The sequence below is a fragment of the Amblyomma mixtum genome, chromosome 2 (assembly GCF_055824585.1).
Source record: "Amblyomma mixtum isolate Tamu chromosome 2, ASM5582458v1, whole genome shotgun sequence".
Classification (NCBI taxonomy): domain Eukaryota; kingdom Metazoa; phylum Arthropoda; class Arachnida; order Ixodida; family Ixodidae; genus Amblyomma; species Amblyomma mixtum.
Genome location: NC_143013.1, coordinates 35,863,927 through 36,008,105, shown reverse-complemented (window position 1 = coordinate 36,008,105; position 144,179 = coordinate 35,863,927).

Genomic DNA, 144,179 nt, shown 5'->3' with positions numbered 1-144,179 from the left:
AGGAACAGACGCCTTGTCCAAATTGGGTTTCATTTGGTCTTTGCGCTCGATAAACAGATTCACAACAGCGCTACGGAACAAGGACACAAGGAACACGAAAAACACAGGACGGGCGCTGTGTCCTTGTGTCCTTGTTCCGTAGCGCTGTTGTGAATCTGTTTATTAAGCATGAACCAACTAGCCCACACCAGAATCCTCTTTGCGCTCGACCTTACTACCGCATGACTATCTGAGTTTTTTTTGTTTCGAAAACCTGGGTTTTCTTTGTGTAACGTGATTACTAACTTTGAGCCCACTCTTCTTACACTATAAGAAGAAGGAAAAGCACACAGCAAAGAGTCCGAAACATGATTAACACCACCCCATAAAATAAGAAAATGAAATGCTGGGTTGCTGAAATTCCTCAGTTTGCTCACATTGTATGCGCCTGAGCTGAGACCTATTTCGACATCGAACTCATACATCAGGGAAGCATTACACTGTTGTGGTTGAAAAAGTTGCTCTGGCTACATTGCTAGAAGTCTCTTCGTTGCCCTTAAACTGCACTAAGTAAACGCCGACTACTTTAAAATATAGGAAGTACGCGGCAACGTACGTGTCCTGGTATATCCGAATAGCAGTGCTTTTGTCACATTTTGAAACTGATCAAACGAAACAATCAGGAGACTTCCATATATATTGAAAGGGGGGCCAACTCGTGTCACAAAATTAATGTGGTTTACGAACGTACGTGTCCTAGTATATCCAAATATCAGTGCGTTTGACACATTTTGAAACTGATCAAACGAAACTATCATGAGACTTCCATATATATTGAAAGGGGGGCCAACTCGTGTCACAAAATTAATGTGGATTATGAATCTGTATTAGAGGTCATAAAGAAAAGAGATTGCTTGCTTACAATCATGATGATATTCTGAGTAGGTTATGTTCCGAGCCCCAAAGTTTATATGCCTACGTTTTCGCACCGAACATGTGTTTTTACACGAAATGCCTTTTATTGTTGCTTAATGCTTCAGCTCAGCCTGCGCACTATTTCAGTCTCACTTTAGCAGTAAGTCGTAGCTAAATCTGATATATGCAAAGACTTCCTGAAAAATTCTGTGGCTATCTCAAGTTGTAATTAGCTTACAGTGAGGACCATGCAGTGACAATTTCAAAATTTAAAACAAAGAAAAATTGCCCAAAACTCTACTCCACCAAAAAACGGTCTTGCGCTGGTATTACTTACAAAAGCAACATTGATGGTGCCTTGGAGGTTAAATGTACCTTTAAAACTACTCAGTATTCTTTTCGTCGCAGCTAATAAATCAAAACTGTCAAAAGTGCCAAAGCTTTCCATTATTCATAGTCTTCTACCCAACCAACATTTCCGGCATATAGCGGCGCTGCCTTCAAGTATTTCTAACTCCAAAGGAAAACAGTAACCCACTTGCAACAGAAAATGATAAAAAGAAAACGTTAAGTCCTTTCCCTCGCGTCGCTATAGCTTTCTTTATATATTTTTTCTTATTGGCGAGGGGCAGGGAGCAGATACAGGATTGTATCGTCTGCACGCAGAAGAGGGGGAAGTTACACGGCGCAGAGCAGCGGTCACCATACATACGAAGAGACACGTTGCCTGAATAGCCATAAAAAATGCACAAACAACAAAAACAGCAGCGTTAAAAGAAGCCGCGGCGTCGCGTTTGGCGAGAGGAAGGAAAAGAGGGTCGCTTCCTGTCCGGCCGCATCGTGGCATCCCTCCGCGAACTCTAGCGGGGGTCAGCGAACATTTTCGGGCGTTCCATCCACGCGTCATTCTTTATGTAATCTTTCCCTCTTCCCAACCCGCCACGCCACGGTCGGGAGGGCGAAAGACAGGAAGGCATTTTCTTCCGGCTTCCCTTTGAGCCTGTCCACCCTGTGAGCACCCCTCCCGCCCTTACCGCCAACCCTCCGGCCTACGCAAGCCGCTACTATTGCGGCATCACAACCGCCCCCGCTTCCGGAGACCGCGCGTTACATTTTCCTCTTGACGCCCCATTCTCGGCTTGCTTCTCGTTACACGCTTCGCGCACAGTGCTCTTGCAACACCCCTCCCACAGCACACAGGCATCGCCATGCAGCGGAGCGGAGAGGAAGAGGAGGTTGGTCAGTCTCGACCCCATCCGGCAAGCCACCGCTGCGCACGTCCGCATCATCGACGTCGTTCGCAGCTTTGCTGCCACCACCGCTTTCCAAGTCCTTCGACCCGTGTTTCCTGACTCGAGATGCTCTCCGCGCGGGCAGAAACCACGAGCGCCGCACTCGGTTCCGCCACTGACGACGCCGCCATCTTGTTTCTGCTCCCGGCCTGGCTTACGCCTCTTTGCCGGTCAGGCGCAGCAACTGCCCGGCTGTGCTACTGCAACCTTCGCTCTGCTGTATACCCTGTCCGGTCCAATCTTTGTGATGGCAATTGCAGCCGCCGCCGTAATGCTTTTCCAAGATAGCCGGAAAAGTGCCCGAGAACAAAAGCGGCGGAAGCGGGATAACGCGCCGCTCCCTTCCCCGGAACAAGGAAGCGTAGCAGCGGCTGTGGTGGTGGCACACGCCACCGTTGTTGGTGGAAGCGCCGAGGATCGGCCGGCCAAAGCACCGTCTCGTTCGCGGATCCCACGAGAGCAACGCGCTGAGCGCGCGCCCGCCTGTCCGCCTCTATCTCTCTCTCTCTAGCCCTCTCTCCGTGGGTTCGCGACCGCCGCGCTTTGAGAGCGACGTCTTCGGGGAGCTGTAAACTTCAAATGGGCGTTGCAAGAGGGCGACGCAAAGAGAACCCTGAGTTTCTTTTGCACCCGTTTTGTGCGTTCAGGCCTCTTCCGAGAAGCTTTATTTTTGTATTTTTTTTGCCTTCACACTAACTCCTACGCCCTCTTTCTCGATGGTGCCAAAAAATGTGGTCCCACCGTTGTTTCCGCGAATGCGCTGAGCCGTGGTAAACAAAAATTGTTTTCGGCGCAAAATTGGAAAGGCAGGTCTGCGCACGCTACTTTTTATTGTTTACTGTTTTCGAGATCTTTGCCAGAGCCCAGCTCTGCCGAGCAATCTTTTTATTCTTCGTTTTATTTTGTTCTTGGCCGAGAATCAACGCTCGCAAGATACTTGGCCTTGGTTAAAGAAGTTCGCTTCTTCGCTGGGCTTTGATAAAAGTAAAAGTGCGTTTAGACCTTATAAAGTGCTTTATTGCGGAAAACTTCTGCTCCCAAAGCCAGCTAAGAAACTGTTGCGTCCTTCCAATTTATAATGATAGAAAGTTACAGCGGCCACGCAGGTGATAAGCCGGCAGCGGTTCCCTTTAGAGCTAGAAGAGAGCTAAACTCGGAACATTATTGGCGAGGCTGCTCTACCGCAAGGGTAGCCTTATAAAGGAGAAGCCATTCTTAAGGACTGCAGGAGCACGTTTCTTGACTTTCGAGTTTGAAGCGATAGGGCACGCGTCCCCAAGCGGTTCGAATTCTTCTCAACTGATACTACTGCCAGTAAACAACAATAAGCTGAACTCAGCGGTGGTGAACGCAGGAAAGAATCACACGCAGTTATAGCCGTAAATTTGAAGCTTTTTTTTTTGATAGCCTTTAAAATCTCGCGAAGCAAGAGAATGGCTTTGTCGCTGTTATTGTCCTTTATAAGAAAATGTAAAATCGAGGAAGTTCAATCCTTCTGTTAGTTTATTACTACGTTGACTTTTCTCATTGAAGCTGTTGGGTTTAACCCGGCAGTGAATGTGCGATAATTATCACCATCATTATTGTAAGCATCCTTGGTAAAGTCCACCGCACGACAATGGCTGTTCCACTGGTCTATTATTAGCACTGCCTTGCACCTGCCATGACCTACACCAGCTAATTGCCTTATTTAATCTACTAACCTAACTATCTGCTGCCCTAGGCTATGTTTATCGAGATGACCGGTTATCTGATGCCTGTTTAGATGCCCTTCCCGAGTGTGTTTTTCCCCTATCGTTTTCCTTCGCATACCTTGCTTTCCAATCCTCAATTTAATTTGAAGCTCTTTCATTACCGTCCTGCTTTTTGTCCCGTAGGTGAGGACTGTCCGGACAAAATTATTATAAACTTCCCTTTTGAGGTGTACAGAGAAGTTATTATTTGTAATCTCTTGTAACCTTCCAGATGCACTCCAATTAAATCTCAATCTCCCTGCAATTAAATTCTTATGGCTGGGACGTGTGGACACTGCTTGTTGTTCTAAACAGACACCCTACTTATGAAACCCGATCATTATCTGTACGACGTATTTTTCCCTGCTCACAATGTGCATAATTATTTTTGTTTTCTTAATAGTGATTAATAACTCTACCATTCTACTTACAAATTCACCTTCTGGCTAACATGCGTTCGTTGTCTTGGTTAACAAGTGTTATTAAAGAATGCGCTAGCAGATTTCGTTTTTTTTTCCTGCAGACAGCGATCAACGTCCGGACATGTTCGCTATTTTCATGTTCTTCAAAGTCGGTCAGGAGTAACGTGTCCTGAATTAGACTGATTTTCTTGCAAATGATTGTTCGAAGACAACTTCTCTGACCCTAAATGAGAATTAGCAATGTTCTTCTTTTAGTCCGTGATCTCTGACTCTTCTTTAAGTAGAAATTTATTCCTCACGAACTAGCATACTGTCAAGGCCAAAATTTATCGAATCACTACTAACTAATGATATTATAAGCGCCCTTTAACGAATAAACCATTTCCGCGTTCCGCTTATTAATGCGATACTGTTAGAAGCCTTATCGGGTGAAAAAAAAACGAAGCATGCCATCGGTAATAAAATTGGCGCATTGACTACAGGAAGGCGACGTTACCAAAGCGCATAATTCCCATTTATTGGAAAGAATGGACGTCAGCAGAAAGGAAGTGACGTAAGATCGGGTAAATACATCAACAGCTTCTAAGGCTATAGCATTTGCAAACGCACAAAATAATTATGTGTCCCTGCGAATTTCTTTGAATGTGTTGCATTCCAATGGATTCCAGTCGTGTCAGCAACATTTCACTATGAGGAAGTTAATCCATCGACCCTTATCTGACAGCCCTCGCATAGCTGCCAAAAAGTATTATTCGAAATACCCGTCAGATAGTTCCGCACCACGTGAAGCGTACGACACTGAAACAGCGAGAAGTACGAAGAGCAGGCGAAATATATTTCCTCTTCCTTACTTAGATGGAAGTCCCTGTCAGGGTGGGGAATACCAACGAAGTGACATCTCTTTTTCGCTTACTGAACAGAAATTTATCATTCATTCAAACTTGATTACGCGAGGCGCAGAACAATAACTAGCTTCTCACCAAAGAACAAAGTAGATCCAGTGTAAAGGGCGCCCTGAAATAAAGTTTACTCGGGCAGAATGCAAATTCATTCACTTCTATAGCTTCCTTCGTTTCATGTCTAGCACATACTTTTCCTAGAACCTCCGTGCGCTGCGTACCCTAGCGTAGCTTCTACTACGATTGCTGTGTTCGCTTGGTTTATTACACACCTTCCTTTTTTTATTCACGACACTCACCTGCCGCGTCGCGCCGTGCTTCCTAGACTGGTGGATAGGTTGGGTTGAGTGGTAGGATAACGCCATTTCCTGGAAGCTCAAAGGAGCTACTGCCTTGTCCCCAGAGTAATTCCGTCAGCGACCGTCTGACTTCGTCTCCTTTTTTTCTCGTCTACTTTGCTGCCTCTGCTTCATTTGCCACGGAACAAAAAAATACAGGAACCACTCCACTCTGAAGTCAACACCGCATGTTCGACATGAAAGTCGAGGATTAGAAGATTTCGCGCGGGCTTGGACTGGGCAGAGCGCAAGCTGAATTCGTTTAAGCATCCTCATTACCATCTGCCTAAGATGCCGGAGAAGTTCCTCGCATAACGGTGACAGTTATGGTCAGCACCTTTGCTGCTCTTGGCGTGACTTTGATACTACTGCCCTTTTACCGGGTGGACAGCCGAAATAGACTTCCCATCTTTGCGAGAGATAGCACCCATGTGCACAAGTTAGGCGTTCTAAGATGGAACAATAACTCAAGCCCAACTTATCTTTAAATAACAACAGGCACCCGCTTGGATCAGTTCCGTAGAGGAGGAAAGGTCGTTACGTATAAGACTCTATGATGTGAGGTAGAGCCGAATCCATAGGACTCTAATGACATGCGCCGAGAAGCTCCACAAATGAAGGGGTGATATTGAAAGAATCTCAAGGCGCGTTGACTATTAGTGTGCTGCCTACAAGTAGACGCCGTTCGGAGGCAGATAAAGGGTGATTTGGCTGTCGAAATGTTTATACTGCCTTCATATTACTTGTATTGATGGTTTATGGTTCATGGGAGTTTAACGTCTCAAAGCGACTCATGTTATCAGGGACGCTGTAGTGAAGGGCCCCGGAAATTTCGACCACCTGGGGTTCTTTAACGTGCACTGACATCGCACAGTACATGGGCCACTAGAATTTCGCCTGCGTCGAATTTTGATGGAGGCGAAATTCTAGAGGCCCGTGTGCTGTGCGGTGTCAGTGCACGTTAAAGAACCCCAGGTGGTCGAAATTTCCGGAGCCCTTCACTACAGCGTCCCTCATAGCATGAGTCCCTTTGCGACGTTAAACACCAATAAACTAATGAAACCACTGCTGCCATGAGCGCATGAAATGATTTTCTACACACACAAAAAAACAAGCACCGTCATATTTACTTTTTCTTTTCATTTCAACCAGAACTTTTAACCTTCCGCAGCGCTTAAGATAAAAAAAAGTGTCACGTTTTGTTTCCCGCCACCGTTCAAAGGGCGCCTTTTATAGCAAAGGGTTAAAAGGCTGCTGCGTGCATGAAGCCGAGACAATCCGATTAATTCTTCGCAAAGTGCTCTTACGCTAAGACCCTTCTTCTCTCCGCGAGGTTAACACGCTTCGCGTCGAGCGACGCCCCTGCGTTAACTTTTGCGTTTCTTTTCGTGAAGCCTGTTGCGATGAAGGGATCGGAACAAACTTTTAGCTTAGCCATCACTGCGCACGCCGCGCAACTTCACGCAGGCGCGGTGGTAAAAATGCTGCGGAGAAATGCACGTCACGTGCGCCTCCGCCCTCCTCTCCGGAGATGCGGCTTCGTCACGGTTTCGGTAAAAGCTTTACGTAATACTGTGCCTGGCATCATCGACCTCTTAATCCATTCCCGCTTCAAAGGCGACACTCGTGCCTGCCACTACCGAAATAACTGCAACGATATTCGAAACAATGAAGTCCAGATATGATCTATTGCTGTAGCAATCTATAGCTGCACTTAACGAGTGGCAATGGCAGTACCACTAATAGAAATGAGCGTGTAGCCTAATAACAAGGTCATTCCAAGAGGAGAGATATGCGCAATGCAGGTTCCGACGAGTGTTGTTCGAGAGAGACGGATACGGGTGATATTACAAGGCAGCTTTTAAAACACGATTGCAGGTGAATATTGTTATATTGGATATTGTTTGGTGAATATTGTTAACAGGATTGCAGGTGATTGTTATATTCCACGGATAAAAATGTACAGGTGTGGACAAAAGTAAACAGAGGACACAATTCTCTTCGAATATCTTTTTTCACGTGTCACCTAATTTAAATTTTTGTCGCCATGGTGGCTCAGTGGTTATGGTGCTCGGCTGCTAACCCGAAAGAAGCGGGTTCGATCCCGGCCGCGGCGGTCGAATTTCGATGGAGGCGAAATTCTAGAGGCCCGTGTACTGTGCGATGTCAGTGCATGTTAAAGAACCCCAACATCCCCTCAAGCAACCCCAGGTAGTCGAAATTTCCGGAGCCTTTCACTACGGCGTCTCTCATAGCGTGAGTCGCTTTGGGACGTAAACACCATAAACCAAACCAAGCCTGATTTAAATGTTCAACAGTGGTACGCGCATACTAGTAGCGGATGTTGGTGGTTCTTGCGGACAAACTATACTTCTTTATTTAAAAATCGGGAAGGCGTTATGGCGCCTCGAACGGAATAGAGTCCACCGTTTACTTATGTCGCCACTTGTACTCATTAGAAAGCTTCATGCCACAACTTCGCTGGCATAAACCGCACATTGAATAATTGTGCAAATTAAGTAAAAACATCACTAGTAAAAATTATACTTTCTTCTCAGTTACACTTAGAAGTAAGAATAATTTAGGAATCACTCCGGTAATTATATTAACGCTTACTAAATAGCGTTTTCTTGTCACTTGTATACAGATACAAAGGTGTGTTTTTTTCTCTTTTTAAAGATTACATATTGCAGGTATAAGCCCGAGAAGGTACAATGATGGACGATAACGTAATAAAGACAATGGGGTAATACCAAACGAGCCAAGAAGGCAGCTTAAAAGCAGCCTACCGAACCAATGGTAGAATGTTTACCGAAAGAAAGATAAACAAAGAAAGCATGAGTCTTTTGTGCGTTTAATACCGGTAGAGCAATGTTCGGTATTCAAAAGCGCTGGATTCTAATGTGCTCAACAAATATAAATTAAAGCACCACGTACTGTTCGCTGCTCTCGAATTTAGTGGTTAAGCATAGCGTCCAATGTGAATGAAGAATTTGTTTTAAAAAGCAGTGCTTTGGTCGTTTTACGCACAACGGGGTGTATTCTATCGAAAGACACAGTTGTTTAACATGGTAATATAAGCTTAAACTATTGATAGTGTGCTCTAAAGTAAAGTGAACGAAATTTATTTTAACTCGAAAGTAGGAACTACTGTACGTCATTGTCACGCTGACGATTAGTTTATATTTTGGAAACATATCAGCGTTTTTTCCTGCTATAACTTTTTTTTTTCTAGCCCGTGAGTACCATCCTCACTACGAGCTACACGGTGGTAGTAGCTCGGTTTTAATGACACCAGCACAGCTTTTTCAATTTTTTGCCTTATGAAGTTTTTGTCTACCGAGGTCACATCAAAATCCAGTTTTCGCAATAATTTCGCCCCAGACAAGCCGGGAACGAGACCAGCGAAAAACTTGCACCCACTGAGCCGGGACGGTGGGTACTCGACAGCTCAGGAGATTGAAGTACGCATCTACCACATACGAAGCTCAGTACATGTTGCAATCAGAGCAGAAATTTTGAGCACAACACGACCTCACAGCGCATCGGCTTTGCGACAAGTCAATAATTTATATTTCCTCCACTACCTCTCACTAGACTTCGTCACTGAATTTCGTGCAATATGCTAGTCATAAAAAAACCGTGCTGTATTACTCGAGGTTGACTGCATTCTTTAGGAATGAAACAGCGGAAGTAACAAGCAAACATCGGCGCTGTGCACCTGCAGACAGAAAACATTTTATGAAATCTTCTTGTGCATAAGAATCCTTTCTTTACATCGCATACAGACAAGCTGGGCCCACTGTGATACAGCGACAGTGAGCAATACTTAACACCAGGTACCCCATCTAATTGCAACCATACTTTAAAAAAGGTAGAATGTCCTATTCTATTGAAACCAACTGAGGGCTGCTGGGAATTTCGTGGCCTAGACTGCAGTATATTTTCTTTCCCCAAAGTTAAGTAACTATCAAATACTAATTGGCTAACTTTATAGACTTAATTAATTCGCAAATACTAATTGGCTAACATCATTACTGTCTTCAAGAAGAAGGTGGTGCCAATTCAGGTGCCGTAGATCCTCTTGAAAAGTAGCTAGCTGCAATGTTTGGAATAAGGTACCATTTACACAACGTTTATTTACTGGCCTTACAAGAAAACTACTACGTGACCAGCTGGTGACACGTATCTCTCGCCCAAAGCATACACAAATCCTCATCAGAAACAGCGCTGCAGAGAAAAGCGGTTTTGCTCTCTGAGGCGTGCCTTGCGACCATGAAGCATCGCTGCTGTCACTAGGAAGCTTTTTTTTATTGCGGGAGGTATGTTTTAAGGCGGACAACAAGAAACTACTGCAGGTAAACGTTACCTTGAGACAAATATTCCAGCCAGCCGTTTTTCAAGAATACGTACAACTTGAGAAGTGACGCTTAGTTCTTGATGCAAATAATTTCGAAGGTAGGTTATTAGTAATCACTAAAAATTACCTTTCCAGAACAGAAATACTGTAGACAAGGCGACGTGAATCTGAAAAGCCTTCAGTTGGATGAACTGGGATAAAGACTGCGTCTGCTTAAAAAGCTTGGTTAATTTCTGCTCGATCAGCCGCTATAACTGAGAAGTTTCACGTACCCAGTAGACAAGAGTGATGGTGACGATATTAGCCGTCTTCAATAGCTTTCCTATACAGGAACTTAACTCGTTGACAACATTCTATGTCTTCTCCAGCACGGTTTTATTGCAGAAATACACGCCAGATTTTCACCAACGTGTGTTTCCGCCCTTAGCACTGAAGTTTTTCCGTCGACTATGCAGAGCTAACCTTAAAAACAACCATGTGTAAAGGTCACAAGGGAAATTATAAAAACAACCCATGTACTCAAAAGGCTGTAATATTTAATACATGGCCATGCGTATCGTACCCTGGACACGTGGCCACGTAGGTAGAAAAACAGGTTATACAAGTCGTCCGAGGGAGCCTGGAAGCATAGGAAGAGAAAGAAGGAAAGAAGCGATAGGAGAAAAAGAGGAAACCCTCGAAAGAATACATGAGTGTACACAAGCAAACGGTGGGTGTAATTTTGTTCAGCTGTTACAGCCGATGTTTCACTTGTGTATCAGCAAATTATTTTCCTTTTACACGCATCACTGATACCCGCAGCTCTGCCATCTATCTTTCCTGCTTAAGCTTTCTCTTCCTGTTCCTTTAGAAACACTTCCGCAAACTCCCGTCGACAGCGCCTCGGCAGCGGCTACGGCAATGCCAGCCGTTTCCTCGTGAATGTTTTAAGAGGCGCCCAAACACGTCCGCAGGAGAAAGGCTGCGCGGCAGTCCGCTTTCCTCGGGTGCCGGCAACAGCAGCACGCTGCTGTGTAATCGATTAAAAACCCTTGTTTGTTGTGCCCACCACCTTGGTTCGGCTGTCTCAACGCTTCGATCTTATCTATTATGCTGGTCCAGTTCTTGGAGGAGTCTAAAAGACTAGAAGAGACATATAAGTGAAAGACGGTGGGGGTAGGTCGACTTTATTTATGACAGCCGTCGTGACTTCCTGTCAACAAGGAAAAAAAAATCAACTTATAAAAGTACCCTTCTGTACCCCACGTCATGTAGTGTTACAACGTAGTTTTTATAACTCTTGCTAAGCTCACTTCGTTGCAGGAATTACTCTCTACGTACAGATAAAACGCAGTCCGTTGATGTTAAGCATACTCAAATCAAATGACACAGGGCGGTTTAAATCCCCACACATTCAATGCACTTCATGCTTCAAAAATAAGCTATATGAGAATAGTAATATTGGGCACATTTAGCATAGCGTATACAATGATACCGTTAACTGAGTGCCGAAATCCGCCCACCGCCAGTGGGCACACGCTGATTGGTGGCGATGCGGAAGGCGTACGCGCAACTACTGAGTACCTGGCGCCCCCTGGTGCCTTCAAGGCGACCTGCTCATGCGCACAGACGGCGTGTTGGCTCCCGGTACTCCTGCAACAATAACTCTGTACAGGATACACTAAAAGTGTCTATTATTACTAAATTATTCGGAAAACCAGTCCGGAAAAGAAAGGTTACAATGCGAAACACAACTTGTCCAGTTAATTTATTATAAAGTACAAAAATGCCATCAGACCCTCGCGGAACGTTTATGAGCGCTGCAATATCCCTGTGTGCTTAAATTATTAGCGAGATAGAAGCCTCACACAAGAAGTGTCGCGCATTCTCGAGAGCATGGTAGGAATAGCAACATTATTCTGGATAAGAAGATTTGCGAAAGGGTATTTTAGCATAAACATCCTGGCATTAAATTTATTGGCATCTTACAGTGAGTTATTGCCATGGTCGTATTTTATTACAGCGAAGCTGGTATTGACTTATTTGGGGCGCGAGAGGTGTCATTGGCGCAACACATGGCCTCAGCTCCTGGTCCGGTAGCCGGGAACATCAGTAGCAGTGAGGAACCACTGAAGGAGGTCTCGAAAAGGTGTTAGTGAACCCTCTTAAATTCATCGCATATAGCGAAAGCACAGATTTCAAAAGCACAAATAGCTGAGCTGGTCGAACGCATGAGCGGGAAAGTACAACAGAGAAATTTTTTATCGTGTTCATGTATCAAGGTCAGCTGGGCGTCACCTTTTTAGCCTGTCCTCAACGCTTTAGCCATTTAAGCTTTCTATTTCCATTTATGAGTTTTCTCAGAAACACCTTTGGTCTCTTGAACTTGTGTATCTGAAATAACTCGTTCATTTTTTTGATAAAAATAATCTTACGGGGCATGCGTCTACGTTCCGAAATCATAAAACCTATCTTAACGCAAGCTGTCTACCGCTGTATTGGTTCTCTTCAGTGATAAATTGAAATAAACTTCACGCAGGACAACTTTGCCTTCCAAAGCAAGTGAGCGTTCTAAGATAGCCGCTTTGATTCGTGGAGCAGTTTGTATTTCATATTTCTCATCTTACAGGTTGCATGAAAACTATTTTGTCCTGCGTCTGAAAGTGCGTGATCGTGAATTAGTACTTAAAGATATTACAACAACGAAACCTCTTCATGGCCGCGAGGAGTCAGAAGTGGCACAGACAACGAAGTAAAGACGTCGTATCAAGGAGTGGGAAAACCAGAAGATGAGGAAGAAAGAATTTAATGCGGAAATATTCTTGAGAAGTAGTGCTCTTAGTTTTTGTGAGAATTTGGCTTACTGTGCATACTAACTTTGCCGAGGAAGAATTTGCAAATGGAAAGAAGACATGCTGACGAAAAGCTGTCAACAAAAGAATTTAAGAGCGACCAAATGGATTGATACGGAGGAATGGGAGAGAATTCTTCTCTACCTTCTCTTTCTTAGTGCTGTCCTTCTGCAGCATGGAGCACGGACTGTACCGTTACGACCATTGCCGCTAAGTGTAACTTCACTAAGCTAGTATTATAACTAGAACACAAACACTATCACTTGCCACTGAAGCGCCCTTACCAAGTTGGTAGTGCCAGTGTTTCAATATAGCTGATGTTTTATTATAGCCCGTGTGCCATTATAGCCAGTGTTTCTTTCTATCTGGTGTTATAGCGAGTGGCGGGTGGAGAGTGGTAACTAGCCCTAAATTTCACCTGCAGTTGGCTTCAAACAGACGCCGACCCGAACAGGTCTCGCCGTCAAAGCCCTCCTAATACTCTTGCACTAATAAGAGATGCGTCAAAAGTAATCGAAATGCAAGTCATGAACCCTAGTGTGAAACCTCAGAGCTCGAGTGGGTTTTATCTATATGCAGTTCATAAATAACACTGCCTCGTTATTTTAGGGGTTAGTCGCCTTATTAAAGCTAAAACGTCACAAGGGTTCGTGTTTGTGTTCTATTGGCTGCCCCAACGTATCACCGTAGTCCGCAAGAGCTCTTATGGTGACGGCCAAAGAGAATCGAGATTAAAACGCAAGGGACGAGGACGTAGACGGAAGAGGACAAACACAGCACTGACTTACTAGTGATTTATTTACAAGAATTCACAATATATATATACATGGCTTGATACGCGAAAAATGGAAACAGGTGTGATGCGTAAGCCGAAAACCGAAGCTAATTAGCTTTTTTACGCATTGCCAAGTACGCCAGATTATGGCCCGATAACCCCAAAGAAGGGTGCTAATGCAGTGGTCCTGACGTTCTAATATTCTGCTGCTATTCTGCTGCTGGGTTTGGCTGTATTCATTTTTTTTTTTCGTTTTCCGGTTTTTAAGATTCCACCTGTTTCAATTCGTCAAGCATTAAGCAATCTATATATACATATGAATTTCTGCAAATAAATCAGTTGTAAATCAGCACTGTGTCTGTCCTCTTCTGTCTATGTTCTCGTGCCTTGCGCTGTTTTATCAAACATGATCAAACCAACTAGACCACGCCTCAACCCTTGTGAGATTAAAGCACACACCTCATGGAGTGGGGTCCAGGCGTAGAGTATTAAGCAGTTGAGGGCATTTCACCTAGAGTAAGTGGCGAGGGGAAAAGGATGACAGAGGTCGTTGCCGGCTTGATTACAGAGTCGGACACTTCCGCGCTCCCACGTCGTTTCTGCGCTTTTCCGTCGTTCGTTCTTTGTCTGTCACCTCTCGATTGCCTTCAGCTCTTATCCCAAGCTCTCTATATGAGCTGCACATCTACTTCCCGTTTTAGTGGGTGGAGTCGCTAAAACGAGCTTCCCTTTCTTCGATGCCATAAGGCGCTCGGACGCACCCGCATTAATGTGAAGAGGAAGCACCGTGTGGCTGAATGGCAGGGTTTCCACCCAGTGCGGTTGAAACATCCTCCACTGCGGCGTTGCACTGACAGCTCTTTTTTCTTTGATTGTGTATAGAGAGTCCACAGCCGTGGGGCAGCAGCTTATCCGTATGCCCAAAATACCACTTCAATTTCACTTCGTTGTAAATTACTGTAGCGACTTTTCAAATATTACTTTTCGGGCGAATTATCGCAGATATACCTCAAGAGTGGCTTAATTTTACATCTGTATGCTAATATATCTGGCTCTCCTCCAAAATAATACAGTACACGTATATCCTTACACGTATATCCGCTTTATTGATCAAACAGATTCCAGAGTTAATTAAGCATAACCTTCCTATAAGTTATTATAAGCACATAGAGCTATATGCTGATGAAATGGACGACAGTAAAACAAATTTGTGCAGAAATCTTTAAATCCGGCAGCCTTGACTAACCAAGACAAAAACGTTTTTAAGGAACGGCACATCTTACATTAGTGATCATCATCGTCTTTACTAATAGCAGCCCTCCTTAAAAACCATTACGCATTTAAAAAAAAGAAAGATACAGAGAACAGCCCTTCAAATTTATAATAAACCTGCGCGCTGTTCCTACACTGCTTCTATTTTCCCTTGCTCCTTATTATTTTTGTTTACTGCCATTCAAATCGCAGCTCACCTAAAAAAAATCGCAATGCCACCAAATAAACTTCTCAAAACGGTGCTATCTGGAAGAAAATATCATCGCTCAGATGTACATTCAATTTCATACAACTTGTAAATAAGTACTGCTACTTCCGCTAACCCAACTCCACAAGATGGTCCTAGTGCGGTCATTGACACAGCGCTCTGTGCAACAGGTCGGCCGCGTGCATGCTCAGCTAGTCATACCGTTATAACCAAAGAGCACACGGTCTGCATGCATACTCATAAACCTGTAACCACCTCTCACCCTCCTCCCCCCCGCCATCCACCCCCTGTTTCCAGCAGCACCCTTCCCTTCATGTACCTCCTCAGTTAACGCACCGTTTGTTCCATGAGGCCGGCGAGTGCATCTGAGAAGCATATAAAAAAAGCGAAAAAACAAAGAAGAACGAGGTAAACATCCGCGCTGAAGCTTTTAAGGCCGAGATGAAACAAAGACGCACACAGTACCGAACGCTCGTTTCGCCCATTCGCTCCGTCACACGCACGCACTCTCGAAATGCATTTCATTAGGAAACACGCTCGCGCCGCCATAACACATGCACGCAAGACGCGCCGCGTACGGCAGCCAGCGCGTGCGCGTTCCGACAACAAAGGCGAAAGCACCGCCATCTCATCGCCGCCGACATCAAATTTGCAAAACCCCCTAGCGCCTTTCGGTTCTTTTCTTTCTCTCCCCTTTCTTTCTCTCTCTCTTTTTATTGATGCTCACGCTCTAGCCTCTCTCTCAGCTTTTCACTCGAACTTCCATTCTGCTCACTACTTGTTTCTAGGCTTCCTTGACCATTTTTCTTTTGTTTTTTTCACGGCCTCTGTCGATTTTGCATCTTTGCTCGTTTCCTTTTAGCGCCGCTTTTGTGCGCCCCTGGCTTGCTTCGATTGCACGCATTGAGAAAGAATGTTTCTCAGGGAAGAACGACGCCCGTGTGTGTACCAACCCGCATGGCTCCCACCACAGTGCCCGGCGCGTCGCCATGGCAACGGGCGCCCACAGCTTGAGCCTTCTGCGTCTCCCTTTCGAGTGCAGGCGCGTTAACTAACTTTTGCTCGCATTTCCTTCTATCTCTTCCTGTGTGTTGGCTCTGCGCAATTTTTCTTTACTTAGTTTTTTTGTTTCCTTCGTGAGCTACAAAAGCGGCCGCTGCTCAGTGCTTTGAGTAGCCGGGCAGCATGGAGAAAACCAAGAACGGCATGCAACGCGTACGAAACGGAAAGTTTACAGGTTTTATCACCGCCTTCATAAAAAGTCTCGCCGCGTTCCTTCGCTTAACGTCGTGAATGCTAAGAGACGAAACCTGGGAACAGCAGGTGTAAAAGCGAGCGTTTCAAGTGGGACGCTTGCGCAGTAAGTGCCAAAGGACTAAAAGGAAAGAGAGCTGGTAAAGATAAAAAGAAATTATCCAGAGAGACATATGAACTTAAGGTTATGTGATCATAGTGCTGGCACTAGTCATGAACGCTTAGATGACTTTAGCGAAATAACGGTCAAGGGTCATGCTTATCGCACATACTTGAAAAGCTGAACAACATTTACAAGTATTTCTAATACGATGCATTTCAGGAAAATATGTTAACGTGCAGTTGATTTCAATAAAGGGAATAATTACAAGCTTCCGATGGGACTCAGTCATATAGCTAGCAAACAAATCTAGAAATTTCTACAAATGTTCGCGCTTAAAAAAGAAAAAAAGATGATCCTACTGAATCATTAAGTTCAAAAGCTTCATCAGGAAGTATGTGTTTGAAATTGTTTGTGCTCCCGTTGTTTATACAGCGATTTCATATCTGTCTGCTCTTTTCTTTTACCTTACGAAAACTGCTTCAGCACAGTTCTTTCAGTGTCTCAAATATGAACAGCGCACTGATATAACTTGTTATATCGTGCATAGTACCACTAAGCGCGATAGTGAGTATGGGGTAAAAATAATGAGACGTTTAAGGCAAAAGCAAGTATCCCGAAGAACCCTCTTGGGGCTGGTTACCTTTTTTTTAATTTTTCTGAGTTTATGCTACACCAGAAGAAATTCAGAAACTCATACACAAATGGAACTGGATGATATTATCTGTAACTCCAGATGCCGAGGAATTACGTACCAAGCATTGTCTGACTTTTCAAGTCTAAGCTGCAGCAACAAAATTTCATATCAGCATATCATTATGGCAGTGCCAGAAAGAATGAAAGGAACTCCTATTTCATCATCATCATCATCATGATGAAATAGGAGTTCCTTCTCCTCACCAGGCCTACTTAATTAACACCATTGAATCCATTCAGAATCGTGCGGCACGCTTTATTACTTCGAATTACGATTTTCACCACAGCATTACCGCTATCAAGTCATCCATCGCTATCAGCCCACTAGCCCTTAGACGCAAAGTTTCTCGCTTATGTTTATTGCACAAATTATATCACAATTTTCCTAACCCACGCGAGTCCCTTCTAGTCCCTCCTGTGCGCACGTCATCCCGTTTATTCAACTCCATGAGCATCCAACGTTCACACGGATCAACTAATGCCTTTAACAAATCTTTTTTACCAGCCGCTATTCAAGACTGGAATCGGCTTCCAGAATCGGTTGTCATTGAATGCGATCCAGTAAAGTTTAAAGAACGTCTGATGTGTTATCTTGCTGTATAAATTGTTTCATTTCCCTTTCGTGACTTTATTTCTCTTTATGCTTTTGTTGTGTGTGTGTTTTTTGTTTGTTCTTTTTTTTTCCACCAATGTGAGTCATGTTGAATGTGCTACTCCCCCCCTCCCTTATGTAATACCCGCCCCCCCCCCCCCCCCCCCCCCAGGGGCCTTTAAGAGTCAAATAAATGATGAACTCCTATTTGCATCTCCATTCTGTCTTGTACGACTTATGTCTCCTCACGGAATATGTTAAACGTACTGCAGAAAATCAGGCCACAAACGGATGCGCTCTCCACGAATGATCATCTCCTATGGATAGAAAGAAATGCCAAGTAAAACATACATTAAGACGCTAGAGAAAGCGCTTCCTGCACCTAAACAATACACTTTTTCGATTCTCATAAAATGGCTGTATTTTTTTCTCCAACAATAAGCAGCAAACACTGACACATAACCGCAGGCGTCGTTATCGTGCAGCACCGCTGTTTTATACGACTCGCCACACATTGCGAGCCGACAGTGCCACGAAGAAGACCAATATAATATATAAGCGCTTTACTTGCTCACATCTGTCTCGAGAGGTCAACAACAACAACTTTTGTCCTTGCCGGCGGCTTGTCACGCAGCGAGCTCGGAAGTGAAGCAGCAACTGGGCACCCACAGCCAAGATTCACGCCCGAAGGACAGAACGAGCGCGACATCGGCGAAACAAGGTAGCAACAAATGAGAAAAGCGGGAGCGAAGCACGACCACGGAAGCGAGACCACGCCTTGTCGACCGCAGCACATCGGCGGGCAGTAAAAAGAGCCGGACGGCCGTTTTACGAGCCTTCCATTGCTGCGGCCCCGTACGTTCCCGAGGAGCGCTTCTATCTCTCCCCTCCTCTGCCCTTCTCTCCCTGTGCCCCTCCCGAACTAATCCCGAGCCAAGAAGTTCCGGCTCCCTGTTTACCCGAGCGATCAGATGCGCCCCGAAACCACAGGGAAGCGTCCGCGGTGAAAACAGCGGCAGGAAACTAATTTTCAGGAGTACTATTTTTGTTTTTTTTTTTGGACGCTGATTCCTTCCGTTCATGTGCTATGTGTTTGTCATATTTCTTTCTGGAAAAGATTGCTTTACGATCTTGTCCTGAACCACTGTAATCACAACTTACATTCCATGCACTTCCACTGTCATTTCCTTTTTGTTAATTCTAGTAATTTCATGCGCTGTAAACCTCTTTGTTGCCGTAGTGTGTCAAATTAGAAAAGAACCGTTGTCGCCTGGTAGCCAGTGAGAATATTATCCGGGGGTGGTAGGGATGCGGTCGCTCTTTGGGGTGCGTCATGTTAGTTCCCATGGGCCAGTCCTGGGTGCGCATTAGAGCAAGCGATCTCACAGGACTGAAATTAAGGTGGAGGCGGGAGGGGGAATGAAATTAATATAGCTATGATTCTCACATTTCAATCCTTGAGGCCTGCAAACGTTTGAAAGCTTGCCTGCGGTTTTTAGCACGGTAGTACCACCAGGCACATTTTCCCATTTTGTTTATACGTACGTACGCACGTTACTGCAGCGTACTCTGTGGTAGGCGGCCCACCTGCCCACCTGGTTGTGAGCAACCTGCCAGGTGTGTACACCTGGAAGGCCTTCACTTGTGAAGGCCTTGTTTAAGGTTGAAGGCCTTCAAGGTAAATACCTACTTGGTAAAGTCCTTTAGGTCGAAGTCTTTTGGATCAAAGAACTTTAGGGTACATGCCTTATGGTAAAAGCCTTAACGGTAAATGCCTTCCGCGTAAAGGTCTTCATTTAGAAGGTCTTTTGGACAAAGGCTTTCATGATAAAGGTTTTCAGGTAAAATATTTTTAGCACGTAAGGACGTTAAGTGGCCACCGTAACTAATGCGACTTTCAAGTTTCATTCTTTAATTAAGCGTCGCTTTATTGCTTCAATGAGAAGACAAGCGTAGCATCAATGATTATCAGTCCTACACATCAGTACATCAGACAGAGGATAATAAATATGCAATTTTAAATTTAATATCAGAGTCTTGCGTTGCCTCAAAATATATTGAAAACAATATAGGAATGCTTGAATAAAAAAAGTGACCTGTATGAAATGACAAAGTTACCCCAAAGGTAGAAGTTCTGCCATGAGTACAACCAGCTCTGAATTGCTATTTTATTGATTCTTTTTTGTTTATCTAGTTTTTTGTACTGTAGCTTAAATCTTATTCTAATTCCAACACCGGTGGAACAATAATAGAATATTCAGAACAAACAATGAATGCATTGCTTTTGTTCTTAATTTCATCATTTTTTTTTTGCACATGTCTTGCGAATTTTTAAAAGTTAGTCACCATCTTCCCAGCATACAGACAAGCATTTTCTACTCCCCAGTTGGACGGCGTATGAACTCACACAATAAGGCCAGCATTTCTTGTCAGCTGCTCTCCCCCTGCCTTTGAGTTATGTGAGCATCACAAATCGCAAGCGGGAGCGTCCCTGCAGAAATAGTACGAGATATATCGAACTTATAAAACGACCGCGAACAAAGTTCACCCTCCGTTCCAGGTATACGACCGTTTAAGGTCAGAAAATACAATAGGCGTCTGCGCCTTTAACTTCGTGGGTGGGGAAAACCTTGCGCTTCGTTCCTACGTTGCAGAGAACAGAGGAAAACTGAAAGGAAGACAGACTGATGCCTTTCAGATTCCATATCTCACGGCGGGCAGTCCTTATCTCCGCTTTGCCTTTAGGCGCTTTTGCGTCTGGTGTCGCTTCATCTTCCTCACAGTTCTTGCCAGTCGATTCGTAAAACAAATATACCGCGTAGGAGGATCAAATTTCCCCCCGCAACTTTTCTTTCCCCATTTCCCTTTTTACCACCCGTGCCTATTACCGAGACGGGGAACAGTGTCCCTATTGTCATGACTGAACCAGGGGCACCCGGGAAAGCCGCGCCGGGTGCGGGGGACAATGTCGACCCCTCCGAATGCTTTTTTTCTGTTTTTTTTTTGGCGGCGGCTTCGGCGGATAGGCCGCGCTGGCTTTCTTCTTTGTTCGCTTTCAGTGCGTGCCTATAGCGAAATAGACGAGCACCGAGCGGGTCCCGCGCTCTTTTGTGTGCGTCCTGCGACGCGTAGTCGTATATAAACAAGGCGAAACGTTTCGGTATGACTGCGCTGTGCACCCTTCTCTCAATTTTCCTTCCCCTCGGCTCCTGACCATAACTGTGCCAATCGCGAGCGCGCCGGCCATGGGAGATGGGAGCTTAGGCTTAGCAGCGCATTCCGCGCCGACCTCCTTTCACCCAGTAGATTTCCACCCACAGACGGGCTCTTTGTGAACCAGTCAGGCGAGCTGCTTGCTAAAAGTAGAGCCGCAAATGTAGGGCTTTGCGCGCCGCAGACGAACTCTCCTTCCCACGCAAACAGCGGATAGAAACTATCGCTGAGGCGGAATGGGAGTGGTTATTTATTTCTTTGAGACTCAAAATTTCATATTTTGAGAGTTTTTTCATTGTTTGATATGAATCTCTCAGTGTGTTCGCTCCCCCTACTCGTCTTTGATGTTGCCCTTTTGTGGCACTCCTAAAAAAAAACGTTTTCTTTTATATATGTTTTTCACTAGTACCCGGTCATTATAACAATGTTGCGTACATATGAGGCGATTTAACCTAAAGAGAATCTACAAAACAAAAGGCATTTTTCTAAAGGGAATCAAAAGTATCAGATCACAAGAAGTAACAGCGATTGCGTTTATTCAAATCGTTCCTTTTCTTTTCTCGTTTCGTACGCATCAAAATCTGTAATTATACACGTTACCCAACGGGGACGCTCATAAAGTTGGAGCTCTTACTGAGCAGCGTTCCTGACGTCGCAGGATACCCGATATTTTGTTTTTCGAAATTCGAAGGTAAGCCTACTCGGTAGTCGTGGGCAACTCCAGCCATTCTTCTAAACGTCTAGAGAATGTCGGGGTCGCTTTCATGAAAGGCTGACTACTGGAGTCGCTTTTGCCCGTCTGAAAGGAACATTGACAATAATAGAAGTCGGCCGCTATCGATAGCTTACCGTGTTGTAATCCAAAAGAGACTACCTTTACCGAAAACGGAGCATATACAAGCTACGAAAGACAAAAACAACAACAAAAAACAAAACAAAGTACATGTGTCGCCATCACCGGCCGATTGCGTAACTAAAATGCGTGGGTTGGCACTGATTTTCTCGCATATCTCAGAGGCAGTGCTACTCTGCTACAGGAGCGGATGGTTTCTAGTGGTGGCAACCCGAGTTCTTTACGGTAAGGACGTACAAGTTTTAATTGACTAGCAGGAAGAATTCTAAAATTCAATTTTCTTGCCCATAATCACGCGTTTTGCTGCCGTACAAACCTAAACATAGCCAGAAAAAGCGAGCGAGTGAACTTTACTGAGAATGAGAACTGTATAAAATTACCTTCAGTGTCCTTTTAATGCCTCGTTACCAGCTCACATTGCTTGTGAAGGAAACATTCTCCCCCTTTCACTCTTCATCTAATCCAGACTATCATGGTAACTGTCAATACCTGTTTTACAAGCTTGGCGGTAGATAAATAAACTGGAAACAGAATACTGCGAACCAGAAATAACTCAAATAATACACAAGCGTTTGCTTGTTCAAAGCTGTTTCCACTGCTTGCGCAAGCTTTTTGACATTGCTTACCGTTACACCGGCACTTGGGGGAAAACAGCAGTGCTTTAATAGAGACCCTCTGTTTCCTGTGTCTACCTACCTCTACTAAAGGAAACAAATGGACAAGAGCAGAGCCTTTTTTCTGCTGTTATCTTTCTGTTTTTACCGCTGTGTGTCGTTGAGAGCATCAAGTGACTGCCGCGAATGGGCCCCGCGCGAGTTCCTAATCGGCCCGCCATCTGGCGTCCTTCCGCGAACACTGTTTTCCCGCCTATTGCCTCAATGATGCATCGCCTGGCGCAGGCGGCGGGAGAAGAATGCCGGCCACGGCCGCTGGGGTCGGAGCGCGAAACCTCGCTCGGGAGTTGATGCGAGAACACTCAGGGTCGGTGACAGCCGCGTGCTGACAAGGAAACGACGCTGTGCGGCGCTCGCCCGTGTGCCTTCGGAGCAGATTTCTTTTGCCACTAAATAAATAAATAAAATAAATTGCGTAGACAGTGCCACACTCCTCCCACCCACTCCCTATCCCTAACTCGGTGTCTCGCCATAAGCTCGTAAAAGCATCACTGACCTAGACGCGTCATCTGGTATGCGAGGAATAGTCAGCCTAGCAGGACGGCTTTTTCGCTATCGCTGGCAGGTGAAGTGGGTGGTCAAAGGACGGCACCAAGTCCTTTCCACAAACTTTAACCTCGAGCATTAAGCAGATATTTTTTAGTTCGTGGCTGACTCTGTAGTACGTTTGTTAGCTGCGTTCCTGCTCGTTTCAAAACCTTTAATGTTCTCACATTAGTAATTAATCCTCGGCGTGCTGCATTCGTAACCAGACTTAGTCAGATATTTCAGATATCTCCACAGCTACCACCGCCATTAGGTGGAGTTTTATAGAGGAGACATGTGTGAAAGTTCGACGGAGCCTGTTACTTATTAAGAATTGCTCACATCTTTAAGATTTCTTTGCTAACAAATTTATCCTTCATCGCAGGGGTCACAGTCTTGTTGGGGAATGTTTTGGTTTGGTTTAGTGTTTATAGGGTTTTAGCCTCCCAAAGCAACTCAGGCTATGAGCGACGCCGTAGTGAAGGGCTCCAGAAATTTCGACCCCCTGGGGTTCTTTTAACGTGCACTGACATCGCACAGCACACGTGCCTCTAGAATTTCGCCTCCATTTAAATTCATAAATCATATCATTTAAATTCGTTTAGCGTCGAGACGTTGCGCTCTTTTACAAGAACTTATTAGTATTAGTAACATCGAGAACTGCTTTCATACACCGGCTTTGCGGTGTGGTTGGAGGATCTTACTGTGCCGTTTCATTTCAATTTCATTTCCTAGTCGCCCGATGCACTTCGTGCAAGAAAAAAAGGCTTGTTTTTTTACGACTGAACCTTTAACCTTAAAAAACCTTTAAAAACCTTAACTCTCGCAGTTTCCATTATTGACCTACTAGAAGAAACATTTTACTTTTTTCCTCGTGTTTATTTATGCAAGGAAGCCGGAAACGTGCTTTGAGTGACCAGATTAAGTTGTGCGGACGAGTGCAGGTGTGGCACCACTGAATTTCGCTTCATATCGTTGGGTGAGAGGTTCCATTCTTACTGGCTTTGATATTCAGCTGCTTTTTATCAGATTCATAACACCTTGTTAGCTTAGCTTATAAATTTCTGTGGACTGCATTTTTCGCAGCATGTCACACGTGTTGCGTGCGCCGAGAGACTGATAGGAAAGCCATGGTTCGCACATACAAGCAAAACGGTTAATAAAAACCAATAGACGAGACAACTTTTTGCGAAAAAATCACGGAAACTAGAGTTCTTAGGTGGCGCAGCCGACAAGTACAGCTATGCATTTCCAATTTCATCTTTCCCTCCGATCATTTAACCAGCTGCACAGAGCTGCCAAGTCGCGCAGTTTCACCGCCGAGCACTCGAACACAAATATGGCAGCAAACCCCGATGAAAGACACAAACAGAGAAAAAAAAAAGTCTTGAGATTTCCACGCCGCTCGTGTTGCCCCGGGTATCACTTCTCTTACCGCCTCGACGAGCAAGTGTGGTCTCCACGAAACTTGAAGGGATATAATCTTCCTCCACGCTCCCTGGGGGCTTGCTCATCGACGGGAGCTACTCGGCGGAAAACGCGGTCGCGCCGAGCTCATTTGCGTTCCACGGGGCCACGGGAACGCTCGTTTACGTCGCCGACGAGAGCTTCTCCCCAACCCCCCCCCCCCCCCCCCCCTTTCTCTTTTCCTTCCGAAACAGCGCTCAGCTAAGCTCCGGAGGTTGTCCGCCTCATAGCACGAAAGAACGAAACAGACAACGTTCCACCATGCGTGCTGAGTGAAGCGTATACCTGGGGAGGAACAAATACGCATTGTCAAAACGCGTCCACTGGTGAGCGACACCAACTGTTCTATCCGCGGGTGTGCGTGCGTGCGTAAAGTTACCAGGCACATTTAGTCTCCGAGTCCCTTTGTCTCTCGCTGTCATGGAAAGTTCATTTCTCGAATCTTACTCGTGGGCTGCGTAATCTCACGTACCAGCTATAGGGCCACAGAAGCTCCAGCCGCATCTTCAATAGGGTCCGGATGTATAACATCGCCAGGCGCGCGTTCGCGGCCGAACGCGTACCACATGCCCATGTGGCTTGTGCAGAGAGCAGGCGTTTTCCATTGTCGCTCGTCGTGTTTGCCGAAGTGCCCTCGCGCGTAGCTTGAACTTGGAACGAGAAGAAACGCAAATAAACATACATAGTGTGTCAATGTTAGTTCGTGTGCGCTGAGATGGGACTTTTCCGCTCAAAGATCTTTTTCGAGCGTCTGGCTTTTCACACAAATCACTCAACCTGCGAAGATTACTTTTTCCCTCCTTCTCGTTGATGTTTGACTTCGGTCTTGCAGACCGACTTCTTTCTAAACAACGGTTGCGACCAGCTCTCACGCGCAGATCTCTTTACACACGTCTCACAAAAAGGGAGATGGCAATAAAATGTGTCTCTTCCATTCATGGATTCAGACGCGGTCGTCAACGTGCTAGAAAGTTTTGTTTTTAAATGTAGCTTTTCGGGTGCGTTTTGGGCCGATTGCAGCCTTGAAAAGTAAGACGACATTCTAAAGAAACTATTTATCCTGATAGCGGCGACCATGGTGGTGCTCATGGTGGTGCTCAAGAATGGTGTACCGCAAAAGAGAAAACTTTGGCGACACTTAATCTACCCTCAAGAGTACAAATTCTAGAGGATTAGAGATCCCTCGCACACAAGTATTCCTTCTCTTTCATAGATTCATAGACCGCGCGGAGTGATTCCACTACTAGCGTAGTGGTGGAGGGGTTAAAGGTACCCTGCGACGTACATAATGCATGGGTTCTTTATTATTTGTATGCAGAGTAAGGGATATTGTGAGTCCTGAACGCGCAATGAGATCGCCTAAATAATAATATTTGATATTTTAATCTTCGCTAGAAATGCTTGTTTCGAGCCGATGGTGTCGCAACGCGGCGGCCATTTGCGGCAGCGGAAATGAGGTGGCATCCAGATAGGGCGCTGCCTTTCTCATTGGTTGGGCGTCCAGTTTGCATATTGTTCCTTCATACTTGCCAAATGGATCCAAAATATTATGTGTCTGAGTACTGAAAGCTTTTCGCATGCCACAAAAAACTGGAAAGAAGCAGGGAAAGCGAACGAAAACTAACAAGAATTCAGCTAGGGGCGACACTTTCCATTCCGCTTCAAACCTTCGTGGCGGCCAGCGCTGTTCAAAAAACGTTGGCTCAGACCAGAAAGCGCGCGCGTCGAGACCGGCCGTGACCACACCAAGACGGCAGCGAAAAAAAAGCCAGTCGACACACCTTGCCCGAAATTGTGAAGAGAAAGGCCGGACAGGAGACGGGAGTCGAGTTTGGGGGGGAGCGGGGCTACCGCTGACAGCCTTCCAGTCCGACTAAAAAAGAAACTTCGGGGAGCTTCCTTTGTCGTTAGTCCCCCTGCCCTGAGAACGGCGTCGCGTACACGGGGGGAAGACGCCGTCAAAATGCGCGGCTGTCTACAGTAGAGCTGTGCACGGGCCGCAAATTTCGGCCCGTGCCCGGCCCGAGCCCTACACTACTGACGGATGCCCGGCCCTGCCCGACACTGAAGAAACCTAAGCCCACCCGGGCACGGCCCGAGTTAAGGCCCGGCCCGGGCCCGGCCCGACCTGCAAAACTGAAATTGAAGTGACGATCAAACAGAAAGAGATAATTTAAGGAAAATCAGTTTATTTCGAAGTTTTTAAAATGCTCGGCTCTCATGGTATACATCAAAATTAGTGAGTATATGCAAACACGGCGCATGTAGAGTTATCACTCCAAGTTATTTGGTTTATTGGTTTATGGGGTTTAACGTCCCAAAGCGACTAAGGCTATGAGAGACGCCGTAGTGGAGGGCTCCGGAAATTTCGACCACCTGGGGTTCTTTAACGTGCACTGACATCGCACAGTACACGGGCCTCGAATTTCTCCTCCAAAGAAATTCAGCCGCCGCGACCGGGATCGAACCCGCGTCTTTCGGGCCAGCAGCCGAGCACCATAGCCACTGAGCCACCGCGGCGGCGTCAAGTTATTATGTAAAAACAACAAATCGTCCATTGATGACGGCTTGAGGCAAGTGCGGCGCTCCTGCATAATGAACCCGGCAGCGCTGAAATTTCTCTCGCTGCTTGAACTGGTAGCCGGAATGGCTAACACTTTCTTGGCAAGAAGAGAAAGCTTTCGGTACGTCGCTGCCTTGCTTCTTCAAAACTGTGATAACTCAAACTCTGAGCAGGGGTCGACTCTGTGGCCAAGTACTCGCTCATCTCGTCTCTTTTGGCACTCCGGTTGCTGATTTCGTCGCTCCACTCGCTGAACAAATCCATGCACGGCTATTTCGCAGGAGGTTGTTCTTGCATAGTTTCCGGCAACTCCTGTGGTGTCGACGCGACGTGCTCTCGTATGCGCCCGTACACTTCATCGCGCTCCTCGGCGGAAAGCATCCTAAGGTGCCGAAATTGTGGGCAGAACATCGTTGCTATCTTGTGCTCCATGGTCAGGATAACCTTTTTCTTCACCTCACCTCCCTTTGTGCAGTGTCATTTGGGCTCGTGAGACCACTCATGTGGAGATCAGTTTCGAACCTTGCAACAGTAGGGCGGCTGGAGCCACGCAGGAGCAATCGCGATCGCGAAGCCCGGCCGGCCGGTCCGAGACAAATATACCGTGGCCCGAGCCCGGCCCAGGCCCGGGTGAATAGACTTCCGCAAGGCCCGAGCCCGGCCCGCGGGCCGGGCCGGGTACGGGCTTTCGGGCCGGCCCGAGCCCGTGCACAGCTCTAGTCTACAGCCCCGACAAAGCAACAACTGCATGCACGCTTCCGCTGCGTGTGCGCTAGGCGCGGCTCTGATTGGTAGCGCCCAATCTCGGTACTGGGTGAGTGAAATGGGTGAGTGAAATGCGTTTTCGTCTGAGCATTTCATTTCGAATTTTCAGAGTGGAATAACTTTCGTTTGCATGCTCCGATTTCAATAATTCTTTTTGCTCTGGTCTCTGGAAAGCATGATGAATCTATTTAATGATATTAACGGGTACTGAAGAAATCATCGCGGTGCCCCTTTAAGCGATGTGCTACTGCCCCTGTGGGTGACTGTTTCAAACGCAGCCACCAGCGGACGTTTCTCGTTCCGCGTTCCCGTAAGGCTCGTTTTATGCGAAGCATATTACTAGAGCTACACTACAGCCAGTCGAGCGCGGCGGTGGAGCTACCATTGACCTTTAGCGTGACCACGTGACAACATGACGTCACAGCAGAGGAGAGATGAGCTGCCGGCTCGCGCGGTCGGCCGCGCCGGTGGAGGCTCCACATCAGAGGCGCGGCGGCTGACCACGTGACAACATGACGTCACAGCAGAGGAGAGATGGGCTGCCGGCTCGCGCGGTCGGCCGCGGCGGTGGAGGCTCCACATCAGAGGCGCTGCAGCTGACCACGTGACGCTACAGCAGCGGTATAAAGCTGAGCTTGCCTCGCTCTCCGGGCACTTACGAGGCGGCCAGGTGTTGGCAAGCCGCCTAGAAGCAGGGCTGATTTGAACGAGAAGCGAAAGCTTCAGCGTGCCACAGAGACCGATGAAGAGCGGGATGAACGTCTGGCTAAGCGGCGTGCTCAATATGCGGCTCGGCGACAACGTTCTACAACAACTGAAGAACAAAGCGAGGAACTTTACCAAGCCTAGCCATCAATATGCTTCGCATCTGACTAGGCTTAACCTTAGCTAACCCTCAGCCATTTTTTTTTTTGCACAGTCAATTCTTCCAGAGGCTCTCTGTTCCTCTACGAATGAGCTGCTGCGCAGTGCGTGGGTGACCATGTGGCAATTGCACTTAGTTAATTTGAACTGATATCAGAGGCACATAAACCTGCCACCTGCTTTTTCGTGACACTGATGGACAGACGCCGGCTTTTTTGGAGAACGGAATCTCAAAACCTATCGCATTAACAAAACAAAAAAAAAAACTGGAGGGAACACTTCAGCTGCGCCTGAAAGGTAAGACGCGATGGAGTTAATGAGTTAATTTCCATATATGCGAAACCGCTCATTCTCTATTTTACGTTCATAGATCCCTGGGAGTCCTCATGCTAATCGTGGCGCAATGGTGCGGCGGTTAAGCGATGAGTCATTGCCCTGCGATGGCAGGCGCTGCCACCGATGGGGCTCGTGCGACCTAGGTTGCTCTTCCAGAGCAACCTCTCGAGACAAATCATTGATTTAACCTCCACCTGCAACGTTGAACAGTTTGCTCACAATCGAGGGGGCACGTTGTGAAGAGGTCACAAGGTCACGTGACCTGCGGGGCTCACCTGCCACATAGGTTTTTCGCTCAAGGCAAACGACGACGGCGCCAGCTTTTTTGCGGCACGGGGCCTTAACGCTGCCACGTTAATAAATAAAGGAGAAGTTGGGAAAAGAAGAAAAAAAGTACCACTCTGGACAGAAAAACGTGTTAGAGCATAACCAAATCGATAATTTGTTGCCGTCGTTAAACGCAACTTCAAAAGTGAAAAGCACATAAAGAAACGGTCAAGTATATAAGAGAATTCTAATGAACAAAGGCCAATATAACGAAGAAACTAAAACCCCCAAATTGAAAAAGTATTAGTGCGAACGATAGGAAGGTAGGTTTACAATCAAACCTTATGAAATAGGTCAAGAACGGTTTTGAAACGGGTTTGACAAACTGCGGAATATCGGAAAAAGCCTGGACTGAGTCTAAAAGGAATTGGAAGCATTAAATCCTATTTCAAACCTTTAACTGTTACATAAAAATTATTTATGTTCCAAAAGCGGAAGATTTCCGCAAAAAAATTTTCTCCTTCTTTTCACCGTTAGTGAAAGACTGTCGCACCAAAATACCAAGGTCTGTAAGCGCAATTATAATGTAGTGTAGAGAAATCTATAGTTTCCGGTAATAGCCCCAATAGCCCCAGTAATGCGGTATCACACTACCAACAGCTATATGAATTGCTAAGCAATAGGCTCATGAAAATGTACTTACCGGTTGTAGGCGTATCGCGTTTTGCACCCGGGCGCAGCGCAGACAGAATACGTCCTGCGATGGAAAAGAAATATGAATGTAGACGCATACAAACCGTTTGTAAGGATACATGACACCACGGTTGAGTCATTTCTTCCGTTTAGTTCTTATTTGGTGAGCTCAAAAGGAAGATAATAAGGTCCCACTGCAAGCACGCTCAGATTTCGCTATCGTTTAACAAGATAACGAGAGAACTGCAGGAGAAATTGAAACGATAACGCCGATTATTTTGTCGTGTTTTATTCTTTACCGGGAGCCAAACATTGTGAAACGTCTTCTTCACCTGGCAGAGGACGTACTCAAATGCAACGAGTGCTGAGGAGCATACTAATACCCACTGTTAATCTTACACTGTACGAGAAAATCTGATAAGTTTACACCCTCAAGAAAGATAGGCTCACGGAAAAAGTGTGAAGGCTTTCAACGTGCCTCCTCGATTCGTCGACGTTAGCGGTCTTTTCCACGAAGCCCCGCAATAAAAAATTTAAAAACCGAAACCAAAAATAAGTAAGGGAAAACAAACTGCGTCCGGTGGGCTGTCAGACATGGCCTCGGCACCCGCCGTAGCGTGAAGACATGACCGCAATATCTCAAGGTAGCACACTAGATCCCCAGAAAAACAATCCGGGAGCTAGGCTTTAAAGGCTTGATGCTCGCCTCTTTCCACCCCACCGGTTTTCTACGTCACCGCATTTCTTTCCACACTGCAGCACAAAGGCAACCCTTTGGAAGAAGAAGGCTCAAAAGTTTCGCCGCTGTGACCCGAGTCCATCTAAACACATACGTGACTCTAATTTCTGTCACCGGTTCTGTTCGCAAAGGGAGATGAATGCGTCACACCGCGGCCAGCTGCTGAACGATCGCGACCACTGCTTACGAAGCCTGTCGTCTTTCTACAGGAGCTGAGGAAATCACGAGTTATGGACGCCGCTTGCGAGGAGCGGTCCTAGCAGTAAGTTTTCTCTTTTTTTTTTTTTTTCAACGAAAAGCAAAAACAAAAATAATCGGCCTCGGGTTCGCCGGGTTTCCGTTATGGTGTCGCTTTAGGTCTGCCAAAAGTGGGAGCAGAGCGAATTTCATGCTAAAAGCGCTGAAGAGTGTTATCTGAGGGAAGCCGGTTATAAATAACCACAGCGACCACAAAGTACATTCAGCGTTTATGATAAAAAACAAAAGGAAAAGAGTAGTGAAACCACGAGAGCAGTACCCCCTCGTTTACTTTCCAACTGTCGGAAGTGTCAGGTCGGAAGATAATTTAAAGTGAATGTGAAATGGTTTTTGAGAATTCGATGTTATTCAAGCATTCGAATCTATGAAGTTTCTCGGTAAAACATTTCAATTCATTTTGCGCTAGCATTTTAAATGATGAGGTAATCGCCAAAAAAACCCTGACGATGTTCAGGGTTCTCCTCACTTCGCTGAAGAAGTGCGGAGAAATTTGTGGTGACGTCATTGTCCGCGAAATTTCAGATGTTCGGTGCCTTCGTCTACATGCTGCCCTCCGTCTTGTGATGCCGCCAAACAATGCTTCATGAGCGTCATCTTCAGTGCCATTCGTTTTCTTTTTTTAAACAATCGCTTTTCAGCTCCAAACTTAGTGCTGTCGTTCGTGACGTCATCAATGCGGTCTTCGCCTGTCGCTGTGCACTGCAGAGAAGCCTGAATGCCGACGCCGCTTTAGTCGGCGCTTTCGTCACCATTTCAAATGGTAGGCCAAAAAGATTTCACATGCTTTAACTGGAAGTTTCACACATTCGGTTCGTTTAAGCTCATCGAATTCTAAAACCTCTTAAGTTATCCTTTAACGTTCTACTCTGAGTTTTATTACACGCAGTGTTTCCGAGCTATCAGTATACAACTGAAATATGTTCCTAGAAATGAATCTTAGCAAACAAGAAATCTCATGGCACGGCAGATTGTGTGCAAAATAGATGTGCTGTCGTATGAACATGGGTTAACTTTGAAGTCTGCCAGAAGCATTCATTCAAGGTAAGCTCCTTAGGCATTTCGCAGACTTTGCTCGTGGATCTAATATCCTATATTTTTGGTCTGCGTCCTGGCATAAATTCTAGAAAAACTGGTAGATACTCACCTATCAAAGAAATATCAGCTCAACGTCTACCAAGACCAAGGCAGCTTATCATAATGGGGAAGAAAAAATTGCAGTGTTAGAAAGAGCTGGCACAAAGCCGCTGCATATGCCTCCGTATTTTTCACTATTGTTAGAAGCGGCAATATACTTTTTAATTCATGCTCTAAAGCCGACAAAGAAAAATAAATCATTTTTAGTGTCTAATGTCGCATGAAACTCCTGGATGAACACGCGATCTGGCATTTTTCGCGTTATCAGTTATTGAGGAGGAAAAAAAGTTGAAGGCATCTCAATTATATCGGTGTAAAACGGCCTGGTTTTCTCTTGATATTCCTCGCGGCAAAACACTCAACAAGATAAACCGGCAAGAAAACTGAAAAATATCTCAACAACGTAAGAATTCAAGTAGTATAGAAACAGCGCACATAAGTCTATATAACAACGACGCTGCGTTGATCTCTTCCGCTCAAACAACTCTGAGCCGCAGCACGAAAACTCGAACCTCCAAAACGACTGCTCCAAGAGAGAAAAAAAAAAGGGGGGAGGGGGGGGGGGGTGAGATGGAGAGAGAGAGTGAGCTGCACGCATCACAAGCGCTCGCAAAAGAACCGCGCATAGGTCACGTCATCTGGTCGCGACGTAACAACAATACCCTGCTTGCTTCGCTTCCCTGAATCACCCCGCTGTGCATGGCTGAGCGAGCCCAGTATTTTCAATCGTACCGCCCCCTCTGCCCCATCTGGAAAGCAGCATAGAGTTTTTGAGCCGCCGTTCCATGCCCGCTGTCCTTGGGGTCCGAACTCTTAGTTTCCTTCTATGTTGTGCATGCATTTTGTTAATGAGTTTTCATTAAAAGCTTTCTCATGGAAAAAGGATGGGACGTTGGTCAAAAACCAATTTTCATTTTTTTCATTCGTTGGTCATAAAATTCGCCCTTTGACAGGAGAGAACTGACGTCACCAGAGCGGATATTTTTATTTTGGCTGCATTGCAGTGGCGACCCCAGACCAGACGTGGCGACCTTTCCGGTAAAGGTAAGGTAGGAACAGCTTCTAATGCTTTCTCATTGTCAACACGTAAGGCATTTAGGTCTTCCTCTGATTTTTTGAATACGGCTGAGTTACTGATGCGCTTTATATGACAATTTTTTCGACAGTATATAGAAAGAATTGGAAAAGCGAAAAATTTCTCAGTTTTACACTTTCTTATTTATGATTTATTTCACAGTACGGTATTCATGCCGAGCTTGAGTGGTATAAAACAAACTGAAAATTGCGAGAAAACTAGAGGCACAATTTTCTGCACAGTTTTCTGCAGCAACAATCTATTTTGCGAAAGTAGGTTAGTGGGCGAAGTAAGAATTCTGTCAAACTTACAAACAGCATAAATGTAATCATAACTTACGAGCTTCAGTCATGTTCATAGTGGTCGCATTCATATCATATCATACTTCTTTTCATGCCTGACGAATTTGACGTTATTACTAGAAGTTCAAAATTACTTTCACTAGAGATGCAGTTTCTACTTGATCTTTCTCCACACGCAGCGAAAACCGAACAAGCACGTCTCAAAAGACTGAGGCTAAAACACCCCTATGAGCAGCGTGCTCCTTTCCTCCAATGAAAGAATATCAACCAACTTATTCATAGCAGACCCTTTCGCATCTTCTCCCAGCTCGTGTATCAACTTTCTCCTCCCGACTGGGCCCTTAGAACTTTGTATGCATCCGTTTTTACCGAGAGTGCACTTTTTATTCCTCCTGTCTCTAAATACGTCAACCAACGTTCTTTTTTTTTCTTTTTACGCCACTTGGCAAGAAGCCAACCCCCGCTTGTAGCGCAGTATCGTGATTTACTGACTGGAATGCGTTGGATAACACACCGCCTCTCTATATTTCTTTACCCCTTCATTCCATTTCAACCCTTCGTGTTCTCTCCCGCTCGCGGAGTCACTGAGAAAGGAGAGGTGAGTCAACAGTCTCTCACACTCCGCTTCCCACCTTTGCTTTCAGGGTCCTTTTTTTTATTTATTTTTTGCTTCTCCTAGCACGTGCTGCCTTCAGGTCGGATTTATTCTCTGCTTGGATAGAAACGGCTACATTCGCGTCAGTGGCTCCTCTGCGCGTTTGGGGCGCCAACGGTGCGCAGCTAGGGTCTCCTCATTGCGCGTGCAAATGACATGCGGGGTAAAGCTGGCTTGATCTACCGCCCGAGCAGCTACTCCCTTTCTGAACCTCCTTTCCAACTTACTTCCTTTTTTCTCTCATTTATCCTTTTCCTTCTTTTAGGCACACTTTCTCGCGGGGAATTCGCTGTTCTGATTCACTCGCTATCTCGTTCACGGCCTGCCTCGCGCGGTTGGGAGTGGGAGTTCGATGGGACTTTGTGAGATGCGCTTGCGCGGGTATTCGCGGTCAGCCGCTGTGTACTAAGGTGGAACCAGGTATATTTGTGCAGTTCTGTACTTATGCCTAGTTTTGACAGTGAATTGAGAACCCGAAAAACCCGGTATAACTCATAGTATCTTCTTTATTTTACATGATTGCTTGTGATCGGTTGCTTCCTGACGACTTGAAGCTTCTTTCCCAACCTGTTTTTTTTTTACATTTTAAATACACCGTCTTTTGCATCAATATTAGTGTCAGCTTTTTTAATTAATAATATACAATTTATAAAATTACCTTCTCTTCATTTTTTTTTTGCGTTGCGCTGCATAGTGCATTTTGATCGGGTACAACTCAACAACGAAGCGCTCATGCCTCAAAGGAAGCCCGCCTGCTAATGGCATCGACCTACTGCCGTGACGTTAATTAGCAGGTGTGGACCGGACACTATTACATCTTTTTGTTTATACACTCCACCTAATCAAATATTGTGACGTCACAGTCAGTCGCCTTGCATCTGCCAGTCACTTGCTATGCTAAACTAACAAGTTCGAGATGGTTGACCGTGACTTTCTGACAACAGGTAGATGCCAATGGCTGGACGACTTTCTTTGAGGGTCACTTGCTGTTTCCCCTGTTCAGTTTCATCTGACTCATAGTAGGCCAGCGAAGTAAGTTACTGTACATTAGTGACGCACATGGCATGATAGTGCGTTAGTGCGTTAGTGGCATACCTCACTCTCCTTTTTCCTTCGCGGCAAAAGACACAGTGATTCCAAGCGTGCTTTGTCTATTGGACTAGCGTTGCAACCCTGAAGCGCTCTAATCATTGGTTAATCAGCGCCCAGTCCAACATCACCCTCCGCCATATCCTTCAGGCTCTATTTTCCTTTCTAACTGGAGATAACGGGCAGCAAACAATGAGAAATTTTACTAATAGGAAACATTCCAAGTTTTTCAAGAAATTCCTAATGGCATTACATTTCTGACATGGCGTATCGAATAAACTTCAGTAAATAATATCGTCTGCCGAGCTCTGAATAAAGCCTGCTCTATTTTTCTGGATAACACCCTTAAGGAGCAGATCATTTTATCAGTAGAACAAGGACCTTCTCCAAAAACACGAGAACACTGCCAGCGGGGTCTTGCATTGTCTAGTGCGCACAACAAACATTTCGGCATGCACCATTTCCGCACATTTCAAAGCACCTCGCCATTAACGCGCGCGAAAAAAACAACGAACAATGCCGGCGTCAAAATAAAGCATAAATGAACATCGCGCATACAATCGTATCACTTTCTCTGTGATTTCCAGAGATGGCGCAAAACTAAGCTTTTCAAAGTCCCTGGATGAAAAGGAGGAATGGTGGGTACAGTAAAAGGATGTTGATGAATCGAGAGATTGCTCAGAAATTCTGGTGCGTCAACTAATCACGAGATACTTTCTTTAAATTAAGTAGTCCGCCAAAAAAATATCTAGCACACGGGAGCACATGTCCATCTTTCATCATACAAGATTGCTGGCAGCAGCTGCAGTATATAACGACCGCAAGGTTACATAACATCTCGTTTACTTCGGAGCCACCAACGGGTCTTCTCCTTCAATACGCCCTCGTTTCGCCGCGGCGTCTCGAGAGACGGTGACGACAGCGGGCCTTGACCGCCTCCGCCTCGGCACAAACTTAAACACCTCCGCGGCGCCTTTGAAGCGGATCTGAAAGGACGGCGCGCGCATAATGGACCGCGCCGCCGCCGCCGCTGCGCCGGCGTTCAAAGGCGCGTACCCACGTCGTCCTCGTGCGCTCTCAGCGAAGCCACTCCAAGCGTGTTCGGCGTGTCGCTTGAGCACACACTTCACTGTAATGAAGCCGTGAGTCTGACCCCTGTTGGCGCAAGTCATTCGCAAACAGCGATGGCCGGAGGAGCCTTCGATGCGTGAGGGGCTGAAGCCGGGGGAGGGGGGGGGGGGGGGGGGGGTGAAGGCAGTACGTCAGCTGCAACGCGCACCATGGAGATGAAGGAGAAGGAGTGATTTGGGGGTAGAAGCGGGGGGAGCCTGCTGGAAGAGCGAAGCCCCTTATTCTAATTAGCCGATCTCAATGCATGGCCGCCCATTAACACGGACCCGGAGCGCTGGCGCACAATACAGCGCAGTCGCGAGCCCGGATTAGTATGAGGAAAGAAAATTAAGAGAACGGCAAAAGAGGCTGTCGCGTACCCTGACTCAATAATAAAGTCGCCCAGAGGCAGGGATGAAGTGTTTCCTTTTATTAGTAATTTTTTACTGGAATGTTCTTGTGATTTTCTTGTTTTGGCAGAGCAAGGCCAGGCAGGTCCCGGGAAGGGAATAGGTGCGTTCCGGGAATTTCTATTGCACTTGTCTGCAGCCCCTGAAGCACTGACTTTGAACTAAGAAAACAGATTTGAGGAGCCGAAGCAATGATATGAGATCTAGAGACATTTCATGTAGGCATCAATAAAAACGGCCTCCACAACACGCTCCAGAACTGTACGCTTCCCAGGAACTTCAGTCATTGAGTGAGCTGACCCGTGGCACACGGGGAAATGTTGGCGCGACATAAATCGACAAAGAGCAGGACTCGCACATAGCGTCTGTTCACTCAGTTTTATGAACTTTTCAACTCTCCGCCAATGGCCGTCCAAGTACTTTCTTGGGTCAGGAATGTCCCGGATATCTCGCTGTGACAGATTTGCATGCTAGAGACACAACCGCATGCCTTACATGTTCTCATTACGACAAGTACAGAGTATTTCACACACTGCTCGGGGGGAGTGTGGAGGCTTTACAACCTCCGCAAGAGTAAGTGTATCTCCTTTATTGGTTTTAGTTCGCACCCCGCGTGAATGCGTCTAATTTTTCTTTGGAACTTCGCCCTTTGAAGCACTAAACTATTCTCCTTATGCACGTTTATACAAAACTGAGCTTTTTTTGCAGAGGTACTTCAAAAGAGTGACAGTGCAGATGCTGAGTGCTGACATTTGGGATAACACTGGTGTCAGACGTGCATGTTATTAAAACACTTGTGGAGAAGGTTTTCGCTTTATTTTTTTTCCGCACTTGATATGCGTTCGGATGCAATTTCACTGATTTACATCCCGCACATGGATGAAACGGCCATCGTACTCCAACCACATTTACAGCACAGTTCGGGACGCCGTAGCTGCCAAGCAAACCTTTCCCAGCCCAACATTAGCCACCTATTTATCTACCATCACACTGTGACGCTCTTAGGGCCTGAAGAAATATGTGCTTTGAAGCGCACTAAAAGAGCTCTCGAGGCGGAAGTTCGAAAAAGCTAGGCGCATAGAATTTCGCCGTTCAAAGGCACAACTGTGCTTTTCACGGCGAAAAGAATGGCACTTTTTCTCACATCGCTGAATTCTCGAGCCTCGCTCTTCTCCGGTCCGCTTTTGTCTTGGCGGAGATAAATTCGATTCGCGTTCTTTCTATCCCGTAGCCGCCTTAGGGATTCCGTCTTTTGCCTTTCTTGCTTGCAAATTTTTTTCGATGATACTCTCGCTATGTCTCGGCGCGCACTAGCGGACTCCCTCCCCTTCGAATGAAAAGAAAGACAAAAGAGAAAAAGAAAGAAAAGAAAGGCGTGGTTTGGATTCCTTCCTCCAGCTGATACCGGAACTCCGCATAGCGCGACGTGGAGACGTATTTATACAAAAGCAGCTTAGGAGGAGGCACGTGTGCGGGCCGCGACCGGAACTACGCGATTCCATTTCCGGCGGGCCGCGCGAACGCGAACCAGGGCCGCGAGGACGGTCGCGTCGTCGTCCGACGACCTCTCACTGATCCTCGCTGCGCCTTTCACGCTGCGGTACATGTTTCCACGAACAACACACACTCGGCACTACAGCGAAGGAAGCGCCATCTTCCTGCTTGTATAAAAACTTTTTTTATGAGATTCTGGATACTTATACTTTTGCTTCGGCTTTTTCTGCCCTCCGTCAGATGGCAATGCGACACGCTGTGTCGGTGTAACTTGAATCGCGAGAGAAAAGTGAATAGAAAAAAAAGGAAACCGGGGATTGAGTGGAGCGCGAAGTGGGTGATGGGGAGGGGGGCAGTAACAGTAATATAGCACTAACTCTGGTACCTTACGCGAGGGGAGGAGGAAATAGGAGGGAAAGTTGGAAGTGACGAGAGAAGGGAAATAGCAGGGATAAAGGAGAGAAGGTTGACGCAGGCAGAGGCGGAACGCAGCGCGTGATAGAAATGGAGGTTGGGGCTTCTGCCCGTGACATTGACGTGTGTGCGAGCGCGGGCTGAAAACGTGTGTGGATTTAGGTTCTCGAGTGAGCCAGCTTGGCGGCATAAGCGGGTCTCTCAACGCCGTGGTAAAGCGGCCGCGAACGAATAAAAGAACCGACGCGCCAACTTCGGCGATAAATCTGGCACTCTGATGCGCATTCGTTGCTTTGCCTGTATTACAAAAGACCCCCCATTCCCTCATGTTTCTTCGACCTCTATCCTTCTGTATCTGCACTTAGCTATTAATTTTTCTCTTTAAGCAAGATATGCACGTTTATTTCTCCGTGACCTCGAACTGTAAGCGTTTGGAGAAGACGCTGTATCGGTCAGAGTGCGGCGATAATACTGCGCTTTCATACAAACGTTGCATTGTTGCGCGTGCGTATAATCACTAACAGCATTTGGTTTACGGGCAAAACGTGAAGCATCCCTTTTTGAAATGAGTGGTGGTGGTGGTAAAATTTCATTGAGCAAGAGAAATCAAGGCACCCAGGCCCCCTGGGTATCCGCACGACCCCACTCACGGTGTAAACATTCATGTGGTGTTGGACCATTACGTATGCTGCTCGGGTGACGACGATCTTCATTGACATCTTGTAGAAACACGCACGTACAGTCTCTGTCAAAAGTATAAAGCCCAAGGTGTTCCCCTCTTGAGCATATTGTGTGGCCCCTTTCTATACTAATAGCATTGCAAGTATCTTTCAAGGGACATGCGCGTGAAAGAACGGCCAATTTTTAGCAGAGTAACGCTTTTGCTTTTTGCCTGTTTTATTATGTGTAAGCGCTCGTCGTTCATGTTCAACAATACTAGGATTGGACATAGACACGAAATTACTGAAAACTGCGAAGTGCCCAAAAAATTGGCAGATCTGAGGTACTTTCACGACGGAAACAAATGTGAAAAGCAACGTTTGCCACCATTACGGCGCTGCAGGTAAATCGAGAAAGCCTTCTTTTTTGAGATGCCTCCTCCAGCAGTTTCGTAGCTAAATAAATAAATTATAAGCTATACCGTTGCCCTGTCCCCAGAGGCCACATGGGCATTGTCACGTTGGATAACTTAAAACGCATTTTTGTTCGTTTTTCATTTTCATGCGACCTGAGTTCTTGCGCACGACATTGTTGCACTTCCGCTTGTCGCATCAAAATGAAATCTGGTGCGCATATGATTTACTAAACACGGAATGCGGCTACATAAATTTGCAGATTATTGTTTAGAATGGTATTCAAATTTGTTGCAGCCATTACAGTCACATCATAAAGAGACATTCTAAAAAATATTCATTTTTAAAAGTTCGCAAATTTTATAAGCGCCAACCTTTTTCCTCTCCGCATGAAAGGAATCATAGTTAACAAAGTGGGATATTTTTTAGTGCTCTCGCATGCTGTCCAGTAATAAGCCGTATACTGAGGCCCATATAGCGCCCCTAAAAAGCAAAAGGTGAGTGCTAAGGACAAGGGTTCTTCTTACTGTACTCAGATTTAGAGCTTAAGGTGTACAGAAAGTGCTTCGCTACACGACTAAGAAACAAACCCGTTGCTTGATTACTTTTGGCAAAGCCAATTCTAGAAGCTTTATCCCTTTTTTTTGTACGACACTCTGAATTGATGCAATAGATGTAACGAAAGTTGTCTTGTATTTTTTTTTTTGCTTGAATTTCTTCTAAGACCGTATCTCTAGATGTGATGAACCGGTGCAGTGCTTCCTGCGCAAGAAAAACTATCTCGAGTAATGAAGCCTGCGTAGCTCTGCTAGCCTATACAGACCATTAGAATGCAAATGAAGATTGGTGAGTTCTTTTTGTAGTTCATGTGCTGTTTTCAAGTCCGGTGATACCATCTCTGGAGTCCGGTGCGTCACGTGATAGAGAATGGGATTACCCATTCACTTCTTTTCTACTTGGGCTATTGGTGTTCGGTGTTGTGGTGGCGAGTTATGGCACATTTCAATAGTGCCTGTATATGGAAAGGAAAGGACTGTTTTTGAAAAGAGATGTAATGATGGCCGCTCATGTTTAGTGAAACAGTTTTTCGCTACATTAATCCTGCGCTTTCGAAATATCCTCAGCACGAAACGACTGCCCTGTGATGTTTTCCACTTTTTTACTCATGCATCACCCGCACCTAAATCTGGTCGATAGATTTGTATCTCGTGCCAATGACGCTGAAGATAACGGTTCAGTAAGCTGACATACATGTACAAACACAGACTTTATAAAAATACAAAATATGGTGCGCAAATACAGGCGCCACCTCTTCGTCGCCTTTGAGCCTCTTGTTAACATTGTTAACCCAAAGCAAACACTCAGGTTTGTCACATTCCACTCCAACCTTAACCAATGTCTATCTCTGAGAGTGAAGTTCTTCCCTGATCTGCATGCTTTAAAGGCTAAACAGATGATCGCGGTTTGTCTGTTTTTACAAAGTATACAAGGATACTTGTAAGCCTCGTTACATTTTTAAAGAAGACAATTGCAGATCGAGGAATGATTGCTGAGGCATCCGCTACGGAGACAGGATTTGTCCTTTGGAATTTGAGGCACTTATCTCTTGGAAGCATCAGGGTACTGAATATGAGGTAAGGCTCAGTGTACGCTTCGTCTAGCAGCGTTAACCAAACAGTACAAAACCTCAAGAGTGGGATATTTGCTTGCAAGGTATCCAGAACCTACGTATGAACCATCTAGGGCATGGTTTACAGTAACACAACGCAGACTGTTATTGCACCAGAGCTGGGCACAAGTATAGGAAAGTACACATTTCACTGTATATCCCTAACTTAAACCGAGTTGTCGCAAAAGGTTCACTTGAAAATAGGGACAGTTTATTTTTAGAAGGCTTTTTAATCAGAGAGCCGTTTGATGCAGCGCACATGCGATGAGTGATTGTGAAACATTTTATTCGCCGGAAAGAGCCTGGTAAGAGGTCGCGTTAAGTGGTCGAGCGTACATAGCCCTCGACGACTTTGTCAGCCCACTCCACCGCCAAAACTTGCGTTCTGGGGTCAGACTAGCCAGACGGTCTCCCACCGCTCGAGAGAAGGCGCGGTAACCAGATCACCCGGAGGTGGCTCTATTTTAGAATCCCACAGAATGCGATCGTAGGTGGCTAGTTGGCCACACTGTTTACAGTTTGGGTTTTAAACATCTGGATAAATGTGCGCGAGGAGTGACGGGGTGCGTATCGATTTCGTCTGTAGACGACGCCAGGTAACCTGTTGTTATTTAGTCAGGCTTCTGTCCGGAGGGAGGAAAGTTCTCCTCTCTAGTTTAAAACGGTTGGTTAGATCATGATATGTGGTCATGGAATCCTTCGTGAAATTCAGGGAGCCAGACTCATGCGATGAGTACGCGCTATTTTGTTTCATTCTGCCTTTGAAGAGTGTCTCGAGCAGTGAGCTTGTCTCGCGCCTTTCTTGTCTTCGGGGTCCGCCTGGCATCGGTCAACTTAAGTGTGCTCGATAAGAACTGAAATAAACGGATCCTTATTCAGGCACTTGTATCTTAATTTAGTGCAGTCACCTCGAGACCTATAGGGCTGCTATCTTCAGGAAGTCATCAGATTCTAGTTCTCCTTTGGCAAAGGAAAAAAAAAAAGCTTGAGAAACGGAGTGTTAACGACATGGTCAGTGCCGTGGAAAAAACATTTGGAGAAAAAAAGAAAGAAGAGCGGATACTGCTGGCGTTTGGAGTCAAACAACCGGCCATGGAAACAATTACACAAGAAACAAAAAAAAGACGTAAGGAAAATGGCCTAAGCACTCGACTTTAGGAGCGACGAAAAAGAACAGGGACAATCGCGAAGCGAAAGGAGCCAAGGCTGAGAAAGGCACTGCGTCATACAGGAGGACCGGCGTCCGTCTAGCCGCCCTTTTATCGGACCCATAATGGCCTTATCGAATGGCTTCCTCAAATCGATGGCCGCCACCACCACCGCCCTTTCTTGCCGGCTCAGTCGAGCCGAATCAACGTGTTTTCTATTTTTCCCTTCCCGCTTGCTCCCACTTCGTCGCTGGTTCTCTTTTTTTCCCCTTTATCTCCCTCCAAGTGGTGCGGCCACAATTGGCTTCTTCCCCATGGCCGGACATCGGCCCGGAACTCTCGGTCCTAACTGCACACCGGCTGGGCGCGGGAGAGTATTCCCCCCATGTTTTTCTTGCGCCGCCGTCGCCGTTCCCCCTGCGCAAACAGCAGAGGCTTTTCACATCGCCTGCAGGGCTTCGCTGAAAAGCGCAGCCACAACCGCGCCGGTCATTGGTCCGCGTGATTTGTTTAGACTAGCAGCACGAGAGAGACCGCGTCGTTTATGAAAACGAAAGGCGCGATAGACAAAAAAAAAAGTATGGCCAGCTCTCCCGCCTGTGGGTGCCACGCGTTCTGAATAGTACACCTCGTTCTTCATAGTAACAGCTGCATACAGGATTTCCACTGCATTAATGACGCCACGTTCTGGGTCGACAGCACATGACTGAAAACTCCGTCGTTCACGTGTTGCAAGATCTTTATTATCCATGATGGAATAAAAAAATACGCACATTAAGGAGGATATCGTGTAACGTCACGTGGTCACTGTAATGCTGGAACGCGCGCTCTTTTGACTTAATATTTGCACGTGGCCTGTGAGGGATGGATGGTGGTGGTGGAAACGTTTATTACCAATGATTTAAATCGTGGGGGCGAAGCCCCCTACATGGCACTTGGATGCCTCCTCAATGTGAGGAGGAGGCACCCTTACAACGCGAAGGATTGCCCCTGGAGCGCAATCCTTCGGTGAGCGCTGGAGATGATCCGGCGCTGGTCTTGAGCGGACGAGCTGGTCAGAAGAGACTCCCAGTAAGACTCCACCGCGGTTGGTGATGGGGGATGAGGGAAGGTGGGGCATGTGAGGAGGGTGTGTAAGAAGTCTCCTGGTTTGCCGCAAAGTTTGCATGATGACGGGAATTGGTCTGGGTATCGGGCATGCAGCAGTATTGGGTATGGAGCAGTCCGGGTTTGTAGTGTTCGCCAATGTGCAGCCTGCGCTATGGTGAGGGACGGTGCTGGGGGTGCGTATTCCCTTCGTTTGTCTCGGTAATATGAGATAATATCACAGAAGGAGAGCAGGCGCTCCGAGGCTTGTAGAGGGGGCTCGACTCCTGCCCGGAATGTGAGACCTCGGGCTAGGGAATGAGCCTCCTCGTTGTCAGGAAGGCCAGCATGTGCTGGCGTCCAGATGAGGGTGATGGGGCGCTGGGGCTGCCAGAAACGTAGTAAACGAGCAGCGGTGCTGGATATGTAGCCCTTAGCATAATTTAAAATTGGCTCAGCTAACGCATCGCCTGAATAAGAAGCAAAAGAGTAGGAAATTTTCCTTTGTGATGTTCAATTTTTTTTTTTCAGCCAACTTCCTTCGCAACTACTAAGAGGACAGAGGGCATTGACCTTTTAGTGCCTGCTGATCTGCCTCGTTTATTGGGGTTCACTGCCTCTAACTTTTGCAGCGTTAGGTGTTAATAAATCTTTGCTCAGTTTTCCCCGTAGTTTTCGGTGTCCAACAACCCACTGGTAGAAATGCACCTTCCACTTACGATCTCAACATCCCCACCGAACGCCTCTCGCACCTACCGCTCTGTAAGGAGATAGCGCCACCCAGCGGCGTTGGTGAGGAGAAGAAGACAAAGCACGAGGAGCGCGTGCGGAGGGGTACGCCGGGACAGGTCGAAGAGGATTACGTGGCAGAGAAGAGAAAAGCGCGGTGGACGACGGACGTGGACGAGTTCTGCTGGCTCCCCGAGTTCCGGGCTTGGGCCTCAGCCGCAGACGTCCGGGCCACCAGACCTGGACATCCATCGTCGAGAGCCTCAACCACCAGGCCCAGGCGCCACTCTTCTCCGTCCATCCGTCAGCTGCTCCACACAGGCCGCCTCTGGTGCTTACGTGGCCTTTCCGGGATACCAGACCTGGGAACCGTGCTGGGAGCCCACGGACGCTGACGCTGCGGTAGCGTTGAAGGCCAACGGAGTAACGCCGGCAACAGTGCATCGCCACTGGAACGCCCAGAGACTCCCTGACTGCCCGACACCCAGCCAGTCCTCCCCGCTCGTTGCTCGAATAAGAGACAAGTAGTGTGACTTTCCTCTTTGACTTTCTTTTTCCTGTGTTTTTCGTAAGCACTTTGTTCTGTTCCCCCGTGTGTTGTTGCGTTGCTCTCTTGTTCCTTTCCTTTTTTCTCGCTCATATTGAAATTGGTTTCCTTTCCGATAAAAGCCGCCTCGTTTATTGTTTGTACTTTTGTGTTTGTTTAAAATAAGACCTGCAATCTCACAGATCCTCACACGCTCCTTACGCACCTTCATATCCTTTTGCAGCTTCCGTACCTCCCAGCACCTGCCTCGTACGAGGCGGAGGTATAAGCATTCGGCTGCCCCTCTAATGGCCTTGTGGCCTCTGCATGAGAGGATGAATGTGGTCACAATTCGAAAGTTTTAGCGGTTCGCATGAAGCAAAAAAAAGTGGTCTTCGACGTGTTCCCGTTTTTTTATTGAACGCGACCCACACACTGCTTCGGGCTTTATTTAAAGAGAGTCCAATTTCTCTAAAGCTTGATGAAGTTTAGAGTTCCGGTCTCCTATACTCCACACTGCGGATCACAAGCTTTCGATTTGCGGAATTCTGACTGAAAAAGCTATTGCTTCGTATACGCATCGAAGTGAAACCGCTCTTTATCCTCAAGCCCGCGGAACACTCATTTTTAAAATGTGGTTAAGTTTTCCGCGGAAACGGCGGTTTTCCCTTAAAATAAGCTGTCATTAGTTTTTTTCTACTACGCAGCGCGAAGGGCGACGCTGATACGAGTGTCGAAACGAAGCCATCGCGAGCGCTCGCAGTGAAAGGACCACACGATGCGGACGGATGGTTTCCCTCTATCGTCGAGTATCGATCTCTTCAAGCTTCACTAAAGGTTTGTTTTCGGCGAGTACCGCAAGCTGCCCGCACATGAAAAGCGTTATCTACTCGCGTTTCCACTCTGTGTCGGCCAACGATTTTGACATGGCGTGCTCCAGCGCGGGACTTGTAAAAGCAGTCCACACGCGGCGCGCGGCTCAGTTCGTACACTTCCTCCCCTGTTCCCGCGCCATCTAGCCCTATTTTGCCGCGGTGATAATTCGCACGAAACGCGAGCGCAGCGACATCGGCGGAGCAGCCAGCCTATCGCCAGAGGGCGCGAAATGGCTTCATCGACCACCAGAGTTTTCATTACGGCATCTACATTTTCCTCGACAGGAGACGCGAGGCATATTCGCTATCGGCGATATTGTGTGGAGCGATTTTCCGTTCTCGAGAGGACCTCCAATGGGGTCCTGATTGTGTTTTGCATTTTTTATTGTACTGTAGACAAACTAAGTGGGTAGTGCAAATAATGTCACTGACGGCAAAAAAAAAAAAGAAAATTCTAATCGCTTCTGAATTGGCACGGCGGAAAAGCTTTTGCGGTAATATTAGGGCGACTCGCAACAACCGATCGAAACCCTATCATCCACTTGCTTCGCGTGCTACAACTTCCATTTCGTCCGCACCGAGAGCAGTCACGCAGAGGAATCGCTCTTCAGCGTCTGCACTGTTCGATGTCACTGCGAGGACGCCATAGCAATAGTATTTGCTGGCCGTCAGTAAGCAGGCATTAAAAAGCTGACATTTTGCAGCCCTATAGTGCTGCGAGCCATGTTATGACATTTTTTAACGGCTGCAAGATATGGTGCTGCGCAGTCAGGTGACAAACCTCAGCACTAATTAAACCACTCATTGCCAATTCCCACTGCCTATTTAGAATAAAACTAATGTTTCATCACAGCTTGCTTGCGTCTGAGTACGTGTTTTCTTGTCAGTGTAGCTGCTGACGTCGCCAGGTAATCCGCTTTATGTATGCGTTGATTTCAAGACGCGATCCCGAGAATTCTAATAGGCACTTTGACACCATTACCGCCAGCTTACGCCCCAGTGCAAAGCGGTCAAATGGCCCTCCTCTACTTGCGTAATCAACACTGCGCAGGGCAATATTTCTTGTTTTCTTACATGACCTAGGGATTTTCGCCGCGCATTGACGTATTACAGGGTTAGTTCAAAGGATGGAATTACTAGCACAACGTGGCACCACAGACGAAAACCTCTACATCGAAAATTTATTTACCCTCTTAATCAGAACTTCCGGTTTAATCGAACTGATGTTTTAGTCGATTCGGCATCATCTCAAAATCATGCGCAGATTGAAACGGAAGTGAAAAAAGTTTCTGTGTCCTTCAAGTTCGAACTGTCGGTACTGCGGACTGCATGTAATACTGAAGGAAGAAAAAAGTACAAACGAACACAAACTGCGTGAAATGATTTGAAACTGCATCAGGTAGCTGGAGATAGAGATTCATTCAGCTCGACAATAGCACAGCAGCGTACTTAATCCCCCTTCACCGAATCCGCATAAAGTTGAGCGCCGAGCTTCACGACATACACGGGCCGAGTCGGGAGTAGGTGCGCGAAGTGCCCAAGCAAGTCGGGAAAACTCTTTAGCGAGAAAGGAAAGGCTAGTGTGATCCCTTGGGTGTCTGTCATTGGCGACCGCAGTAGAGAGCCGTCCCTCCAGGAGACGCCACCACTTCCCCGCCTAATTAAGTTTAAGACCGCAGATGAAGTAGCGCCGGCTGGTGTCAGCCGAGGCAAGGAAATAAGAAGGCGCCCGAAAGCCGTCCAGGGAACGGAGTTGCCGCAGAGCGCCGAGTGAGGCGACGAAACTTGCGCAGGTTTATGGCTTTATTTTTGTGACAAACTTATGAGGAAGACGCAGGGAGATTGAAGCTATGTGCGGGGTACCTCATGATGGTAAAGCTTCCATTCTCGAGGAATGTGCTGCGGCTGTCCAAGGAAAACCTTTAAGCCGAGCTACTTCATGCGCTCGAAGTTTAGTTTCCTGCGAGAACTACTTGGGATGTGTGCGGGTTAGTTTAAGTAAGGGGAAAGCCAGCTCCTGTAAACTCTGGGGCACTCAGAAAGACACTGGAGAAAGAAGGTAGGAGGTGAACTGGTGGATTACTAGAACTTTAAATGTCGAGAAGTCTTGCCTGAGATGTGCACTGAAGCATTTGAAAAGATAACTTAAAAGTAAGAAGAAATCTGAATTTGTGGATTACTAGCTGACGTGCGAAAGTTCTTAAGTATATGTGAAGAGGTCTATCAGGAGGGACTAACGCGAATTATTTCCTGTGCTGTAAGACCTTATGCGAATTATAGACAATGGACTGGCCCACAGTGGTGATGCCTTCCTAGAGTTCTGGATATTGTCAGTAAGTCTTTGTACACCGCGTGTTGCATTATCGTACGTTTGAGAATTGGTGGGTTAGGTTAGCTATCCGATGAAAAGTCATCTAGACAGCCTGTAATCCATAGGAAGGAATAATAGTTTTGCGAAAGAAGGGAACGACAGCGCTTAGAGCTATCGTTTTATTCTAGCAAGCCTGAAATCAACTTCTATGCTTTGTTGGCTGGGCTTCTTCTCGTGAGTTCATTTGCTTACTCAAAATTACAGGCAAGCGCCGGTTAGTACGAGACCGAAACACTAGCAACAACAGGAGGATTGGTTATGGTGCTTATAAGTCAGACAGACTCCCAAAATGTCAGTGGTAGACGACACGAGAAGCAGCAGTGTAGTGTTGCAATTCCTATTTGAACCGCACAATAAAGAGCTTGAGTGACGTGGTCTGTAAAGAAAGGTCAGTAGAAATCAGCTTAATTATTTTAGCACATGCTTTCCCCTAGGAAGAAAAATTATTGCTTTTCGAGACACGCCAGCATGTTATTCTTATCCCGCTCACTCAACATGCAGCAGCCAGACATTTTGAATGCACACTACAGAAGTTACCATAAGATAAACTAACTTAAGCTTCTTTTTTTAACGTGTTGAGACGTGTAAGTTGTAGGTTATCGAAGTAATGAAGTAAGGGTGGTTTTCCTCTATTAAAGATTTTTTCCCAATAAATTACTAATACTTGTAAGAGCACTTACAAGAAATTGTAGTAATTAAGATGGAGCAGGCAATTAATATTTTGCAAGTGGGCATCAGTGGTGCCAACACAAGCTGCTCATCGGCAGAACTGAGGACTGTGCTTAAACCTTTCTTGGACAAGGAGCTAGTAACATGCATCTGCACACGACAAGCGTTAAATTCATAAAATTTAAATTTACTAAGCAGATTTTATAATTCTCCGAGTTCAGTTCCCCTAATTGTGATGAAAGAATCTAATCATGACAAGGAAAACATCAGTGTAAAATTATTTGTTTTTATACAGCCTGTACTGCGTATACCATTGCCGGTAACTGTCAATATGGATTCACAACGCCGACAGGTCTGCAACTATTTCACTTTAACCAGAGCCACATAATAAGCAAGTCGGCGTGATAGGTACTTTAAATTTATAGACATTCATCGCATCCACATATAGTTTAAGGAAAAACAACTACTGTCAGAAATAATTTTTTTTTCATCTAACGTCACGAAAGCTATTTTCTATTTTGAGCCTCCATTTTCGGTATGCTGCAAGGCTTTCGGCAATGTTTCATAGCCGCGTAAAAAAAAAATTGCGCGTCTGGACATTTGAAGACGCCCCTTTACTTCTGCGGGTTTGACAGAGTACCAATAAATCTGCCTTTGACCCGCAATATACCCGAATGCCTTTCGGATCACAAAAATATAACGATAGCGTCAAATAATTAGGTACGAATTTCACCAGGATATCCGCTCGCAGCAACGATTTGTTACTGTTCGTTATCGCATCGACAACATGATTGATCCTGCAGCTCCAGTGCTCTGTCGAATCTTGCATATTTGACCCAGTCACGAATTATGAACATTTTTCGAATTGTGATCAACTCGCCCAACACGAACACTCTGTTGCGTTATGAACTTAGTGCATGTTTGTTTTAGTCAGTTTAACCACAAGTGGTCGAAATTTCCTAAGACCTTCACTACGGCGTCCCTTCTAGCCTGAGTCGCTTTGGGACGTTAAACCCTAATAAACCAAACCAAACCAAACCAGTTTTATCAATTTTCTGCTGACTCATATCCCCCAACACCACTTGGTTTTAGACTAACGGAATGTATCGCCGCACCCCTGCCGCAGGGAGAACCAATCACGCATGTGAGTTCAATCACCAAACTCCAACCTAACTTTCAACGTCCACCGACAACGTCAGCAAACGTGGCAGCTTCTTCTTCATTTCCGTGCTGTCAGAAAGTCTCTCCGCCGAGTGCTCTCCACTCGTCAGAAATCGCGCTCATATCTCGACATTCCTTCCAGTCACACTAGCGATAAGCACACGACGGACAGGAATCAGGTCCTCCTGTCAGCTAGACCTACATGACAGGCGTTCAGCGCAAACGAAACGAAGCCCGGAGGCGACTCCTGGAAAAGGAAGACAGGAAAAGGAGCAGAGTGTCATCCTTCGGAAAACGAAGCGATACGGAACATCCACGGTCCGGACATCGGTCCCGACCATATGTGTACGTCGATGTGATTGAGAGGCGACGGGACGAAGAGGAGAAGAAAGTTGCACGCAGTACAGGACGGAGGCATGGATTCTTGCAGCAAACCACGAAACGCTACGAATGTCGTGAGGAATGCCGACATTGCAATGAACTAGAAAGTATACGCATTGGATGCGACAGATACAGAATTCGATCCAAACCGCCGCCGGGAGCTCGGCGGTTTTTCCATGGACAGGAACTTTCCCGTCGCCTTGAATCGGCTTCTCTGGGGTTAAATACTTGCGAAATAGGTATCTGTCTCCACATCTCTACGACCAAAGCACGTTAGCTATAACACTTCTTGGACACAGAAGCTTTTCTCTATAAAAACCAAATCAAATCACCATCATCATCATCATTAACAAACTCAGGAAGCACGAAAAGCGTGCATGGAAGAGAGGGTGAGCGTTGTTATAATGGTCGCGTTCGAATAAGCATAATCAAGATGGCGATGAAAGAACCTCGTCGAAGAAGGAAATGACCGCTTTTGGACACAGGCAATTGGCTTGTGGAAATATGAAACATTAAAGATAATTGAATGTACCAAGAAAGCGGGGCGGATAGAATCGCGTGTGATTTTAGGGGCAAGTTAATTTAAGAGGCATTCGTGTCGGTTTATATGGAAGCAAGCATAATTATGTGCTAATGAAAGCGCGTGGCTGCACTACCGAGTCCATTAACGGCGTCGTGCGCCTGCGCATCCTCTCACACATGCGCACACTGATATGCTGCACGGAACAAACCTACCAATAGGCGCAACGAATTCGCTTGCATGTCAGCACACACGCGTCGCCTAGCCGCACTTCATCCTGGCAGCAGCGACAGGCGATGCGGGGCCGTCGCCTCGTTTCCGAAGTCGTTCCTTCCTGCCAGCCACCCAGCCAGCGAACCGGTCCGAGTGAGGGAGCCAGGCAATATCGCTCGGTCCGTTTGCTCAGGTCTCGAGGTGTGCTCCAAGCACGTCGGTGGTGCGCACGTGTATTGACTCTCGCTTCGGTCGTCGCACCTCCCGTCGCAGCAGCCGGTCAGTCAGCGAACAGCTATACTTCCGCCTTCCATCCGACTGCCTCACTGTCTGGGCTGATGCCAGTCTCGCATATTTTCACGCCGGAAAGCCTAGGACTCTAAGCGTTTTGTTTTTCTTTTCATCATGTACAGTACGGTCCACTGTTAAAGGGAACATGCGATCGCGGGGCCTCCGCGCTTCGCGGAGCGCTGCCGCCGAGAACTTGCGGGATTTGTACGCATGCACAGTAAGCATGACGGCTGGTCATTCCGCGCATGCGCCTGATGCCGCATATTCTCCCCGCATCTAGGTGGCAGGGCTTAGTGAAGCGCGGCTTGCACGCGATCGCATGTTCCCTTAAAAAATGGACCGTTCTGTACGCGTACCGACACAACCGTGCAGTAAAGATGAATCGCAGTACAGATGAGAAGGCGCTGTTCTTGTAAACAGCCGCGCCTTGCGTCTCATTAAAATCGGCGAGCAGTGAAGAACCTCGACCTGGCGACAGCTTATCGCAGGTATAATTTACAAAGCTTTTTTTTTTTAGCTTGGAAAATGGTTTCTGAGGAGCAGGTTGGCAGGAGGTGACCAATCACGTCCGACAGCAACACAGCCAAGATTCCCGTCAGTCCTGACCAGTTTTCACCTGGCAGGCGTTTTCTCTACTTTACCCCTGGTTATGTAAATACCAGTGGAGGGCATTTCATCGCCCGTTTTTTTTTTTTGTGATTAAGAATGAGGGAACCGGTTGGAAGAAAAGGTGGAAGAGGGAATGGGGAGGGAGGTACTTTGCTTGGGCAGTGTTAACAGTTTCTCCGTCCCTTCCTCGGACAGTGAACCCAAACACATATTTCTGCGAAGGCAACTCGTGGCTACTATTTTATTGTCTCTTCTGTGCTCTTTTTGCTGAGTGCCTGCTTTGTATTGAAAACGAGGGGGAGGCGGCCGCATATTTTTGTACTACGATGAGAGGAGAGACTGAGTGATATAAATTACGTATGTAAATAAAGAAAGCGACAGTGGAAGCGGGCGGTACTCGTTTGGAAGGAGCTCTTTCCTAGAGCTTCATATCCAACCATTTCCGACGCCCCTGACTACAACCTGTCGCCGCCGGGAAGAGGAAAATTACTGGTCTCGCGTTTCAATAGCGGACTGCCATCCATTTTGTGAATTCCGAGTGGTGTCGCAATTGGTTCTAAAATGCATGTTCTAGGTGGCCTCTTTCAGAGAATCATGACCGAAGATCGGCTTCATGCTCTGTTCCTGTGTTCTTTTTATACAGCCTTGCTCGTAAAAAAAAAAAAAACTGACTCCGTTAATAAACTGGCGCTTTCACTTTCAAAAGTGAGAAACTCCCGTGCCTGATTATCTGTCTATTTGAGAAAAAGAAAGTTATTTTTGACCATTTTAATATTACCAGCCTTAGTGGAGCTCTGAAATCCGGCATAACGTAGTAATTCCCTTCCAATTTATTATATTTGCTTTTCATACGACGCGAGTCTTTCCTGCGTGGCTGTTGTTGCCAGGATAGGCGCAGTTAACGACAAGGATTGTGAAAACCCAAATTAATTGTTGACATGCTTAGTTTCTGGAAATTAACAGGAATGGAAAGGATAAGACAACAAGCAACAAACTGATGATAATGATGATATTGATGATGATGATGATGATGATGATGGTGGGGGTTGATGATGATTATTATTATTTTTCATGCTGCAAGGGCAGCTTTGGCCACAGATTACCATGGCATAAAGAAATTTCGCCTACACAAGATGGGGTCAGACTTATATCCCAAGCTTTTCACCCAAGATGAGGCAAGCACCAGGCCACGGAAAAGCTTGTACCCACTGTGCCATCGGTAGATATATGGCTGCACTGCGGATCGAAACCGGCACCTCCCGCTGGCGAGACGGATGCTCAAAGGCTAGGCCACCGCTGCGGGACATGAACACCAATCTACGACCGTTATTGTGACGCTTACAAAAATTTCAAGCGTAGAAGTTATTTCGGTAATTTTAATTTAGCTTTTACTAACACTTGTACAATTAGTTTCATATTCGTGCAGTAGTTTCCATTCTCTAGCTTTCGCTTGACCATAAAATAAGCTTCTCCTTATTAATTTTAACAGGTAAAAATCATTGAAATCAAACGAAAAATGGATGATTCCACACCAACGAGAAAATTACTTTTTTCAGTCTTTAACCTACAAAATGCTAATTATACTAAATAAACTGAATCTTTCTCATCTTAGTCATGTTACAATAAAACAGATAGTTTTGCGTTCAATTTTTCTAGAGCGACCTGTGTTGGGGTTTACCATATAGTGGTACCGCGCATAATGAACCTGAAAATGGGTGTTTTGTGTCATTCATGCGATCAACCATGCATTTTTTCTATTAATAGATCTTTAGAAACGGTATTTTGTTGCATAATGCATTCATACAATTATTACCTTTGCCTGATCTCTTATTTTGCCGCCGCGGTGGCTCAGTGGTTATGGTGCTCGGCTGCTGACCCGAAAGACGCGGGTCGATCCCGGCCGCGGCGGTTGAATTCCTTTGGAGGAGAAATTCTTGAGGCCCGTGTACTGTGCGATGACAGTGCACGTTAAAGAAGCACAGGTGGTCGAAATTTCCGGAGCCCTTTACTACGGCGTCTCTCATAGCCTGAGTCGCTTTGGGACGTTGAACCCCAGAAACCAAACCAAACCTGATCTCTTATTTTCGTAAACATGCTATAAAATAACTACATTCTCTGATTAGCAACAGATGCTTGTTAGAGGACTCAGTATTGCCGCCACTGTTGCCGTTCGCTGGCTCCCTGCCCTCGTCAAGCCATCCTCACAGCTTTTTGTCATGGAGCCCATCAACATTGTAAACTGTTGAAAATAAAGATGAACTGAACTGAATCATAACACTTGGACTCATCCGAAGAATGTAGGACTGGCTGTTTAAGACAATGGCTTCGGCAGCACAAATGTTGTCTAAATTAGGATAACGGGGCCCGTGAATAGAATTCATCACTCAAAAGATTGAAGAAATAAAGGAGGAAGTGAAAAACACCATTTTGCTGCAGAATAAAGAAGGTAATTGGGTGAAGGACGAAAGAAGAACAATCGCTTCAACAGAAATTAAAAATAAAACAAAAAGACAGTCGCTTCACACCCGCATCAATTTCGACAAACACTTCCCGGTATCGACAAACTGACGGAAGTAATTTCAACGCTCGCCCTAAAAACCGTCAAGTTCCAGCGCGAAACTGTTTCAGAAAGGAACAGAGCTATTCGCTCGCTAGACGAGAGCCGGCAGCCCTCGTATTCATATAGCGTTCAATGAGCGATGCATGGAGAAGATTATTTGGAGCGCCGCCCACTTATATATATTCAGCATCTGTAGGAATTTTTATCTCGAGCATTCTCGTTTCGCAGGGCTCGAACGTGGCAGCGGCTCAGGAGACCCGCTCCCCACGAGAGGATAGCGTCATTATCATCCATCGTCGCCAGAGGCTTAACGAGTCGGGTGTCGGGAGTGAGCGAAGAAGCGAAGAGGGAAAGAAAAATGTGTACGGAACTAAACCGACGAAGAGGCGTGGAAGAAAAATAAAAGTCAAATGAGAAAGGCGCGAGAGAAATGAGTGAATAAGTAAATACTGCGAGGCATTTGCCAATCGAAATTACTCAGACCGGCGCCGCTCTCGCGAGCTGCGCGCATAAATTTTGTTCGCTGTGCACTTTCCAGGAGCTGCGTTCCGTTTATTGAAATGCACCTCTTTATGATGTGAATTGTTATAGAAAGTTTCCATGACATAGTATCTCTTCCGAGAGATACTGTTGTTGAATGTAAAGGCCTATACAAGAGAAATAAGGAAACAATAAACAGATTTTATTGTCTTAAAAAAAAACAACTGGATCGGCTATAGAGGCTTTCTCCATCGCTTCAGGTATATACTTCTCCGCTGGAAACAGCCCATAATGTTAATACTTCTCGTCTTTTGCAAGAAATTTCACATCATGCATTAGAGCACAGATCTCCGTCATCAGCAAGCAAAACAAGCCAAAGGTTTAAGCATTCGTGTTAGCGCAAGATCGACGCTGAAACAAATTCATCATGTCGACTTAACGCGTTCTTGAAACCTGCAACACAAATCGTTCATAAGCGCAGCCATGAAAAACCTTGTTGTTAAACACCTAACCCAGCAAAGAGCACATGTAGGGATTGTATTCTGTAAAAAAAAATAGCAGTAGCTATAAGAATACGCACACAAGAAACTGTGAAGATAAAAGGCGGGGAATGTCCAGCCTCTGCCTTTTTTCTTCCTAGTTAGTTGTGTGCGTCTTCTTTTGGCTTGTGTTACTTTCTTTAATGTAATGCGCCAACTTACCCAATAACGTGTCTTACTAGTGTATTTGATCTCCACAAAACCCAGAAATTTCTAGAGCTCATACTTTCGCTGCGGTTAGAAACAGTGGGAAGATAATATGGCACTCCCTAAGTTTATTGAACGGTGTTAGGCTTAGTTTTTTTGGTCTAAGCATCACTGAGCATGGAAGTTAGCTTCCTGGTAGGCAAATGTTAACTGGGAGCAGTTAAATAAACACAACAACATAAGTAATTCCTACATAATAGCTGTGTTGTGTCTGGAGAGTATACAGAACCTCAACGACTCAACAGCGGTTGGGTGATGTCTGTCCAGCCAGTTCCACCAGTAAAGTACGAGTACGTACAGCAATTGATCAAACAACTGGTAACTCATCTGACCTGACCTGCTGCATAGAGCGTACGCCGTTAGCGAGCACTGCCATGCCTCGATTATCCAGTGGCTGATTGTTGTGTTTATGCGCGAGCTTCTTCAAGAATTAGCAGGCTAATGTGGGGCTGACAAGCCACGGAAAAACGCGTTCAGTTGTGAACGAATCCTGCATGTAAAGACCACGGAAAGATTTATTTCAGCGAGACACGCTTCCAAAGATTCATTGTTTGGTATCGCTGGTGTACCAGACAATCTCTCATAAATGGGCATTAACCCTTTAAGGCTAACGCGTCATCACCCGAAACACACCTGTTGTGAACAGTCCCCTATTAGCTAGAAACCAGTAACGAGCCCCCTACCGAAGGCACCCATTCGTGCATACTGACGCAGGTGCCCAAATAAGCATTAAGTATACGAGCATAAACAGTTATATTAGGGCACAGATGGGAAGGGAAGGGGGGTGACAGAGGGGGGGAGGTTGCTTTATGCATAGACAGGCAAACTCTGTGAATGCGGGGAGCGCAGCACATCAGATATGCTCCGAAGCTCGTACGCTCAGCCTTAAATGAAGTGCGGAACCTGACGCGAGTAGCGCAAAGCTCTAACCACGAGTCCACTACTGCCCGCGTGGCCCACAGTGGGGGCAACTGCTGCGTCTACCTCTCGTGTTGTGCGCGTTAAGGCGACGCCAACCAAACTGTGGGCCGCGCCGACGCCTGCAGCGGAGCTCATTAGCTGGTGTCTGATTCGGAGCTGGCGGACAGTTTCCATTTGTCACGGCCTATGCAGCGCAAAGCGAGAGAGGGGGGGGCGCTTTGTCTTCCACGCGTAAACGCGCATCGCGCAGAAAGATTAACGACGAGCCACACGCGCGCACCGCGACGCGCAGAAATTGCCCTACGAGAAGTATGCGCCGGAGCCCAGGACCGCTTGCTTCTACGCGCCAAATGCAAGCGTAGCGCGTGCTTCCGCCCTTAGCGCAACGCAAAACGCGCCGGGTGCAGGCTAAACGCGCTTCCAACGCTAAGCCTGCATGGCTGCTCGCATACAGCTGCGGTCACGCGTTCCCGAGCGGCGCGGTACATAAGTTTCTCCTTGTTTATCCCCATTCCCCTGTATACCGTCTCACTAAAAGCGTGCAGTGTTGTGGAAGCGACCCTCGGCGCGACAGCCAATCAGAGGTCGCATTCGCTGACGGCTCGCGTGAAACAATGATTTCTGATTGACCGGTAACTTGGTCATCAGATAATTGGCTATGGCGACCGGTTAAACGGCGAATCACGAACCGGGCTTCCTTACCGACAGTTGTAAAGTTGCTCCGCGAATGGATTGCGCAGGCCGTACCTTCCACACCGCTGCATGGTTGTGGTAAGAAGGAGTACAGTTGGAGGGGCGGACACAGTTAATTTGTCGCGCTAATCGTATCGTGAAGTTATGTGCATGTATTGTTTTTTTTCTTTGCATGAAAGAATCAGATGGAAAGAAAGGAACTTGCTTAGTTTCTATAAGGTTAGTTTGCATTTGCCTGGAGCAGTTCTCATCCCAAAACTTTCATGAACTGAAGGCATCATAAGCACAGCACATCCGCTGGATCCGAGTTCAAACAAACAAACCAAACAAAAATAAAAAAGACAAATAGCTCGTCTGGTTTATGTAATGGCAGGGTTTGTCTTGAATGTAAAAGCAGCTAAACTAACTCGGTCGGCGAGGAAATTTTGCAGTCAATGGCATATTCTGCCTAGACGGCAACCCGAGGCCTGGAAGGCTGCTAGGGTAAGGTTCTGGGCCTTAAAAATGAGTTAACCACGAGGCCAGAAGACGAGGCCGAATCAAGCGGCAACGCGAAAGATGGGAATTCGGCATAAATATGAGATTGAAGAGAAGTCGCTCAAGCAGCGAAAGTTTTTATGAAGACAAGTCGCACTAACTAACTATAACTATGGTCGCACTCTGCGGAGTTGATGATTAATGAAACAGAACATTTTTTTTACTCTCTTAGGACGCATCGATAACTCGCATTAGAAGTCAAAATATACTCGCTGTTGTAAGTAATAATACAAACACTTGTTTTTCAATAGAAATTTAAATAAACAAAGCCATGTGCTGATTGCAAGAGCTAGTACAATCCTGAAATCATAAACTCCAAATTTACCAACTAATGCAGCGGTAGTGGTGGCATCATGAACATGATGCAACATGAGCATAACTGACTAAGTTCATTGCATCATGAACATGATGCAATGAACTTAGTCAGAGGGCAGAAAAAAAAAATATTTTTTGAAATTTTAAATCAGCAGTGGAATTGTCTCTGTAAGCGAAAAAGAAAAGAAGAAGCGATTGACTTACTCTCAAATCAAGTATTTCCAAGCCAACAAATTATTCTTCTCTTGGTATTCTAGGTGCTGCTGCAGAGCCGATATTTGAAGACCAAGAAAGCAGGTATCAACGATTCCACGCAGCCAATACTAGCCCTTTCATACAAAAGGATCCAGGTACCGCATGTTCGGGATTACGCGCTGGGGAAGCTGCATTTCGTGTGCGTAGCATTTGGACGCGGAATTGAATGAAAACACGTAAAACACCGCTCCTTAACCGCAGAGAGCGAACTGAGGAACGAAAAAAGGCAAATTCAAAATTCATGCTGGCGGCTTGAATGTTTATGTGGGGCATCTTGCAAAAACGATGCAAGAAAAAGTGCCGATTTTCCTGATACAGCACTGAACTTGGAACTGTGTGCATATCAAGGAAGTATCCTCGAAAGGTCCGAACAAGAAAATAGTGTTAAAATAAGAAACTCTGTAAATTAAAAAAACAGAACTAATTAAAGCAAAAGCGTTAGTGCAGTTAATTCAGTGCTGAACTTGGATTCGAATGCGTATCGAGAAAGCTATTTTGGAAGAAGAATATTGTCGCGTATAAATTCAACCGAAACGAATGTAGAATCGAAAGTTTTTGTGCAGATGCTAAACATAACAATTAGAACTCGTTCGTTAAAAACAAGACATTTCCTTCGCTCCTCTATTACCTTCGGCTAGTTCAGCAAAAAAAGAACAAGTAATGAGGCACCTTTTAAACTTCCGTGCTGTTTAATGAAGTATAAAAAAAAGTCAAACTACTTGCTCTTTCTACGGAAGGGTATGTACATTGCAAAAACGCGGCGGCAAATCACTGAAAAAAGAAAAAGACTTAACATGGTTTGACGGGACTGCTCTAAATTGAGACACTTAATTCTCTTGGGTTTAAAAAAAACCTAACTGAACGAACGCGGAAGGTGGGATTAATTTACTGCGCGATAACAAAGTTCCAGCGCCTTTGCGCCAAAATTAACCCGTTTTCTTTTCTGAGGCGCTGGTCTCGCCGCCAGTGGGGATCTGGCTTTCAAGTTTGCCGTCGCGAGAGGAGTTTGCAATTAATGGCAAACTCCTATTGCATTATTTTTGACCACTTGATAACGCGAATGTTGAGTTGAATGGCGATCAGGCTGGGCAGCGGAGGTATTTTGCCAATAATTTAAGCTGATGGATTAAATATCGCTATATAGAGTTTTCCAGTTTAAATTAGCAACTAATATTAGAGTTGTATGAGCCAGAATATTTAGTAGAGCGCGCTTTGGGCAAGAAAATCACTGCAGCTTTGATTCATGGATTCTTGAATAGCTGGTTATGACTGGTTGCTTTCCATTGTCAGCTATAATGAAGAGTGCACGGTTGATCACTTACTACGGAATCAAGCGTTCACTAGTAAGATCCCCATATCGCAATGTGTCGACTGTTACCTACTAAACGTACTTGCACATAACGCTAAGAATGAAAGCAGTAGGGAACAGAACTATAGCAGGCTTCAATAAAGATGCGGGGCTATTGGTTCTCTCTATCCAACTAGAACTCCACACCGTCGGCCTCTTCGATTGAGACTTTCTGTGGCACTTTCGCGTTGCTGACTTTTCCAGCACTGACCCGCTCTTTCTTACATTCGGGATAGGAGGAACGAGCTGCAATTTACCTCGGCCCAAAGAACATGGGTATTGATTATCGATTAAGCACAAAGTATGACGTCGAAGCGACCGAGTGGCCAGCGGCCACCTATGCTGCTTCGTGTATGTCTGTGGTGTCTCTACCACCGCGCAACTGTGCTCGCAAAAGTGGCGCTCTGGATCTCGGCTCCCGCTGGTCTTTGATACTAGGGATGAGTAATTCATGACGCAGGAATTCATGGAGGGCTCAATAAATGCTGTATGTATTTTGTAGAAAAATCTCACATTATGAGATGTGTGGACGTCTCGCACATCACAATGAACTAGAAAAAGTTCAAGTTTCATAAGAACGGCTGCCGCTTAAATGAAGGGGGCTTATCCACGTGTCTGCTGCAGGGAGAGCCTGTCGTGCGTCCAGCCTTGCGGTCTCGAGAGCAGGCAGCGCAGCGAAACCTGCGGAGTATGCCGCCAGGTTTTCCTGACAGCTTCCAAGCCCGACAATCCGTCAGTACTGGAGAAGTTGGACAGGCGCAAACTGCCGCGGTACATGTGTGCAGTAGCGGGTTATCTTTTGCCTTTAGCCAACGTTTTTAATTTATTTATTTATGTTTTTATATTATTTGCTCATTACTACTTCAAAGGTCCTATTAAAGGGGCATTAAATGAGGGAATGGCTTGCAGGGCAAATAGTTAATTCGATGGATGATCTGAAGGTTGATGGATCGGTATGAAGTACGACGTCATTGGGCAAGTCGTTCCGGTCCTTTGCAATGAGAACAAAAAATGATGACAGATGCGCGGATATCCGAGCACGGGGACGGTAAACGGCCTCATCGTGGTTCGTGTGGCTGGAGATGCGGTAGGCAGGGCTGGGATGACAGTAAAGCTTACAAAAGAGGCAGTCTTGCAATAGTACGGCGGTTTGCTAAGTTTGTAAGATGAGCATTACTTTTAAGTTCAATGACACTTATATGACCTGAATAGGCCGAGTGGATGAATCTTGCTGCGCGCTTTTGTGTTTCTTCTAGCAAGTTAGAAAGGGTACTTTGATATGGGTCCTGAAGAGCGCATTCGTATTCCAGTTTAGGACCAATGAATGTTAAATAAGCAAATATCTTCACTGACGGGGGTGCTAGGTGGATGGCTGGCAGAAAGTAATCGAGAACGCGATTAGCTTCATTAGTAATCTCCGCTATGTGATTTGACCAATTAAGATCATGGGTTAAACGAAACCTAAGTATTTATATTCTGTCAGAGCAGTGATTTCGGAGTTCCAGATAAAGTAATTTGAAGATGGTTGGGAGCAGCGTCGATCAAAGAATAGTAGAGATGTTTTCTTCGTGTTTAAGACGTTGACGATTTTGTTACACCGGGTTTTATCGCATTCAGTGTAAAGTTGCAGAAGTTGAAGGTGTCTACTGTTAGTAAGTGGGCGGTAAAGGACGAACTCATCTGCAAACATGCGCACATTATAACATCTGTTAGCGAGTATGTCAGTTATATAAATAAGAAAAGGCAGTGCGTAGGGGTACCCCGGATACAAAAGAGGTATGAGAAGATAGCAGTTAAGGTTCAAGGGTGAAAGTATTAGAGAAAGCCGCTTAAGGAACTTTTTCGAAAACCTTTTCACAATACAGGAGCAGGGCATAAACTAGAATAGCTTGCACCACTCTTCCACAATGATGCCGGGTTTTCGAATGCGTGCGAAGTCACAGCCGTGCGGGTCGCAGCGCAATTGGTGATAGAACCGGACGGCTATGAGTACGTCCGAGTAAGCAGCTGCTTATCCGTTAAGAGACCGAACTCTAGTTTTTTTTTTATTATTTGAAGCGAAAGCTTCACTACAGGACCTTGGACTTCAATCCCGGACGGCGCAGATTTGACCTTCAAATGACCTAGAGCTTCGAAAGCAAAAAAAAAAAGGCGCATACTTGCACCCCTGGGACAGTGAACACCTTAGTCGCGCTTTAAGCTACGAAACCAACGGAGCGGGAGCCTGGATAGCAGAGGAGCGGCGCATAACTACCCTCTTGAAACAGCGGACACCTCAATCGTGCTTTAATCTACGTGGTGGTAGTGACAAATGTGCGCTGCATGCGTTGGCATTGACAACGTTGTGGCTGGAACGTGGCACCGAAGCAATAGGCCGTCGGCGTTCACTGTGTTCATTGGCGTTGGCGTTAAAACGTTTTTAGACTCCAATGATTTTAAGGAAAGGAAGTGCGCATAACTGGCTCCCTGTGTCAGTGAAACTCAGCCGCATGACACTGCCACCACCCCACAGTACCCTGTCGCCCTCATCCAGCGCCACATGGCGACAATTACAGACAGGCTGTTTCATTTCCCCCCACCGCCTCTCATGCTTTCACCCCACCTTTCATCCTGATTGTACCACCTGTGGCGTGCCGATCCACACTTTTCAACTACCTTTGGGAATCTCTTTCCCCAAAGGCGGTACCCACCATCCCCAATTCCACTCATTCTTCCTGGGAGGCTGCTTTACGGACCGCTCAGCCCGCCGGCCAGAAATGACTGGTGGATCGGGCTTTACGTGAAGCACAAGCCCGTGGACTCCTGGACCAGTAGGGGACCACCCTGGAAAATTTTTATTGCGAAAGCAATACGAAAGCACTTTCACGCCGTTGCGTGCCGCAGCCGGTGACCACCATCGTGCCGCGGCGGTGACCACCATTGCCCTTCAATTGACCTTGATTGCATTACAATGGATTAGATTGGATTAGATTGGATAAGATTGCATTAGATTGGATTAGATTAGATTGGATTGGATTGTATTCGACTGGATTGGATTGGATGGTATTAGGTTTGATTAGATTACATTAGATTAGAATAGATTACATTGGATTGAATTGAATTGGAATGGATTGGATCGGAGTGGAATGAATTGGATTGGAATGGAATGGATTGTAATGGATTGGATTGAATTGGATTGTATTGCATTGGATTGGGGTGGAGTGGATTGAATTGGATTGAATTGGATTGGTTTGGATTGGTTTGGATTGCATTGGATTGAATTGGATTGGATTGCATAACCGATGCATCACCCCAAGTCTAACCACAAGCACCACCACCAGCTACACTACGAGCTGTACCATGGTGTAGGTACGGATATTGCTTTCGCAATTACCGGGCTTAACCAAACTAAGCCACAGATTTTTTTTGTGTGTAATAAAGTTGTTTCCATCCATCCATCCAGTGGACGCCTGAATCGCGCTTATAGGTGCGTGGGGTGATGAGAGAGAGATGTGGGCTGCATGCTTTAGCGCTGACAACGGTGTGGCAGACACTGGGCACTGCAGCAATAGGCAGCAGAGTTCATCGGGTGAGCAAACTCTCGCGATCAAACATTAACTGCCACCCTGCCACCCTGCCAGGGTAGGGTGGCAGGGTGGGTGCGCTGCTTATCCAGTGTTCGGAATGCACTCAACGTTACAGACGCCAAGCCGCTTATAGTTGTCCGATATGCCATAGCTTTCGCTCTGTAACCAGGTTCAGCAGTAGCTGAACCTCACCATTTGTCGTCTCTCTCCTTTGCACAACACCGCGTCAGTTTGTTTCTTTCTCAGCCTTCCTCAGAAGTTAATTCTCTATTCAAGAAGCCTTAGTTAATTCCAGAACTTCCGCGCCCTTCGTTTTGTTGAAATCTTCATCTCTCTTTTTTCAGTGCTAACACGGAACACATGCTGCAAGCTGGTCAACTAACTGTTAATGAATTTCAACCAGCTGATAGCTAACATTTATGCACACATATGTGCAGGGAGACGAAAGCCTAGAACCTGGTTTTATTTCAGGCGCCAATCAAGCACTGTTTTTCTCAAGCTTCTCTCAACCTACCTAAGCGCATTCTTTTCAGTAACAGAAGAAATGCGACAGGCCTTGATATAAAAATTACTTAGCTAAAATATGTACGGTAAACTGCAAAAAAAAAACGATAAGCAGCCTCACATTGTTGAGTGGCAATATTTTTGTCAACTAATCTCAACTTATTGCGTGCAGAAGATAACACGAATCCCTCATGCATGATCTGTTATGAGAAAAAGGTGTCTTTCATTCATGCTGCAATAAGCCAAATGCTCTCTGCCGCGCGGCCTTTAATGACCTGGAAGTTTTGCAATAGGCAATAAATTAAAAGAGTGCATGATTGATAGTTAAACTACATTGATAAAAAGTTGCTAGGAGATACTACGAGATCATTTAAAACTGCGAGGTCATTTAAGACTTCCCTAAGATTAAATCTCGAGGAAGCCCTGGACAATGTCAAGGAAGTCGAACAAAACAAAATTAGATCAGCGGGAGAGAGGAAGGGGCAGAAAGAGGGGCTCATTGTTTGCTGACGCTGAGAGCATAACAAAAGAACAAAGAGAGAAAAAAAGAAACAAACGGTTAATAGAATTTGTGCTGAGGCGGTGCGCATGCTTCCAGGAACATCTCAAGAAGTGGTAGCCCTACATTCTGCCACTTACAATCGATATTGGTCTTTATCTTTCCAAAATTATAACAAGAAGAGTACATTACGTAGACAACGACAACGAAGCGTACACTGCCACAGTAAAGGAACTGCCATGCAGTTGTTTGTTTCACGGTTTCTCCTCTTTCTTCCAGGCTGCTAATCTCGTTTCAGGCGGTCTGCGCATCTCGAAGAGTATCGAAGAATGAGCACTCAACCGCGCAACATGCATAAGCCAGTATATATTCCAAGTGCAGACATCATGCTTTTACATTATTCTCAATTTCTTGGAACCATGAACCTAATTCGAAAAAAGCAAGAGCAGCTCCCATTTTTTATTGTCTTGTTGGATGTTCGTTGAACTTTGAAAGTTCTTGGAGTACTCCGCTGCCTCTAACGGCAGTGGATCGATTGTGCCTCCAATAGAAGAGCGTACGACCGAACCTCTGCAGGATCTAATGGCTAAAGAACTATTATTAAACGCAAAAATGATGCTAAAAGCAGATTTCGCGGTACCATTGGCCAAGCTGTTCTCAGCCCTTTTTTTATTTTGTAGGAAGTTTTTCAGCTGTATCAGTACGAGCTTACGCAATTTTTAGCTGGAAGCTTATTGAAGTTTGCGTAATTTTGTTGTGTCTCTTCATTCTGTCGTATATGGAGGCACGTCCGAATACCAAAAAATTTTCCTAGACACGTCAAGTCAGATAAAAATCACATTTATTTCGGCAATATAGGTGGGCAGTGCTCAGTACTAAAAGCAGCCGCGAAGAGCTTGACTATATAGCCAAATGACAAGCAACTTTCTGCGACTAAGTGAGCAACATGAACTGAGAAGGAGCACTGGGACCGCTCAGATGAAAGTCTCCTCTGCGTCGCAAACCGGATAAACGCAGATAACAGCCAAGCTCTCAATTGAAAAGTTGTTATTCTCCTTATCTCTTGGAATGTGCTGACATGAGTATCATGCGACCCGTTTGCACGATGTATTTTGCGTCTTTCTAAATTTTTGTTTTCCTTCTGTCAAAACTAATAACAAAACCTTTATAGTCAAGTTTTGGTCACAGCATCTGCTGCAATATGAATTTGATGCTTACTAAACTTAAAACATATCACTGCTACTAGTTGCTGCTCTTCTTAGTGAAAACGGAACCAATCGCGTTTAATTCATCCGCATAGGATGCTGCTAGCCTCCTATTTCTGGTATCGGTGGTTACCGAAGCAAAAGCTGTACTTCATTGTTTCGAACGAAGGAGGATGAAAAGAATCAGCGTACACCATGCGGTCAGCCATGGTTGCTGAAATCACAAAATGAAGCGCGCATCAGAAGCAATAAACGTGCAATTAAACACAGTAAAGGACGCAAATAACTACATTTGCAACACTGCTAAAGACCGCCGTAACAAGGCATTCGCTTTACAGCCGCCAGGAATAAGATAGCAGTTTCGGCAGGATTGCCATGTAATGGGCGCAGTTCTTCAGCAGTTTCTCCTGAGACAACCACTCCGTTAGTGGAACTGCAGCCTATCACTCTTCACTCTTTAACGCAAGCGGTGCCGTTAAGCAGCCTTTACGCCTCTCTAAAAAAGTACGGCGATCAGGTCAGAGTTGTATACTGACAGGATTCACAGATTTTTACGAATCATATGTACGACTCGCCAATGAACAGGAAGCTGCCTGTCGTATAGTTTGCTATTGTGATTGGCCAATAAAAAAATAAATAGCAGTCATCATAAGGGAATAGTACCGTGGATCCTTGACTTGCATATCTCATGCCGCAGTTCCGGCTTTCATAACACTGCACGCTTTTTATGTGGCGGAGCAGAGAGGCAGCGAAGCCAATGCAGTGCATCGTCAGCGACGCCGTCAATAGGCGTCGTCACGTAGTGAGGCGTCATCCTTGTTTCTTGTTTCGTACCTTATTTTTCTTTTGTTCTTCAAGCGTACATGTATTTTTCTTCAACCCTTGCCACCCTTCGGTGCAGCCAGGCATCGCGAATATTAGGGAACACGCTTCGCCCAAATGGCCGCCCAAGCTGCGCCTGTGCGACGCGGGTGCCGAACGTGATTCGATTCCTGAGCGGGCGCATCGCGGCCCGAGCCGTCTCTCTACACCCGCTGAACCCCCTCCCCCCCGTTTCCCGCTCTCGTTCCCAACCTCCCACTCTCGTAGGGGAAAAAGGTCGCGCCGCCCTCCCGAACGACGTTCATGGCCTCGACAAACCTTTCTGCCCCGCTGCTGTTCATTCTGTTTGGTTTGTCGGGAAGTCCCCCACTCCCTAAACCCTATTCCTTCTCTCTATCTGCGCACATGTAATGCCTGTAAAACTCGCGCGCTGCGCATCGAAATGGTCGCGTGCCGTGTGTTCCACGATCGTAACCAGGGATCACGCGAGGTGTGCCACGATGTGCTGACCGTCCCGAGGGTGAAAACAAAAGAGAAATTTGTGGACCCCCTGGGATGAAAATGGGGTCAGAAATGAACTCCTCCTCGGACCCGCATTCCAGTTGGGCCTTTTGCTTGGCGGTTAGAAAACGTGACTCAGAAAGAAAGGGAAGCAAAATTTATATCTCGAGTTTCCTGCAAGATTCACAGCTGTGTGTTTGTAAGGAAGTAAGTCGATGCTTTGTTGCGAGAAGAGTGACTGGGTCGCAGAAGCAAAACCGAGACGTTAGTTATTCTCAGAGCATTTATTCTCAAATATTATACTGCCATTGTTGGTACTGTCATATAAAGTTTATTGGGGAAAATAGATCCATCTGGGACATCCAAATCTAAGTATGGAATAGCAGTAATGAAGAAAGGAGAACCTATGCCCTGTTTGCAGGAGCTATTTTTCTTGTTCATTCTTGTTCTGCTCTGGCACTCGTAGCTACTTCCTAAAACAACATAGCGGATAGGGAGACACGAACGTCATGCGCCAGCACAGGTGTCAGGGACGGGCGTGTCTGCTGTATGAATTAAGCTGTAAGACGCAACGATTTTGGAGATCAACTTGCTTGTCTATGTTTTGTGAATCATAACAGCGTTTTATTTTTGGATCCTTGGTTGATCCGGATATATCAAAGAGAACCAGAGGATAAACGTCGCGCAAAAAAGGGAGAGGGTAAAAAGAGACACACCGGAATAGCTTTCAGTGCAGACGCTCTGAAGTGCGAAAAATGTTGATAAAACTAGAGACATTTGTCATCTAGAAGAAAAATCTCGGCGCTTGTCTTGTGTACCTCGTACGGCGCTAGGTTTCTCGCTCTGTTAATTCAGTAATGAAAAAAGCTTAATCCTCCCTCTTCAATCTGTGGGGTCCGCTTCCAGGTTTAACCACTTTGTTATAGCTTGTGTGACAATAAACGAACTGAGGAGATGCGGCAGTATGGATAGGATAAGCAAGTAGAATAACTTCCAAAAATATTCGAAGTAAATATCAAAACCCATGCTAGGGAGAGACGCGTAACATTAGCTGTAGTGTAAATGATGTGGTGAAAAGGATGTCAGAAGATTCGATTCAACTTAACTTTTCAGGTTATGGCTCTGCGGTAAACGAAAGATCACTAAAATTAAATTTCAGCCTTCAGAAACGCAGGTCACAATACTAGGTGTCTCAGCGAACACTTGAAAAATTTTCAAAAATAGGCTTTTTGGGTTAAAAATATGGCTTTTGTGGCACAGCACTACCACTGTTGGCGGACGCGAGAAAACCAGTGAATCACCTTATGTTGTAAGCTTGTTAACTAATCTTTAATAATTAACTTTTTAATTAGCCGAATTCCTCACCTAGTTTGTAGTTAGAGATTTGTAGTCGGTCGTTTCTGATAGCCACATCAGTTTTTTGAATTTCGAAAACGCGATTACTCTTGGCGCTGTGGCTCGACAAAATTTACCTTTTTTGACTAGTTACATGCGCTGAAAGGGCTGCCTTGACTGCATGCTTTCGAAAGCACGTGTATTTTCACACTATGTAGCCAAATTTTGTCGAGCCACAGCGATGAGGGTAATCGCGTTTTCGAAATTCTAAAAACTGATATGGCTATTACAAACGACCGACTACAAATCTATAGTTGCAACTAGGCGCTTAACTCTACTAGTGAAAAAGTTAATCATTAAAATTTAGTTAAATCAGCTTACTACTTAAGAAGATTGACCGGTTTGCTGGTGTCCGCCAACACTGGTAATACTATGCCGCAAAAGCCATATTTCTATCCCAAAAAGACTTAATTTTGAAAATTTTTAGAAGGTTCGCTGAAACACCCAGTATATTAGTTTCAACAAGCCGCAATAAAACGCCTTTCGCCTCCGTCCCTTCTCTGCCTATTCACTGAAGGTCACGTCACCGGGAGCCGCCCGTCGGAGCTGCTGAAAGTCAGGGTTGTTTACATGCACCACTAAAGACACTCGCGGGTACCGTCTGTGCTAAATGAAGACAGAGAGCCGGGCCGAGCTTGAAGCGACGGGCGTGTGCTAATTGAAACAAACGGTGAGGTACGCTAATGTGTGCGACGTTGAGACGAGAACGATGCCGTCTTTATTAATGAACCGGAACCACCGCGCCAGGTGTCTATCCGACAGTCGAAGGAGATCGGGCAGCCTCCGCTACAGTCGGGATCAGTGGCACGCGCACCGAGCACAGACGGCTGATCTCCGGGCATTTGTCGATCGGCTGCAGTGCGCCTTTGCAGTCGCTACTGAGTCCTACTGTAATCAAATGCACTGCGTTCATTTCCGTTCGGAGTTCAGCCGTGCTGCCTCTTGCCTTGACTGCGAGCCTAATAGCGTTTCAATGCGCAAACGCGGTCATCTGAGTGATACGCGCTCCAGGAGTTTTTCGAAGGTATTTAGGATTGGTTTGGTTTGGTTTATGGGGATTTAACATCCCAAAGCGACCCAGACTATGAGGGACGCCGTACTGAAGGGCTCCGGAATTTCGATCACCTGGGGTTCTTAAGTGTGTACTAACATCGCACAGCACACGCGCCTCTAGAATTTCGCCTCCATCGAAATTCAGACGCCGCGGCGGGGATCGAACCCGCGTCTTTCGGGCCAGCAGCCGAGCGCCATAACCACTGAGCCACCGCGGCAGGGCGAAGGTATTTTGGCTTGCGATGATAGTTTCATAGTGTGGCAGAGTGAAATATGAAAAGCTAGAAGCACGAGTGAATCTTATTAAACGCTCTGTATTCTATTCGCTCAACGTGCTATCTGAGCGCATGCCTCGTTGCGATATTTCACTGCCAGAAATGGTATTGCGTCGGCAGTTGTGAAGTGTTTACATGGAGACCTTTTTACGCGTGTCAAGCTCTTTGTCAACAGGAACTGCGGCTACCTTTACTAGCCGTATTAGCCGAATATTACTTTCAGCAATGGAATGAGTTTGGTTTGGTTTGGTTTGGTTTGGTTTGGTTTGGTTTGGTTTGGTTTGGTTTGGTTTATGGGGTTTAACGTCCCAAAGCGACTAAGGCTATGAGAGACGCCGTAGTGGAGGGCTCCGGAAATTTCGACCACCTGGGGTTCTTTAACGTGCACTGACATCGCACAGTACACGGGCCTCTAGAATTTCTCCTCCAAAGAAATTCCAGCCGCCGCGGCCGGGATCGAACCCGCGTCCTTTGGGTCAGCAGCCGAGCACCATAGCCACTGAGCCACCGCGGCGGCGGAATGAGTTTGGTGATGTTCTCTTGCATATAGAAAGATTAGCCACTCAGCGCACAGTCTTCGATGAGATAACAGCTGATACAAAACGGATAAAAAAAGAAATTTGTTGTGACGACACAGGAGGCAATTTGTTGTCTTTAAACGTTCGAACATTTGATGTACCAACGCGCATCGGCGCTTTCAGCTGCTGATACGCGTTAGCACCAAGCACGAAATTCGAAACATTTGGTTTTTTCAGCTATGCAAAAGTAAAAACGATGTTTGCAAATTAATCACTACGGAGTTTACAAATAGTTCGTCCTCGTTTAACTTTCACAAAGCCACTAGAAAGAAACAAATGTGCTCTTGAAGCAGTATAACATCATCTGAAACGGGGACCCCTTGTATGTTTTTATTGTCGTGCGTAAAGTAAGTAGGCCTTACCAGAATTGAGGAGAGAAGCGGTTCTATCGCCTCAAGTTTTCCTTTCAGATTTAATACTTTCAGTTCTCGTTATATTGTTCCTAGATGTGCAAGAAAAGTAAATAACAACTTCAAACTGGAATATAAAGGGGTCTCTTTGTGTCCCCAGCTCCACATCGAAATACCCTGCCCGGACTACTTTTGAATCGCACTTTATATTTTGCCCTCCTAGTTTCCGATTAAGGCAGCGGTATTGCGCTGTGGAAGAGAATAACATCGGGCCGCCCGCTCCCTTAATGACGATCGCGAAATCTCTGTGCCCCCTACTAGCGACAGAAATGGACCTCGAGAAACACTCGGGAGGGGACGAGGCCGTTTGAGTCGCGGCGCCAACGATCTTCTCCGTGCTTTTCGAGCTATTTCTGGGATCCGTCGCCATTCTAGGGGGAGATCGCTGCCACTCCGACCGCCAGACGGCTATCGCGGCGTCTGTCCCGGCGTCCGTAATTGCTTCCCGGGTGGCACGCGGGCACATGGAGGGACACAAATTGGTCGCACTTTCTTAAGGCCTACTCAGGAAAATTCTGCCTTTACCGCCTATGCGGAAGCCTTTAGGACGGATACCTATACACGCACCAGATTCTCCTGCATTTTGTTGCAGCTAAGGAAGAAGGGGTAATGATGAGTTTCGCAAGCTCCGGCGCATGGTTCTCCTTACACCATCTGAAACATGTAATCGAAACCTTTTTTAGACAGGTTTGACAATGCAAGAACTGTTTCTTTTCGGCGGTTGAGGCGAAGCAAGCCGCTTAATAACGACTGTTTTCAGATTCCAAACGATGTGTGCCAGCCTCCTGCAAGTGGGTGTTCCAGCGCTGCATTCAGCTGTCCTTGGTAACCATATGATAACGAATACAATAAAAGACTACTTGGATTCATTTTGTGCACATGTGTGGAAGCATAAATATAGTGCTTTCACCCCTTACGGCAAGCGTTGCTCAAAATGATGGAATGCTCCGCTCATCATGGAGTAGTCAGGCAAGACAAGCGAACATGGGTGGCAGCTCCATACCTGAAGAAAAACGCGATGAGAGATAAGTTGTTTTCATTGAGCGCTTAGGGGGGAGCTAAAAAGCAACGACACAGCTTTGAACTTCCTGGCTCAGTGTAATCAAGCACAGTGAGCAGTAATGGTGCAGTGTTCGGAATATGCCAGAAAGAGAACTTAAGGATCTTTCCTACAACAGAGATCCTTAGGCGGGTTCCAAGCGTCTATAACCATCAACTAATCTGCGCTGTTTAAAGGGCAGCTTTGTTTTTGTTAAGTTTGCTTTTGGCCTCTTTACTATTTGCTTCACGTCAGCTTCTCCTGTTTGCTTTTCCTCCGTAGGTGGCGCGGTATAGCCGGCGAGGTTTAATATTCCTTCTTATGTAACCGTATGCTTGCTTCATCACTAACTCAAGCGCATTCGTGCTCCGTACGCTTTACCTTGGAATCGCTTTGCGCAAAGGACCCAAATCATCAAATGCTTACTTATGATGTCTGCATTTCGTGAAGCCCGGGCTTCAAAAGAAAAAAAAAAGAGAAAGAACAGCGAACATATCAGTCGAACTCACTCGGAGTCCGGTTTCAGAAGAGGCAAGTGATGGCTAGAAATTTTAACGCGAGAGTGTTAAAGGCCCCATTCACTAGAAAATCAGGTGTCGGTATTGTCGGTGTTGCGAGCGAAAATCGCAGGATCACTCTGGCAGCTGGTCCCCAGAGAGCAACCAAGGAGGCAGGTGGGCAACCTAGGTCACGTGACCTTGCAGTGTCATCAAAACCTGTCCACCGTGTAGTGAGCAAACTGCTCATCACGGCAGGTGTCAGTTAAACTAATGATTGGTGACTCGGGAAGAGCAACCTGGGCAGCACAAGTCCCACCGCTGGGAGCACCTGCCATCGCAGGGCAGTGGCGCATCGCTTAACCGCTGCGCCGGGAGGAGCATGGTGACTCCCAGGGATCTATGAATGTATAATAGAGAATGACCTTCTGCAAGTATGGGAATTATCCGAATACGCGATCACGTCACACCCTTAGCAGTATTGCATTAGCAGTATTACATGACTGCCTATAGCACGTAAACAACAAAGCCCGTTGAGACCGATCTACAAGACATTCAACTGAAAAACTGAGGGCGTCGGGGTGCGTGAGTAGAACACAATTTTGGCTTGAGCTTGTGACGGTGGCAAATGCAACAATAAGAAAATCATTCTTTAAATAAGATTGCTTTTCACGGTATCATTCGCGACACTGCTACTTGCTGCCAACAAACTGGAACAATGGACATGGAATTGTGGGTAGAATAGCATTTTCTGCAAGAGCTTGCCTTATACTTAATCTACAATGTTCTCGAGTATCTGACACAATCTTATGCCATTACCATTTTCTGCAGACATCACGTTCTATAAGGAATATCTCTCTTGTTATCGTGCATCCCACTAGCGAGGCATGCTGTGGCACATGAGGGTTAAAGAAGAAGCAACCTTTGATTACCTGGGGATTAACACTGAAACTTCGGGCGTAAGACGTCGTCTTGTAGGAAACGCTATTTGAGAGGACACTCGCACGGGCAAATAAAAGATTCGGGCATACTAATAAGTCTTTCAAGTGTTGGTGCCCACACGAGGTACTGAAGGCCCGTTTCCAGGGGTATTGCTCATTCGGCATGTTTTCACATTCGAATGCCTAATGCTTGAGAGCATTTTTCGCGCATCACATGGGTGAAACTATGGCATGCAACTGAGGGCATATTCGCAGCCTTGTTTGCAAGCGACCCCGATTTGTTATTGACAGACGTCTTGTACTCAGTCTCCTTGGCTATTATGATTGGTCACGGAATGGGAAGTTAGCAGTTCTACCATCATAGTTATGGACGGAATATTTTGCGCATTCCAACCGCTCACCGCCCAGTTGCACACAGACGACTTTGTCATCGATGTTATCTGCCACAGTCGTTTGTGGTAGATGTCAGCTAAATTTCCGACAGAAGTGAAAGCTGAGGCTTTTTAACCAATATACGCGTGTGAACCAAGCATACTACGCCTATGTAATATGCATGTAATCAAGATAGCCTCTTATGAGTTTTGTTTTTGCACCTCCACAGCACTGTTAGCTCATATTCGACAAAAGTCTACTAGATTCTGACGTGCGAGAAAGCAGTTAGATTCCAGAACGCTGTTCCGCATTCCTTTGGCTCCATTTTCAGGCTTATCTTTTTTTTGCATTAAGAGTCATCTTTCACCTTTGTAACTCTCGAGAAATTAAAGCACGCTAAAACAGCGAATATTCTTCATTCTTCTTAATTTATGATTCGAAGAAATGTGTTACTATTGATAGACCTGCTCACGAGTGAGCTTTAGCCAAACAGAACAGAAATATTGATGTTCCGTTCATGCAGGTTGCACTTATCGCACGCACGACTGTAGTAAATAAGAACTTACCCGAGCTCGAGGAGCTGGCCGGAAAGGGCGATATCCCTGGCCTTGCGTCAGGTATCCCAAACGAGCATGCTGGTCTCGCAGCGCGTATTCGATGAGAGCGCGGTTCTCTTATAGCGTAGATGACTTTTCCCAGACGAGGCACTCAGTTCATCTGTTCAGACTACGCAGTTTTTGACCGCAGTCGGGATCGCAACTTCAGGCCAGCTTCCACTATGTTTCGGCGCTGAAAAAAGATCACGCGAAAATACAACCGGATATTCTCCACGAGTCCATCAACAGACGCGAGCCCACAGACACAGTCAATAGTGTTCCTGGATGTCTCGGAGGGGTTGTTTGTCCGTCATTTAAGCTTTGCACTCTTTAATCCTGCCGATTGAAGAAATCCCTGTTTCACTGATCTGCAAGAAAGAAGGGGTGGTCCATATAACTGCAAGCGTTAACAGTGACCAGGCAGTTCAACGTTTCTCGGCCGTTCAGAACCTCTCTTTCCCGCAGCGTGCCTTCCCCAAAACACGACGGTCGGTCACGTGCTCGGAACAACAGAACTCACTGCACCAGGCGCCTCAGGCGAAAGCGAGACCAAAATCCTTGAGGTGCGCAAAACGGCGCCGCGCACACCTCTGCCGCGTATGCCGTCTACTGGCAGCACGCTGTCTGAGGAGCGGGTCCCGCCGCCGAATGCACTTCCCAGCCACGAGAATCTCTCTCTCTCTCTTTCTGTCCCCCTCTTCCACTCCCGCACGCGGTCTTCTTCCCGGCTCGAGCACCGGGCCGCTTCGACGGTGAGCGCTCGCTAGGAGAGAAAGCCGCCCTTTTTCGCCCCTTTTCCTTTCTTCGTGCGTTTCTCTTCCTTTCAAATTCATTCTCCTCTCTCCTTTGTATCCCCTCTCCGCAGCCCGCCAGCTCCACGGTCCCGCTTGCACACTGTGAACGCCACGGGAGCCCTTCTCCTCCTCTCCACTTCCTCCCCTCCTGGATGTCAGTGGGAGCAGCCCGTTCGATATAAGGGCAGAGCGATACGAGGGGAGTCCCATACGCGGCCGTAGGGTGCGTCGATGTCGAAGCTCGCTGCTCGCGCGAGCTGCAGCGAAACAGGGCCGCGGCCCTTGGCTGACCGGCCCGTCGGCAAAGCAGCAAAGCCGTGGTAGCAACTATCGCTGCCGTAATGCTTTCATCGCTCTCCCCGCACCAGGGTCTCCTAATGTTACAGTGTTCTAACGCAGTGCACTATGTATGGCATGCTGCTTTTCTTCTATTTTCTTCTTCCTATTCTCTCTGGAACTTTTGTGCTGCTGTGATGCAAGGGGCAACGGGGTATGATTACAGGAGGACACAGTTCCGAGAAGCAATTACGTGGCTTTTTTTTCTGTTTGCGTTCGTGTCATGGTGCTAGACGAGGTAGGATAATACGCATGTCGTGTGGACACATAATGAGGCGTGCCTTTCCAGGTGTTCTTTGTATTTTGTCTATCACCCGGTTACATGAGCAAAGGAGGGATGGCTGGGCTGTTGTGTGTTTTTATTAATGGCGCAACCTAAGAACCGCTTTTCAGCTAGATATTGGCGCGACAGATTATCTCTGCTGCAGCTGAGTGCGGCGTTTCGTACGAAGAGAGACGGAATAAAGAGAAACCAGTAATTATTTTGAATACGATCCCCTCGCCATATGCAGAGCAAAACAGCATAAGGTCTGCTGTTCGTGTTAGGCCTATTTTACAACCCTTCGCCGGGACAGAATCTGTTCCTCGAGGAAGATATTTTGTCAGTAGGTGCTCAACTGACACCTTCTTCATTTTTCTTCTGTCGAACTTAGCGTGCATCTTTATGTGCAAACTAATACTTCATTCCAGAAGCCAGGCTGCCTCCCCCCCCCCCCCCCCCCAACCCGCTAAAAACGAAAACCTAAACTATCACGGATTTCGAAACACAATCGTGAATGCTTAAGGGTATAAAGCAACCAGAGTGCAAAGGAAATTCGGGAGAGACAACACAAATGCATTTTTCAATACAAAAGAAAAGATAGGATGCATGTTTTAGAAGCCCGAAGTCCTAAAGTAAGCCCCGACGTAGGGTTCTCAAAATACCTCTGAGTCATTCATCTTTACGTATGCACACGGAAAAAGCTCTTCAACTTGTAACCTTATGCTTCTCAGCACGTCGCTGTGAAAAGTTCAAAAGCTCAGTATCTAGAAAAGCTTGAATGAAGCAAGCACAAACTCCGAAAAATAAGGGGGAAAATAGAAAACACATATGTTTTATTGTAGAGAGAGGGTGTGGTTGATGGTCCTTTGCGATCACAAAAATGAACAAGGGAGGGAAAAACCTCAGGTTGCTTGTTTTATTAGTGCATTATGAATAGCAAGAAACTCCTTGGATGGCAAAAGTCTAGTGAGTTACCAGGAATTCGAGCTGGCTTTTAAATTGTGTTTAAAACCACTTCATTAGGTCCTCCTGTCTAAGCCTTCTCTTCTGCATCGCCCTGTTTATGGGCGCTCTTGTTTTACTTGAGGCGGTGAATTCTAGTGACTGAAAGCATGTACAGAGATTTTGACGCATAATAACCTCATAAAATAAATATAACCTGCATCCCAACAATAACGCTTGCCGCAGAGCCCAGATACAGCTTTCTTACCTTGAAAGTTAGTAAAAAAGGGCCTATAAAGCAGCTCTGTTCTAGGGAAAATATATATGCACAAAAGCACAAGACCTCAAAGAAGAGCATTAATTATTCAAAGCTAATGTATACTGCACTGAGCTTGTTTGCTCAAAAAGTTTCTTACGAGGGAACGGAGTTTTCAAGTCACGCTTTCCAATCACTGCTGTCTAGGTTTCGGGTACATAGAGAATCGACTTCCGGAAAAAAAAAAAAAAAAAACTGATCGACCGTTCTTGAATTCTGCGTTAGTCGTGAATCAGAAAAATAGAAACTTATTATTCAATGGGCGTAATTACCTTCATTTTAGCTTGAAGTGGCGATTACTGAAAACTTTCAAAATTACATTAATTGCCTTCAGAAAAAAATTTAAAAACCGTTTCGATATACCTTGTGATTACATAATTCATGCCATGAGATGGCGCTAAACAAGACCATGGGGTTGTTTAAGAAAAAAAAAGTCCCCCATGTTAACTTTTGTCAAAACGCAAGCTATAGTGTTTCTGAAAAATTGGGCTTCGTCTTGGGCAGTTCTCAAGTGAAGCACCTAAAAGCGAAATAGCTTTCTCAGAAACCCCTTTAAGACAGGTCGAATTAAAGCGAAAGAGTCATTCTTGCCGGCGCACACATGCGCAGAGTCTTACGGCTACAAAGTAAAACTATACAGATTCGTAGACCAGGACAAATTTTTCTGAACTTAGAAAAATGGAAAACAAAAACAACTGCAGCGCTTTCGCTGATAGCCTTGACGTTGTACCCCGGCTGGCGGCTATTACAAGTACATCCTTGTTAAAACAAAACCAATACAAAAATGCAAGTCATCTAAAATTACTTTTCAGACAACGCATGTTTCGACACCGTAAGAAATATTCAGGGCTGGCTAGGGCAGTTTTCGAGATATTCACGCAGTTTGGACGTGAGCGATACGATTAACATATTGGCACATTTTTCATTCTCGCTCTGTGCGGAGTCGCAAGTTGCCTCTAGGAGACAATCGCTACCTTCCTGCCCCTGGAAGTAGCTTCCACCTGTCACCTTGCAAGTGTCTGTCAGCCTCGGTGATAGAAGGCAAGAAAAGAACGTAGCGCTCAGTGGCAGCAGCAAAAATGTCAAAGTATGCGCCCAGCTTCTTAAACATAACAGCTTAGCACAGACATGCAAGAAAGCACGCATGATAAAATAATCAAGCAAGAAAGCAAGCAAAAGGAATGGACCACATCAATTGGACAGCACAGACGCCATCGGGTGCTTCTATGCCTCTGCGCTATAGACTGCGCTCCACGGCTCGCGAGGCTAGATAGATCTCCACGAGCCAACAAAGAAGCAGCGCATCGCATGGCCAACAATAGAGACTCGCCGAATATGAAGCTGACGTTCCGCTACAGAGATACAAAAGCGAGCAGGGGTGGATGCGGCCGCGACGGCAGAGGCGTAGAAGGGGCCATGAAAAAAAAAAGGAGGGAAACGTATGTCGAGAAGTTTGCAGAACGTGGCTGCGTCGGCCGCAGTTGATAAATGTTGAAAAACGAGCGGCGAGCCGATAGAAGACGCTTCATGTCGCCCGGATGGAAAAATAAAATATTTAGACACGACGACGGCTCGCGGTGACTTGTATGCGGTGCCGGAGGGGCACTGCTTTCGTCTAAAGTTAAGAACGCTCTTGCCGCTTGGCGGAGCTGTCGCGCGTTGTTTGAGGAAGAGTGCGATTTTGAGTTCTTTTTGCGAGCAGTACGGCCGAAAAGAGGCGATCACTGCTCTGTCAAAACTTCACGTCGCCTTTAAGTCATGTGGGCAATACTTAATTTTATAGAGAGATAGAGAGAAATATTTATCGAAAAGAAATTGAGAGACGGACATTGGCACTGAGTGGGCTGCTCTAAATCCTACTAAAAGTAGTGAGAGTAATTCGGTCGTAACGAACGTAAAACTTTTTACATTTTTTCTTCTTAAGCAAACGAATTGTAAGATATTGTCTTTAGGACGCCAGGCATTAAAATGTGATTCGACAAGGGCGTATCGATTAAACTAATGAACAAAGGTCGAGGTCGAGATGAGCTCTATGAGCATCAGACGAACACAAGTCTTCTTGTTGAAATACAGGCGGCCGGACTGAGACATCCTCTCGACGCCTGTTTATTTTGTTTTGTATCTTAAAGAATTCAATCTTCCTCTTTTCGCTCTTGCGTATAGCAAACAAATATAAGACATGCCAGTAAACTAACATAACATTGTCGTTTGTCTGTAGTATTCCCTTGACCAAGAGTTCCTTTTGTTCTCCAAAAAACTTGCGGTTTTTTTGCATTCGCAGCTCACCCTCTCTTCCTTAAGAAAAACAAAAACTAGAACAACGGCAAATTTATTTGCCAAGGTGCAATTTTCTGCTGCATTAGAGATAAACTGTCTTCCTTTATTTACCACATTTGGCACTGACATGTTTTCTGTACGATGATTGATCGTTTTTAAGTGAACTTTTTAGGAAAGCGGAAAATTTACTCAAGCTGTCTTCACCCTGCGACTGTGTCCCTGTTGCTTCTACTAGCACTTTATTTCCTCACTCTTGTAATCATAAATATTCTATTTGGTATTTTAATAGTAACTGCTTACGTGAGGGCTGCCACTCTGTTCTCAATGTTTGAGTGACTGAATCCCTGACGATATTCCTACAGCTCATTGTTAAACATGGTAATCTCTGGCAATCAAAGCATATATAGTGCGGAGTTATCCGTATGTCATTTTTCCTGCAGGAAGGAATTTTGTCTGGGTTATGTCTGAAAGATCGAGCTGCTCAAATGAGTCAGTCTAAGCGCCAAACGTTTGTTCTGCAGGTGAGCTTCGCGCTTAGGTGCCCTTCCCAAAACCGACAGCTTGTGTGCGCTGAAATGCAATTGCCTCTCTGCGCAAAAGTAGGCATCCTGCCGGTTTAGAGAATGGACACAACCGTTAGACTGTAGTAAGGCGTGAGATGGCCAACGTGCACAGGCTCGCGGCTTCGACGATGCGGATGCGGGGATGATGCAAGTCGCTCAAGGAACACAATTCAGGGGAGAGGTTTGGCAGATAACAAGGCTTGGGTCATCGCAGACGGAAAGTAGTTTTGCGAAGAGGTGAGAGAGGTAGAAGGAACCCATAGCCACACGAGAGAATCAACGGAATAGAACAAAGCAAGATCTAAGGGTAGCGACTATGTGTTGCTGGCGACACTGGTCTTAAACCAAGAAAGTTTTGGGAAAAGTGAAAGGCCCTGAATACTGAGACGTCAGTACGATGAGCAAACCCTGTTTCCGTGGTCCAGGTGCGCTCGCATCCGCAAAGGGGGGCTTGCGTCATGTTGGCGCTTGCTCATTGACTAGCGAAGACCACTAAAGGCACAGGCGTTCTCCTCAAACGTCTGTAAAACCCAGTCAATAATAAGTAAAATTGGGTTAAAGAAATGCACTTTCAGCTAGAAAAAAAAAAGCCTTTTTGGCTATATGTCATTAAACTCGTTTACAGTATAATTTTAAGGATATATTCCTTTCATGCTCATATGTATATATAGGCATGTTCAGAACAGATAATAACTGGAATTCTAACTTACCGACGCGTTTTAAAGAAGTTTTACTCATTAGCTTCTACCAGAGAGCAGCCACACGGCTACAGAGGAAAGCTTGGTAGCTTTCTGAATATCTTTTCAGTTGAAAAATTCTAGGCTTGAAGGTACAACCCGTGACCATCGCTCGTCTCGAGCGATGGGTCTCGAGCGATTTCTAGCTAACCTAATCATGGCGAGGACGACTGGTAAGTAACTGTGAGAGAGGCCTGACGTATTTCGAGTACGCTGCCTATAAGGCTGTAGAACTGTGCCGTGGCCCTGACAACCGATATATACATCAACCCTCTACATGAGAGCAGAAAGCACGGCGTTAAGTTTCTGTCGCATGCTATCGTTTTCTGCACATATCACTACGACGAACAGGCTGGGACTTAGTCATGCATGTTTGGTCCAACGTATTGTCAGTACGTTCCCATCCACAGTTGCTCTGAATGGAGTCAACATTTTTTTATTGTTACTCATCCAATCATTAGGTTGCCTTTTTTTTTTTCATTTTATATGTCTAAACCAAAGACAGAGATTTTTCTGTCACAAAATGCTGCACTGTTGGCATTTTTCTCTGATCGCAGCTTTGCTAGCTCGATCATGCGTTATTCTATGAGTACAGTTACTTATGCGAAAATGCCACACAATGCACTGTCCTCTTTCTTTTTTTCTTGCAACAGCTTAAGATTTATCAGTTACAAACCCCTACGGCAGAGAGCTTCTGTACGCTACAGCAAAGCCACCACTAACTATGATGTTTTCTTTTGCAAGGCAGCAAAAAGTTGTCTTAAAATATACGAAATAAAGCTAAGTATAAATCCACCACACCTGCTTTGCAACCGTCGAAGTTTTAGGGAGCTATATACAGACATTTTCGCGCAATAAGTACTGGCTTAGGCCGGGGTCCTGTCTGCTGGAGGAAGATTTCAAGGCTTATCTAAACAACTGCTGATTAATCAAGGTAAGCGAAACCCTGATTTAATGTAAACACTACCACAGAGTAAACATGTTCAATCTAAAACACGCAAGGGCAGTTTCTCAAGCATGCACGTTAATATTTGGGCAGCCCTTCTGCTATATTCAAAACATATGAACCACCAACATGTATGCGTGCATAATCAAAGATGGCGCATTCTATATATAGGGGTTTCCATTTACCCAATTTAAACAAGGGGGCCTCTGAGGCAACTGAAATAACCGTAAGGGTGCCATAAACTCTTCTTTTAACGGGGCAAAGAAAACAAAGTCCCCAGAAACTTCCTCCCATACTCTCCCGCCCCCTAATGCCGCCCAAGAAAATGACAAGAGGCCGACAAACAAAGAAAAACAAATGAACCGGTCTGATAAAGGAGTGCATACAAACAAACCAGAAGTAAAGAAGAAAATATAAAGTGAACGCTCTCACGTACGTGGACCTCGTGCCATAGAAGATACTTCCATGCAATGGGAAGAAGCGCGAGTTAGGAAAAAGAGAACGCCTGTAATGGACAATCTCGAAATTGAGCCTCGAAGAAAGCAGCTAACGAATCCCCTCAAGGTTTTGTTTATGAATGTTTTCTTTCTTTATTTTACTCCGAATCTCGAGCTTCCCTTTTATGTCCTCTCGCTTGTGCTAACGCTGAGGACAAATAACCCAGCGTGCGAGAAAATCCCCCGAGGTGCAGGTCTCATTAAAACTCGATTATGCTTCTGGGATTTCGTATATTGTGCTCAACGCTCGAACTTAGGAACGTGGCAGAAGGTGGGGACGCGAGAAAGAGAATGAAACAAGGAGAAGATTTTGCATGGGAAACAAAAAAAAAAAGATCGGTAATATTTTTATAGGACAAATCATCACCAAAAACAAACTCGGGAGAGAAGTTTTCAGTCTTAATAAGAAAGACCTTAACAAAGAAAGAGCACCCGCGATAATAATTAGGAATACTTTTATCGAGGAAACTTCACAATAGAAGCGCGCCCGGAAAGTGCAAAAACAACTGAGTCACTTCGTTTGACTTGTGTGCTTGTTCTGGCTTCGGAGCGGAAGGAAGACTAGTTCTGGTCAAGGTAATATCATGCTTAGGGCAAAGAGACCAGATTCTAACCTTTCAATGACATGGCAATTCCTCAGAATTGATATCTTTATTTTTAAAGCTAAATGTACTGATGAATGACTTGAATAGAGAAAAATTAAAATTTGATTGGTGCTTATTTTTAAAGCTAAATGTACTGACGAATGAATTGAATAGAGAAAAATTAAAATTTGATTGATGCTCAACTAAGCTTGTTAATTCATACGCAAGTCTAGAATATTCTTTTTTTTTCTCTCTCTCTCTCTCTCTCTCTTACCAGTAGCTTTGCTTTGGTGTAAGACCTAAAGAACTTGCAGCAACTGTAAACGAAAGCGCATCATTTGCACAATGCACTTGTTACAAAAAAAGGAGACAATGTCAAGACAAGCTCTGAATACCATGCACGTTCCAATGGGAATTTTTAATTATATCACCTATAATATTTGGAACTGTAACAATAAACCTGAGGGATAATTTGACGATATTTTTAGATACTGTAGGTTATGCTTATTCTTGCCGGTTTACACTCATTGCGCAACAGCTTCATTGTAGTTTGGTAGTTTGGTTCAGTGTAGCGATCAGTTCTCTTCATAGCCCTAAATAGATCCACTGGGTGTACTTTATAACGGTATGGATAAGATGAAATGAAGAATTACATTTTTTGTTACTTTCACGCGAGGCTAGCGAAAGCCCTATCACAAAAATTACTAAGACTGGAATTATTACTTGACATATTATATTTACGGTTAGTGAAATAACTTTCTAGACTTTGCGCGCACGAAAGAAACGTTAAAATGTGCCAAGGGTAAGCATTACAAATCCTAACTGCCGAATGCGCCAAATATAGTCCCATCTGTGCGAAGTGCCGCGGCACAGTATCATTTGCCCAGCTATTATGCAGAAAGAATCAGCACCCCCTAGGACCCCCTATATAGTCATCTGGCAAGCTCCCGTGTAGACCAGCGCAGCCGCCATCTTCGCTTCGGCTGCACTACCTCGGGCGTCTCGGCGCCGCCGCAAACCGCACGATGACAACGACACGACTGGGACCCATTAACGGCACAGGGAAGCCATTAGTGCAGCCCACGCCCACCTCCCGCTATGCCGGCGCCACGAAATGCGAAGCCACATTTAATTGGGCCCACGGTACCCTGCGCGACGCCCTCCATCCAGCCTCTCCTGTCGTCTCCCGTGTCTCGTCAAGTTCAGCTCTGCCGCAGAGTGACTCTACATGCGGGAAAGATGGCTTTGCAAAAAGCAAGCGCTTGCGCCTGACTCAAAAGAATACTTAGGCATGATTACACTTCGGGGATCAGTTAAGCAGCGCGCCAAGTTATTACCTGGAAGCATTATGGCCCGACTGAGTTGTTTGCTCTCCTAAACTTGCCTCCTGCGATTACCGCGAGTGCACATTCTTCTTAATATCCCGAGCTGTGTGTTCAGTTCCTGCTTAAAATAACTGTCGTCTTATTATTCAAATAGCTCACACTATTGTTTGCTGATTGTGCCGCCTTAAAGGTTACTAAACCACAAACTTCAAACATTCAGAGCATTTGGTTAGTATTTTAGGAAAACGTGGTAGCTTTCACGTCATGAATTTAATATGGCGACCTTGTTTTTATCAAAACCGTGTTAAAATCTCACCCGCTTCTTTCTTTAGAATAATGATTCCACTAATGAAATATTGTCGTACCGTTAGTTGTCATTACACTTATAGATTTTCTACCGCTTTATGGACGGCTCAGAAATAATTAAATTTGTCCAACCCAAACGGCTGACATTCCCTTGCAGAAATTTCGTTTTTAGTTATCTGTAAAACAGAATTTCTTGCCCTTTGCTGTGGTGGCAGGTATCGCAGAGAATGAATTCCCAATAACATCTTTTGTTAATAATATATTATTAAGGTAAATAATATGGAAGTGAACCTGTGCTCAAGCCATGGAGCTGGAGCTGGCACTGGTTTTCTACTTATTAGACTCTGCAGTGTTTGTTATGGAGCTTCAGGTTCCGCAGTTTCCGTATTGCTTAGTTGCATGATTAAGACGGATTATCTACTTCTCTAACCAGTAGGATGCGTTTCGATATAGTGCAATGATAATTACTCAGTTCAAATGCTTGTTTTCGAAACTGAAGACGCAGTAAAAGCATGCAAAACGCATGTTTTTGTTAATTCCAACGCAAGCTTTACCGCCTTAAATAAAATAGTCATGAAGGAAATAAATTCGACATTATGTTTACAAAAAAGGCCTTTAAAAATTCTCGTTTCATTTTCTACTCTCAAAAGGACATAGCCTTAACCTCGAGAGACCTTGAAAAATGTGAAAATTTCAGAAAACCCCTCATGCTTCATCGCTACGCTACGCCATACTTCGCACGTTTCCTTGCAACGTGGTAGATGACTAGAAAGTCATAAGCGCCGCTCCCATCACTTTTACGCGTCGGCAGTTCCAGCTGCTCACTATAGTATCCGACGTGGCCGGACGGCCACGTCGGCACGTCCTTGGGAGGAGGCACTGCCATGGACGACGCGACGGCCCAGCGCGAGCACGTCCATCCGCCTCACATTGCCCCCGCATTCCATGACAAAGGGAGCTAGGTCAGCGTAAACAAAACTAATGGAGCATCGCCCCGGCTGCTCGCTGCTCTACCGTGACCCTGCCTTTTTCTCTCCCCCTCCCCATCCCCTCTTTCTTCCTCGTATCTGTCCTCATCTCCTTCCGTGTTTGCTCTCATCTTATCTTTGCGTGCGCCTTTCTTTGCTCTTCCCTCCTTCGTTTACTCCCGCGTACCTTTCTTCCGACGTCGTCCCTGTTGCGTCCTTTCCGCCATTCTGCTTGCCCACTTCATCCGGGCAGCCTTTCGATGAGCTCTCCTTTCCTATCCTGTGCTGGCAGTGGAGAGCGCTCACATATATGGACTATTTTCGTTTGTTTTCTTTCTTTTTCCGCTTGCTCTGACTCTGTTGTTGGCAATGATCCGGTCGATACTGTGTTCTTTTAGCCCTCCTTGGGTTTCTTTCTCTTCGCCTTCGTTTCATCTTGCTGCTTATTGCCTTCGGTCACTTCCCTCGCTTCCGCACACTCCCCAAAGCTGCGTCAATGTCCGTTCGCTGAGCCGCGAGTTTTGTTCGTTCTCTATACGCCGCCTCTCTCGCGCAAGCTTCGCGCTGGGCAGAGCCACGTTTCCTTTCTTTCCTGCCACCTTTAGCCGCAGCTAGCTGCCCTCTATGTTGCGGCCTTCTCGTCAACATGATCGCCCGTATCCAAAAGAGTCCCTTATTTTGTTCGGCGAGCTTTCCTGACTTATGTCATACGGTATAGGTGTTTCCTTTTATGCTTTATTTCTAATGGATTCGCCTGATTACGCACTACTGCACTGAGCAGCATATTTTTTTTTTTCACGTGGCATGCTCCCATTCCTCTAAAGAGAAAAAACATGCCCAGAAGTTGCCGATTAGTATAACTTATTTCCATTAAGGCTGCGATATTGTCCCATAATGAGTAGCTGGAAACTTTCCTTAAGACCTCCTGTTCCCGTTACGGTTCTTGAAAAAACGCAACTGAGTGAAGATATACGTGAACTTCATCACATTTGTATCAATTTTATCAGGCGGTCCTCTGAGCGATTACATTTAATTCTCCTGCTTCTAACAATCGGCGTGATATTGTCGGGGTGCATATGTCATGCTTCGTTGAGCTCTTTTCTCACGGAAAATAAGAAAAAAAAAAGAACTTTGTGTGAGTCTGGCGTTTCCCAATAGAAACGTTGTAATGGTCGGGAGCTTTGCCGCCTGTATTATGAAAGATTTTGTAGCATTTTCTTTCTGGTTCACGAGAACTTGCTTTTGTGTACGTGAAGAGATGTCGTTGCTAGATTTCTCATCTGGGGAGAGGTTTATGGAAGATCAGGAGCATTCACAATATATTTTGAAAAGGTCATGCATGTGTGGTCCAAACTACATTGTAGACAAAGAAACAACAGATGTTTACTGCCTCGAATATCATGTTGATTGATTAAATGAAGTCAAATGAAATTAAAGCTAACTTTATTTTTCACTCTTAAGGAGAAAAGAGGATGAAGGGTTAAAGCCGCATAACTGTGGCTTGACAAAGCCCGGCCCCTTGTATGTACAGCTCGGCAGTAGTACTTGTACACATTATACCAGATTCAAATTCACACCTCATTTCACAGACCCAAAATTAGCACTTTGCAGAATAAAACATGTCATACGAAAGCACATCCAGTTAGAAGTACATTATAAACACACTCATTGTGAAACACATTGTGTTTTAAACGTAATCAAGTTTAAAACGCATTCAAATTTAAACACATTCAGTTTATTAAACTTAACTTTTTAAATGTCTGGAAAACATGACCTTTAACGCTGTATAGAATTGGCAGTCAGTCAGTCAGTTTATAGCAAAAGAAAGCAACACATCAAAATAAGATGAATCAAAAATAGGAAGCAGTACAAAACATAACTATTCAAGAAAATCATGGGACATTGCCTATAAGGAGGTGTGCATGTATTGCTGGCATTGACAACTTTTCCGGGTAGGTATCGATGAGCGCAAGGCTATTTAGAAGAATAGCAGCATACGAAATGGACTGGCGACCGTACTCTGCACGACAGAACCCTCAGTACCCTAGGACAGTGTACTGAAAAATGTCATTATTAATTTTGCGACAAGACACTCCGGTAAAAAAAGAAAATGATTAATAGATAGAAGACCTAGAATAATCAATGAAAGTTGTTCGGTGGTGGTTTTCAAGTGACTGGGATTAGAGTGAAGAATGACCTTTGGCGAAAGATCGTTCCAGTGGTAGTGTTATAACGTAGTTAAACCGAGCAGTCGAGTGAAAGCATGTGATTAGCCTGATTGGCTCAAGGCTTGCTTTGCTGGGTCGTCGGTACGCTTAGCGACGGTATTACTTCGGTAGTAGTATTAGTTGATGAAGCCGACTATGTGCTCCAGAGTGTGTATATCAGTTCCATAGTAGTAATAGTCATATGAGGACCGACTACGATGTGCAACGCACACCGCGGCAGTGTGTTCAGCATAACACGAGGTGTGATCAGCTGCGGCGATAACATGTTGCTCTTGTAGGGTGGCCAGAGAAGCTAATCTGTTCCCGACCCCGTGGGTTTGAATCCCAGTCATGGAAGTATTTGTTTTATTTATTTATTTATTTTGTCTATTAATTTATTTATTTTTTGGCCAAAGTCAACCACAAAGTCAAGCTACACACAAACTTGGTGGGCCGGCTTGATACCGTGAAGTAGTTCTTTCGCGCCAAAAAATACCACAGAGGCCACAATTAAAGAGCACGGGAAAATAAAAGCAATGCAGCCAAATCTACTACACCATGACGAAGCGATTAAGCCAGCTGCTCGAACCTTCAGCATTGACCCGGAGAAAAAATAAAAAAGACAAGGCGGAGCTGCGTCAATAGCAGTGCGAACCGTAAAAAGTCAGAGTTACCGTATAAGCAGTTCGTTTTTCACTCACTTTCTTGCGTGCGTGCTGATTTCTCGCCGCGTTTTCAGTTCCATGATTTTCGAGTTGTGACAGTGCTTTCTGGATATGTATACCCCTGGCGTATATTACGTTTTATCTCTTTCCGACTGTGAATCACTTCCACACGACTTGTTTTCCAACTTCCCCGCCTATTTGAACATCGCTGTTGGCGCTCACTGCCTCCTTTATTCACGAGCCAGAGCAAATACATGTCCCCACCCTTATCATTTTCTTTTCACGTTGCTTTCATTTCTGCGTACTTTGCCTGAACGCCCTGGTGAACGAGATGCACGTCAACCTCCGCACCCGCCCCGACACCGTGTATTCGACTCAGAGAATTGTGACAAATGAAGGCCGGAATCGCTGCAGCGGGTGAACTGAGAGGCATCCCAAGCAAACTTCAAAAAGAATTCCCCGCTCCGACCGTGAACAGTGTCGGTGTGAGCAAGGGACGGGGCGGGCGATGCGATTTGTCTCCAACGTCTCCGACCGCTCACTGGGAGAGCGCATATCGGAGAAGCTCCCAGCTTCAAAGAATGCCAGGCGCGCGGTCTTCCTGCGCTTGGTTGTGCTATCGGGTCGCTCATCAAAGTGTGCATCTCCCATCACCCGACTGGCATTGAGGTGCATTTTTTTTTTTTAACTACCCTGCATGGCGCAACAAAACCTAGTAAGAGGACCCCACGCAGGCTTTTAGTTTTCGGTAAATGGCATTGCTGTGAGCGATTCCCTCTGGTGTCAGACGGCTATTTGGGGCAGTTGATTATTACTTTTCGCTGTTATGACTATTTATCTTAAGGTTTGTTTTCCTCCTGAAACCTTCTGGCCATTGCTGCCATCTTAACCTGTAAGGTACATTATAGTCACTGCGATGTGGAAGGTTTCCTTTGTTTTTGTTTTTTTGAGCGAAAGCTGTTAAGGACACGTTTCTCGGTTCTTAGGCTTTCTCACTGGCGTGATACCATGGCACGCTGATTGGTCACCTTGCAGTGACGTCACACACGACGTCACTGTCATGCACCACGCTTAATGCCTTGAATACAGTGAAGTCACAAATGACAGCATGGTGACAGCACGCGCACTCTAGCAGCAAAGAAGACAGATAATACTAAAAAAAACATTGCATTCAATCAGCAACGAGCTGTCACTGAATCTCACGCTACAGAGTGGTAAGAGTCTTGTGAGTTTTTCTAATTTTATGAATGTCAACAGGACAAATTGTGGTTTGACATGTACACAGCAAACGCATGGCCCAACTTTTAGCACTCGTATTCATTGTACTTTTCTGATGTTTTAAAAAGCGCCAACTGCGTAGCTAGGCCCAGCCTTGGAAGCTTAGTATTTAAACTAAACCTGATTACGATGATAACGAAAGTAAGCAATAGTTCTCAGTCGAGTGGCAAAGCCTTGTTTAGCGTTTTAAAGTAACTAATGAAGGACAATGGTACTAGTAAGCAGACACTAAGAAGGAAATAACATTGGTCTTGATTTATGCTTAATTGGAGCCGCTTCTACAAGCAGACCTTTGTGGCATGTAGCCGACCCTTTCCCTCCCCCCCCCCCCCCCCCTGTCTGCCTACCTTCCCCAATAAAAAGGGAAAGAAATGATCTTCCAGGATTTATTTTCCCAGATGGTATATGCGGTTTTCTGATTTGTCTAAAATAGCCCACACAAACCAGAAAACTTGAAGAGAAAAAGAAGGTAATAGGCATAGTGTATCCACCCGCACGAAGCCACATGTGCGTGCGTACACACTCCTAAGTGTCTCTTTGCCGCAGCCCTTTAATCACATATCACAGTAATAAAAAAAATGCAAGGAACTGGACCGTGAACCTTTTCTCGCATGTCTTGAAACAATGGCTATGAAGGACGAATAACTCCAGTCTACGTAATGACCTTCCTCCGCCCCCCCCCCCCCCCCCCTTATTAATACACTACACCACTTCCAGTGCCGACTTTTCTTTACTTTCGCTTCTTATCAATTTTTTTCCCCTTCACTTTGCACCCGCATTGTTTCAGCCAGAGCGACAAGCCGCGGTAGTCAACAGAGGATCCTTTGCAACGTCAGAAAACGAAAAACAATGCCAGCAGCAAGAGGCAGGCCACATCATTTCTTGCGCGGCGCCGGCAATGGGGGCGTGGAATGGGGGTGTAGTCATGCGTGCGCGGGTGATGCCCCCGAAGTGCCTCGCAGGCGACCAGCGCCAGGCGACGCCCCAGCGGGGGACAATGGTCGAGAGACGGGAGCACAGTTTTGCTGTATGTTTTTCCTCGCACGTCCTACCACCAACACCACCACGACCGCCATCACCTCAATGTCACTTCTCTGCTGTGAGTCACCGAGCTGCACACTCTCTGACACGACAGCCAATGCGGTGAGCGCTCTGTGTTCGAAAAGCGAACGAAGTGCGTGCGTAGAAGGCGCCCATCAGACACGGGCGCCACAAAAAACAAAATACTCACATAAAGAGGCGAGCTGTGGTAGGCGCACCGTGCGGCTGTCGATCGAGCAACGCCGGCCGCCGCTGCTCCTGCCTTTGCCACGCGCCACGCCTGATCGGCCACGCGAGAAGTTCCCCCTATTCGAAGTTGTTTTTACCTTTAATGTTATGTTAGTTTGCTTTTTTGTTTAGTTTCTTTTCGACCTTACGATCCTGCCACTGTACGCGTGCTACGTCTCCCCTGAGCGCCGTCATGTGCGATGCTCGGAGAAGCGGGATTTTGGGGGAGAAGTTCGAGGTTTTTGAACGCCTGTTATTGTCGGCCTGTAGAGGTTCTTATCGCAGAATTTCCTTGCCCAGGCCCCTTTTAGTACCTTTTTCCGTTCGAATAAATGCGCACGAATCAGCTTAGAACGGGCCTTCGTTTTTCTGTGCTTTTTGATGCTCGAACAAGGACAGATTCTTTTTTTTTTTTCAGTTTGTACATCAGTGGTCGCGCGAAAATGTAAAATATTTTGCAGGTCGTGAGCGCCGATAGCTGTGACAAATCCCTCTCTTTGAAGTGCACGTCCCCTGTACTTGTCGAGTCGTCACAGTACGTCGTACCTGAGAAGTTCTGTGCTCGTTTTGCAGTCTTATGACGCTATTAACGAGGTAGGCGTGGAAATGGACGTTCCAGAAGATCCACTCAGTGCCATCCGCTCTGCGTATGTACTCTGTGTGAATGTAAATACGAGTAGAGTTGTGTGGGGAGGGGGAGCAAGATGATGTTGAAGGACGTTTGGTTTATAGTTTATACGGGTTTAATTAACGTCTTGAAGCTACTCCGGCTATGAGGGACGCCGTAGTGAAGGGCTCCAGAAATTTCGGCCACCTGGGATTCTTTAACGCGCACTGACATCGCACAGTACACGGGCCTCAAGAATTTCGCCTCCATCGAAATTCGACCACCGCGGACGGGGTCGAACCCGCGTCTTTCGGGTCAGCAGCCGAGTGTCATAACGACTCAACCAACGCGGCGGCTAGGTGTGGAAGGTAACTTTACTCAAGATCGTCTATTCTGAACCCCGAAAACTGGTGGAAAATTCGGGTTTTTGCCGATACCTCTTCAATCGCACTCTGCTGAAAAAAGTTCTCGAATCCATTTTTTTTTATCTTACTTTGTTCTCTTCCATTCTAGAACGCGCGTTCAGGCTGTTTTCTGACCAAAGAAAAAAGCCGGTTATCTGGGGTAGAAATACCATGTCTTACCAGAACTAACTTGTTTCCCTTAAATTCTGGCATCTAGTGGCGAAAGTTCAGCGTTATTATAAAAAAGTATAGAGCTCTTTATCGTAACGCTAATCATTCTTCTTTGCATCGCCGCGGGGTAACGTGAGAATCTTGGGTAGTATCCCGTGGTACAAACATAAGCATTGCTAGGCAGAGTGATACTCCTCTGGAGTACCCAAATGGCAGAAACATTTACCTTGCTACGTAACCATGGTTTCGGAACCCTGTACGTTCTGTCTCTCCGACAGTTCTATGGTGCATGACATTCGTATTCGGCCACTTTGAGCCCTCCGGCCTAGGAAAGAGCAGACCGGGCAGAGCGGAGCGCGTCGCGCATCGCAAACTCCGCGGATCACCGCCGTCAGACGCCGACTTTTCCCCCCATTACCGTAATTCACACCGCCGGAGTTCGCCCGGAAATTAGTTCGGCCGCTCCCTCCGCTGCGTCTCTTGCCGTGTCCGACACGCAGATTGGACAGCGCGTCTGTGATGGGTTTCGATTAATAACATTTCTCTCTTTGTTTTCTTCCACGTGGCTGTGTGTCTATCCAAGCGTCGGCGCTCTGTTATCGCGATGCTATTCATGTATATCGTCACTGAACGAACAGAAAGTTCTCACATAGACTGACTAGTCATTAAGAAAAAAAATTTATTTGTCTTTCTACCGCAGGAAAATTTATAATGGCGTATTTAAAATAATAGCATATATTCTTAGCCTCTTTATTAGATGTCCTTGTAAGTATCCTGCTTCATATTTCACTCTTTTTTTTTTCTCCCTTTTTCTCTCATCATCTCTCATCATTTTCCCTCAACTAGTTTCTTTTGTCGGGCATATGTTATTCATTTACCTTGAAACAAGCGCATTGCGCTTTTTTTTTTATTCTAAAACTCCTCCATTCTAGAACTGGCACAAAACCAGAAATGCTTGTAATGTGAAATGAGCTTTAATCTAGGATATCATATTTCTGGTTTCGTGGCCCTTGATTGTCGCGTCCAGAAATGAAATGTCGGTAGAAATCAGTAACATAATAAGCGAAGCAATTCTTAATGTCCAGGCTGTCATTAGCAAACCCGTTTTTCTTTTTATAGGAAACGAAAATGCGCACTTTATAATCCCATTCGTTAAGGAAGCTTTTCCCAATTTCCTAGATTTCAAAACGAGGTTCAGCTCGTGTTATCAGTCGAAGCTAATTTGGAAATACGACGCTGTCTTGCGACAGGAAGGTATGCTTCATTTAAAAAAAAAAAACATTGTAGAGCCTCTCTTCTTCATAATCTGCAGAAAGCACCACGCGCAACTTATTTGCTCACCGTCTTAGTTCCTTTGCGTTTGACACTTCATGGAATGATTGCGTTAGTTTGGGCTTCAAACTCATGATTACTGGGCACTCCAGTGAAAGCCATATTGAAAGAGCGTACATTGGGTTTCCCAAACCTCTTTATGCGTTTTAGACCAAAAGACTTTTCGCAAACCAGCGCCATTGTAGCCAGGGCGGGTATCGTAGTCACCCATGTAAAGACCAATAGCGACAGTTAAAGATGCAACGTCCTAATCGCAGTCCGATAGCGAATCGGTTTCATTGCTAAGACGTACAAAGTGGCCTTTTAATACGACGCCTGATTCGTATCACCACACCCTGCGCTATCTCAATGAATGTTACTTCCAACTTACGAAACTCCTTTGCGAGCACTGTTCTTAGTTCCACGTAGTAGGTCATTACGAGCTGTAGAACGATAAACACGACATTCTGCGTGATTTCAATGATGGACACAGTCATAACGAAAGGTGCAAAACAGACTGAGGGAATGAGCTATCTGGAGGCCGATGAGTATAAAGAGGCATTTCTTTATCTATGCTGATTTTACTTCCAGTGTAACAAAATATTCTTGCTGCAATGCTCTTCGTTCTACGTGGTTGTCGATATCAGCTGCACCGCGATAAGCACGGGCACACCGCTTAATTTCCCAGATAGGCGTACGCCTGAAGAGAGAGGCAAAAGGAGGTCCCAGCCAACCTGGGCCTCCACACACACACAGCGAGGCAAAAGAAGCGGATAAGGACCGAGTGCGGGGGCGCTGGTGCGTGCTGCGTTGGGGAGTTGGAAAACAAGCGTGTCCGACGTGTCTCCCTGAGGCCGCGCGAACTCGTTAATGTAATGCGCACCCCCCTTCCTTCCTTCCCCGTTGGACGGCGCCCTTCGACGTGATTCACTCACACCGGCCGTCCATCCGCGGAGGGTAAGTCGCGGCCCGGCGGGAACATGGCCGCCTAACAGCACCGACGCCGCGCGCAAAATGAAGCGGGTGCCACTCACGCGGCGCAGGCGCGAACAACGAGGTCACGGAGCGGGCGTGCAATAAGGACACGTCCACTCCGTCTTGCTATGGCGACATGCGCGTCATGTGCGGCTGAGTTTAAAACCTGGAACTTTTTGGACAGGGCGCTTGAAGACAGTTTCTTTTTCTGTTTCTATTGGACTGTGTTTGTTTTTGGATGCGTTTTTATCGGAATTCTTTCTGCGAGACTCCAGGCCTTGGTTACCTTTATCGACAACCGTGTGGACGCTAAAAATTTCAACCCATCAGTTTCTAACAGATTTCGCCAGATTTTTCGTTGTTTGCTCATTGCGAGCCAGAAGAAAACAATTTCGAAAGCCAAATTTTGTACCTTTATTTTATTTTTATAAATGACATATTATTTCTCATCTCAGCCCTATTAGCACATGGGAACTTACCCGTCGGCAGGGCTCCACCCACTACGAATATGGCGCACATAGACATCGGCCCGTTGTCCATGTGACGTCTAATTTTTACCTTCTGGTTTAGAGACGTGCTCATCAAAGAGTTTCCTTCTTCTCCCGGAGAGAATTGCACTTCCCGGTGGTAAGTATTGTTTTCATCGACTGTTCACAATCAACGTTCTAATAGCCCATAACGCGCAAATGATAGCCAGTGACAGCAGCTGGACCGTTCCTCAGGAGGACGTTCCTCACTTTCATTAAATGAACGCAAGGCTTGTGGGTCTCACACTGGGCTCCTCTATTACTCCGTTACGCACAAGGACGCTTTTAAATGCGGCTGAACGCATTCTCCATTGACCGCTTGCTCTTGTGTTCATACCAAAAGCGTCCCCCCTTACTTCCTCCTCCTGTTGCATATTGTTATCCATTCAGGTGGCTGAAATTGATCCACAGCCCTCCAAGACGGCGTACCTTATAGCCCATGTCTCGTTGGAACGCTAAACCTCTCATACCATACCATACCATACCATACCATACCATACCATACCATACCATACCATACCATACCATACCATACCATACCATACCATACCATACCATACCATACCATACCATACCATACCATACCATACCATACCATACCATACCATACCATACCATACCATACCATACCATCTTTCATCTCTGGTATCACTCAAAGAAGAACGGTATGTTAAAGTCAGATACCGGATGCAAAAATCATAAGTAGGCGCAAGCCTGGTTGCCCAGATAAGTTCAATCATGACATTTGTAAACGGCCTTTTGGACCGCTCAAGTGACTGCCCCGCTGATTCAGACAGATGTTTCTTTTCCTGGGCTGCTATTGCAGCACCGGCGAGTATGCAATCTGCGGCAACGAGTATTCTATTACTGGATTAATCAGCAAGCCCTACCACACTTTCAACTGCGAATGCTTGTAAATGGAATAAGTAATGACTGATTTCCGGCATTTCCAACTAGCACGAAAGAACAAGGACAAGAGAGTAAGGACAGGACACTAGACGCCCGAAGCAAGGACAGAAACTGACGTAGGGAACGAAACGACTCAATGTAAAAACAGGGTTAGCTACTCAGTCTCAGTTTGCCTAATTTTATTGAAGATAGCGCCCGTATGGACCGCTGTGCAGGAAATACGCCTAGCAGTTCTGCAGGCATCATTGCATGCTGCAGAAGTTACCCAAGGAGAAAGCAAACTCCCTCTTTGAAAAAGATGAGGGGGTGGGGAGAGGGGGAGGCATAATGGCAGAGAGAATTGAAAGAGAGAAGTGTGAAAAAGTAAATGCTTGCACAACAAAGTTATATGCAAGAATTTGTGTTTTCTTACGTTTTTGAATCCCTTTTTTGTTTTCAAAACGGCCAGAGATGCACTGTTCAACACAGTTTAGAGCACTCAGGCGGAGCGTACAGGTGCAGGCAATTACACCTGTCTCTCTTGTCGAATAATTTTCATGGTGCTCGGATTTTCTTCTTTTTTATATGCTGCGGCGTTACAAAAAAAAAACGTGATATTCGTGTTCCCGCCGCTGAGCGTGTGAATGAATGGCGAAACAGCGAAAGCGTATCTACCTTCTTTTTCTTTTTCATTTAATCACATTGTGGTCGTTTCTTCGTCCTCAGTGGCGAGTATTATAGAGGAGCTCTGTTCCGCTGTCTTGTTCTTTTTTTCTTTCTCTCTTCCGTAGAGCGCGTCACGGATGTAGGACAGCAGCGGCGTAATCTTGTCTTCCCGATTTTAATCTTGTTCCCCGGCCCCATCTCGGTGGAAAATGTAACCACCCGGGGCGGCGCGCGCGCTTAAATTCTGCGTTGGGCGCCATTATCTCGCGGCTAAAGTGGGGCACGCTCAACTAGATTGGATACGTGCGGTTTCAGCGGTGATTTCGAAGAAGGGCCGCCGTCCCTATATTTCTACATGTTGTTTGACTTTTGTTTTTTTGCACAACTCTGTCGAAATTACAGCAGCTCTCATGCAGTCCCTGAAAGTGGTATATGAGCGCGCTCCCGATTTCCATCTTTTTTACCTTTATCGCAACTGTATCACCGAGTGGACATTTTTCTTACAGTTGAAATATCAAACCTCGCGTTTAGCTGTCAGTTGTGCTCTATCGGCCTGCTCATGCAGAAGCGGATGGTGGGGAACTGTTTTTTATGTGTTTTGGGAAGGCGTCCGCGAAATGCAAGCTTGGTGCGTGTGCGCGTGCGTGTGCGTGTGCGTGTGCGTGTGCCTGTGTGTGTGTTTTTTTTACCTTCAAAGAATCGGTACCTCCAGTCATAGAGTCCCCAGCGCTGCTTATATTTACACGCCCCAAAATTCTCAGGCTGCTATAAACGAAAGCGAAGTCATGTTGCCCGCCATCTTGTGTAAAGAGACACAGGAAAGCAGTATTTTACTAATTATAACAGGAAAGAGGAGATGCGCTTGCATTTCCAGCCACACTACCTATGCGAGCATGTAACAAGATTAACATGGCAGGAAATAATGAATGTATGACTAGACGCTTAGTAAGCCTTACGGTGATGCTTGATCACTTTGCGAGTGCAAAATGACTATAACCTAATAAAATCTTCCTTACGAAAGAATATTATTACACATTGAGTTGACGCTTTTTTACCACGAATATTCAAATTCTGAGTTGCTTTGAGCAAGAAAACTTTTGGTGGGGTGTAAACAGTCGCCCAGGCAGGCAGCTTTGTGCTAATTTTTTCTTCGCTGCATTTCACCAACTATTTCCAATTGCTTTCTGAGCTCAAAAACAATTGCAAAAAAAATTTATAAACCACAAAACGACCTCAGGAACGGATCAAACGCGTGAAACTTAAAACAAGATCCGAAACTTTCTTTTTTAGTTTGTCACACTTATCAAAGGTTTTTATTAGCCGTACTGGGTAAGATGGCTTAGTGCAGTTAAACTGAAGGATTAAAGAGTTGAAAAACCGCACGAGCTTCGCACGGAGAAAGCACAGGTCGGCAACGTTTTCCAAGGATGCTAATGAATTGGCCTAGCACTGCCTGACATAAGTTGGCTCTTAATACTTGGTTGCGAAAGGTCCTTTCTAATTACCTTCTCTTTTATGTTCTTTCTGGAAACCAGCGCATTGAGTAAGCCGGGGCTATAAATATGGAAGGTGATAGGATAATTTGCATCTTACATAAGGTGTAATAGTGACAGCACGTATATTTCATCAGATAAAAAGGGCTGAGCAACTTATCCATGAATGCTCGAGTGTTACATCACTTTCTATGAGTTGCAATTGCCGCAACATCTGCTGCTAGTGATATTGTTCCCCTGATTGTTACAGAGCATGGATTGCTTTATGTTGGCTTTTTTTCTTTATGCTTATGGCACGATGCCTTTGATTTATTTAAGTAAACCAGTGTAGAAAATACACGATGTGCATTGAACTAAGTTATAGTCGGGTTCCCTATAGCAGCCACCAGTTAATTCTTTAGAAACTGTCTGGTTTATGTGCGTAATATTAAAATTATGGCGGCATGATATTTTTATCGCTGTTCTCGTTCATGAGCTCCTTGGCTTATCTTAATACAATTAAATTACACACAGCAAAGCTTGACCGAAGTGAATATTCAAGAAACGTAAAGCAAACACAATAGAAAAGCAGTAAAGTTGGAGGTCTTTCTGGACGGCCTCTTGTCAATTACACAAAAATTAAACATGTATGACAAAAATGCACAGTTTTGCGGTCGGTCTTTCTTTGCGCGTCGAATGAAACAAAGCAAACACGGTGACTGCAGAACCGAGGCAGCTGAGTGCGCGGCTCTGTGCTGGACGCATGCGCTATTTTTGCGAGTCAGGGTGGCGTGTGTGATGGAACGGCACGCGCCACGGGCGGACACGTGCGGTGGGAGAACTGGAAATGTTCGCTTTATTGCCATTTTTTTTTCACCCCTGGAGCAGGTCTTATTTGCTTAGCCTTTTATTTTACTTTTTGACAATAACTTTCCCATTTTTATCCTAGACACAAACCTCAGTTAGCCCATTATTGTTTTGTCGGAAGACCACATACATAGTGTCATTTTCGAGCGGCCTGGACTTTCCGCACTTTAAAAGAACTGCGTAGTAGTTGAAATTCAGAGGTCAGCGAAAAAAATTCATTCAGGTCAGAAATAGAGTTTCTATTGCTTAACAGATAGTCTCATTTGCCAACTGCAAATAGGGATACGAGACACCACTCAAGTTTGTTTACTTTGTGTACTACAAAGTTTTCACTTCTGTATCGCATCAGAGTGTACAAGGCCTACCAGCCTTGCCCTAGTAATGCGCGAGCTTGATCCAAGACATCGCAGGGAAGTCGTCCAGACCCTGAATACCGAAAGTAAGAAAAGTTGGTGGGAGGAGTCCGCATGGCATGAGAGGAAGTTGTTGCCACCCTCTTCTCCTCGTATCCTTCCTTATAGGCATCACCCAACACACGCCGGGTTTCCCCGCGGCTATACCAGCGATTCATCCATTGCCGCGATTTCGCGACTCGTATAGTAGGCCTCAGAATTAGCGTCAAGTGCGCCCTCGTTTTCATCAATCAACGCGCGATGGGGAGACGGAAGTAACGTCGGCACCACAGCGCTCACACGTGGTAGCAACCGGGCCCTGAGGCGCGAAGGCGCGACTGTGTGCCAGCTTGCTCGCTCACAGCTGTGCTCTGCGAGGTTGCTGTTCTATAGCTTACGGGGCCTTCGAATATGCCACTCTGTAGGAGAGGAAACCACTTACGAGAATGGTGGGGCCGTAAGTGTTTTCCTAAGGGAAGAAAACCCGGCACAGGAAGTTTTGCGGAGCTTGTGAGTGTCTATGCGTAGGGATACACTGGAGAGGCCTGTATGAATAATACGCAGCGCTTTTGCTGAAGTAAGTTTTTCACACCTGCTACTAATCGAGAAAAGAAAAATGATCAAGGATTCGGCTTCGCAGTGTGTTACGAATGGCTCGACAAGAGGGCGGTTTTATAAAACTATATCTCGCATTCCTAAAGACCAGAATGTCACGCTCAAACCATGACACTAAAAAAAAATCATGGCTCATCACATCGCACTCATACGCAAGCCGTTTTTCTGACGTATTGATGTATTTCTGAATTGGCTGAAGACAACTAAAACCAACCGTAAATCTCAGTGAAAATTGATTACCTGCCTACTTCTTTCTACGTAGACGTTTGTTCGGCAGCAGAAGACGCATTCTTCGGCAAGAAAATTAGATCTGAATATCGTCCGCTTGTCGCCTTAAACTCGCGACGTCCTTACTGAAAATGACGGGTTGCCACTGTTTTGATGTGAATGCGGCTGTAGCGTTTTCTCTGGACCCGTGCCCAAAAATCGCGTCAACTCAAGCGTTTATTTGCGATATCGGTAGAGCCGGCAACACCGAGACAGCGACAGTATAGACGAACACCGTTATCACGAAATGGTTTATAACGAAATAATGAATGTAACAAAGAAATGTCGAATCCCTTTGGAAGCTCGCTCATCCCAGGCTATAACGAAGCTACGGCTTTAAAGAAGTATTCGCCGGGCCCCGTCAACTTCGCTATACCAAGGTTCAGCTGTAGTTTTTTTTTTCTTTTCTGCCTTGCAAGGAAGTGAGGCTGACAAGCTTTCGGAATATAAATTTACTGGTGCGAAAAAGGAGATAGGAAAAGAAATGAGTATGAGGTCAGCTTAAGTAGCCACATTGTGTCATGTTATAGGATTGGGTCACCCTTGTTAAAGCCCTGTGGTTAGGAAGTCTGGAGTCTGCATCAAGAGTCTGCATTGCTAATGCGCGGTCTCACGGCACTCAGATTCGGAAAGCCAGATCTTCATATAAAATCAGACGATGGCGTCAGCTTTATGACTAAAACTACGAGTCTACTGTAGTGTCGCTGCCTACTCTTCTGGTTAACTTAATCCATGGAGCGACTGATAATCCAGCGATATTCCTTGGTTCAATCAAAACAATACCGAGACTGACTGAATGCTTCTTTTTCTGTAAAAATTGTCAGTTGAATTCTTATGAACTCCATTGCCTTACTGTATGTATTTCAGTGGTCTATTCATAGTCTATAGGTTGTCTGTAAACAAAAGTATACTAGAAATGTATCGCTATAAATTTATATGCACACTACACACTCTTCAATGCGATTTGTATTCTTTTTAAACTAGTCTAACGGATTTTTCTCTACAGATATATAGACTTTATAGAAGAAAGTTTATGGGCGGTCTGTATGGTGTCTAAGAAAACTTTGTAAGGGCAAATTCTCCGTTAGCGTCCAGCGTTAATGTGCACCGCTGTGGTTCAAACTTGTCTCTTCTTGCGAAAAGTACTCCTGAGAAAATCTTGGCCTCTTAGCGCAGTAAGCGCAGAGTTTAAAACAAACCAGTTAATGGCTCATTTTAAAGTATGTTCGCGCTTTCGAGGACTCAATTAACTAAGCGTTCTGTATACCCAAAAGAGGAGTCCAGCGCAAATTCATCGTGAGGTTTAGTATAACTAGGTTTTCGTTGTATCCATGAAACAGTATACACACTTGAATCTAGTGCGCTGTTGTTACCGCCAAATGAAGCTTATCACAACCATATATCGTAAGGTGATTTTGACGGAAGCACGTTTCATGCCTGTTGAAATGTAGGATAAACGCCGTTCATATACCAGGGTGTTGAAGGCGAAGGGTGGCCGCTGACAACTGGCGCTGATGTTTGCAGAAACGGCCGTGGCAGTCTATAATGCAAGGCTTTGGTAGTCTTTTTTTTTTTTTCATCAGAAAAGGCCGGTACCTCCTTTTTATTCGTTTTAAAAACACTTTTTCAATGTCGCTCCATGTTAAACCCCATAAAACCAAACCAAACAATAAAATAATCAGTTGAAGTCAGCGCTGTATCGTCTTGTCTTTCTTCGTCCTTGTATTGGGAGTGCGCTGTGTTTTTCCCCCAAGAAAAAACAACTAATTTTTATTATGCCGGAATATTTCGGAGACGTCAATGCAAAAATAAACCATGCGATATATTAAGATGTCCTTTGTTGAGAAGAGACTGAATCATTCCTATTAAACGAACTGTGTCAGCTGTTCATTCTGCGCATTGAAAGGCAAATTACACTGGTTCCACGATCGCCCACCAGTGTGTCTTAAAACGCGAAATTGCTACAGCAAGAACATAACCAGCACTGGTAATTCAAGGACGGTTGCCAGCTTGCATCAAGGAAAGACAAGTGCTGCCTACATCATCAGGTATCTTAATAATCACTGAATATTTTTGCAGTGTACTGCATAGAAACGACACGATGCGCACACTACAACTAGTCTGTTTATCTCTTTAGCATACTTTTCAGTGCAAAACCATGTAAATTGATTAGACTGTTATCGTACTTCTGACTGAAAAACAGCCAACAGCCGAGCAATCGAATGAAAGCAGCAGATGCAACGTGAAACGCACGTTGATTAAAATGTAAATAGCACAAAAGGCTCACGAAATGCATGCTTGAATAACCAGCATCGTATCCGAATTTTTTTCTCTTGGGTTTTAGTAAGCTGGCTCGTGGAGAAGCTGCATGACAAAGCCGAGAAGAAACACTCTTCAGAATGACCATTTCTCGATTTCAGATAATTGGATTCATATCGGTCCGCGCGGGGTGCCAGGATTCTGAAACAACGCTCATACACCAGTCCTGTCTCTACTGCGAGCGATCGTCGAAGACGAAGGCAGGGCTTCGGCGGAAAAAAAAATGAAAGACATAGAGAGGGAATCGATTTTGGGCGCGATAATTAAATTTAAATCCCCGAAGAGCCGTCGCTTCGTCTTTCCATTTCTTCTGCTCTGTATCTACGACGAAGATGGAAGAGAAGAAAAAACAATTCGCGACACATCTTCAACAGCAAATAATTCCCGCCCAATTACTCCGCCAGGGCCAGACGGATGAGAGGCTGCATGTTGAGAAGGCTGTTATGAAAGAAAAAAAAACTTATTTCAACCCTCAATCACCGAGTTTGTGATCGCGCGCTTTTTATTCCAAACTTAACTCCTTCACTTCACGCTATCTTACGCGGTCGGTGCTCGAAATTGGGAACATGAACGTTGCCAGTGCGAAGTGGGATTTGCACCGCAATAACAAAGTCTCAACGTGAAACGCAGCGCAGACATTTGAAACTGCGAAGAAAGCAGAAAAACGTACTTAAAGATCTTGAAATATTATGCCTTGTCTTCTGCAACTATGACATGACCTCTACGTTGAAGTGGTGGCGCAAGAACTATTCTGGCCAATGTTATCTGCTGCCCTCAACATCATTTGCGAGAAAAAGAAAGCTCAGCTCTTTATATTGCTGCTGTAAACTCAAGTAATATAAATTGACCATTGTCAGTGTATTCATTGGTAAAGAAGTAGAATCCGGATGATGCAGTAGGTGAAGTACATATGACTATTATCGGTTTCAGTAATACTCATTCGGTTCTTATCTATTTACTTCTCTGTTGCTGCAGTAGTTGGTAGAACGAGCATGCTATCGTTACTTTTGGTGTCGGAGATTGAAATGCAAAACCTCCATCCTCCTCTCATAAAAAGGTCATTACAGGTGTCTTACTGAATATCAACATCGTTTTTGTTCGAAGCTGCAGCCGCCACTGATTTTACTCACTTTTTGCACTTCCCTTTTTTTTTATACTATAAATCTTGACGTGCACTACACACAAGCTTCACTGTCTTTAAGCGCATTTGAAGTGAATTGGGCTTGGCGATTGAATACCTGTCAAAGTATTGCTTGTTAGAGCGCCTTGAAGGAAGATCTATTGATATCGGGTACTTTATATTTTAAGTACCTTCTGGAGGTGAGTTTCAACATTTCTTACTTAATACATTTCCACACAGCACGTAAATGCCAGAAGACAAGCTAGAATTTGGATATGAATGACAGATAACAGGCTGATAGTATTCAGTGCACTGGTGGGTTCATTTCTTGCCATTTTTTAAAATATCTATCTTGTATTCGTCCTTTATATTTTGGAAAGGTCTAAGCAAGCGCGGGTAATTCTTACACGATCCCTTCTAAATTAAAGGCGAGAACTAACCCGGAAGCCTTTCCAGCGAAACCGGGAGCCAATTTCCGCGTTATCCGAAAGCGAAGTCGAGACATGGCTACCACGACGCGGCAAAGAAAGAGGACGGCAGGGGGGAGGGTTTACACGGGTTCACCGCTCGCGTTTTGCAATTTCCAGGGGATTTGAAAGGACCGGCACCGCAGAGAATACTGTGAAACAAAAAGCAAGGTGCATGCAATGCTCTGAAGGCGGAAGTACAAGCACGAGCTTCCAGCTTCACAGGCAAAACCAGGAGGAAAAAATTCTCAGAACAGCGGAAAACCATCTCGCAGGATCTTGATTATCAAGAATGTGAAAAAAGAAAAAAGCTTCTCTTTGTTCTTGGGATAACTGTACTTTTAAACTGCTCGTGAGCTGCCAACACTTGTCGGCAAAGAAATCCGAATCGCGGGGTCGCATGGGTCTGGCGTTCAGGGTTCGGAAGCGAAAATTCTTTTCCGGAACTGAGAAACATAACAGCCAAACAGGAAAAAAAAATTGGACACCACGAAAAGAAATTCACATCTGCAGCAGATAATTTTTTATCAGGATAGTTTCGGGAAATATATTTGTCCTTCAACTGTCACACCGCATCCGCTTTATGCCATACAAAATGATTATTAATATTTGTCGTTTTTTGGATTAAAGGCCTTGGAACAACAAATAAAGCGGTGTTAAAGAAGTCATGATAAAAGCTTTTTCACGCAGCTTGAGCACAAATAAACTAATAAAGAAGCTCGAAGTGCATACGTGCCACTCTCCAATTGCACCTCCTTCTTGTTTGTTTTAGTTAAGATTATTACTGGGGCTTTATTTTAGTCTCCAGCGCAAATAAATTTTATATATTGTGCAATCGCTTCATTTCCTTCAAAATGCACAAAAATTGTTCGAAGACCAACGTTATAAATTACTCCGAAACCAACTGTCTAATACCAGATGAAACAGATTCTGAGTGCTTAAAAAATTTACTCTTATTTTCAAGCTTCGGAAAGCATCACGAGAAACCAGAGGTAATGACAGAGAATGCATGTGTTATTTTATCCACCTACTCCTCAAGGTCAAAGATTAAGATTTTTGTAATGCTGATGCCTTTTTTTATGATTCGATACTTTTTAAGCTACGGATGACATAAGCAGTTTATCTGGTATGATGAAAAATTTTGTTGCAAAATCTTTTTGCTGCATACTCTGCACGGCATACCATTTTTTGATTTAATATAAAAGCATCACCAGCACTTACCGTTGGACGTTTCCAGACAACAAAATAGTGTTTTTTTTTAACAGCTAATTTAAAAATTACCTCGACCTTTTGATTGCTTGTTCAGCGGGCTATGAATCCCACCACTTTTAGGAATTCCGTAATAGCCTCGACCAACGAGAGTTTTTTCTCTCATTGAAATCTCTTAATACGGGCGTTTGTGCACTTCAGTTCTATCGAAAAGACACTACACAGGCCCAGACTGGTCCCACAAATTCGTACTCACCAGCCCTGCGACTGAGTCTCCCTGATTGATTTCTCTTTTCGCAGCGGCAAACACATTGTTTCACCTGTATATTATTTCACTCTTATCTCACACCTGGAGAGAAAACAGAGGCTTCCCTCAGCCTATGTTCATTTTTTTTTCTTGTCTTGTGTTTGCGTCTATACCTTGCATTGTTTGCGGCATGCTACCTAAACCACCTAATGAGAGCGGAAGAATATTATACACTGAGTTCTGTTCTAACGTCAGATATACCAAGAGGGTCGTGAGTATTATTACGCCGTTGTATAATATTTTTTATAAGCGAGAGAGAGAAAAACTATCAAGTACCGTCTATTAAATATTCCTTATCCTTATTCTGTAGTGATTCTAAGCTGGGGTCTTTGTAATGAGAACCGATCTAAAGGCCCTGCTTCAAGCTTGTCTCTGCCATGATTAACAATGCCGCCTCTCTACACGAATAGAATGCTAAACACGGCAAGCTAGACACGTCCTGCAAAGTTATCGTGCATGCAAATCATTAGTCGGAACGTGGCTCGGCTCTGTGTTTCCAATGTCTTCCAGCATGCGTGCAGCATGTACGCTATAGGCCGCCTCGCGTGTAAACTTATAATGAAGACTGACTATATCCCGTCTGCCGAGCATCACCCGAGCATTTTTAATTTCCAAGATGGATGCCTTGCGCTGAGATATATACGCTTTCCATACGAAAATTATGCATACCGCCATGAGTTCGACGTCATTACGCGTCTTCACGCAAATAAACCGTACGCACGCGGGACACAGAAAGACGACTGCACTGGAGCTACTAAACCGGTCGATACGAGGCGGCTTCTTATCGAACACAAATCACTGGACGTTTCCGGAGGATACCTCGGGCCTCCATATTCATCAGCAACGATCCACAGCCACCTTTATTACCTTAGCTACACACGTTTTCCCACGTATCCTAAACTCAATGAATATAGGCTTGCAACCAGGTAAAACATAGGCTGATCCTTTCTTCTGATAGACAGGCAAAAGCTAATAAATGAGGTAACACTTCTCCACACGCTTCGATTTTTTAAAGCAGAGTGAGCTAAACATGATGGCAGTAACACTTGCCATGTGTTGAGATACTATGAAATCCAATAAATACCTAATCATTGGCACACTATCTTCTTAATCAATAAGGTATTTTCGTCTTCTTATCAGTGATTTTTCCTGCGATAGTGAAAGTGTTGGCTATAGAAACGTATAGATGGAGAGAAAGGCGAGAAATGCATTTGAATAGAATTGAAAAGCGTCAGACCTCAAATTAAAACAGGAATAGACTTCAGTTGGTACATTACCGGGACCCTAATTACTGAGTGATGCGAATATACAAGCGTTATGCCTCTGTAAAGAACTCGCAAACACATAGCGTTAACACACACAAAAAAAAACTATACCTCAATCACTAATTTTCTTTATGTTAGCTTTAACGGTGCCGCGGTGGCTCAGTGGTTATGGTGCCCGGCTGCTGACCCCAAAGAGGCGGGTTCGTCCGCGGCGATCGCATTTTGATGGCGGCGAATTACTAGAGGCCCGCGCACTGTGCAATGTCACGACGGTGTTTCTCATAGGCTGAGTCGTTTTGGGACGTTCAGCCCCACGTACCAAACCAAACCTAAGGTTTGATATTTTATCAAATATATATTGTCATTCTGGAAACAAAAACCATTTTCAGAATACTTTTCGTCAATCTTTCTACGCAAGATTCGCATGCGCTTGGCTAGTATACAAGGGCGGTAAATCGCGATCTGATTCTGTTTGTCGCCACCTTTGTGAGTACACACGGCAAGAAGTAAAGAAAAAGAAAAAAGTTATGAAGAGAAATATAGTATTTTTTTTTTTTTTGTGTGGCCTGAATGGCTTTGATTCCGCATTTATGGCACTAGAAGAAGCCGTACTTGAAAAAAAGAAAATCACAGCGACACCTGGGGTCGATTTTATAAGCTGCTCGTTTTTTGTTGCCCACTTGGCGTCCATTTGCTCTTTTGTCATTGTTCAGCCAGATATACCCACGGCGTTCAGGAAGAGTCTGTGCAATGACACCCGGCTATTGGGTGGATGGTGACCGGACCTCACCATTTGCTGCATATCGCAGTCAATGGCAGCCGGTGGTCATTGACCTCCCATTGACAGAGCGCTGCTGCTCAGCTTTGGCTGTATGTTAGATCAAATTTCGGCCAATGGTTAGGTACGGTCGCCAATGGCCGGATCGCCGGCGTCACGAAAGCCGCCGGTACATCTGATTGACCACTCACAGAGGACCAAATGGACGCTAAATGGACAACGGAAAATGGACAACTTATAGAATACGGCCCCTGATTTCCTTATGTGTTGGCAATGCTACATCATAAGCGTTGATGCCTCTAACGTCACTTCCGGTTTGGTGACCTCACTTCCCGGTAGCCAATGGAAATTATCCGCTTTTGTGACGTCAATTTCCTGCAGCCAATGAGCCAATTTTGTGACCAGTGACACATCTTTTTTCCCAATGAGGCTTTTATTGTTATTGCATTAAAACATCTATTTGTGGGTGTCTGTTTAGCACATATAAATATAAAAACATATCTAATACACCGCAGCAAATTCAGATGCACACGCAGAAACATCCGCCATAAGGGCGCTACGCCCCGTAATTATAGCGGCACAAACGCCTAACCTGGCTCTGACAACCTAACTCGAGTAATCATCGCAGTGACAAAGCATACGCTCTCGTCATTAGTTTCGTGACACGAATAAATGTGGAGACTGATTTCGTGCTCTCACTAGGCGTGACTTTCCCTCTATTTTTTTTTTTTACTTTGTCATGACAATCAGTAAAAGACAGTACAGCCTCATCTCCCGGGCGCACTGGGCGTTGCCAAAATCAGCATTCACCCTCTATGACACGTGACTTCAAGCAGCAACTCTGTCACCAGTCGGTTTTTTCAGAAGCAAAAAGAAAAGAGTTAACTGTGCGTGAGAGGGGCTCTCCTCTCAGATGTTTTATATCCATGGAAACAGTTGCTGTTTCTAACAGAGGGAAGCTCGCCATTTTGTGCTCTCCAATACTTGGATCTTAAGAGAAATATCACCAGCGAAATGTGAACATAAAGCAGCAGAGAAGAAGGTTAAAACGGCAATTGGTGGACAAACGCAATCACCAATTTCTGCGTTGCGGACGCAAATACGTCGGAGCTGGCATTGCAAAAACTTTCCTATCTTTCCACGGTGTCACAGTCAAGTCTCTGCCAATAAAAACACCTTGGGCATTGAAGGTGAGCTCAGCAGTAAGACAATATGCGTTTATTTAACATTTAAATGTGAAAACGAACCCGACGACTCAACTGAGCAAGACGAGCGCATAAACACTGGGATGGTGTGCTCGCATTTCTGTACCAGCACTTAAACAGTGCAAGTCGTTTCGCTGAATGGGTTATACCGAAGAAATGCACCTAGTGTCGAAAAAAATACTGAGGCTTCAAAAATTAATTTGGCTAGATACCGAGCTGTTGGTGTCAGTGTACTAAGTTTTCACATATCTCTCTTATTAGCGGCCTTGAAATTTTTTTATCTCTATGAATAACACACCCAAATGAAACGTGATATGAAAATGTAATTCGATAAATGCCGGCGTCAGGAATACAGATTGTATCCAATGCCCTTAATACATTATTTAGTTCTGCAAACACTGGTCATTAGGACTCTTCTCACAGTACAGGCATGAATGTATTCACATCGAAAGCGATTTCGAAAGAAATTCAATTCATTAGCCTTGAATTCTCTATTTGTGCGTGGTTTAGAGCATGGAACACGCGTTTACGTAAAGCACAAGCATGACATCTACCCCGACCCCCCTCCTTCTTTCTTAAATTCTATGCAAGAATGGTTTACACATCTTCAGAACTTTGGGTCAAAGCGCAAGTAAATACCAACAGATTTTCAGTAGGTATTCAGCCATTTCCCTCTGTCTCCCGTAAATAAACTCCACAGATTACAACATTCTGGCCATATTTTCGTGATGTTCAGACAAGTTAATCAGCCTCGCAAGTAACACAAAGCAGAAAATTTTGGAAACCTTTGCGCAGATTAACACAAGATGGAGGGAAAAACAGGTACACACGCACGAGCGCTCGTGTGTGTGTACGTATTTCTCCCTCCGTCTTGTGTTAACTTGCGCAAAGTTTTGTTGAATATGTCGCTACACCAACTGGCCCAACATTCTGCTCTACTAAGAAAATTTTGCCTTGTTGAGAACATTTTTTTTTTATTGCAACAAGATAATACCTTTCAAGATGTTTCATGAATATGCACAGAAGCTCGGAAGTAGGAGGAAATTGCGGTCCTCTTCCGTCTGAAGCATTTTTCGTTCTTCTCAAAATTTTTATCATAAAATGGTGTTTCACAACCTTCGACACAAAAAATGAGAAAATTTTTTTAGGCACTTCCAGAAATGAGCCCTTATTTTAACCCTGTCATTCCGTAGCTTTCATCTCTAAGGCTATTGCAAGAGAGCAAACAAAGGAATTGATTGTCCATATGAAGAAAAGAGAGAAAAAGCGAAAGGAATACAGCAACGTCCGCAAATAAAAAATTGTCAGGTGATTACAGTAGTTGGTAATGCGAAATTTGAAAGCAGCTCTGGCTGCCAGCCACTCTTCTGGACCTTCCCGTGGGAGCCATCTTCGTGCTGTCCATTCTTTCACTCCCGCCACGGCAGGTGGCGTTTCGCTCTGTTTCTACCTGTCAACACGCCACCTGTCACACGCCTACTAGCGCCACCTGTCAGGTTACGCGTTACGCCGACTGCGCCGACGACTGCGGCGAGGAATCCAGGGACGGGCGCATAAAAACTGCGCTCTAAAAACACTGAGCTGTTTCGGCAAGATAAATTTTTTGCTGTCGAACAAAGTGAATCTTTCCGTAGAAGACCTTGAAAAGAAAAAAAAAAGGCATGTCACGAGCAGACAATGAACTGACGACTGGCACACGTGAAAACCAGGCAGGCTTTGAGATCCCCGAGCCTGCTAAGATTTGCATACTTTCTAAATCTACCTTTATCATTGAATTTGATAAGATTATCTTTTGCATCGAAATGCCGTATACCAATGATGACCTCAATTTCTTTTCTTATTTTCACCACTAGCACACCATCTCAAACGACTACATGCAAACTTGCATAGAATGAAGGTCCTGCAGGCCGACTTCAGCGTGTATCGATTTCCTGACGCCGTGGCAGAAGGCAAACCCGAAACATTCAAAACGAAAGTAGAAGCGATAAAGATATTTTCGTATTCCGGGCCAAGGGACTGAACTGCGTGCACGGGACACTCGGCCTTTTTTCCGTGCGCCATTAATAACCGGCCTCAATTAGAACGGGAGTTTAGCGCACGCAAGCGGAATGCGTAATGACCTTGAACCGATTGCGATTGCTTCCGCCCACTTTCTCTCTCTCTCTCTCTCCCAGACGTTTTTCTTTGGACTCATTGCTTGGCTGAGCACGTCCAACGGTGGCGAACTGGCGAAGGTGCGGTTTTATGTACGACCCAGACCACATTCATTTATGCACGACGTTCAGAGGAAACAAGGCCTCCGACTGACGTGCTTAGCTTTACACCTTGCACTATGCTGGCGTCTAGATATTCAGGGTGGGATATTCAGCGTCATGAAAATAAATTAAAAATTACTGCTCGTCATAAATATCAGTCTGGTGGCTCGGAATTAAAGCCTCTGTCGTTCCCTTTCGTGTGTTGTGCATGCGAGCCTTAATGTGCTCCCTTTGTTCAATCTTTCCTGCAGGCTGTATAGCAATTCATGTGCCTGGATCGGTTATCGTACTTGCGTTTTCACACACACTGGAAGCAGGAAAATGCGAGCGATGGTACTGAGTAGCATCTGCAGAAATTTAACGCAAGTCCGCTGCACTGACGCAGCTCAGTACGCCGAGCGTAAAGCTCCCACCATCAGTGTAATCGGCGAAGCGCAAAATACGGTCGCGACAGCATCCATCCTTACCACCACCACCTTGGAAGCCAACGAAGCAGCCATAACGCTCCCCATTGTCTCCATCCTCCCGACTAACTCCACATACGTCATCACAGACTCACAAGCAACATGCTGAAACTGCTTCAAGGGCCTCCTATCACTGTACGCGGCCTGAATCCTCGGATCCTACGCACCGCTTCACCCACCCCCTACAGGCACCTTTGTCGTGCTACAGAACCCACGACACGAGGCTCTGTCGCAGACAAAACGCACGACGAGAACGCTTGTCGCACGACAAGAACTCTCTCTGTCGCGCGACAGATATACGACAGAAAATTCTGTCGTGCGTTTTGATCGGGCGAGATCATGCTGGTATGAGTCCTGGTCATCAGTCCTTTTCTGACAAGCAGTTTGCGTGTGCTGCCGCCCGTGCAAGCGGTATCAGGGTACCAGGAATCGACATCGATCGCAGTCGCTCACTGGAGCCAGTGCAGAAACAGTACGCAAGTCTGCTTGAGGATCAGCGCCTGGGCAGGCACATATATCCCCCACCCCACAGATGACGGCTACAAACCAGTACTATGCTCATCTATTTCTTCTAAACCACAACCCACACTACCATACCACCTGGCCGTGCAAATTCAACGCGACATACCCCACCCTTCCCAATGGGAATCAGCGCTGGCCAGCTCGGACCTGGATGGCCATCGCAATTTGGTGGACAGGGCCAGGCTTACGGAATCTGCTGCAGAAGCCCTGGACTGAGGGCCTCTGTCGGATATGTCAAATTTCTTTATATTAGAAGCAATCAAAGTTTTTCATCAAATCTGAGCTGTGAAATTGTGGATTTCGGCCTTCCTGGATGCCATGACGGATGACAGAAGCACTGACACGTGCCTTAATTTCATGAGCTGTACCCACAAAATTGCGCGTATGATCGGCACTCAGAGATCCAGATGCCCAGAAGTCATATTTCGACTGCGTACCATTTAAGCTATCGGTCATACACGGTAGTCGCATGACTTTGAGTTGATTGCACACGATGCTCAAAATCAGTCAGTGCGGTAGTTCGCCATATAGATACGTCTCGTTGCAAGCTAGTGGGGCTGCAACCAAACCTCATTGAATTAATTTTGTCGCATACTACAGCACAACAACGAAAATTTTCTTTCAAAATAAGCAGCATTGCACAGTGGGGTTAACCGTGAATATGTTGAGAAAAAGCCGCTTTGGTCCAAGGAAGTTCGTAGAAAACCTTAGTAGTTAGAAAAGGACCGTAACAAGCACAGTTAATCGGGATTTTTGTTAGGCAATTCAAAACTCTCAGTGGTTCTTTTCTGTGTTCGAGTTTCTCACTTATCTCGAAACGTGCGTCCTTGTGTTTCTGTAGATATTTTTTTTAAAGTGCTCACTGTGGAATAGCAATGATTTGTTTTGTGCTTACGCAAGAACCATGTTTCGCTGAACCAAAAGAACTGTTTCTGGCCTAAACAACATCGCACGAACCAATCGGCAACAAATAGTGGCATATCCACTAAGCCCATGCTTATTACGCAAGTCTGCGAAGCATTACCGATGTAAAACATGCAGAAAATGATGCTGCATGCACTTTCATGTTGGCTTTAATTAGCTCATTTTGGTAAGAGCATACAGCAATTTGTCAGAATTATCCGGCGCTGGCTCACGAAAATCGAGGCACCACCTCAAAGGGTACAAAGAAGGCGCCCTTTATTTTTCTTTACTGTTATCAAATGTACAAGCTGTACTGAACTGCGCGTAAGTCTCGCAGTGGAGTATGCAGCGAGTGTCCCTCACTTTTTTTCTCTTTACAGCCTTCGCGTTCTCATGACAAGAAGGCGTAATTAAATGGTCCTTTTTTTCCACAGTTGCTGATCATTTCCTTGTTTCTTTCATTTCCTTGTTTCTTCAATTATTTTCCTTTCTTTCTTTCTTTCTTTCTTTCTTTCTTTCTTTCTTTCTTTCTTTCTTTCTTTCTTTCTTTCTTTCTTTCTTTCTTTCTTTCTTTCTTTCTTTCTTTCTTTCTTTCCTTCTTTCTTTCTTTCTTTCTTTCTTTCTTTCTTTCTTTCTTTCTTTCTTTTCTTCTTTCTTTCTTTCTTTCTTTCTCTCTCTCTCTCTCTCTCTCTTTCTTTCTTTCTTTTTCCTTTCTTTCTCTGACTCTTTCTTTTTTTCCTTTCTTTTCTTCCCTCTTTCTTTCTCTTTCTTTTCTAATTTCTTTCTTTCCTTTTTTTCCTTTTTTCTCTCTTTCTTTCTTTCTTTCTTTCTTCTCTTCTTCCTCTCTTTCTTACTTTCTTTAATTTTTTATTTCGGTCTTCTTATCTCGCTTTCTTTCCTTCTGTCTCTATTCTTTCCTTTCTTGCTTCCTCCATTTGTTTTTCTTTCTCAAGCTCCTTCTTTCTCATGTTACTCTCCTTCTCTATTCTTTCTTAATTTCTTGCTTTCTTTGTCTGATTTTGGAATACGTGCCCTTAAAACCCACTGTGAGATGATTGCGAGTCTTCTAAATATTCTCGGTTTCCTTAGCGGCCTTCGTATTCGGGCTTTTAATTACAATTCTACTGTGTGCTATGAAAGCGCTGGCCGCAATACTGCAGTGGCTTAATTACCACAAATGGACTGCAATTCAAGCGCTTATCTAAGCAAGGAGATTACGAAATGCACTGTCAACCTTCCTTTCATTTCGTGCAACTGAATGCCACCGGGGAACCTTAGCAAACTTTCGAAATTTATCGCCCGAAATCCCTTCGCCCACACGATCTACGCAGATCCTTTCAGCGATCGAAACACCTGTATCGAAAACAGCGTTGGGGACGGCTTACTACTCCATCAGAAAGGACGTTGCAACATCACGTACGGATCCCTTTGCCAGGGATGCGAAGGCGTCAGCGGAGTGCTCTTCTCATCACGCAGCAGAGACAAAGAAATGCCGTGAACGACAAGCAAGGGCTTAGGCGGCATAATGCGTCCCATAGTCCGGAAGCAGCCATCGCAGGCTACCGTAATCCTCGAGTGGAGCCCCCACTATAACCAAGGGTTTTATGAAGTGTAGGCAGTGGAGCGCGACGGAGGGAAAATCCCATTAAAAGCTTCGCGCAGGATGGAGCCGTGTCTACGCCGTAGGCGTATCGCTCGAAGCGAGCGCCTACCCACTGTATTACCCTGCGTGACCCTTGCTCATCGGTCTCGCGCGCGGCTGTAGGCCGACGCCGAGCCAGATCTGCGGAACGGCCGACTCCATCCCCCGCATCCTCCGGCGGTCGGTCTTTTGAATGGCGTATGGATTCGAACCCACAGCATCCCATCCGGTTTTAGAAACGGCCTGAACGGCGTCGCAACGACGAGCCCCGTGGTTGCGCAGGCAACGCCAGAGCCGACGAGACAAGTGAATAGGGAGAGACAGAACGACGAAGAGAGGCAGAGAGGGAAAAAGGCACAGAGAGAAGCCGTAGCGCCGCGCAGAAACAGCGCGAGGTTGTGAAGCGCGTCCAGAATTTATGGAGGTGTCAGTCGTGGGCGGCAAATAATTAGGGTTGTCGATTCCCGGCGCCTCTCCAACCCGACCTCCCTTTGCAGGCGTCTAGCGACGTTTTTTTCCCCCGATACCCGATGGGTGAGCCGACGTTACAAGCCCTGACGACGTTCATAGGTTGAGCCCCCTGGCAGGTCGTTCGCTTTGAAAGGCTGCCGGAAATTTACGAGCGTCGTGCTCGAGATTCGCGGATATTTGCCCGTACTGAAAAAAAAAAAATAATGAGAAACAAGGCGTTCCTCTCGCTAGCATTAATACAGCCTGTCGCGGAATGGTATTCCGCTGTGGAACGCACGATCCCATCGTTTCGTCGAAGGCAGGCTGATATAAGTGTTAGTGTTTCCGCATTATTTTTGCTCCTTCGCGTGACAGATCGCATGTGGGGAGCTTATTTAGTTACGCTGGTTGTTGAAGACGCCCTAATGAGCGTTCTTTGCCCTATTAAGTCTGGGGAGATCCCGTAAACCATGTGCGCTCTTTTCAGTACCCATGTTTGTTTAGGATAGCCAGCGAGTAGAACTTTGATGCCTCCGTACAGTGATGGTGGTTCAGCTGAATTTAAGCACGAACGACAGGCACTGCCAAGCGGAATCGAACGCTTCATGGGTGAAGGTGATGTTAGAGCAGAAATGGAAGGGCAAATTTAGAGGCCAGCCGTACGGTGATGCTAGCAACCCATTCTGTCAGATCTCGAAAGTTGAGCGTGTATTCTGGCGTCAAGCAGTGCGGCGCTGCTGAATGAGTTCTCGGGAGCGATGGATTGCGAGTGCCATGGAATGGGACGGGTGTGGCTATCTCCCCGTTAATTGTACCAACGAGCGGTAAGCAAGGGCATAGAGAAATGTGCAATCTGGCTTAGCTGTGAGGCTGATAATTTTTCAGCGTCCAAAGATGCGAGACTGATTTCCCGGTTCTCGCATATGTAACACTTCGGTCTGTATGCTTATTTATTTATTTATTTATTTAGGACATACTGCAGGCCCAGTGAAGGGCCCTGGCAGGAGGGGCACAATAAACACAATACAAAAAAGCACAAAACAAAAAGTACAAGGCAAGTAAAAAAAAAAAATCAATGAACGGCCTGTTCAATGGCAACAATGTCAACTGTTGATGATGGTGGCAACTGATTCCACTCGTTAATAGTGCGGGGAAGAAAAGAGAATTTGAATATGTTAGTTCTGGCAAAGTAAGGTTTTAACGATTCAGTGTGCCTTTTGCTGGTTGACCTGGACGTTATCGGTTGGAGATACAAATCGGGGGCCATTGACAGTTTGTTAGTTTTCAATAGAAAGAGAAATCTTAACTTTAGTATTCTACGCCGAGTTTCAAGGGACTGTATATTATGTTGAAGCAACACAGCAGATGGTGAGTCAGTGGTGCGATATTTAGAAAATATAAACCGAACTGCTTTGCGCTGAATTCTTTCAAGGGCATTAATGTTAGTCTTTGTGTGAGGATCCCAAACAGTGCATGCATACTCAAGTTTTGGTCTAATCATGGTGTAATATGCCAATTGCTTAACGTTAGGGGGAGCTTGTTTTAACTTGTGCCTAAGAAAACAGAGATTGCGAAACGAAGAAGAGCATACGGTTTCAATATGTTTATTCCAACTAAGATTATTCGTAAGTGTTACTCCTAGGTACTTGTATTCTTTGACTTCTGAAAGGTGCCGAGTGGGAAGATTATATGAAAAGGAATGACTGTTTCTTTTATTAGTGATACGCATAAATACTGTCTTGTCAGCGTTTAGTTCCATCCCCCATTTAACGAACCATTCACTAACATTCTGTAGGTTATGATTAAGTAAAATTTGGTCGCCTGGAACTTTAACTTCATTAAACAAAACACAATCGTCGGCAAACAACCTAATTTGAACAGGATGAGAGATGATGTCTGTAATGTCATTAATATAGATTAGAAACAGTAATGGCCCAAGGACACTGCCCTGCGGGACACCAGGGCAGTTTTTCGCATCCATTGCTACCGAAACATTGTAAGCAATAGTTATACAAGTTCAAGTTCAAGTTCGCAACCATTATTTCTACAGCATGCATGCATAGAGATACGCGCACTGCATAGTGGTATCGAGAGTAACTTCATGGCTTTAGATGCGACCACCAGTTGACTGAAGAGAAAAAATTCCAAAAGGCAAGTCACTTTAAGTTATTGCAAAATGCTGTATGGGGGTGGCAGGTACAAATAAAAAATAAAAAGAAACGTTTATGAATAAACTTCAGAGTAACATAGGGAATGTACTGATGACGAGCAACCCCTTTTAATGTATCGGTGCAATGATGCAATATTACATTACCGTATAATGTAATGTTCTTGTGGTAAGGTGCTTTGTGCGCGTGGGGGGCTCATTTGCCATTCTATTCTTCCTTAATTTGCGTAAATATCAGGGTCAGCATTCTGGTAAGGTGGCGGGGGGCGGGGGGGGGGGGGGGGGGGGGTGTACTGAATGTAATATTGTCTCACATATGTCATTACCACTGAAAAATTGTTAGTGATGCTTATTAGGGCTAAGTACGTACTATCTAGAATTTTAACCATATATTCCGCAGGCTTCTACTATTGTACCATCTGATGACCTTCCGGAGCCGTGTTGATTCCGAGGAATCTAGCGACTCCTGTTAAAGGAAGCGGAGTGACCTGACTGCTTACATGGCAGTTTTTAAACCTAAGAACAAAGTATTAGCAACAGCCGATCAAAGGGAAGTATTCATAAATATTGAAGCTGCCAAGAAAAGGAGGTCTTTATGCCCAATTATCAAAGAAGTGCTCTGAGTTGCTTGCGCCTATAAAAAATAAGGAAAACTTTTTAAACAGCGAGACATTTGTTCAAACGAGCTGGAAAGTTGGTTTCAGAAAAGAAAATAAGACAACTATCAGAAACTATTTAGTTTTTCAGATTCAGCTTAATCGATAGTATTATTTTTACCTGTGGGCTGTTTTTTGTCCGTTCTGTCTGCCCTTGCCCCACCGGTATTAAATGTCACGGCTGCGAGGCAGCCACTGCGAGGGTGTTTGCTCTGTGACCTTTTTCACAAAACGGACCCATCTGTCCTACGCAGTCCTCGTCGTATGCGTGCGGTACGCCGCCCATTTTAAATGAAGAGCAGAGTCGGCAAATATTTCACTCCGTCACCTCGAGCGAGTTAGTGCGGGCGATCTGTTTGCTTTCAACTCTTTCGCGGCTTTTTCTTTGAAAATATTTTCTCTTTTTATGCTTACAGCTGACAACGGTCTTCCGGAAAGTTTAAATAGAGTTTGCAGAATATAGGGTGAAGAAGAGTTTCACTATAAGAAAGTTTGATATTCGCGCAGCTACGAATCGAATTTTCGGGTGCAAGGTTCTTGCCATAAATGCGGCAAGGTCATTCCTCGAAACAGCTTTTGTTCAGTTGGGAATAATTGCTCACTTCATCGATGCTGTTTACGACAACATTCTTTCTGAAAGTCATGCTGTAGGGATTTTTTTTCGCAAGTAAAACAGCGCTTAAAAGCCAAAAAAGAAATTTCATATGGCAATGATGCAATAGGAAACAGCCGCCGCGGTGGCTCAGTGGCTATGGTGCTCGGCTGCTGTCCCGAAAGACGCGGGTTCGATCCCGGCCGCGGCGGTTGAATTTCTTTGGAGCAGAAATTCGAGGCCCGTGTACTGTGCGATGTCAGTGCACGTTAAAAACGGTGGTCGAAATTCCCCCCCCCCCCCCCCCCCCCCCAGGTGGTCGAAATTTCCGGAGCCTTCCACTACGGCGTCTCTCATAGCCTTAGTCGCTTTGGGACGTTAAACCCCATAAACAAACAAACAAACAAGCAATAGGAAACAGAGACCGATTGCCTCATCGGGAACGGTGGTGTGCAACACACGTGTGAGCTGCAGCGTCTTCAAAACGACCACGTACAAGTGGACCGAGAGCAGTTAACACGGCAGGTCATACCTTCGGCCCTAGATCTTTAAAGTTATTCCTCTGTTAATATTTTCGGCACCTTAAAGAGCTGCGAAAAAAAAAAAGCGAAATGGATCTTCCTATTTTGTAGTAATGCAAGCTACTGGTACATCAGCAACGAAAGCCGCCATGCTCTGGTTTTACTGAGGCCTGAAAACTAAGACATAGAGGTACAAAACAAGGTAGCGTAAAACATTGCCGGCATAAAGAAGCAGGATAATTTGTAGGGAGCCTTTATAGATGTATCTTGAGTTGTTTTTTTTTTTTGCATAAATAGGCACGTTCTCTAGTAAGATTTCTTCGTGAAATGAAATGTTCTCTTTGTAAACCTATAAAAAATATCAGTTCCTTTGTTATATCGCAGGATTTTAGTACATACCTTCATCTCAATTGGGTTAGAGACTTAACGTGATTCATCACTGTCATCATCATTAGCCCGACTACGCCCACTGCAGGCCTCTGCAGGAGAGGCAAAAACCTCTCCCTCCCTTGTCTCTCCAATTAAACCTGTCCTATGCCAGCTGCGACTATGACAACTTTAACAAGGTATGTGCTTTCCAGCATAAAAATCTTCCAGTTCCTGCCTTATCTTTTTCTCTCAAGCAAACTTTTCGCGACCCAGAAAGTCCGGTTCGATCTTTCAAGTTGTTTTGTCTAAAAATTTGAATAGTTATTGCCTGCAAAATAGCCAGGCCGCGAAGTTGAACTGCTTACTGCAACATAAAGGCTGCATACTCGAGTGAACATTAAAGCGGCGGAGTTCTATTATAAAGTGGAGCACGATGGCTTAAGCCGGAACTCCGGTTTTTCCGCATCAAAGCACCAGACGTAGTCAAGCAAGCCTTTTATTATTCCGTCACCAAACACAAGCGAACTATTCTTGGCAGACCTATAAAGCAATAAATTTGTGTCCGCGAGTTTCGATTCCATTATTCCGCGCTCACCGACATTCAGCTTTGAGCTTCAAATGCCGTCAGAGCGAGCGTAGTATCCAGACAGGAGACGATAAAACAAGCAAGAAAAGTAACATGGTACATGCATCGCCGCGAGCAAGAGCAACTTTCGAAACGTTACATCCAGGCACGTCGGTCCCGACCGAGTAAAAAACTTTCTCCGTGTCGCCGGCTCTGGAGCCGGAGGCTGTCTTCGTTGTTTTCTAATTCGGGAAGCCAAAATGATTGATGACGCCAAACTGAGCGAGCTAGAAAAAGCGGGTCACGTCGCGTTCCCTCTGCGAGCCCTCTTTCTTTCCCTCGCAGCCGCGAGGCAGTGCCATCTCCGCGAAAACTGCTGCTCGCTGCTGGTGGCTGGTATACGTGGTGTCGAGCGCAGAGGGACTCGGTGGCCGTTCCATCAACGCCGAAAGCAGCGGAGCGGCGAGTGAGCGAGTGCCGGAGCCGGTCGTCCTCGTCGTCGTCTCCGCTGACAGTCGTCAGTGTATGTCTCCCGAACCGCCGGCTCCGCGAAGTGCAGGCAAAACGAGCCCGGTGGTTCCGACTCGCACTCATTTTCCGGATACGAATGATGTTGTAAGCCTGATGTTTGGAGCATACGCTTCACTTGCGGAGACGGCTGAATACTGAAAGAGCCTGCGTGAACTGAGATTTCGTGCAGGGAAGAAACTTTTGGTTAATGTAGCTTCTTTGGACAGTAAACGGATAACACTTTTCCTACCCTTTAGACCTCTAGTTCTCCCATTACTCCTATGCCCTTGCTTACGCTTGGAGTGCTTGGCTTGGCATCGAGCGGCTATATGACTGGCTCACCTTGGTAAGCAAACTTTGCTCCCTTTCTGAAAATAGACACAGAAGGAGCCGAGAGCAATCAATCGGACACGCTATTTTCGTAAAAAGGGGGAGAGGGGGGGGGAGCGGTTAGCCCTACATTAGCGTCGCTGCCAAAAAATCGTGCAGTGAACTTGGCTCTAAACGATGCTGTGAACCTTTTGTTGCACAACTCAGCTCGATTAACGATGACGCGAAGTTAGCCATCTTTTATATCAGTGCGGCAGAATAAATGTGGAAGTGAATGAAACGTTGCTCAGGTGGGAGCTCTTGTGAAATTGTTTTGTCGCTGTGGATTCTGCCGCAGCGATTCATGAAGTGTGTCCGCCAACCATGAGTGCAATGACTCTCGCAAGGTGTCATGGTACGGCACATATATGTCCTTGTCTCCAATTATCTTGCATGCATCTTTGCCTATATTGTCGCTGTCATTGGTTACGGGCTAGAAATTAATATCACCGGAGGGTCTCCCAGCCCCTCGCAAGGACTACTATGATACCTCACAGAGTCCATGAGTGCCAAGCGTCACTTATCTAGTGCCAGGACTGACCAGACTTCTACTTGCGAGAACGAGAGCACTGTATTGACAGTGGTAGGTGAGGGAAAAAAAGCGTTACTGCAGATATAGCAGTACACGTTGATATGGGAACCGATTAATGGCTATGAAAAAAAAAAACAATCAAAAGGCCAAGTAGGCCAACCTGGAAGCTACGTACCACTGTATTCAACACTAGGACATGAAAAACCCAAGTAAGTTTAGTGCAGAAGAGGAGAAGAGGACGTCTAGAACAAAACAAATGGATGAAATAAATGCCGTAAAATATCAAAAACGAGTTTATCTCATTAAAAGTCGCGGATAGTGCGTTGTCTCCTGGTGGGGGCTGTGATACGGTGCGTTTTAGCGCAGTAATTTGTTTTTGCAGGATGAACGGTGAGGCAAACGAATTTTGGCACTCTGGAGAGTAATAAATGTTCTGCACTAAAGCGGGAACAATGACAATAATGTGGACAACTTCTTTTCGGTGTTACGGGGACATGAAGAATCGCTTTCGAGAGTACGAGCACGGTAACCAAACTTTGTGGAAAACTTTGAGGTACCAATGTGACCTGCATTTCTCACATCTTAGGTTCAAACAGCACACACGGACGAGGATGGACAGTCTACACATTGGAATACCGTCAGGCCCCACAAAAGACTGTTCTCGTACTCACACTGGATTTCAACGTTTCAGTCGACCCCATAACTTTCGCGCTTATTCAACTTCTGCGTCCATAAAAAACCGTCGGATACAATAAACGGTGCACAGCTGTTTCGGGAAACCTTTAGATAAGCGCGTTATTTTCATTCCATGTCCGCTGCAGCTCTTTTTGGGGATCAAAGCTGTACCTCTGGATTTCTGAGCAAGGGGTGAGGTATTTATATTAACGATCTAACCAAGTTTACCAGCCCCACAGATATTCAAAGCAAAGAAGACCACTAAGGAAGAAAATTGCTTTAACTGCTTCTCCGTGAGGGATAAGTTCAAGCCCGACTTTGGCCAACTTAAAAAATTCCACTTTCTTTTGTCACAAATACAGGAAGTTAACAAGCAAAAATATGCGCAGTTGTTCAAGTGTCCTGTTTACTTCGCTGCTAAGGCGAAAGCCCGGGAATGGTCGAGCGTGGCCATCGGTCACAAAACCCAACTAGAAGCCTGCTGTCTTAGACTATGCCCCATATATACACACAGGTTGCTAGTGTGAAATGGCAAACTACGCACGAACAGGATTTTTCGGCAAGTCATAAAAAGCCTTACAACATCACACGGAAAATACAGGCGACGATGCATGAATCATTCACCTGGACACTATAATAGCACACTTCCACATCAAATGCGGATTAGGTGAGACCTTCTACGTTCTTCTTCCTTCAGTTTTGTTACATAAGGCCGCTACAGTGAGCTTTAGTTTCCTCCAAAACTGCTGTTACTTCACTACAGTTTGACGAGCTTTAGAATTCTTTGTTTGTACAATTCTTATTCATGACATTTATTGTAAACCAGTAAATATGAGCGCGAAACTTCGGCAGACAAGGTTTCTTTCCGCCTCGAGTTCAAATTTAGAATAGGCTACGCATTCTTGAAGACACACGCGACTTTAGTGACCTGCCGTGCTACGCGCTTTACTGCTTTAAAAAATAAAAAAAAGACATTGGCGGCAAAGTCCATGCCGCAACCTCCCGCAAAGCGAGGTTACCCTTGCCGGCGCATTAGCCGGACGTGACTGCAGGAGACCCAGCGGCGAAGGGACAAGGGAGGAAGTGCTTCTCCTAACGGGCCGCTGCTCGCTCAGTATGGGAAGCCGCAAACAAAATGTTTCACGGGCGACCACACAAACGGCCGGATGAGGGCACATCGTCGAAATAATAAGCAGACCAGCTTCCGCGGGAGCCCATCAGATCCCAAATCTAGGTTGCACGTACGTTCGCACTGCTGCCTGCCGGCCGACAGAGGCGAGTCGTGTCCGGAATCATTCCTTTCTTTCTCGCTCTCGAGCGCGGCCCGTATCTCGCTCTTTTCTCGTTTCCGCACTGTGGAGCCGTTTTTGTCGCTGCTGGTGCCGCGAACGTGACGAGATTTCGCGAGGCTTGCAGTGCAGGGCGTTGGATTCTTCTTTTTTTTTTCCCGTCTTCCGATCCGATACAGTGTTGAAGCAGGAGGTGCAAGTAGCAAGAGGAAAACAAAAATAAAAAAAGTGCTGTAATTCGTACTGTGGAGTCTAGAGTTGCTGATCGGGCCAGTTTTCCTCCAACAGTTTTTGCTGCGTGGAACATGTTTGTGAGTTTCTCCGAGCCCGACCGAATTTTACCCGAACACATGTCGAAGAAACTGACATGGTTGGCAGACTCTAAAGGCTTATATGATGTATGTAATGAGAGAAGCAAATAACCGATGATCGGTCAGGGTTCCAGATTGAATGGATGCGAAGAAGAACCCAGTTGAAGGCAGCACAAAATCCGGTAGCCAGTCGTGATCAGGATATCTGCGAGGACAGGGTAGCCGAGTACAGCGCCGGACTGCACTGATAGCGGCTCAGAGAGAGAGAGCTACAATGTTATATAGTGCAGTTAATGTGGCAGCTCCCAATCGCGAAGAAGATTTGTTTGAACTCCCGAAGACGACATTCAGCTATGTCGTTCCACTAGCCGATTTCAGTGTTTTACAAAGACATCATAAACTGCGCTCTTCACTTCCGAAGTAAAAACAGCCACCAAAACGACATGTAGAGCTTGCTGTCTGTATTTTCTGCGATTAATATGTCCCTGCGGATGAGCTGAAGCTGAACCTAGGATGTGCAGTCTTGGTCAAACGTCCTAAGGCAACAGCGTTCACCTGCAGTGAAATGAATATCCGTAAAATGCCCCGTGCAGCGGATCATTCAAAACCCAAGTCAAGCAGGAAGTTACTCTACATCCAGAAGAAACCTTCTGCTAGCATTTCAAGGTCCTTCGGTCTTTAATAGTGCCGTAATGAACCTATTATGAGGCTGAAGTGAAAAGCCATTGGCCTGAGGACTTTTGACCGAGACTGTACCTAAGATATTTCTGGAGTGTACGCTTTCTTGCGATTTCTTGCCAATAAGTTCCATGTAACGCAAAGCGTATGCGCCTTCTTTGGAATGTTTTGCACGCATATTTTGTTTAGTTACTGTGCATAATTTAGAAACTCAAATGCTGCTCTCAAGCATCGATTTGTGCAACTTCCTGCTTTTCCTAGAGTCAGAATCGAAGACATCGATACGACCGATAAAAGAAATAGCCGGTACCGGAGGAACGGCGTCGAAGCTGTTGCTTCTCACGAAAGAGATCAAACTTCTCTACAGGACGCGAAAAGAATAGCTGTCGAACGGAAGGAATCAAGAAAACAATGCTGCTCTGGAGCTTACAGAGTTTTTGTATCTTGAGCAAAAGAAATGTCATTGTTTCGGTCCGCTGATGCATTTTTGATGGGCGATCGAAACTACGGCGGCACATCAGGCTAACTTGGTTATACTGCGATTGTTTCTCTCCACTGTCTTCAGACTTTGTTTTTTGACTATAAAGTACCTCTGTCCTTTCGTGCGCGCGAGTTTCTGCTGGCTAACTTCTCTCGCAAGCAAAAATCTGGTTTCTTTTTTAAGACCAAGTTGGTCATCGGATCACGTAACGCTTCTCTCGGCTTGTAGGCGTGTCTGCAGCACGATTTTGCATCTCTTCAAGGTGTTTATCTGGTGTTCTCTTTTTTTTTTGTACCCTTATCAAGCTGCTGACAATATGGAGGTATTGGCCAAAATGTCAAAAAACACTGATAAGCCGTATTTCTTTCGGGTATTCGTTAATGCGATCGTTTATAAATTATCATTCAAACCAACAATACTTCTGAAGTCGCCACCGTCCAAGTTGCGGGATAGGCAGTGAAATAAAAGACTAGAAGAGAGAGCCCTCTGAGGATTACACACATTGGAACCTTATTGTGCTATTCGCAATTCGCAGAAGCTTTTCTGCCGCGTTTAATCGTCTATGTCCTGTTACGTTTACAATTAAAGTAACTAGCAGTACTTGCAAAGGAAAATATTTCTTAATTGGCATTCACTATCCGTCAGCCACCAGTGGAAGTATGATATGTGTCTTTCAAATTTTCAGAAATACAAACGTTCACCAGGGGCTGCTGATACCTCCTTCACTGTGAATTTATGCGCGTTGTGGATCATACCTTCATATTCAGTTTACAGACAACTTTGTTAAACACATCAACTTTTGGGTATTTTTTTAGAGACGGTTAATCTGGTAAATTTTTCTTTAGTACTTGCCTCTACCACATGGGACAATACCTGAGCAATCAAAAGCTTCACCTTTATTTCGCCTTTCTGCTTTGTTGCGCGGTCGCAAATACATATAGGAAAGCGCTTTCCCACGTGTCGAAGGTCCAACGTAAATGCTTAATCCCATGGCCGCCATATCACGCTTGTCATCTCAGTGGAAGCATCGCAATGGCTAAGTTGGTGTCTGGCAACACCCACATGTGCCGCAGGGTGGCCGTAAATAATAGGTATACGATCCGCGGGAGCGCGGAATGGCCCAGTCGTACATCAACAAAAGGATGATGCCCTGAACGCGCTCCCGAAATTAGGTTTACATGCTTCATGCAGCAAGCGCCGCGACCAAGGTTGTTTGGCTTGATGGTACGTACAGGCAATAAAAGAGGCTTTAGATCTGTCATCCTCTTGCCTAATGCATCCTGGTGCTCTGTGGACGAAAGGTACACGTGACAGGGTGAGCTAAGCTGAAAGCGCGTGTCGCATTGCGACGACTGCTTTAGTACGTCGGTGACCCAGCCGATGACCGCCTGTAGAGCATGCTTTTTTGCAATAAGCTTAACGTAAAGGTGAAGCAAGCTTACAGAAGACTGAGTGAGGTTGCATTGTTTCAGTAGATGAGTGGGCACTGAAGCGCAACAGAGGCAGGCGAAACCCAAAGCACAGACTCTCTTCGTATTTGTACGTTTTTTAATAAAATAGTAATGCGTGTTTTAAAATTATGAGATTTTTTTTTTCACTAATGCACACGTGGATTTGTGTTGAGACGCTACTCTACATGCGGCGTGGAAATTCAAAGTAAGACCGTGTAGCAAGCTCATAACAGCAGTCATCCTAATTTGCCGTTATCCAATCACAGAGCCATTTTCAGTCATTCATTCCATAAAGTAAAAGGTACAGTTTTGGAATCAAGATTTCGATCATGCCACGACTGAGAAGTCAGGGAATTAATCCCAATTAAAAAATTCAAAGCTGCGTCGACAGGCATGAACGAAATCTTCGGAAGATTAACCTGCCTTTCATAATACCGTCCTTTTCGACAAACATGGAGATATCAGTGAGGACGTGACCGGTGTCTTAAAGACGACGCCCTTCAACATATGCATACAGGCCAGCGTAACACGTAATCGCATTTATATTTGTTTCTTAGTGCGAAAGCACTTTTCCCACAAATAAACCCCGAACAATGTCTTCCAATATTTCTGGGTTTGCGATGTTTGCGGGCTTGTACCAAGTGAAATAACTTAATAAAAGAAATATCCGCGGTGGTGCGAAAAGATCAGCTTCGCTGGCCACTGTGCGAGAGCACTAGGTTATCACTCCCGCAAAACAAGACTCGTGTTAACTTGCAACACAACCTGATTGTACATCGTCTTGTTCATCAAGTAATACTAATATCAAACTAATATTCGCGTGTTCACTTCTTACGTGGCGGTAGTGACAGAGAGATGTGCGCTGAACGCGTTGGCGTGGACAACGTTGTGGCAGAAACAAGGCACTACAGTAATACAATGCTGCAGAAATGCGACAGTGAAGCATAGGCTGCCGACCTACATTGATTCAATTCGCATTGGAGATGAAAAAAATTGGCAGTGGCTTAGCTCTACTATGCCAGGATATACGTAGCGTAACAGGCTAACTGCCAAGCGACAACCTCGGGATCTGAGGAATTGAGGTTCTCCAGTCTTCTCCGCCGCCTGGCAGCGGCTCGACTCTCTTTAACCTCCATGTAGAGCGTATTGCATCAACCGCATGACCCGCGCATTATATACGCACGGTGCGCCCTCCTCGATCATGCGCAGTAGCGCGCGGCAGTCGTAAAAACAGCGGCGGGCGCACGCAGCTCCGGCCCGTCTGGCGAGACTGTGACGTCACGCCTCTGGAATGCGTCGACCGGCAAAGCGTCGGAGAGAAGCGCGGGCGTCGGCCGCGGCGGCAAGGGCGACGCAGATGCGTCTCTCGTGACGTCACGTGGCTGCCGCGCATACGCAGTATGGTTGGCGCAGAGGGCACGGGAAACTCCTTAAGACCCGCGTAGTATAGCTTACGCTACAGAACTGAAGACGCGCATAACTGGCTCTCTAGGTCACTGGAAACCTCAATCACGATTTCAGGTGTGTGGCGGTGGTATCCACTTGCAAAGAACTCTGATTTCGCACAATAGTTTATGCTTAGCAATGCTAAGCTAGCAGCTATTTTTTTGTTGTAATCTTAACAGTGCCATAAAACACACGCATACACAAACGCACACACGTATATACACACATATACACGCACACACTCCCACGCATGCATGCGCGCACGCGCTCACCTCGGCAGGTTGACCATAACCCCTGTGCGTATGCGGTGAATGTGCCGCAAAGAAGGCCTCAGTCAAACAAACACACAACGGCTAAATGCGCGGAATGGCCACTGTAAGCGCTGGCACACTGAATAACAAACTGTAGTTTGAAAAGAGTTTATAATGAGTACTGCATTCAGAAGAAAGGAGTTTATACTTGTAGACTTTTTTCCACCCTTTATTTCCCGATTGAGCTTAATCTATACATGAACTCCTGCTTCATCTAACTTTTTCTTAAGATATGTAGAAATAAAAATGCCAAGCCCGAAAATAGAAGCACTGTTTGCTTGCCGTCTTCAATTTTAGCAGTGCAAACTTGGAATATTGTTTCGTGTGTAAAGGCAAAGTAACGAAATTGTTACAGCAGAACCCGCCATCAGTTGTGCAAAGCCTCCTTACTAACTTCTTTCGCCACTAATGCGAGCTTTATTCTTGCTGTAAATTTCTCAGCTGCATGGGGAAAAAAATTCCTTTTGAAATGTCTCGTTTGAAAACGCAACGCATGCCGATGTCATTAAGGTAAGTGGTACACTCTCTCTAAACTCTTGAAAAGAATATTGCGAAGCACTTACGTATACTTGTCGTACGCCTACGTGGCGAACTCTCCAAGTTGAAGAGCCTTGGCTTGCGTAATTTGGAATAACTAAAGTCATCTCAAAGTGAAACGGTGACTGTTGGTATCAAAGAAATGAGGTTTCCTTAAATGGAGACTGTTGCCAGCCCGATCACGCACCTAGCTTCAACGTCATAGTCTCCAGGACCATGATTGTGTTCTTGCTCAATCACATTTCGCCAAATACAAGGCGAAAGGCTCACCTCCTTCCCAAAGAAAAAAAGGAAAAGACATAAACAGAAAAAAAACACATAAATTTAAAGATTTGCTTTCATGTCAGCAAAAGGACTACGCAGGCGGTGTGCACATGGAGTGCAGAAAAGTTTTTACCGTTCACGTCGGGGCGGCGATCAGAACTTCAGACAAGTAGAGCTAAGGGATCTCCTCAAATCAGAATTTTTTTCTCCTGCTTCCAGCAAATTCGCCTGAGTTCCGAAAGCCAATTCAAGCTTCTCGCCGCAGAAGATTTTTATGTACAGTCGTGAGCAATATGAAAGGGAACAAACTTTTTGCAAAAAACCGGTAATTTTTTGGTTATTCCTCTACTAACTTGTAGATTGATTTTGGATATTATGCACCAAGAGGAAACTTTGCTACCAAACAGAAAAAACTATGCTTGTCCTACGTATTTATGAAGTAATCAATAAATGAATGCTCAAACTTTGTTCCCTTTCATATTGCTCGTGACTGTGCATAAATTGCTTTGCCTCGAAGCGCTTTAAGGAACATCACAACGAAAACAGTGCCGATAAAACAACAGAAGAGCAGCAGGCATTATAATGAAAAAAAAGGGGGAGCTGCTGTCGTTCTATACGTAGAAGCTGTCCAGTAGAACATAAGAAAGTAGCTGAGAAATGTGGGATATAACGTGCTGTTTTCTGTGTTTGTGTGTGTGCTTGCAACTAACTATGAAGTCATGCACAAGATATGCCCATCGGCCACCAAGGTTAGGCTGCCATAACAGACACGCCCCTCGCTCTGGTAGTTGAAGGCACCATGTTTGACATCCCGCTTGCTTGAGGCGGTGCTTAAAATTCTTAAAAGAGAAGCTCCTTTAATGACTGTGCTAAAGGAACACGCCAATTCACTATATAGTGTTATCACGTAGCATCCTAGTCCTGCATTAAAAATCATGAGGTGGAGGAGCTGCGTCTGATAAGTCGGCGATATTGAGCAATATTACATAAGTGAAGAGGCGCGAATGAAGGTGCCCGAAGCAGAAACGAAGAAGGGACAGGAAAGACTCTCTTTCCCTTATTTCCTGTCCGTTCTTCGTTTCGCCTTCGGGCACCTTCATTGGGGCTGCTTTGCTAATGTCAGAATGGACCAACTAGTTCCGCAAAAAGTCTTACTTGAAGCAACATCCTCACACATCCGCAGGAGATTACGAATCATCTGCTATTCCCGACGAAGGCACGTCGTGAGTCAGCTCTTCAACTTTTACACTTCGGCCAAATGATTCGGTTACCGCAAATAATAAACCTAACCCGATTTTCTTAAGATGCTTCCTTCAGCTGACATTCCTTGCGTCTCGAACACAGATTACCAGGTGCTAGTGATGTAAAGCATATAATGCGGCTTGGAAGGCGCTGGCGCTGCAACAGACTGATATAATTCTTACAGCAACCACTTGAGTATCGTTATCTGCTGGTCATCTATTCTGCCAGTCTTTCTTTTGTTGAGCCCGTATCATATTTTACGCTCTTGCGTTTCTCATATTTTAAAATACCATTTGTTTTATTTTTTTTATCATGCACAGCAAAAGCTACTCGTACATTCGGTGGACACAAAGCCACATACCTTACAATATCTTGCCAGAACAGATAGGGAATATGCACTTTATCATAAAGCACTTGCTGGTTCTGTAGCATAAGACATGCCGTGCACAGCCTTCGTCACTGACTGGGGTGAAAGCCCCGACTTTGCAAAAAAAAAAACAATATAACTAGCGTTTATTTCACGCCTTCGTTATACAGAGGCAAACTCCCATTCTCAGGCATTCGTTCGAGCGTTACCTTGTTTAAATTTATCCTCTGACATTTACGGCAGTTTAGTTAGCACGCCGTACTTTGTAGCACTCTTTCTTTACGTGCCTTTTCGTAGCCGAAGTAAGTGAACTCCCGAATATTAATGTGTTACCTTTTCCGGTGTCTCCAGCTTTTCACTGATTTTCTGGTAACAATGCTGGTAACGAAGCTGGTAAAGAAGCTTTTCACTGACTTTCTGGTAACCTAATGATCAACATTAAGCTAACTAAAGCCAAAGAAACAAAGGACACGAACACTTGAAGTCGTTCGTGTGCAACTGCGCGGAATAAAACAGTATGCGCGCTGCAAGGCGCCCCAGCAACACGCCGAGCACGGGCTGCTCTCGGAAGGCGACAGTGCAACAAACTCGCAACAAACAGGCAGGCCTGTAATGGCGCCCACACTATTACCCACTGAACACCGTAGCGGCCGTCGCAATTTGCATAGCAGCATTGAGACACGCCGCGCTTATACACTCTCACCTTCTCGCTTTCCAGCAGCCCGCGCACAAAACGGTCTCTAAAAGCGACCGACAAGCCCCTTTTGTTTTCTCGCGTCCTCTCGCCTCGCGCACCCAGCGCCTTACACCCCGACGCCGTGGATCTGCGAGCCCGGGCGCATTAGCGCAGTCAGCAGCTCTTTGCATGGAGAACGCGAGGAAGAAGGCGCCTGCTAAATAGACTGCAAGCTTGTGAGAGTGAGGGAAGCCTAACGACGGTCCTTGTTTTCGCGACTGAAACACGCACTCCGTGTCAGTGAAACGGTGCAGCGGCGCGTAAACTTCAGTCAGCTTTAGATCCTCGCCGGCCAAATATGAAAAACAGGTCGCGCTCAGCAAATGGGCACCCCGGCTATACCGTAGTTGTATATCTTGCTTAACTATTCCAACGACGTCGGACTTTCACGGGCAGTTAATGTTAAGTGCGACAATATCTGCGTACACTAGCCCATATTTAGTTAACTCTAGTTCTACCTTTCCTGATGCTGCTCGCTTTTCGAGAGACTGTTTGTAAGGGGAGGGTGAGATCTTGGAAAGGCGAGTGGCTTTGAGAACTATCGATGTTGTTGTTTGCGTCTATGCAAATGAGAGGCACTCTTTGCAGCGAGCTCGCGAGAGGGAGAAATGTGTTGGAAGCGTGCTTCGAGGGAATTCTCGAAATTCTCTTGCTTTATCCGTTGTTGTTCTTCTTGGTATTCCTGTTAGCGACAGTCCAGGGCTCTCGTCATTCACTGTCTCTCGTGTAGAATAGCCACTCGTTAGCTGGGCTTCGGAGTCAGCCGTGGACCAGGCTAGTTTCGGGAGCTCTGTGTGTTCTCCTCGGTGCGGAGCTTCGCTTCGTAGACGAAAACTTGTAACGATGCGGACATGCGCAACAAGAGCAGTCAGTGTGCAGTTGCTGAGCAAGCCTCTTTTTCCTATTAGCAGCCGCAGTAAGATTGCCGTTGTGTGGCAGTTAGCAGTCTCCTGCCGAAAACGTTTATCGGGAAGCATAGCACGGCAGAAAGTTAGGTGGGCTGATGCGGGTAACAAATGTGCGGGGTTAGAGTGGCCGTAGCTGGCACAGTACAGGGTTAATTGGAGAGATATGAGAGAGGCCTTTGCACTGCAGTGGGAGTAGTCAGGCTGATTATGGTGGCAATGATGATGATTGTGGTGGTGGCGGTGATGTCAGCTTATATCCGGGTCGACTCAGATCACGCGATGGGGTCTTTTGCACAAATAGAAGTGTCAGTGTCTGTCCGGTCATTTCGAGCGTGGATGTGATGGATGCTTTTTGGCAAAAAAAAGCAAAACGTTTTTTATGCCATTATTTGTGCACGCCACTGTTTGTCGACACCTATTGCAGTAGTGGCTGCATAGATGTAGAACAACCATGGGCTGACGCGCAGGAATGAAAGAGAGCTCGGTAAATCAGCACCCGTGCTCACAAACTTTTGTCACCCGCATATGTGGTTCATGATTGACCGAATTCATTCTACCTCAGTGTCTGCATCAATTGGTCAGCTCTGTTATTCGGCAGATGAGCCAAGCAACCACGCAGGTAAAGACAGCATTGTAAATACGACTACAGGATCAAGCTCTCCGGCCTTTCATTTGCTCGAAGAGAATAAGATTGGACTTAGCGCTGCGATATCGTTTAGCACTGTTACCATAATATTGGTAAATTTAAAAAGAAAACATTGAATAAAAAACACACCTTATGTCAGCAAAACATTCCCAATTAGTGACGTGATGACGTCACTAATTAACCTAAACATTGTTCCTTTTTGTACAACACAAGATAAACGCGGTCAATGCCTTCCTTATTTAATCACCTGGACTCAGTCTAGCAGTAATTATCTGTACATAGGGGTCGAAGGCTATAAGCTGTGCCTGCCTAAATATTCAGTAATAAAATGATAACATTGGAAGCTACAATGAATCAATAGCTCCGCCGCCGCGGTAGCTCAGTGGTTATGGTGCTCGGCTGCTGACCCGAAAGACGCGGGTTCGGTCCCGGTCGCGGCGGTTGAGTTTCTTTGGGGGAGAAATTCTAGAGGCCCGTGTACTGTGCGATATCAGTGCACGTTAAAGAACCCCAGGCGGTCGAAATTTCCAGAGCCCTCCACTACGGCGTCTCTCATAGCCTTAGTCGCTTTGGGACGTTAAACCCCATAAACCAAAACCCAACCGAATCAATAGCTCCTACGGATTTCCTTTGCCTAACCGCGATACTTTTTGAGCTCAAAGTTTCGCATTTTTTAATCAAAAGCTACTGTACAATAAAACAAAATTTTTACAGTTTGTTGCATTCTCTTTAATATTTACTTATTAGACAGCTGCATAGGCTTTGAAATCACTGCGCAAAACTTTAACAGATTTTAGACACTAACAGCAAGGAAAAAAGTGTAAATAGATTGAATTTGATGACAATTTGAGAGGGACAGTGACTGAATATCTCATGATTTATTCATTTCCTAAATACATGCTTCTTATGGATAGACTTTGTCTGTTTTTCTTTTGATCATCACCCCATCAAGCCTCACCAAAGCACTAGAATTTTCTTGGCCCTATTTCGACAATGCATCAAGCAATACGGCAAAAACAATACTACAAAATTAAAAGAGCCCAATTCAAGAATTTTTATTAACTTACGCGCACGATTCCCCAAACCCTTGACTTTCTTTCAGCAACATCAGGCCGTCTAGAAAGAATAGAAACGCAGAAGGATCCGCTATCGTGGCTTTGTTCTCAGAGTGCGCCAAGAGAAGATTAAGTGTCCTCCTACTGACTGCTATGTCCTGCCATTGCAGTGGGTTCTTTTTTTTTATTTTTCCGGACGATGCTAAACATACGCTGTCATTTCCCCTCCACACAACTGAGAGTATGTACAAGACAAAGGCAATAATTTATGCTCTCTTTCAACGAAGAAAGAAAGCACTGCTTTGTCATACCATCTCAAAACCTCCCAGTTCCTTCCCTGCCTGTTTTTGCGAGGGGTGCACCGACAGAAGCCACTGGGCGCGTGTTAATGAATACTGGAAGGCGCCTAATGATTACGCATGAATGAACGACTCTATTTCAGCTGCGGCAACGCATCAGGCACTCCTACTGTCTTTTTTATTCTAATTAAACGTTTGTCTTCCATTGGAGCCAAGGGAATGTTTTGCGGGAAGCATAAAGAACTGTTCTGCTGCGATGAGGCAAAACAAAGGTCGGTATCGATCCGCTAACTACTTATTCCCAACTCAGCAACGCAGAAGGGGGGAAAATTCAAATGCTGTAGCTCGAGACCGTTCCTATGGCGTGCGTGCGTGTAGCTCAATGTTGACAGTGGAAATTCCCCACCCTGTTCGTTATTTTTTGCAGACAAGTTCTGCCTCAACTTGCTTTAAGCAGGGAGAGAACATTGCCATTACGTTTTGATTATCTTTTTGTTCGCTTATATGTAAGCTCACGTTTTAGCACTCAGAGAAACTGTCATAGCTTTATTTTCTTTTTCCACAACCTGACTTTCATTCATATGAAGTATTCTATCTTGATGCTAGATCGGGCCCTGCATTATCTGAAAGAGGGTACCTGTCAATGACATAAGATGTACACTTCAAATTGCGTTTTGATTGAGCAGCTTGCATTCGCGTTTGTTTTTGCACAAGTTTTGATTCAAGCATATGAGAAAAAATCGGAGCCTTGAAAACGTAAGGCCCTAAGTTTTACGCTTGAGCGAAGATTGTTAGCCTTGTTTGACGCGGTGCTGACATTGTTCTGGACAAAATTATTTTTCAACGAGAAACAGTTTATGAACGAATTTTTTAAATATATTGTAAGATTGCACTATAACAATCAATATATCCCCAGATCTCCCGTCTGCGACCTTGCATTTCTTTGCTAGTAACATGCTTGCTATGGTATAAAAAGTTCCTTTTTGCTTTTCAAGGTAGGCTTCATTACTTGATGCGAGTGATAGCAATACTTTAAAAGAAGTATTTTGCTGGCATCGGAAAAATGAACCCTTACCTTAAATTGGCATCGGAAAAATGAACCCTTACCTTAAATATTTCCATAACAGTGCCTTACCACAAACTAATATTTAAAGAATTTGGCCAAAAATGCTAGACATGCCGGATATTCATTCTTTGCTACATCCATCGAAAGCTACGTTCTGAAAACTAGCGCGTCAGTGAACATAGCAGCAGGCTATAACATCGCAGTACGCATACGTTAGTGAAAAGGATTTATATGTATGCTTGTAGCTTAAATGCATGCTTAAATGTATGCTTGTGGACATTTTACCATCCTGGACCGCGCCTAAAAGTAATATGCAAATGTTTCGCATATTTCGCGTCTTTTTTACAAGTAGTGTTTTGCAAAACAGAACATAGCGCGTAAACCTAATGCTTTTAGCGAAGAAACACCAATAATACCAGTGACTTGCTGTCTGTTTGAGGCTTGTGTTACAGCCCTTGTGCAGTCTCTCCAATACTTCAAACGAAGTCTCAAATCTTCCGGTAGAGACAGTGTAGTGTTATCAAGAGAGAATATTCACAGAAAGCTGATTCTATATGAGTGTAAGGAGACAGTAACGAAGCATTAGGGTTCAAGATCTTGTATAATTGATTCAAGCGTGCCAGCAGGACAAAAACATTCACATCTTTCATAAGATATTGCTGTACTGCTGACAGTGCGGACATCGGTGTCGCACACGTATGTCTACTTCGAATAAAAAGCCGTTGTTTATTTTTCTTCATCATTGTGCTCACTGAAAATAATGGCTGAACTCCATTTGCATGACGCATCAGTTGCTTTAGCTACGGGAGCTATAATTTAATGAGCTCTGCGGTTCTGTTCGCTTGTTTATAGGCCAAGCTCATTCGAGTACAACATAATAAATGCCAAAAGTGCTACTATACACCAACGCGTCATCAGGTAAAGTAGTCGTCGACGTGTGAGAACACACTTACTTCCACAAAAGAACATGACGCCTTGCATCATTAGAAGTCATCAACTTTGGTTTCTCCGAACCTTTGTCCGACCGCGTTTTGCAAATTCCTGCTAGTTCTACTGTCCTAAGCTCACCTCATAGTTGTTCGATTCATTAAGCACGAGTTAAAGTGTCACGCGAGCGATTAAGCATCTAATTACGATGGTCGATTTACCGAATACCAACACTCGAAGCATCTAAACAGAAGCAAATAAAGAAAAAGGCGAGGGGAGAACGAGAAAGAGGGGGAGGAAGATGTGACACGACGGAGAGTCGTGTCGCAGGCTATAAAGACACAAATCAGGCAGGCAAGCCGAACGGAGGTCGCACTCATTAAGAAGCGAGATGGCGGATGAAAGCAAAAACGAAAATTCTAACTAGCGAGGACGATAAGAAAGCACGTGCCCGTACAAGCACGGAAAGAAGGCTCTGCTCGCGACGACGACCACCGGCAGGCTCGAGGCGAAACCGTTAAGTGGTGCAATCTGTTAAGCACGGCGAATGATGCGGCGGTAATTAATTGGGAAGAGCTACGTGGCCCGCAAGCGATAAAATTTAGAGGGAAAGACAGAAAAGAATAAAAAGAGAGAGTGAAAAAAAAAGAAAATGAGCCTTTCGTCCTTTTGCACGAAGAGGGCGAGGAGGGTTGAGGAGGAAGCAAAGATAACTCGCGATGCTGTAGATTGAATCAATTTTACAGCAGCGTACATGGATGGTGGCTGGTCGTCCCAGTAGCGCACACCGATGCCGCCGGGACCCTGACAGGGATAGCCCGCGGCGTTAAATATGCCAGCGTCATTATCAGCGCCCGCGCTACCCCATTCTCCGCAACCCATCTTTCTCTCTCTCTTCTTTCGGCTCAGGTTCTTTGGGAGAAAAGCTATAAATAATTCCCAGCAACTCAGTCTCTGAGAGAAGAGGAGTCGTTAGCGAATCCTCCTCCTCTCTAGCAAATGTGGCGCCGCGTACATCAGCACGAAGTGAGTGCTGTATTTGTCGAGGCACTAAAGTGTATGCATTTTCTAGAACTTTTTCAGCTTCGAAGTTATTGTTTTTATTTGTACACGCGTAAAGAAGATGCCCGCATCCTTCCTAGCAGCAATCTACTTCTTCTCTTGTTATGTCATAAAACGGGTCCAAAAAAAATTTCAAAAAGAACTCCGAAACAAAAAAAAATTAAGCGTCCCATCCCACACCCCTGCTTGACTGAACGGTGATCGGGCTAGGCACTATTGATATAAACGCATTTAAAATATTTATTTAAACACGGCGACTGTTCAGCATTGTCAAAAAGTACAAAAACATAAAACGCACGAAGCAAAGATAGGTGAGATTTTAATGCCGCATCCTAACACTGTTGTTGCTCTTCCTAATACGACGATCTTCAGTGCTTCTGAAGGCAGAACATTTAAAAAGAGGTTTTTTTTTTTAACTTATAACAGCAAAACAGGCTTTCTAGGAAGCCTGTACTTTTTTCGCTGTGAGTTTTGTTGAGTACCCAAGATATTAGAAGGCACTCTAGCCAAAGAAAAATTTTATTTCAGTGGACATTTAAAGAAGAATGTTATTTCATGTTTTAGTTTGCTATATGTGGCCTCCATCTCTCAATATCTTTGTTTTGTTCTCGCTTTCGCTGAAACAATATGCTCAAAAGACAGCTCTACTCGTCTTTAACTCTCAAGGAAGCACCCAGATCATTATTTTCGCTGGTAGTCAAGTAGTGCTTTCCATATATGCGGTCAAAATATTGCCACACGGGAATGTCGGCGCGCAATGCTATCCTCAGAAAACAACTGCCACATTAACGCGATATGTAGGGGTGCATGTTATTGCTTCAAAGACAAGGCAAAGATGCTTCATTGCTCTCCTGATTTCAATACTTTCTGTGACCTGAAGGGATTAAATTGCAAACATCTTAATGCTTTGATCTGCTGAAAGTGCAAAATATATAAGCAGAAAAAGATACATTTTTCATTAGCCTCTTTTCCTACGTCGATCTTCGAATCGCACTTTTGTCTATTTCTATATTCAAAATCGAGTTTACATCGCGTGTAGTCAGTTTGCTTCACGAAAGCTCCCACCCATACTGGTCATTGAATGAACACTTGGGCCACAAACGTACTGATTTCAAATAAAAGACACAGCTGATTTCGTTCCCATCAAAAGAAAATAATGTAATGCATTGCTTCTTTGCCTGAAGCTGTATAAGTCATTTTAAAGAACGAAATAAATGAAACAAATTGTAATTAGCCCAATACCAAGTTCTGCCGACTAGTGTATCCTCGACTTTCATCCTCCTGCCTGGGCGCAATGGCCTCGCAGAGACTGCGGCGCCAGTTAATACTGACTCCATGCCTCAAGCCAATGATTTGGTGAGCTAGACGCGGTCGTAATCCGAGAGGGCAGGAGACTGATATCCTCCTTCATGAGGTTCGCCGACCGGGAGGAAATGAAGCAGGGGACAGGCGGCGTCCCTACCGGGAACAAAAGCTTCATCTCCTGTACTGCGGCCTGAACATGTGCAGAGCAGAGTACCCCAAACCTGAAGCGGAAATGTTTTCGGCGACACAGCCAAGCCTCCAGAACAAAGCCCGCAGATTCGCGATGTTTACGACATTTTGAACACATCGCTGACTCTACCGCGTCTGAGAACTCCGGAAATTTTAGGACTGGCATCTAGTAAGAGAGCGCCTCCCGCCACGGTCATTTCGGCGGTCTGTGTTCATTCAGAACCGTCAACAGCGTCCTCCTAGTTTCCTCGCTTGCAACTTAAGCCCTCTGCTGTCGAATACTGGGAACCACTGTCAGGAGCGGAGCCGACGAGGCGTGCTCTTCTCGGCTTAACAAGAGAAAACTCTTTGGCCACGGTTCATGCGGAATAGATGGGCGTTTTGCAAAGCACTACGGCTGCAAGCGCGACGTTCCCGCTCCCGAGGGAGCCGGGTGGGATAATGTGAGGGACGGTGAGTGTACTACCCAACAAGCGCTGCATCAGATATAAGGAATATGGGGAAATGCGACGGGTGGATGCGTGGGGGAGACTGGGAAAAGGAGAAAAAACGGTGTAACGCGCTCTCCCTGCACTCAACTTCCTGCGACATTCTGCCGGGCCTCCCGGCCGTCCTGTCGGGGTGATTAAGCGCCGCTTAAGACTTCGGTTTTAATTAAAGCCTATTTGACTGTGAAACCTGATACAGCAAGGTCCAGGGAGTGGGATGTAAATCAGGGCCCCAAAGAGGGCAGGATACCAGAGTCCTCTGGGAATTAAAAGGGGGAGTTCATCTTTCCACTGGTGCGAGTTCGAGGGGAGAGGTATAGCAAGGACGGAATCGTTTCAGGAAAGCACTGAGGTCGGGAACGTGCACAGTTAGCCTGATTTAAATTTACGTACTCGGAATATACGAAGATGAAGACAAAACCCTTAGTTTGTAAAGTCTGCGTTAAGACGCACATACCACGACAAGGTTGGTGTGGAAACTGCGATGGCCGTTTTAGGGGCCCTCAATGAGATAGTGTACTTCGCTTATATGATAGGTACCAATAGGTTTTACTACATTCGGCGCCTATAAAGTTGGTTTATTTAGTAGCCACCAGTCAATGAAATATTTTAAAGTGGCACGATTGAAGTTACAACTAAATTTGTAGATTTTAGTGCAAACGACGTCGGGTATGGGAAAGGGCATTGTGCTTGCCTAAAATCTCATTTCTTGTTCTCGGGGGGTTGACAATTAGTTAATGCAAATACAATACGTCTGTCAAGCGACAGGTGTTTGGAGGACATGGTGTGCATCGGTGCGATACGTTTTAAAGCATCATGAAGACCAACTGCAACGAACATGTTCTGCCCTTAAAAAGATGTTTTTCTAGTACTGTACTAACAGAGAGCTGTAAAAGCAAGACAATGCATTCGTAACAGAACTGAATGCGTCAGCAATCGCTAAACAAAAAAACGTCGTTCCTGAAACCAAATTACGAAAAACTACTGCCATTATCAAGTACCGCAAATAACATAAAAATTCGCGAGGGCTTAGCTTTGTTTACGCCTGGTAGGTTGCGAAAGTGAGCGCAGCGCCTCTAACGGAAGGAACGCGGCGCGCCGCGTCTATAGAAGGAACGCAGTGCGCCGAGTCTACAGGTCACGCGTGGCTACCGGCCGCCGCTGCGCGACGACTCGACTTGGTAGCCCATCTCTCACCCTTGTAGGATGTCACGCTATGACGTCACTAGGCATGGCATGATGTCACAGGTCATTCTAAATGTCACGCGTGGCTACCGGCCGCCGCTGCTCGACGACTCGACATGGTAGCCCACCTCTCACCCTGATACGACGTCAGAGTTCATTCTAAAGGTCAAACGTGGCTACTGGCCACCGCTACGTGAAAGGCCGTTCATGAGCGTAGTATTGCTTTCGCAATAAAAACGGACCACTCGGCCCAAGGACGTACTACTCGGCACTGTAGTGGTGGGATTTCGAAAGCTCACTGCGTCCCATGGAAACTACACCGATGGGTCACACGGTCCAAGCCGATCACAAGAGTTTGGAGCGCTGTAAACGAAAGCACGCGAGTGGAGACCACCTTCTGTTTCAGAGCGCCTGTTTTGGTCCTTGTCTGACCGAGGATGCATAGCGCTGCCAGTAACCAACCGTAACCAACGTTTTAGGAGGCGTTGCATTTTGTAGCCTTCAAGGGAGCCGCAGCTGTGTTTTCTTTTTTTATGTAGTTAGAAATCTCACTGTAAGCCCAGCGGGTTTCTAGAACTGAATAAGGTGGCCTATCAGAAGACATGTCCAGACGGAAAATAGTGATGCGAGTGGCCGCGAAAAAAATAAGTAGAGCAATTTATGCTGTGCTGAGCTAAGGTTAGTGTGGCTTTCTGTTTTAAGACCCACTGAGGCATTTCAGATTCTTGGATGTTCAGATCAGAATGAACTCTGTCACTTGCACGGTGATGAATGAATAAAAGCCGCCGTGGTGGCTCAGTGGTTATGGTGCTCGGCTGCTGACCCGAAAGACGCGGGTTCGATCCCGGCCGCGGCGGTTGAATTTCGATGGAGGAGAAATTCTAGAGGCCCGTGTACTGTGCGATATCAGTGCACGTTAAAGAACCCCAGGTGGCCGAAATTTTTGGAGACCTTCATTAGGGCGTCTCTCATAGCCTTAGTCGCTTTGGGACGTTAAACCCCATAGTGAGTGAAAAACCTTTATTAAGGCGAAAGCCTTTAATGCCTCATCGTTGTCAGCAGCAGTTGTCGACAGAAATATCATGCTTTTCAGTTGGTCGAAACGGTCGTGACGTTACAGTGCGTCAATTTCAAACGGGGCCAATTGTACTTTGGCTAGTAACCATGCAACCAATTGAAGGGATCATATAGTGATGCTTCAAGTAAGTGGGACTGAGCTTAGTTAATTGTTTAATTACCCAATTAGCCTAATTAACTTTTCTTGTCAGGCCATGTAAATAAATAAAACTGAGTAAGAAATTGGTCGAGCTCGGGAATCGAACCCCGGTCTTCGGAGCGCGAGACGAGCATGCTATCCCCTCCGCCATGCCAGCTCGATGGCTTGGGATGAACAAAGGCGCGTTTAGTGAATAGGGTGTCTTCGCTCACTGCCATCCTCCTGCCTTCCCTTCCGGCGAGGTGTAGGTGTTCACCGAGGATGAGAGACAGATACATTTCCTTTCCTCAAAAAACAATTTACCAACGAGCGAGGCGTAGAACCGAATGGGCGATAGGACTCCGTGGCAGCGTTGCAAGACGCTGTCGCGTTCTACTCTTAGGGGTGAAGCTTAACACCTTAACCACACTTCAGTGACCGCACTTTAGGTCAAAAAAGTGCCCCCCCCCCCCCCCGAATTTTGACGGGTGTCCACAGAGATATGTGAGACAGTTACTGCATAATTTCCTTTCCTCAAAAACCGTTTCGTTCAAACGGCAACGCATCGCGCCGAACGGGTGGTGGCGTTCCGTGGACTCCCTGGCAGCGCTACAACACGCTGTCGCGTTCCACTCCTAAAGGCGAAGCTTAAGCGTCATTAATTAGCAGTTAATTAGTATTCAGGCATTAATCAGTAATTAAACATTAATTAGTGATTTGTGATCACTTAGAAATTAGTACTCAATTACATGTGATGCCACCAGTGCATCAGAAGCAGTGAAAGTGGTGCGGAAAACGCTTTCGCCTCTACGCACTTTAGACAGTCAAAGTGCCCCCTGAATTTTGTCCAACAAACCGAACCGAACCGAATGAATAAAAGTATTCTTCTTGCTTACATTGTATTGTCCTTGCGGTTCCCCGTGTTTCATATCCGAGCAGGTTTAGTTTAAGCTCGAATTAACTGCTGTTTTAGTCCAACCTTAGGGTTATGTTACTCGTTATGTGATATAGCACGCGAACTCTGTTAACTAGAAAGTTTGGTCTTCTGCATATTCTGGTGTTTTATTCGCTGCGCAGTGAAGAATTGCACGGCATGAAACTAGAGGAGAACGAGACGAAACAAAAGCAGTGTCTATATAGCAAATGAATACGCCCAATATAAACCCACTGAATGCTAGTTCGATAACAAGCACTCTACATCCGTTATCAACGCTGTCTTTTTTCGCAGAATAATCTGTGTTATGCGCCACAGCACGATGGAGACAACGTCTGGCAGACATATGGCCCACAGTAATAATTTGGGACACTAGTCTGCTTATGTGGGCGTTAGTCTGTGTTTTCTATTGTTCATTCAGGTGTAATTTTTATTAGCTCCGGAAAGCACACGGCTATAATAGACAACCTGCCAACTTTACTCTGCCGTTTTGAATAGAAATATTAATTTAGTGATTCTGTGCGCTGCACGTACCAGCTCATAGTCTTTTTTTTTCTGCATTCTTTTTTCACATCCCGCTTTTTGAAATCAGGAGAATTTAGGGGTTTTTATTCAATTACAAATAGATATACAAGGGCGAACATAAGGCAGCCATTATTAGAAGGAAAGAAAGAGCCACAATTATGGTTGTTTCTTTGCACATCCCGCCCCAGCGCAAGTACTCTACTTCTCCTTCTTCTATCGTACTATTGTCCCCAGGAGTTCCTCAATCCTGTTCTGTGAGATATCTTAGTGATGTGCTTAGCGGTTTTCTGATTTCAGAGACGGGACTGAGCTAACCAAGACTTAGAATCCAGACCGCGCAAACAGCGTGTTATCCGATTAGTTATTTCCTGCGATAGTAAAATACTGTCGACTATGCTATCTCGTGGAATCACAATGGTCACGAAATTGTTTTATCTCGTGAAGCACATATATCCACAAACAGCAAGCACGCCTAGCTGCAGCACAAAATAGCGAAACCAGTTCGCGCAGCACGATTCTTCTTTTTCTCGACCGAATTTGAAAATGCCTGATGGTCATTGCTCGTCAAGAGAAAAAAGCATTGAGAAAAAATAGAAAAACTGTGTTTGTCGTTCACACTTACGGACTTGTCGGTTAAGTCCCCACATCGAATCTCCATTCTGCCGCTATCTCTAAACTAAATTCCTTTGAATGTAAAGGGTGCGCTAAAAACACAGTCCTTCATTATCAACTCTATGTTACGCAGTAAATCTTCACTGTTTTTACGAAGAATCAGCGGTTGGTCCAGACCTCCGTTTTCGCACTTGTTGCAGTAAAGTACGCGTTCTAAACACTTATCGCCTCCCTTTCCTGCCTTTCCCCCTATCTCCTAGCCTGAGGGTCTGCCACTGTCGCGGTTCCAGGACGAACCTCTCCGACGATCGGGTCCGCAATCACGCGCCAGCCGACTCATTCCAGATGCAAATCCGCGAGCCTCCAATCTCTTCGTCTCCAAACGCCCTGCGCGGTCTTCCCATGTTTACGCAGCGGGAGCACAGCGCGGTGCTCCTCGTGCGGTTTTCGGGGACGCCTTTTGAATCACAATTGCCTGCCTCGTCCGCTCAAGGCCTGCCTGGAAGTGTTCACTCTTAAGGTTTCCGCTCCTGTTTTGCTGACCGCACACTTTCAGGAAACGAATCACGCCCTCTAACAATCAAGGAATCGCGTACGTCAGGGGAAGCGGCAATTACTTTGCCGTGTGGCGGAGTAGCGGCTTGAAACGGAAGAGTGCTGATTCTGGCGTCCCAGAATTCTTTCCGGAGTGCACGTTTGGTTCTAAATCACCACCAACTTTACCATGTCTTAAAGTGTAGCACCAGCTCTTTTTCTGGGCATTCAGGCACTCTTGGTCACAAAACTCAGTCCTCCAACCCCTTGCTCTCAATTATTTTCCTTATTGATCAATATCGAATGCACCCGAAACTACGCCTATATCGCTATGTTACTAATGAGCACGGTTCTAGAAATTTGTGGTTGCTCAGTGGTTATGGTGCTCGGCTGCTGACCCTAAAGAACCGGGCCCGATCCCGGCCGCGGCTGTTGCCTTTCGATGGAGGCGAATTTTCAGAGGGCCGTGTACTGTGCGATGTCAGTGCACGTTAAAGATCCCAGGTGTCGAAATTATACGAAGTTTTGCACTACGGCGTACCACATAACCTGAGTCGATTTGTAACGTTAAACCCCATAAACCTAAAACAGCTTCTTAATTTCAGAGTTGTAGCACGCGTAATCTTCTGTACGTGTGAAGCACTTGAACGAGATAATGAAGAAATTCGTTTTGATCAATCAGTTTTTGGCAGCCTGAAATTCGTCATATCACCTGCGTATTTTGGTTAACGTTTGGCAAATAAATCTCTGATGAATCTGAACCGACAAAATTCTAAAGAAAGAACTCCAGGTAACAGCATCAGTACTTGAAGCTCCTGCATAAGTCGTACCAACCACATACGTCC